The 144,179-nt window shown below is 42.4% G+C and overlaps 4 protein-coding genes and 1 non-coding gene across 8 annotated transcripts in view; 1 reads left to right on the plus strand and 4 right to left on the minus strand.

Annotated features, from left to right (window-relative positions):
- Nucleotides 1-5,317: 5,317 nt before the first annotated feature.
- DLX2 (distal-less homeobox 2) lies at nucleotides 5,318-7,598 on the plus strand. The gene is made up of 3 exons (XM_049615536.1): nucleotides 5,318-5,912; nucleotides 6,418-6,602; nucleotides 7,095-7,598. The coding sequence occupies exons 1-3, from the start codon at nucleotides 5,519-5,521 to the stop codon at nucleotides 7,506-7,508; spliced, it is 993 nt and encodes a 330-aa protein (XP_049471493.1). The 5' UTR covers nucleotides 5,318-5,518; the 3' UTR covers nucleotides 7,509-7,598.
- Nucleotides 7,599-19,778: 12,180 nt separating this feature from the next.
- Nucleotides 19,779-22,590, minus strand: DLX1 (distal-less homeobox 1). Of its 2 annotated transcripts, XM_049615534.1 has the most exons (3): nucleotides 22,107-22,590; nucleotides 21,218-21,417; nucleotides 19,779-20,033 (listed from the first exon to the last, which is right to left on the minus strand). In XM_049615534.1, exons 1-3 carry the CDS (start codon nucleotides 22,417-22,419, stop codon nucleotides 19,779-19,781), a joined length of 768 nt encoding a protein of 255 aa, XP_049471491.1. In that variant the 5' UTR covers nucleotides 22,420-22,590. The 2 variants fall into 2 exon arrangements, with proteins under 2 accessions (XP_049471491.1, XP_049471492.1); XM_049615535.1 differs by lacking the exon at nucleotides 21,218-21,417 and having other exon boundaries at nucleotides 19,957-20,033.
- A 4,758-nt stretch (nucleotides 22,591-27,348) lies between these two features.
- Nucleotides 27,349-115,912, minus strand: METAP1D (methionyl aminopeptidase type 1D, mitochondrial). The gene is made up of 10 exons (XM_049615533.1): nucleotides 115,327-115,912; nucleotides 45,333-45,490; nucleotides 43,167-43,316; nucleotides 41,562-41,710; nucleotides 40,939-40,981; nucleotides 37,170-37,333; nucleotides 30,390-30,487; nucleotides 29,004-29,051; nucleotides 27,959-28,037; nucleotides 27,349-27,804 (listed from the first exon to the last, which is right to left on the minus strand). The coding sequence occupies exons 1-10, from the start codon at nucleotides 115,676-115,678 to the stop codon at nucleotides 27,726-27,728; spliced, it is 1,320 nt and encodes a 439-aa protein (XP_049471490.1). The 5' UTR covers nucleotides 115,679-115,912; the 3' UTR covers nucleotides 27,349-27,725.
- On the minus strand, nucleotides 114,020-114,122 carry LOC125911975 (U6 spliceosomal RNA). Its single transcript, XR_007454551.1, has one exon. It is a non-coding gene; the product is annotated as a U6 spliceosomal RNA (small nuclear RNA).
- A 19,587-nt stretch (nucleotides 115,913-135,499) lies between the features above and the next one.
- HAT1 (histone acetyltransferase 1) overlaps nucleotides 135,500-144,179 on the minus strand; it is a 60,180-nt gene continuing 51,500 nt past the window's right edge. For all 3 annotated transcript variants that reach the window (XM_049615529.1, XM_049615531.1, XM_049615532.1), the window contains exon 11: nucleotides 135,500-135,947. In XM_049615529.1, the coding sequence (XP_049471486.1) occupies nucleotides 135,780-135,947 (168 nt within the window). In that variant the 3' untranslated portion in view covers nucleotides 135,500-135,779. The remainder of the gene's footprint in view (nucleotides 135,948-144,179) is intronic.

The following is a 144,179-nucleotide window of genomic DNA, read 5'->3' on the forward strand; positions in this document are numbered from 1 at the left end:
TAATCCCATGAGGAGGGTACTGTCATTATTAGCAGTATTCTACAGATGCAACAATGAGGCACAGAGAAATTAAGTCCTTTTGCAAAGGCCACACAGTGACCCAGCGGAGTGTGACTCTTACTCCACGCGTCAGCACACCCTCTTTGCAACCGTATGAGGTGGCACACGTCTTTAGTAAGTGAAGAAGATGTAGGGGCGGGGAAGGGAGCGGGGAGAAAGGAATCCTCCTACTCAGAAGGATACTTGGAGTTTCAAACAGTTCATTCCTCGTTCTGCCCGTTTGGTGGTGTGTGTGTGCACGCGCGCGCTTTTTAACTACTGAATAGACAAAGTAAAAGGGACCGGACTAGGATCTAAGACCTGGAAGGCAGAAGGCAAAATTGTGAAAGTTCCAGAAGCATGCCGTAACTGACAAGCCAGCTTTGTGAGCCCCAGGTGATGAGCAGGGTTTCATCTGCTGCTGTTCTGGGAGGAGGTGCGGTTTCAACCTGACAGCCCGGAGCCACCCGCGGAGGACAGGAGGTTCCGGAACGAAAGGCGGCGCTCCCCTCCCGGCCCTCGCGGAGGGCCCGGAGCGCCCTGCACCTCGGGCCGGCAGGCGCCTGAATGTTCCCTGCGGCGTTGGCCAGAGGCCGAGGCCAAGGCCGGGAGCAGGGGCGGGGAATGTCGGGGGTTGTTTTCTTTCAGGTTTGAGCAAGGACCTCCCGTGAGCCATTTGCATACCTCTCCTTCGTTAAGCAATGTGAGACCTGCTCCTAGTGCAAGTGTGCGTCCCAGCGGTCTTTTTGTCCTGGGGTGGAGTGGAGGCTATAACATATTCCATCGGCGTTCGTGGAGCTGAGGACCTGGACACCGAGACCTGGCAGCTTTTAGCAATCGAAGGAGTATGTGTTTCTCTCACCCATTGCGGCTTGCCTGCCTGAGCTCTTAGTAACCCGGCCTGTGAACTGGGACCCAACGAAGAGGCCATCGGATTAGCGCCTCAGAGCCTCGACCCAGGCTGGGTGCCAGGAACCATAGCTTGTGTCTCTTTTTAACCATTGGGCAGTCTATAACGCAAAATGGGCCTGAGTGAGGGGGTGGGAATGTCTGGAAGACCTAGAAGGCAGAAGGCGAAACTGGGTTTGAAAATTCTAGAAGCATGCTGAACTAACAATTCAGCGCTACGACTTCCCTCGGAAAGGTCTTGGCTGTGTATCCGCTTATTCCCGTTCAAGTCCTTTTGGTTTGCTCACTAGCAGATAGCAAAAGGTAATCCCAAAGGCGGACACTGCAGGCTCTCCGGTTCGCGTGCGGGGCCAGGGGCCGCCTGCCTCCAGCCCTCGCTGTTGACCCCCGAATGTGTTCAAGGATCTTCCTAGGGTGGGTCTGGGGATGCCTCCCACTCAGTGCCCGCGCGCCTGCTAGTCTCCGGGAGAAATCTCTCCTTCCAGTCTGCTCTTGGGGCCGGAGGGGTGAGCTTGTGTTCAGAACTCGCGAAAGGTGGGGGTAGTTCGGACTTCTCCCATGCTCCCCAGGCCAAAACCAGCTCAAAGGAGCATTGGCCTTGCCTCTGTGGCTCAGACCTGAGTTCGAGTGATGATTCTGCTGTGTGTTTCCTAAGGGTTTTCTAGAGGTCCCCACACCAGCAATGGGTATGTTTCCATTATGCCCTCTTGCCAAGTTTACGCAAGAAAAAAAAAAAGTGGGGTCTAAGTTCGCAGATCCCAGATTCAGAGATCCCATCTGCTTGAGGACCAAAGGGGCTGGGAGGAACTGACCGCACCCGGAATCCCTCGAAGCTCCGTTAGTGATGGCGGGGGGAGGGGGGGGGGTTGAGGGGGAAGCAAGTTGAGGACATTAGCAATGCGAAAGGATTGGGCAAGGCTTGTCCCCAAGAAGACTTAATGACCAATGGAGGCCGTAGGAGGAGAGCAGGAAGGTATGGTCCTGGAAAGGTGGGAATGGGAGGCTCCCATAGACTCCCAACTTCTCCAAACGTCTTTGAGTTCTAGAAGGAGCCTAAAAGATTCAAAAGCTCAGATTCCTAGAACTACTTCGGGGATGAAAAAGGAAAGAATGCCTCTAGGACCAATGAAGGAAGCCGTGTCCCCAGGAAAAGGGGCAGTCCAGCAACAGCGCGGGTGTGACCCTCCAGGAGAATAGGCGAGTGAGAATGAGCCCATCCCTCTACACACAAAAAAGCACCCAGACCCCCACCCCGCGCTCCCTGCCGGCAGGGGGCATCCTTCCGCCCCCACCCCGACCCGACCCCCTCCCGACCCCCGACCCCTCCCGCTGCTTGGTGTAATTGAGGACACCCAGTGGTGGAGCAGAGGAGTACACAAGGTCAGGGGAAGCCCAGGCCAGGTAGATGCCCCAGACCTGTTCTCCAGCTGTTCAGCCAAGGCTTAGAGTACTACCCTGTGATTTGCACTATGGCAACAGAGAAAGGAGGGGTACCTGACTCAAAGTATGTCGCTTCTGCCCTCAAGCCTCAGTTTCCTCTGTACAATGGGAATGATGATTCCATCCACCTCTGGCAAAGGTTTCTGGGAGAACACGGTGGGATTCTGTGATCAGACCAAGTGCTGCATCAAACAACCTGTTGGGTGTGGGATTCAAAGTGGAAATGTCTTAGTGATGGGATTAGGATATACAAGGCCACCTCCCTACATCCCCCCCCCCATTCTTTTCCAGGTCCTTGCAGAGTAAAAGAATGCCTCTGTGGATCAAGAAAGGATCAAGAAAACTGGAAGCAGAAAAGTGTGATGGAGAGTGCCCTGAGGCAGAGGAGGAAGTTTGGCCACTCAGAGGTGTTCCCCTAAACTCAATCTGTGGAGAGGGGTATCACTCTGCTCTGAACTGTGGATGAGTGCGTCAGTTCTCTAGGTACTGTCTCCCGGACTTCAGACCAAAGTGAGGAAATCATTTGGATATTGCGCTACGGTGATCAGAGCATTTGGGCAAACCCAGTATCAGGAGTATCTGGAGTATCAGAATTAATATTTCAAATGTTTACTTGATTCTCCAAATGCAGTGGTAAGTTCTTCCTCTCTGGCTCCCGCACTCTTGCTGACTCTCCTTGCTCATTGCATCTGGTCTTTTCTCCTTCAGGCACGCGCGCGCACGCACACACACACACACACACACCAGTCCTTTGTTTTCCAGTTAAAAGGAAACTGGGGTCATATTTCCTTCCAGGAAGATGCCATTTTCCAGATCTCAGCTGACCTAGCCTTTAGGCTATTAATGGAGGTCCTCATAGGTAACAAAATACAACAAACTTGCCACCATGAAAAAGCCTGGAGGACATGCTTGGAGTGGGAACAAAGGAGCAGAGAGAAGGCAGAGCTACAGCAATTGGCTCTTTTATATTTCATTGGGGGGGGGGGTGGATTTCTATATTAGGCCAAAGCAGCTACCACTACTTTGGTGGTGACAGGAAGACTTGGAATTTGGAGTCAAGACACCAAAAGGTAATACTGATTAAATGTCTAGAGGTTAGTTTTGTAACTGAGGCCCACAAAGCAGAAGGCTGAGCACAGCAGTGAAGCAATGCAGTCCCTTGGTGGTGAGCCCCACCTCCCAAAGCATTTCTAACTAGTTCACTAGCCTCCATCAAGGAGCCTTCCTTAACCAAAAGGAAGGCTAGGAACTAAATCCAGGCAGATTTGAGGGCAGATTACCTTCCTCGTTATTCTGCAGCCAGTGAGCTGTGTGGATGCTGGAGTTTTAATTACACACTTGCTTTTTCTGGGGAAGAAGACCAAGATCATATTTTTCAAAGTATCAACTTGTTTTCCATTAGGCAGTTGTTGAAACAAGTTCTTTCGGCGACATGTTAGGTCTTTAGGAAAGGGTGCTTCAGATGGCTCGCACTTGTACAATTTTGTGGCTTTTAATTACTATTTTGTTCTTTTGGGGGGTTTCAGAGGCTGGCGCCTCAGCATGATTAGACCGTCTACTGGGCCCGCTGCAACTACGCACACCTCCAGCAGGTGGCGCCACAAGGCAAGCACTGCCGTCGAAACTGCGAACTTGGGGAGTCCAGTAAAGGCGAGTGTCCCTCAACTCCGGGCCACTGTCCCCAACCACTAGGAAATACTGATATGGAGAAAGTCGCCAGTGCTGATTTAAACGAAGAAATTGCAATGACAGGGCGCAAAAACTGAAATAGGGTTAAGTGCATGAAATAAAACTTTTTCTACTTGTTTCTGTAAGTTTACCAAGACTTGTAGTATCGAGACGACTCTCTCACCTATTATCCCACTTCTGTTTTCGTAAAAATATAGTATTTAGAATTAGAACGAACTTTGAAAGCCATCTGGTCATTATGGTCTAGCATTCCAAACAAGAGAGGAAATCCCCGGGATCGCTTTTCGCCTGTCAGTTAGCCATCTAATGTACATAATTACTCAAAGTCTCGGCCTGTCAGGAAAGCACAAGGAAGAAAAAAAAATGGTTTCAGATATATCATTAGAAATAATACTTTTGAATTTCTTCAGAAAAGTTATTCAAAAGTGCTTTTCTCTCGAGCAACAAGGAAAAATCGTTTAAACATTATCTAATTAATTGCCTAATATCGTTGTGGGCTGGTTAAGCAGGTATTTGGAAGTAGGTATTATAATACGTGGTTTATGGATAATTTAAATCAATTGACTTTATCAAGTGCCGAGTGACTGACAAGAGTAACTGCCAGACGCTTCGAGGAAAAGCGGAGCTAGACCTGGCCGGGCTCGCGGTACCGCTTTATTTTGATTCATGTTTGAAAGCTGACCTCGGACAGGAAGAGCCGAATCGCTGCAACTGGCTGGCACTTGTACACAGAATGGGATGGGAGACCCCATGTCTTCTTCCTTTGAGAAGTAATGCCAGCCTCCGCCTTCACGCCTTCTGTCCTCCTGCTGCTGGCCACCCTGACTCCCCACCGCGCCCCTTCCCCAGTCCCTCGCTTCGCTGCTCGCATTCAGCAGCCGCCTGTCTACACCCGCAACCACAGCAGCCGCAGCGCCCGCCCTGTGACACCAGCCTCCCCCCTCGCCCCCCTCCGGGCATTCCAGAGCGCCAGGAACCCCGCGGCCCGGCGCTTCCGATTGGCTGTTGCTAGGTGACGTCGCCTGCGCTCACGTGACGAGTGTTAAATGCCCACGCTGCCGGAACCCGCCCCGCAGACAATCGTAAAGCCGCTCTGGGCTGCTCACCTGCTCCCGCCTCCCGGAGCCCCGGCCTGGCCCCGCCACCCCTGCCCCCTCCGCCGCCCGCCCCCCGCCCGAGCGGGCGCTGGGCAAGAAGCCGAGCCGGCAGAGAGGCGGAGAGAGGATGCGGCCGGCGGCAGCTGTCCCGAGCAGTGCACGGTGATCGCCTCCCCTAGAGGAGGAGTTGCCTAGACCGTTGCCACATTTCTTGTTTTCCTCCCCACCCTCCCTCACCCCCCCGTAATTACATTGGCTGCTGGAGGGGACAGGGAGAGACAGAGGAGGCGCCTCGCTTCCCCCCTCGCGCCCGCCACCCCTGCTCTTTCCCATCCCGGGCCAGGATGACTGGAGTCTTTGACAGTCTGGTGGCTGATATGCACTCGACCCAGATCACGGCCTCCAGCACGTACCACCAGCACCAGCAGCCCCCAAGCGGCGGCGGCGCTGGCCCCGGCGGCAGCAACGGCAGCAGCCTCCACAAGCCCCAGGAGTCGCCCACACTCCCGGTGTCCACAGCTACCGACAGCAGCTACTACACCAACCAGCAGCACCCGGCGGGCGGCGGCGGAAGTGGGGGCTCGCCCTACGCGCACATGGGTTCCTACCAGTACCACGCCGGCGGCCTCAACAACGTCCCTTATTCCGCTAAGAGCGGCTACGACCTGGGCTACACCGCCGCCTACACCTCCTACGCACCCTACGGGACCAGTTCTTCCCCGGCCAACAACGAACCTGGTAAGCACAACGCTGGCGTCAAAGGTGCCAAGTCAGCCTAGTTTTTAGTCATCCACCACTGGGATGGGTGGGATAAAAATGTTTGGGACGGGGATCCATCCGGAACCCGGACGCTTACACTGCCTGCTCCCTGCCCTCCTTGAGCGTTTTTACCCTCCTCAACCACCAGTCTGCCGAGGGTCACCGCGTACGTCCCTCGGCGCTCAGCTGGTGAGACTCGGGGGCCGAAAGGGCGCCGGGTGCATGCCTCGCGGTAACCTCATTTCCTTACCACCTGCTCCTTCTTTCTCTCCGGTTTGCTCCTTCTTCCCCTTCCGGGAGGGTCCAGCTCCCGGGTGTCCGGCGGCCGGAGTCCGCACTTAGCGAAGTTGCGCCTGGGCGCCCCGCAGCGTCTCCAACAACTCGCCTCCGGGCGCAGGCCAAGTGCCACGGCCGGCCCTTAAGCCCAGCGGGAACTGTTTGGGTCCCCCCGCTGCACTGTTCTCACGATGGCGTTGCGTTGCAGAGAAAGAGGACCTCGAGCCTGAAATCCGGATCGTGAATGGGAAGCCAAAGAAAGTCCGGAAACCCCGTACCATCTACTCCAGTTTCCAGCTGGCGGCTCTTCAGAGACGTTTCCAAAAGACTCAATACCTCGCCCTCCCCGAGCGAGCGGAGCTGGCGGCGTCCCTGGGCCTCACCCAGACTCAGGTGAGGGCTTCCGGCCTGGCGGGGAACGAGGAGGGCGCTGGCCTGGGGTGGCTGGGAAGCAGGAGGGGTCCGGACAATGTTTTAAAAAGTACGTTTAAAGTAACTTTAAGGATTTCGAGGCCCGCGCCTTGGGCGGCCTAAACTTCTATGCCTGGAGCTGAAATCCCCCAAGGGGCCGCCGCGCTTGAGAAAAGGAAAGGCCTGGGGTGGGCAGAAATCCGCTTCCACATCTTCTTTCCGCGCGATACTGATTAAACGGGTAAAATAACTGGCCCTCCTGACCCCTTCCCGCTGTCACCATCCCCGCGGTACGCACGATCCAGCTGCCTCGGACTTTCGGAGATTACCTAATGGAGCAGGAACCATCCCGAGTCTCCAAGGCCGCGGCACGTGACCCGGTTACCTGCCCGGCTGTGATTTCTACGCCTCCTCCCCCTCCCCTGCCCCAGACCCAGGTTCTTCCACTAACGCTCGGGTCCGTTTTCCACAAAGGTCAAAATCTGGTTCCAGAACCGCCGGTCCAAGTTCAAGAAGATGTGGAAAAGCGGTGAGATCCCCTCGGAGCAGCACCCTGGGGCCAGCAGCTCGCCACCTTGTGCGTCGCCGCCCGTGTCGGCGCCGGCCTCCTGGGACTTCAGCGCGCCACAGCGGGTGGGGAGCGGCGGCGGCCCGAACAGCGGCGGCAGCGGCGCGGGCAGCTCGGGCTCCAGCCCGAGCAGCGCGGCCTCGGCTTTCCTGGGCAACTACCCGTGGTACCACCAGGCCTCGGGCCCCACCTCACACCTGCAGGCCGCCGCGCCGCTGCTGCACCCAACGCAGACCCCGCAGCCGCACCACCACCACCATCACCACCACCACCACGGCGGCGGCGGGGGCGCCCCGGTGAGCGCCGGGACGATTTTCTAACCCGAGGGAGACCGCGCCAGAGACTGAGAGAGCAGAGACCGGTGATCCTCCGTGCTCGCTCCAAGAGCCAGAGGGTCCCTCCGACTGGCCCGCGGATGCCTCCCACCCCTCCGGGAGGAGCGACCGAGATGGCCTGCCACGGGCCCTGCTCCCTCGCGCGGCCACAGTGCGGCCGGGACCTGGAAGGCTCTTCTCCGAGGCCCCCGGGCAGGGCAGCCCGCCGCGGCCTCCTTTCCGACCTGAGCCCCGCCTCAGACTTGCCTCCCCACCCTCCCCGCCCAGCCAGGCGGTCGGGCGCCTTCCTCGCCGCGGGCCACGAGCTGAGTCCGAGAGGGACGCCTCCCCCGCCCGCGAGGTTTCCAGGGTGCTCTGAGGCTCCTTTCTCCCTGCCCGCCCCCAGGCCCAGCCCCAGTCGGCCGGGCTGACTGACCTCCCGGGCCGGCGCGCCCTCCCCCACCCGCCCCCGTGACCCGGGCGGCCCGCCGCTTTTTTTCTGCCCTGCCGTCTCCAGCCCTCCGAGCCCCCCTCCGCCCCGCCATAGCTCTCCCCCAGGAACGCTTCCTTAGCCCTCTCCTCATCCATCACCAGTGGAGTTTTTTTATTTTTATTTTTTTAAAAGTTTAGGTGCCTTTGCGGATGACCTCATTTTGATGTTGGGGGAAAAAATGATTTTTTAATACGTGGACACTGCAAAAAAAATGTGTTTAAATTATCTTTTTTAAAACCTATTCAGGATTATTAGGGTGGACTTCGACATAGAGTTTGTAAATAAAGGTGTCTGTGCAGATTTTCCCACTGATTTATTTGTATAAAAATACTCGTCTTTTCGGACTTTTTGTAAACGCCCACTTGTGAAAACTGCGGTTTAGCAGTAACCTCAGCAACCCCTCCATTTTATTTTTCCCTTTGAAAATTTTCTCAGTTGAACTAAGCTACTGATTTGGTTTTGTTTTATCTTATCCTAAAGTCTTTGTTCTTGAAATGAAAGGTATTTTGGGGTTATTTATTATGAAAACAACATGCTCTTAATGTTGATTTTACAATATGAAGAGATTATTTAAATAAATTATTGTTTTCATTGGATGTGTGCGCTTGTTCCTTGGCGTAGTGACCTGGAACCTCGAGCCGCTTCCCCGGGCGGGGAACCTGGCCAGCCACGAGTGACATTCACATCTCTCAGAGGCCGAGAGAGCCGTGGGGCGCGGCGAGGCGGGAACAGGCGCGCTCCACGCCGGCCTCCCTGAAACGTTCACGCTCTGCCGGCACCCGAGTCTCGGCGCTGGGTTCGCCAGCTCTCGGCGCGGTGACTCACTCCGAGCCGGGGCGGCTGCAGCCTACGCCCGCCGGGCCCCTCCAGTGCCGGCGCCGCCGCCCCGAGCCTGGGCGGTCTCTGCCGCCCCCGCGCCAGTGGTGCTGGCCAGGCAGTGCATCGGAGCCCCCACGGGGGACCTGCAGTCGCCGCCGGAGCGCTGCCGAAACCGGGGTCAGACCCCTACCTTGGACCCTCCCCTCTGTCTGCCCTGAGGCCCTTCTGGGGCTGGCTGAGCCGAGAGCTCAGTGAGTCACCCCGGCCCTCCGGGAAACTCGGTTGGCTGCTCTGGAATGCAGGGCGACCCCGGCACACAGGGCTGCGCTAGCACACATACAATCACGCACTGTGACTCTCACAGTCACATCTCTACTGACATACTCTCACTCTCGTACACACACTCCTACTGAGTCTCACACACACACATACACACTGACAAAAATTCATGCACGCACATTCACACACACTGATACAGAAACCTACATACCCACGCGTGCACACATGCACATTCACGCAGACACTGATGCAGGCGGCATCCTTCCACTTCACCTTCTCTGAGGGGAAAGGTCGTCACACCATTCAGCCCTGCCTTCCACCTTGGATCCCACCCCAACTGGCTTCCAGTTTTGGAAGTGACCCTACTTTCTGACATTCTCTGCCAAGGCCAGGGGTTAGGGGGCTAATGCAGGCCTGAACTAAAAGCCCCTTTCCTTCAAAGCACTGGGGCCTACAATGGAAGCTTCTTAGCCACTTTGGGCTACTCAGTGTAACCTCTCTGTGCCTCAGTGTGCAGATCTATACGATAGGAGAAATAATAACTATCTCAGAGTTTCTGTGAGTGTATAATGAGACGATGATGTAACACAGTGCCTGGCACATGGTAAGTACCCATTTTTGCTGTTGGTAGTATATTGTTTTATTCCAATGTCTCCCAAAACAGGGAGGCTTCACTTGTGCCTGTGTTTTTGAGGCCCAGAGATACCCAGAGGCCTTTCCAACTTCACCCTGTGTGTTAGAGCAGCACTCTAGAGCTGGGGAAGCTCTGGCCCCTTCTTACATGAGAGCCTGAACCTCAGCCATCCCCTCTGAAGAGACCTGCCTCTACTGGAGAGGAGATTACAGACGGACCAGAGAGCTCTGCTTGCCAGATCCAGGCCTCCTCTTCTCTGGGATGGCTATTCAGGCCATCCTTGTGTGTCTTCAACTCCACTCTGCCAAAAAAACACAGACATAAGACCGGGGTTACTTTCTAGACTCAGTGGCATCATCATGAAAGGAATCTTGTCTTTTCCGGCCAGATTGTTTTGGGGCCTGCATGGAGTCTAGCTTACAACCGAATATGGACAGGGAGTGGGGGGCTCTGGGAAACACAGAGAGGCTACACAATCCAGTGTCCGTTTTCATTCCTGCATTGTTTTCTCAGGCTAGGAAGACCTGAGCTGAAAGCTCACTGACCCTGTGATTCTAGCTTCCCTAAGCAGCCGCTGCCTAGAAGACCCCCATGCCTGCTCTCTCTCCCCCCAGTTCCAAATTCCGTGGTTTTCTTTGAGTGCCAGTAGCCGGTGCCAGCCTTCCTCCTGCGGTTGTATGTGCCCCCCCCCCCCTTTGCGCGCACTCCCCTCCCCCTCCTGAAACCAGCGAGGAGAGACGGGGCAGTAAATTGGCTGGTGTCGAGGATCTGCAGCAGACAAGATGATTAAGAGGCCTACGCCGGAGCGCCCGGGGCAGGGAATGTCAGCCCAAGTTGGAATCACGCAACAGGCCTTGGCATGAGCGAGCCTGGGAGCCAGGAGGGCGGGCGGCCCCAGCTCCGGGGTGGGCCGAGGCCCCACAGACTCGCTGGAGTCACCGAACCTGGCACCCGGCAGCGGCGGGGTCGCGCCAGGCCACGGCGCGTCTTTCCCCGGGAAGCCCGCTAAGCAGAGAGCGGGAGGGTGCAGGGGCCAGAGGAAGGGGGCGTTTCCGCAGACGAGGAGAAGGGCAAAGAGAAGGGAAAGCTAGGATGCGCCCAGGTCCCAGAAGTGAGGGGGGCGGGGAGGGGGAGGGGTAAGCGAGGGGACAAACAAAGCCCGGCTGGGGGAGGCAGGGGCCGGCTCCAGCCCCGCCGGGGGCAACGAGCTGGCAAGTCTTTCTCACAGTCTCACGGCCCGCCGGGAGACGCGGAGCCCTGTGATCAGCCCGCCGCCGCGCAGACACGCTCCCCCCGCGCGGGACTGCGCTACCCAAAGCGCGAATGAAAAATGGAAATGGGAAGCAGCGACCTCGGCTCCCTACACTGGGAAACCAGTCGCGCTCGGAACACACATAAATCTTCATTGTAATCCCCTTCCATTTGCTCGCGTGAAATATCAGGCCAGAGACAGGATATGACAAGCGCTGGGAAGCAGGGGGAGGGAAGCCGAAGAGTGAGGGGTGCCCGGCCCTCTCCGCCCCACCTCCTGGCAGGGTTGCTTGGAACTCTGGCAGAGCGCTGGTATTGAGTTCCAGTCCCCGAGGCAGGCAGCCCGGGCGCGCCAGCATCCCCTTCTCCTCTCATTCCTGGCTCCCCTCCCCCAGCGCGCGCCGGGCTGCGGGCCACCAGACCCGGGTGCTCCACTAGGCGTAGACACACCCCCCTCCTGCGGCCCCGAATTCCCGCCGCCTGCCCTGTGGCTCCCGGGCTGGGGAGAGCAGAGAAGAAAGAGAACGGATGCCGGGCCTAATCAGTGCGGCTGCAATGTGGGACCGTTTAGGAGGCTTCCCCTCGGCCTTCTTTCAGGATTACTTGTGAAAATTGTGAATATCCGTCCTGTGTAAGAATTTCCGAGACTGGTGGGGCGAGTTTGGGGGAAGTATCAGGTTTGCTGGGGGCGGAGAGTGCGCTGGAAACCTGGAGCTTTGTTTACAAACAGTTCAGCGGTAGAAGGTGGGGGATGAGAGAAAGAGGGGGTGAAGGGAGAAGAGAAGTGGTGGAATGGTCCCCTCCAGTGTTACAAGCCCCCGGGAAGAAAGACGTCAGGGGTCAGAGAGCCTCCTTGCCTTTCAAAAAAGAAAAAAAGTTGTCCTCACTGGCGGTAAAACCCAGAAGCAACTCCGCACACCCACACAGCCCACCCCGCTGTCCCCGTCCCAAGCACTCGCTCAAAAGTCAAAAGCCGGCTCCTTTCCCGAAAGGGACCAGCGACCACCAGTGCCATAAACCTGTTTAGGGTCAGAGATCTCCTTGAGAATGAAGCTACAGATCCTCTCTTCCTCCTAAAGTACAGGTCCCCTTGCATTTGATTTCTGGGGTCCCCAGAAGCCGGTGAGTGGGGCGCGATCCTGCAGTCCCGGTTACGCGGGCCCCTGGCCCTGTCCCACCAGGCTTTCCCGAGACTAGAGGGCTCTGGCAGGGTCGTGACGCCCAAAACAGCCCCAGAGAAGCCTCTCCCGGCCGGGACCTCCCTCCCCACCTGGGATCTGCCCCTCACGCCTTTCCTGCTGCCCCGCCCCTTCCCCCCTTAAACCCCGGCCGGGGCGGATGCGGAGGCCCCACGTCGCTCCGAGGCCCCCCCGGCGGGAGTTCCCCTCGCAGGGACGGGTTTGGCAGTGATTGCCACATTACAAGATGTTACATTCCGCCCTGGGGCCTGGGGCCGGGCCCGGCGGGGCGGGGGAGACAATATGTTTCAGGAAAGAAAAGAGCAGGCAGGTCTTGGAAGAGCAACCACTCGGAGCCTCCACGTGAGAATACAGGCACAGTCTCTAGAGACCTTTCTTCCAGGGGCCGCCTCCGGCTCCGACTGCTCACTCGTCCTCAGGGTCGTGCCAGACCACAATCACTACTGAGTCTTAGCAGTTTGCGGGCTGTGTGGCAGCGCTCCCGCAAATGTCCGGAGGCCGTCTGGGGAGATCCTCAGGAGCCCTGGTGCCACCCGCCGCGTCCCGGGTCGCGTCCATCCAGCGCAAGGGGGCGTGGGGGCGGGTAACCGGGGAGGGCGAGGATCAGGTGTGGAGCCCGGGAAAGTGAAGAATGGCTGCGTGCGGCCAGCAGGGGCTGCGGGGCCGAGGATTAGAACTTCGGGGACGGAGAAGAGGCGAGAGGGAGGGAAGGACTGGACTTGGAGCGCGCTAGGGTAATCCCAGAGGGCAGACCTGGGCCCGCCGGGAGCAAACGCGGCCGGCTTCCCACACTCCCTTTCCTGCCCTCCTTTTCGTGGTGCAGGAGTCTCAGACACCCTAGAAATGTAATCGTCGCTCACAGAACAATGGGCACTTCTGGCCCTGGAACTCGACAGAGTCTGGGCTGCTCCGAATGGTGGCCGCACACCGGCAGGATTCTCCCGCCCGCGGCAGCAGCGGCGTCGACCCCTCCTCTGGGGCAACCCCCGCCCCGCCCCATCCCTCCGCGGCCTTGGCCTTGGCTTCTTAAAGTCGCAGGGTGTCTCAGAGCTCCAGAGAAGCGCCGCCCAAGTGGGGAGTGAGTGTTTCTGGGGGGCGCTATCTCCCGACGGTGGGGACCAAACAAGGGCCTCGGTGGTCTCAGGGTGAGCCACAACGACCCTCAGCTTCTTCCCTCCTCGTCCCAAAGCCTCCAAACAGCAGACTCGTTTTCACACCAACTCCTCAGTCCGACAGCTATTCCCGCACTCCACTCCCCGCCTCCCCCCCCCCCCCCCCCCCCACCCCCCGGCCCGGCCTTCAAATTCCGGGGCCCCGACCGGCGGCAAGGTGGAGGCGACTCCGGGAAAGGGGCCGAAGGAAGGAGGGTAGAAGTGGACACAAGAAAGGAAGGAGTGTCGGGGTGGGGGTGCGGGAGGTCCGGCTCAGTCACTTGCTTGCCAGTTGCGACATTTAGGATGGGGGCACGGGGCTTCCGTGGCATCCAAGCCGGGAAAAGCAGGCACGCGGGGAAAGGGATTCTCTTCTCGACATGTTCACGGGGAGAACAGTGAAAATTTGCCTTAGGTGGCCAATTTTCTCATTTGCCCCTATTAAAAGAAAAAGCCCAAGAAATTCAATTAAAGCCACCCTGGCCAAGGCGCTATTTGAGGCATGAATGTCTCCCCTAAAGCTGCAGCAATCATGTGGCATTAGACACTTCCGGAATCCTATAGCCAACCTGAAAAATCCCAGACCCCCTTTTTCCCTAATTTTTGCTCTGATCTGTAATTTTATCCACATTTGCACTAGTTTGAGCATTCTGGCTCTCCCATCTGAAAGCCTGCAATTACTATATAATTCTTCGCAATTTCAGATGTCCTAATATGGACTGTAATTTTTGCGCAAGACAATTTCCTGCTATTTCAAGCATCAACATTGTCAAAGTTGTATGTACATAATAAATGGGAATATCAATGCATAGTTTTTAGCATAACATCTTGACTCCTCGATAATTATATCCGTTCGGAGCCTACGCAGAATTAGCCTGAATTGCATGGTAACTGCTGCTGCTTTAAAATTTTTAAAAATTACTCATAATTTTCCCAAAGATTACCAAGATCTCGAGTGCACAATGTCATCAGCGTAATGAAGAGTAAACATTTATGCTAATAATCTGCAATTTTTTTCATCAGCTATAAAGACAGAGGCTATATAGCCGAAAATTTCAGTCCTATTCTGCAAGCGCAGCGCTGCAAAAAGCCTGCGGCGCTCGGAGGCGCCTGGTCCTGGAGACCTCTTTCCACTCTTTACTCTCAGGATAGGAGGATGGGGCTGGGGGCTTCTTTTTGGTTTTCTGGTTTTGTTTTGATCTGGTTTGGTCGGTTTTGTATTTCCTATTTTTCCTTTTTATTTCCTTTTTTTTTTTCTTTTTTGCCTTTTCTTTCCTGTCATTCTCCCAGACAAATGCCGCCTTCGACCCTTTTGATTTGATCTAGCAAAGATTGTGTCCAGATTATCTGAAATTGACACTGAAGAAGGTAAGGGTGGAAACTGGTTTCATTTTTCAGAGGGTTGGAAGGCTGCAATGCGCCCGCCGCGGTGGCTCCCGCTCCGGGAGTAGGAGGGTGGGGGAGTGATTATGTATGCACCAGCTAATTCTTCCATCAAAACTTCTTGTCAGCGATGTCAGGATTATTTTTTTTTTCTTTTTATAAAAACACTTGATGTTTCAGGAAGTGTTAATCCCTGAAGGTTGGGGGATGAGGGCGGGGGTAGCAAAGGAGTGGGTGTGGGTGACATGTTTCTTGAGCCTGGGGAAGGCACCCTTTAGAGCCGTTTGCCTGTCTACACTGGAGTTGGGGTCTGCTGTGGAGCTGGGGACTGAAGAAGGAGGGTTTCTTTGAGTCAGGGAGGGAGAGACCCTTACCCTCCGTACTGCATTTGATGGAGGTGCCTATGGCTTGTGCAGCATGAGGAGCAGAAAAGTTCGCTTTAACCTGTGATTTCAGGATGTTTAGCCCAGGCGGTGGCTTGACAAAACCCAGATAATTCTGAAATCGGTTGTTAAAAGATACAGAAAGAGATAGCAGGATGAAAATGCACAGCTTAGGACCCGAGTTGCTTCTTTCCTCTCAATTTTTCTTGGGATCAACTATCTCAGGTTCTATATCCAGCGCCCAGACCTACCTTTCCATAGGTGACAGAAATGGGCAATTTCTTCAAGGGGACAGATTTAGTTAATTTTTTCACTAAATAAGTCTAAGAATAAGTTCATATTTCTGTGCTCATAGATGGGAGAATTTTTAAACTTTTTTGTGGCTCTTAAAATTAGCGCAGAATAGGGAAGGCTGAAGAGCCATCTGACCCAGCCCAGGTTCAGATCCCAAGAAGAAAGAAAGAAAAATACAATGTAAAAATCAATGAAGGAAAGCTATGAACGATAAGTACGTTTCCAAATCTTATATTTTAAAAAATGTTGCCTAGAATGAGAAGCTGGGTCCTTCCACAATGAGACTACTACTTGAAGGATCACTCAGTCCCAGGCTTATGAAAGCCAAGGCCAGTGAGAAGGGGAATGGGGATTGTTGCTTGTGCCCCTCCACCCCCCTCCACCCCTGCCCCTTTTAGAGCAAGTGTGTGTGAGAGAAGATATTAAAGAGGTATCTGTTGTTTGGCAATTTTGCTAAGTCTGTCTTCACTACTTCGACGCTGTGCATTTGCTAATTTGGAGGCCTGGCCATTGACAAGCTTGCTCCATACACCTGCAAGCAATTTGCCGGCTCCGGTACCAGAGAATTGCAGAGATGGCAGCTCGCACCTATTTGATTTTTTTTTTTCCCTTTTCTCAATGCACAGCAAATTTGGCTTTCAGTGCGTTATCTCTTTTGTTAATGCAAAAAGATTCCCTGGGCGAAAAAATTGCTCATAATTACCAGAGAGATGGGGAAACTGCATTAGAATAAATAAACCTGAAATTACTGTAATTATGTTGTGTTTGATGGGCCCGGCTTGTAATCAAGAAGAGAATACAGTGAAATGATGCTGACCCTCTTGGGTTTGCAGCTGTACGCGCACTTTGGGGTCTTTTTTTGCAGAAAAGAGTCATTTTGATAATCATTAAGCTGTGTGTAACCTATTTCAGAAGTGTTTTAAAATGAGGTTCACATTTTTTGAACAAGGGGGAAAAAAATCCCAAAATTGCATTTTGCCATTACAGACTCATACATAAGGAAAGGTTGTGTTTTCTAAGTGACAATTGTTAAGACATAATATTCGAAATCAGTATTTAATCATTATAATGAGGTATTGTTTAAATATAACCACCTTTAGATTATTCATAGTTTAATTAATATACTCATTATGAAAATCTTTGAATCAGATATTTGATGAACTACTTGTCAGTAACAAGGCAGCATTAATTAGGCCTATATTGAGATTAACATTTTTTAAAAGTGCAACTGCTTATAATTATAATAGAGCCTAACTAAAGACCGCCTTCGTTGAGCTAAAACTAATAATTTCTCTATTTGAACTGTTAGCAAGAGATTATTAAATTAGTATAAGCTAATATCTCGAAATATTAAAATCCGCTTGACCAAACAGATTTTTGCCTGTGGCTTCAGGCGCTGGGCCCTGGCTGCCGCACCGGCGTCGGATGCGCGAGAGCAATCAGCCAAAACTCCCCTCTAGCAAAGTCACATCTCCAGGCAAAACCGAATCCGGGAAGGTCCCTACCCCGCGTTGGAACCCGGTCTGGGAAATCAGTTATCTCCCAGCTTTGAGGCCCGTCTGCTCCCGGTCTCGGAGATCTTATCTCTCGCATTTGAGCTCCGGGTTATGGGGGCCCGCAGGGCAGGACAAGCTCCAATCCCAAGCCCTGAGGGGGCCTCGAGGTCCCCGGGCTCCATCCCCCACTACTTCCCCAGCTCCCTCCATCACCGCCCCTCCACCACTTCCCCTCCCCTTCCCAAAGGGCGTCAGAAGAGCCTGGAGCATCTGCTCTTTCACCAGCACCAATTGAAAAATGGGTGCTTGTCACAACACAGATCACTGCCTTCCCTGCTTTGCTCCCCACCGCGCGCTGCAAAGGGCCCCCCAAAGCGGAGGGCCAGCCCGCAGGAAGCAGTGTGGGAAGGCGAGTGCGAGGGAAGCGGGAACCGCTCCAAGCAGCCCGTCCGGGCCCGCAGCTTCACCGAGCTTCCTGAGCTCAGCTGCAGGGTCTGGGATTGGGGTTGGGGCGAGACGCCGGGCCACCGGGTGGAGGGAGCTAGGCGGGTTCTAGTTGCTCGAGAGTCCACATTCTCCTGGAAAGAACTCATCAGAGAGTTCCACTGAAGGTGACCCCTTACTGGCCTGGCCTCGGGACTTTCGGGCTACAGTGGGGGGGTGGGGGTGGGTGTCTTCGGCCAGCTCCTGGGTTCCAAGGAGTCAGCGGAGCCTTTCCGCCCCTCCCTTGGAATTTCCATCTGAGGCGCAGAGAGAAGCTGGGGATCATTAGGCGGGAAGAGGCCTCTTGTAGAGGATGGGCCCGATGGGTGGGAGTGGCTGTGGAGGGGCCCAGGTGGCGCCTTGGGACTGTCCCCCGGAGCTCAGTGATTGACTGGGTGTAGCCTGACAGACGTGTCCTTCCGGCCCCTTTCCGGTGTCTGGTCGCGTCTTTTCCGCGTCGGGATCGGGAGCCCTGCGGGCAAGCAAAAGCCGGAAGGCCAGATCGCCGCGAAGGCTAGGGGCCAAGCCCCCAGTGTCTCTGCTTTCAGTCGTCTAGGCTTCCGGTGAGGTGACTGGGTGTGGGGAGCACTCAAGTCTCCCTGGCCGGCTGCCTTTGAGCTCTGCTTTCATCTCCTCTCAACCAGCCTTCACAGTCCTTTTGGTTCCAGAACCCCCCCCCCCCCCCCCCTTCACACAGCACCTGTTCCTGATCCCCCCCTTCCAAGGCCCTGGCCAAGAGTCACTGCCCACCCTCTAACCCAGGTAGGGATCAGACCCCTTGGGGGTCAGAAGCAGGGCAAAATAAACGGTCCCAGCGGCTAGGGAGGGCCTTGCCGGTGATTCTGGTAGTCTGGAGCAGGAATCTACCCCTGCCGCTATGTGTCCCGAGAGGTGGAGGCCCTCTCTCCACCCAGCCCACAGAACCCCCTCACACAGCACACCAGACAGCAGTTCTTTCTCGAAACCATAATTTTACTGTCTCAGAGAAACTTTATAACTTATTTACAAAGTTCTTTTTTTTCAAGATACAAATCAATAAGTTAACATTCTCAATATAAAACTAAACTTTGACATAGAGAACACAAAACACGGTTGATTTCAACTGATCACATTTTCCAAATTTCACAAGTAAAATGTCAAGATTCTCATTTCACAAAGCATCGGGGTTTACAGCCACACACAACAGAACGGAAAAAAGCTAAGCTTGTGCAACATGTTTACGGAACAATAATAATAACAATAATAATTAACAACAATAATAATATGTACAGCGATTAGATCCTGCACTGGAGACTAGGCGTCCAGGGTGCTGCCTGGCATTATTCTGTGGTTGAGCCTCTGGGGATTAGTGCTGCTTTTGTCTTACTTTAAAGCTCACTGGCTCTAGGGCACTCCTTTCTGCCTGCCTGTTTTTTCCTCACTGCCCATCGGTCCTCTCCCTTGCTTCCCAAGGAGGGAATTAGGATTTTCCTTCTTGTCCAGGCAAAGCGACCAAAGTGTTTTTCCCGAGACGAGAAAATTGTGTTGCTTCATTTCTCTTTTTTTTTCTTTTAAAAATAATACGGAACATGTAAAAATGCAAAGCATTAGGTTCCAACCTCTCCATACCAGCGAAGTACAAAAGTTACTGTAGAAGTTAAAAATCACCAGGTCCTCCTTATTCGTTTTTCCGGGTGCGTTTAAAGTAATCGGTGCTTTCGGACCGTGCGCTCCTTGCACCCCACAGAACTGCGAATTGGCCAACATTCACCCTCAGGCGAAGTCCATTTCTCAATAAATAAGAACCCCTCCCTCCAGTTTCCCCCCAGTTCCCGAACGAACTACACAGATGGTGAGGCAGGCCCAGGAGAAAGTCCGAAAGGGCAAAACGTCCCAGCATGCGGAGCTGGGGCCCGGCGGCCCGAGCCTCTTCCGACCTGGTGACTTTTTTCAGAGGCCGCAGATTGAGGACAGTGGACGGACGAGGACCTCGACTTCGTCAGCGCACAGATACACAGCGAAAGGAGACAAGAGACGGACAGAACAGAAAAGAGCTTTTGCTTTTTCTACATTGTTTTTGTTTTTCCTGATAGTCCCACACAGCTGAGGGTCGGCAGGTCGGGTCCAGCTGGCTCGTCTTGCTGCTCTGGCTGTCTCGGGCAGTTGTGCCCGCGCTCCGAGGCCGCTGTCTGCTGTCGCCGCGCGGCCCAGGCCGGGGCGAGGGCGAGCGCACGGGCGCCGGGAAGTCGCCGGTCCAGACCTCGCGGGACTCCAAGGAGTTGGCGGGCGTCCTGCCTTCGCTGTTCCTTCTTCTTTCCCCCCGGGTCCTTCTCCGGGTCCAGGGCTTGCGGACAGGGTGGATGGACCGGGAGGCGGGAGGGGCCCGGGCCGGGGGAGACGGGAAGGAGGCGGGAGGGTGCGGGCGGGCAACCTCACATGAGTTGGGGTTGCTGCATAGCTTCTTGGTGCGCCGAGGGGTACCACGACGTGTAGCTGGGGATGTAGGAGCCCGCGCTGCCGCCCGAGCCCTTCCCGGATGAGGTGTTGGGGTTCCAGCCGGGCGGCACTGGCGGGGAGGCGGCAGACAGCGCCCGGCCGTTGGCCAGTGCGCTACCCTCCAGAGCCGCCCCGCCCTGCTTCATCAGTTTCTTGAACTTGGAACGCTTGTTCTGGAACCAGATCTTGACCTGCAAGAGCGGACAATAATGTGACTCGGCTAGGTCCATTGTGCCTACCGTGGTCGGCGGGGAGATAAGGGGGCTGTGCGTGGGACAGTCGAGTTAGGATCCCCCTCTCTGCCCTGTGCCACTGGGCAGCTCTCCGCTGGAGGAGCAGAGCCCCACCATCACCTATAAGAATCAAAGGCTGGCAGGCACGGCTGCCGGCCGCCGGTGGCCCGCAGGGGCAGCTCTCAGAGAGCCAAGGGGGCGTGGTGGTGAGGAGTGAAGGGGGGGTGGTCCAGACCTTCCCTTGTCAGGAACTCAGCCCGACCCTGGCAATAGTCTGGGGAAGAAGCAGCGCCTGCACAACATGGAGTCTTCAAGTCCAATATGAACATCAATAAAAGAATCGTGTGGAGGAAAGGAGTGGAGGAAATTTATTTGCAATGCCACCTGCTTTCTCCTTGCTCCATTCTTTCTGCCCTTGAGTGAGTTGGGGGCTGACTGAGGAGGCCAAAGATTTCGTTAAACTTTTCATTTGGACTTAAATCAACCTTTAAGTGTCTTAGTGTCTGTTTGCGCTCCCCAGCTCTGCTCCAAATCCCGGCCCAGACGTTGGAAACCTGCGCCAGTCGTGATCAGAAAGCCCACGGGCTCCCCAAAGTCTTAAGCGCAATCCGGGAAGGAAGGTCCCGTTTCTCCTCCAGGGTCTGGGACTTGGGAGGTGAGAAGGCAGAGGAAACGATTTCCTCTTACCCCAACCGGGTGAGAAAGAGGAGGAGGAGGGAGACAGAGGCTCCGGCCCGGGCCCTGAGTCATTAGCCACACACTTTAAAGGCAAAGAAGGGATTAAGCCCAGCGTCTATTGTTCCAGTTGTTCGGGCACGTGTGACCGGAGAGTCCCCAAACAAACGTCTAGGGAAATCCTTCCTCGCCCTAATCAGATTGTCCAGGGGCCGAGGGCCGGGCGGCCGGTAGCGTGGAGTACAGAGTGCAGCGACAGAGCCAGAGCCAGGGCAGAGAGAACGAGGAAGGAAGGAGAGACGCAGGGAGAGCCAGGGGTAGGAAACACACACACACACACACACACACACACACACACACACACACACACACCCTCCGACCCTGAGACGCAAAGAGCAAGACGCGAAGCTCCGGGCGCAGGCCGGCCGCGGGAAGCCCGCTTGGCAGAAGGGGCAGCGGCAAGGTACCTGCGTCTGCGTGAGTCCCAAGGAGGCCGCGAGCTCCGCCCTCTCGGGCAGAGCTAGGTACTGAGTTTGCTGGAACCTCCGGTTCAAAGCCTGCAACTGCAAACTGGAATAAATCGTCCTGGGTTTGCGGATCTTTTTCCCCTTGCCATTGAAGCGCACTTCACCGCCTTCCACCACCGTGCTCTTCTCGGAGTCAGCCCCTGGAGGGACAGCAGAAGCGGAGGGCCGCTGTTAATGCAGGGACAGCCTTTAGTGTGGGGAGCCCAGGGCCAGTGGCAACCGAGGGGTGGCGGTGGCTGGGCTGAGAGAAAGAACGCTCAAGAAACTCCGAAAGCCAGGGAAGTGTCCCGTAAAGTCCGAGGGCCAGACCCGGGCCGCTGCAGGCGGACTGGGGCAGTTCCCAAGCGTGCAGTTCCTGCCTTTGCAGGGAAAGTTTGCTATTTTTGCAGGCGGCAGTTGAGGTTTAATTACCCTTAATTGCATACATTGTTTATAGCGCTACGCAATAAATAATTACTGAGACTAATACGTGCACATGTGGGTTTCTGTTTTCCAAAGGGGCATTGTGTGCTCGGCGCACAGAGCCACCCAGAGGCCCAGACAGTGCCAGGGGATTTATCTCAGATTTATCCTTTACTGGATAGTCGCGAGTTGGGTGGAATTTTGAAATATTTTTTTTTCTTTGCTATGACAAGGATCCATAGATTGATACCCGAAACCTCCATTGCTCCGGCGCCCTCCCCACCCCCACCTCTCTCCCCCTCTCCCTCCTCTCTCTCTCTCTCTCTCTCTTCCTCCCCCTTCTTCCTCCCTCCTTTCCTCCCTCCTTCTGTCCCTCTCTCCCTTCGTACCCTTTCCTCTCCCTCTCCTCCCTGGCAGGCGCACGTACCTGGGTCCTCCAGGCGGCTCTGGGCGAGGCTGGCGCTGCCCGGGTAGGACTGCACCGAACTGATGTAGGGGCTGGACGCGTGGCTGCTGACCGAGTTGACGTAGGGGTAGCCCAGCGGTCGGGAGAAAGACGAGGCCGAGCTGTAAGCGCCGTCGGGCTGCGAATGGCCCGCCGAATGTAAACAGTGCATGGAGTAGTGCCCGTGGGACATGGGAGAAGGAGACATTTGCTGGTTGGGTGGCCCAAACTCCATAAACACCGCCTTGCCCGACACGGGGCTGTTGAGACTTTCTGGCATGGTGGTCATGGTCATCTCTTCTCGCGGGGTCTGGGTGTGGGTCTCTCTCTCTCCTCTGCTTCCCTTTTGGGGGTCTCTGTGTTTCTCAGGACAGGAAGGAACCCAATTTAAGCGGAACAGGGGTTTTCACTTTCCATTCATAAGAAAATGGAGTTTGTCTCTTTGAAAAGTCTAAGCATGATGCTGCCGAGCTCCCCAAACTCGCTTCAAAGCTTTGACTCAGCCAAGGTCATAAATATTCATGAGCTGACGGAGCTGATTGGTCCGCTGTCTTGCATAATCACCGGGGATTGGTCCGAGGCGCTCCGGCTCCGCTGGACTAGAGCGGGCGAGGCGGCCGGGCCTCGGGAGAAACGCGTCCACACTTCCCGGCCGGGGCTCCTCTGCAACAGAGCGCGCCGCGTGGGGCGCACAATGGGCTGCAGCACCCGCGCCGGGACCTCCGCGGCCCGCGGCTCTTCAGCCTCCCGCCTCCCCCGGCGCGCCGTACTTCCCAGAAACCAGCGGCTCGGCGCAGCCGCCCTCCCCCCACTACTGTCCCCACCCTCCGCCCGCCCCCAACGCCCAGAAAGGGGCATCGCTTCTCCTAGCCGCCGTCACCCGGTCCAGCGGTCAGCTAGGGCTCCGGAGCCCGGCCGCGGCCTCGGAGCGCGAAGTCGCGCACGGGGGTGGGGGTGGCGGTACCGGAGGCGGCCAACCGAGCGCTGTCCTCCCGAGAGCCGTGTGCCTAGCGCAGCGCTCCCCTCGGCGGCGCCTCCCTGGCTCGGGTCCGCTCTGCCACATCCCTGGGGGCAGGTTTGGGGCCCTCTGGGCGAACTCACTCACTCGGCCGCCGCGCCGCCGCCGCCGTTCCCTGGGGCCCGCTCGCATTGCTCCAGGCCCAGCTGGCCACTCCAGCTCGAGGCTGCACCGGTCTGATTAAAGCAGTGCGCGCGGAGAGCCAGGAACCCGCGCTTCTCCTCCCAGGAAAGGCGGCCGCACCGCCCCCTCCCCCCAACACACACCCCCTCTTTCCCTCCCAACCTTCCTCCGCCTCCCCTTCCTCTTCACTCCCTCTGCGCCGAAAGCCCCGGACGCACTCGCCCCAAGGGCGCGGCGCAGAGTGGAGCCCAGGAGCCGGCGGGCTCAGTTTGGCTTGAGCAACCAGTACCAGGTGGTCAGTTTCCGGCCTTCCGGGGTCTGGCGAGAGTACCCCGGGTTTAGAAGTCCTGGGGAACACCGAAACCCGTGGCAAAAACAGGCCAGTGGCAGGCTCGCATATCTTTGTACAATCGTGTCTCTCATTGTCGCCCAGGATCCTCCTCATCTCCAGTGGTCAAAGCGGGCGCCACTGGGCCTGGGGGCAGGGCTAGCAAAAGCTGCCACGGCGCCTTCTATCTTCTGGGGCGCTAGGTACAGAAAAGCGCACAAAAGCCCCCCGCCGCCGCCACCACACAGCCACCCCCACGAGGCGTGGCGCACACCACGCTGCCTGCTAGGGACTGTTGGTTCCCCATCCCGCCAGCCCCACGGTGAATCCCAAATTACTTTGTTAGGTAATTAGAAAGTGTTGATAATTATTTCTTTCATAATTTAGCGGTGTGACGGGAACGGGGAAATGATCTTGTGAAAGTTCACACGTGCAGATGTATTAGTTACTGATTCATTTGATTAAATGGTAGTCTCAAGTGCTCCGATCCGCAGCTGAAGGCGCCCCATTAGCATAACACTGATGTTTAATTTTCATACGCATAATTAGCCATATATTTAACACTAATAGCAACATGCAGCCTTTCAGCGTTAAACAGCCCGGGATTTGATCTGGCCTGAGCTGAACCTTCGGCGATGCACCTTCCCCTGTCTGGAGTGCTCAATGATCACAGGACAAACCTCTGTAATCAAGCACATTTTGGCAGAGGGAACACCAATAAAAATGAACATTCAAAACAAATTACATCGTGCTGTCGTTACAGATATGAGTGGAAGGGGCTTCTCTCTTTTTTAACTTCTGTAGCCGCAGCTGCTGCCCGCGGAATCCCTCTCCTTTGGTTTAAGGGCATGATGTTGGGGATAGCAATATTTCAGGCAGCGTGGTTGGAGCAAAAAGAAAAACAAAAGCAAAAAAAAAAAATCCTTCAAACCAATAACGGGTTTGCCAACGTTTAAAAAGATTTTTTTTCCCCCTTAATCACCGAACCACACGGTGATGCTTTGTAGCAACAACCAGCTAATGACTCCGCCACCAGACTGCTCTTGGAGCCGCTCGACTCCTCTTGATTTCCTTGTTGCACTTGTGGTTTTAATAGCTCCTTCCTAGCGCCTGTTTCGGGGTGTGGAGTGAGGTGCGGTACGCACGCACGACAGCACGGATGCCGCCCGGGCCCCCGGTCTTTCGCGCGCACCTATAGCGGGCCCTGCCCACGTAAGTGATTGCCTCGGCTGGCGCGGGGTCGGGGTTGGGACCGTGGGAAGTGGCTGTTGACTTCGGGCGCTCAGGGCTACGCGTGAGGAAACCCGACGGCTGGGTTTATTCCAGAGAACTGCAAGATGAGGGAAGAGGGGAGAGACGGCCACAGGTCGCGACTGTCTACAGGGCTCTCGGTCCACATCTGGAGGGGGAGAATCCAAGCCTTTCCAGCGCAGGGGACAGGGCTGGCTGCGTGGAACAAAGGACCCGCACGCGCCCCCTCAGGAAAAGGTTTCAGAGCCTTGTTTGTGTTAGAAATGAATTATATGTGGGCGAGGGAGTCTCTACATTCGGGAATTATTTCCTAGCCCCAGAGAAGCAGGTCTGGGGAGGGAAGGCTGAGCCGGGGCCCTCGGGAGCAGAGACGCCAGGCCTTGAGTAGCTTCTGAGTGAGCGATCTTATCTCCCCCCACTCTCGGAGCCCAGAGTGGATCCCTCCCCCGCAAGCCCCCCAAACCCCCGCTGTTAAGACACCTGTTCTGAAACGTTGGTTTGCTAAGATCTTTGCCTGCCCCAACTCTGTGAGGGAGCAAAACTCTCACATTTATTCTGAGAGTCCCGGATTCCGAGTAGAACCTGTTGGAGACACCGCAGGACCCGCGCGGGGTGGTGGTAGCCGTGGCCACGCGTGGGCGGAAATCCCCGCGGCCCCGCGGGAGGTTTGGGGCCAGTTCATCTGGGAGGTGGTAGCTGTGGTGCACGGGGTATTTTTAAATCTGCTTTCTAACTTCAACTTCAAAGCAGGTTAAACGGAGTTCGTTCTAATTCAAGTTTGTTTCCTACGGAGCGAGTATTGGCTGGTGCTGGTATATATACATATACGTGTGTATAATATTTAAATTAGGCTCAAACTAGTTACTTTAATATATAGGGTTATAAACCTGTCCCCCAAATACTTCCACCTCAGAATAACTGCTGCCCAAGCAGCACGTTATCCCAGTGGATGGTAAAATCCTGTGGTCCTAATAAAATTATTCTTGAGGAACTTGGAGTAAACTGATCCGTAGATAAAATAAGTGGCTAACCATTGCAATCTGATTGTTCTAGGAGAGAAGTGCAATCATTATCTGGCAAACCTCCCCCAAGGCCATCTGGGCCTGGTTCCTTACTAGAGAATCGGATGGGTCCAGAGCAGCAGCCTCATCTTGAGGCTTTTGCTTGGCCAACTCTCAAGCATCCCCCAAGTTTTTCTATGGTCCTTTAAATCTTCAACCTTTTCCTCGTCTTTTCCAGCTCTCAGATCCACTTGAATTGGAACTACTTCGGTCCAAATTCTACATCTCTAGACACAGAGAAAGGGAGTTGGAGGGGTTGGAGGACACCTGAGAGAATCCAAGTTTAGGGAAAAGCTTGAACTAGCCACTTTTCCGAGTGCACTTATTGGCTTCAGTTTCCCATCTCTTCTCCACTCTGAGTGTCACAAAGTGAGCTGCCTCTTGGGTCCTGATCACAGAGGCCACCTGTCATGATAACTACAGGTGCTCACATTTCCTTGATGCTCTGCAGCTCAAGCTGTATTTAGAGGGTGGCAACTTTGCAAAACCCGTTTCAGTAGAAGCAAAAGTTAGCACAACCCCTGACTGCCCAGACACCTTCACTGAACTTGCTCTTTAAACCATGACCAGAGCAGGGATCGTTTCTATGTGGTCTGCTAGAGGCCCCAAACCTCTTCACCTGAGCCCAGGTGTGAACAGGTGCTGGGGGGGGGGGGTGGCGGGGAAGGGTGCTGAGGAAGGAAGGGTATTCTGATCAGAAATCGGCCTTTGGGAAATGCAGAACGTGGCCCTTGGATTTCCTGCTTCGGAAGCAGGTGGAGCTGTGGGCTTGCCAGCTCCAATCCCAGCTAACTTGGCTCTAGCCCTCAAAAGTTTCCGTATCTCCCCGTGCTGGGATCCTCTGGGTCTCCATCAGAAGAGCACAGTCCAAAAGGGGCCAATATGGTCTGCTTAGGAGGTAGACCAGCTGGACACTGCTCACATCTGGACAGGTGGGGCCGATGTTCTAATTCCTAGTGCAACATACAGTCGTGTGTGTGTGTGTGTGTGTGTGTGTGTGTGTGTGTGTGTGTGTGTGATGGCAGTTCGGAGAGGGGCTCTCAAAAGTAACCTCAGGGATGGCCACTTAGGGTAGGATGAGGGACAAGTAGGAGGAGCCACAGGGGACTGGGAAAGTCATGTTTCTGGACTGATAAAGCCCTGTAGGGACCAGGCCCAGGGTTCCCAGGCAAAGAAATGTTTGTGACCAACCCTTCCATTTGCGGGCTAATCTTTTCATCTGCAAAAGCAGCTATGAAAGGCTGGGGGGTGGTTGGCCCCTGAGAGTGCCAACGTGGGATCCACAAGGTGGAAAAAAGAGACTTTAAAAAAATTCCCAGCTAACATCTAGGCTCATTTTTCCCTCCTTACATGCACATGTGAAAAGTTTAGAGATTCAAAAATTAACCACCCACTCTCTCCCCCTAGTAACTGTCAGAGATGCAAGGAGCACAGACACAATGGTTAAGAAGGAAAAGCTTTTTACTTGGCCAGAGTCAAGACAAGGCAAAGAGAAAACCATGCATCTCTAGAAATCCTTCCTCTTCCAACTGAGGGCGTCCCCATTCCCCTCCAGAATCTTTTCCCTGCGTTGGGAAGTGGGGAGCATTGGGAAGCCGAGCTGGCTCCAGGATCCATCCCTCTGAAGCTGCTCAGGCCAAGGCAAGGCTTGAGATCTGAGTTCCCAGTGCCCCCAAACCCCACCGGGTTTTTCCAAGAGTAAGTGCTAGGTTGGTTACTGCGTGAACTGCCGTTCGCCTGTGTCTTTTAAAAGTTCTCCAGCTAGATTTCAACAATTTAGGATAAAAACCTCCTGGCCTCTGTGACCTTCAGGCGGCTCCTCAGGCCTCGTGGGGCAGTTTGGTCAGGATCTCCACGCCCCCCGACGTGATGAGAACGGTGTGCTCGAACTGGGCGGACCTGAAACACACACAGCAGCCATGGGAAAGAGCAACACCCCTAGCTGTGGGTTCGGGGTACGGGGGAGAGGAGCAGCAGCCCATCAGGGCCAGGGCCGTTGATCGAAGCTTCCCTTCCCATAGAATTCAAAACCAATGGCACAGAAAGCAAACACCTTTGATTGTCCAGGGAGACCACAGTCCATGCATCCTCTAGGACTTTAAATTCGGGGGATCCCTCGGTGATGATTGGCTCTGTAAGAGGGAAAATATTTACTGCAGTGATCTAATCAGATTCTTGTCAAATATTGTTTCTCTTTCGGCTGATTATGAAAAAAGAGAATAAGATGGTTCTCCTCCCCTCCCCGCAAGCGCTTCCCCCACGGGTTCATGTTGTCATCTCGCAAGGGCTGATAATTGATGTTGCTTACATAGTATACTACAAACTAAACAGTAGGAAGAGGAAACACCACCGCATTAAAAAATGTATGAAGTTGCCTAGTTCGTAATTTTTTTTTTAGAAAAAAGGGCATTTTAATCAAGCCTTAATTAGGACCCTGTGGATAATAACCACCCAAACACCAGTCCCTCTTATAAATACCAGTCAGTTTTTAAAAATATTTGAATTTTTAAAACATGCTCAAAATGTTCATTAATCAGCAAATAACAATTTTCTTATTTCACTCTAATTGCTTCTCCATTAAGTACCACAGTCAGAAATATGATGCCTCTGAGGTCTGAGGTGATTGGAATTTGGTGGTGACACCAACCACATGATCAGCCAGGAATGGGCAGCCAGAAAGGACATGCCACTTGCTGACAGAGAGCAAGGGACATAATCACTTCTAGTCACTGGGTGTTAATGAAAACAAAACAAAACAAAACAAAACCCCAAAACCAAAACCAAAACCAAAAAAAAAAAAACAAAAAAACAAAAAAAAACCCAAACCAAAACCAAAACAAAACAAAAAACCAAACACCACATTATGCTGGTAACAAAATTAGAGGTTGGACGGCTGCCGTCTCCTAAATGTGTCGGTAAGTATCTGATTTAGGAAGATGGGACTCGAGGATATTATTTAATCAGATTTGCTATGCATCTGAATTATTTCATTACACTGATTGGCTTTATTATTCCTTCACGGGACTGCCTGGCCTAGGCCAGCGCTGCTGCCTCCACCCAGGAGCCACCGCTCTCTAAAGGGGAACTTGGGCACTGACCTATAGTGAACGCCATTCCCTCCTCCATGAGTAGATCGCTGTCATTCGCTGCAAAACAAAATATATGCAGTAGGGGGAGTGGGAAATGGAGAGAAAGAGAATAGAATTAGAAGGACAGGACTGCTCAAAAACCTTGGTCATTTTACTTATTTTGTTTTAGGGTAGAAGGAAGGATGGAGAGATCTAGAATCCTGGTAGTGGCTACTGCCAAGGGGTTAAACACAGGGGTTCTGGGCCTTAGCCTCTGCATTTTCTTTGCTGGGGGTCAAGACCCCTGGGAAGGGTGCACCAAGGCCTAGCAGAGGCAGCCTGGGTGTTCCAGACACCTGTTGCGTTCCCCCCTCCACTGTCCCCTGGCCACTTGCTTCAAGGTCTCCTGGTTTCACTGGGTCCTAGGCCCTGCCCTCCTATCCCAAAGAGGAAGATATCTTGGGGAACTGATACGAAGGGAAGGCAGCCACTTAGTGGGCAGATTGGAGCAGGAGGCTAGGACAGGGCGGGTAACCCTGCAATAACTCCAAGTGTTGGGGCAGGGTGGGGTACACGCCTGAGATGCTCTGTCTGCACTCCTGCCCGGACCTCCTCTGAGCTGCCTGGGGCGGGGGGAGGGGGGACTCTCTGGTGCAAAAGGAATTCTGACCTGCTGGGTCTACGGAGATCTTCCGGGTAATGGGTTCCAGGCGGTATTCCCTCCAGGGACTGCTCCCACCCCAAGCACACAGGTCAAGGCCCAACTTTCCTTTGGTCTTTGTCCAGGTGTGCAGCTCCCCTGGGGGCCACTCTATAGAACCGCCTCCTACCCACACCCAAATCCTCCCACTGCTCTGGCCCACCCTTGCGTTCTCACTGTAGGGTGCACACCCAGGCAGTGAAAAGAGGAGGCTCTGGGGAAGGAACACAAGGGTGGGTATAATCTAGAAATCACTAAAGAGTACATGCTGCTAAATAGATCAGCTGTCAACGCTGTGTAGGATGTAATGAAGTTTAACCACAACAGTCAGCGGTTAGAGAAGGGGGTAGGAAAAGAAAAACAGAAAACAGTCGTATGTGCATGCTGCTGGGACATTGATGCAGTGGCATTTTGTTTTCAGTAACTTTCTAGGCAAATATCCCTTGTGCCTTCTAGCCATCACCTTTTGTGGGAAGACAAAAAGCAAAATAAACCTTTCTTTGAGACTGAAACTGCTGGGCTCTAATCCAATAACATTGTAATGTGCTGGTTACAATTAAGTAACCCCCCCCCCACTACCCAAACACATGCATCCCCCCCCCCCCCACTACACATACACATGCATACACACCAAAGGATGATAATAGGCATTCAAAGTTAGAGGAGCCTCAGGAACAAAACTGCCTTTTCCAGATTCCATTCAATCACTTTCTTACCATGATGCCAAATTTCTGGATGTCCATGAAAGTAAGATCCTATCCCATGTCCCACAAAATGTGGACAGACTTGCAAACCATTCTGATGAGTTATGTGGCTTTAAAAGTGATGAAACAAAATATTTAATTAAATTAGGTAAGTTTTTAATGCATACTTAAAGTCACTTTAAAATAGCCCCTGAAAGAGAAAAAATCAGTTATATTTAGAGTCAGATGATAATATTACTGTTTTCATTTTTCCGGAATAATTAAAATTGTTGCCATTGCATGTAATGACTCCCTTTGGATAAATTAAGAAAAAAGGTATGTATCTAACATAGTAGTTTGTTTCATTTACCTTAGTACAGCATTCAAACAAGGCCACTTTTAGATAAAAAATGAGTGTTACCTCATATACAGATCGATATACATAACCAAAATACATGTGTATAGAATGCAGGGAATAAAAACTTGCCTTGTTTGTATGAGGTTTCGCCAAAGACTGTGCAAGTTAATACTAATTTGAGAACCAAACAGAGAAACAAAAATGCAATCTAGAAATGTGACTTCCTACTTTTATAGTTCCCTTATTTTGGACTATTTCAAAACATTATACATCTTAGAAACAGAAACACTCATACAAAAGGTCAAATCTGCTTTGTCAATATTCTTAAAATACTCCAAAACTTTGTGATCATTGGGATTTCCATGCAAGACCTGTATCATTAACAAAATTCACACAGGATGTTTTTTAATCACTGTGATGCTTAAGAGAAGCTAGTATTGTGATTCCTAACTCTTAATGCTTTATTAGTTATTTCTACATGCAAATGTACTGAGTTCCATCTATTCCACATAAATGAAATGTGGCAAATAGAATCCAACCCTAAAATCTTCACCTATAAAGTTAAGAAGTTGTTTTTGAAATCAGGTGAACATATTCATTTCTAGGAGTACCACAAAGATAAGAACATATATACCATTAACAATTTATATTTCCACATGGATAAGGGGCACAGTGCCCTAACCCTAACCGTAACAATAAATCAGGATTTATAGGACTCCTATTTAAATTTTTACCAAAATCAAAGTTTTCAGATCTCAAACTAGAGTTTCCAACAGACCCTAGGTTCAATTTAACATGAACTCAAAGGCAGCATCTCTATGAGCATTCATGTCAATAGTTATCACTGAATACGTTTAAGTTGCATCTCCAGACCTGTAAGATATCTTCCCTTGGACCAGGATGTCACTACAAATAGCAGGTGGACAGCCTCTCATTCAGAATTAATTTCCATGTAACCGATAGTGCAGAAATAGGCAAGCTAAGCATGTGTTGACGACAGGAATAATAAGTCAACATTTTTATCTCTTAAAGTTGTACCTTATGGTTATAGTTATTTCTATGTGCTTTTGCTCTTTGGGCAGGAGGTACAAAAACTTTTCCAAGGTGTTTCCATTTGTACCACACAATTTCTGAATAAAAACTGAGGAGTGGATAGAGGGTGGAAGAGAGACTGAGACAAAACAATAATGATCAAGACTTTTTTTTTTTTTTACAAGAATGGGTTCTACTTAAACCTGTAAATTATGTGACTTCAATCCCAACAGACCTCAATGATTCTAAGAACACTCAATGTAAACTGTTCTATTTTATTTTCTAAACAAAACAAAACAAAACCCTAAAAAAAAAAACCCTGGGATCTAACTGATTGGTAGGCATCACGGCTACATCTTAAATGTGTGTTACAATGGCAATCTTCGTTTTAATTTCTGATGAAAGGAGAGGAAGAAAACCCACTCTGAAAAAACACTTGGGTTCCCTCTGCCATCATCCCTCTCATTCCTCTTCATAAAAAAAGCTGGGCAATTACAAGGTGGCTAAAGGTATTTGAGTGCATTCTCCTACAACAATTTGCTGCCTGGATCCTGCTGGAACTTATGGTCATAGGAGTATCATAGAATGTATGTGTCATGAATGCAAAGGTCAGGATTTCACAGCCGGGTGGAAAGAAGAAAAGAACCGGACAAATTTCACTCAGCTCCTTGGCTAAGCACCCATCTCAATGCTTGATTCCCAGAAGCTAAGTATATACTTCTATCTGCTTTTTCAGGGTATTTTCCTTTTGGATTTGTAGTGAGCTTTTCAACACATACTTACTGGGACTAAATGCCATTAAATCTCCTTAATGTCCCTAATTACTACTTAAAATAATGCTCCTTCTACTACTTTGGAATATATGGGAAACACAAGATTATCTACCTGATTCTAGGGTCCAAATCTAATTTCATGGAGATAATCCAAGGGACCTGTAATAGCAGGTCCCGCTCTAACAGGAAAGCAAGTAGTGGTAACCCTGACTGCGGCATGGGAAGGTGGAGCATGTGTGCTTTTCTTAACTGGTGTGTTGAGGAAAATGGAAACAGCTGGACGGGCAGGGGTGCCCAAGAAATGCCTCCGTTGCGCCCCAACACCAGCCGTTACAGGGCCTTGACCATTTCTGAGCACAAGGGTCTTCTTGTCCTGGACATTCCACTCATGAGATCTGCCTTCTTTCTGCTGAAATCTACTGAGAAGAATTCTCCTGGCATTAGCTGTTTTGTTCTGATTTTCCCTAACTAAAAATCCTCTCAGGCAGTATGTTTACCTATGAGCCTGAGCACGTTTATGACTTGAAGTCCTTCATAGGGACTATTTGGGGTGAGAGAAGAGGGGAAAGGAAGAAGGAAGTGTATAAACATAGTCTATGAACTTACTTTCAAATTATACTATTATCATAGTTCATGTTTCAGTTACAGTTTATAGTTGAAAGAGAAATCTCTCTTAAGGAATTTCATCTTGTGACTGTTTTCTTCAGTTTAATTCCCTTTCATGAGGTAGTTTTCCTCAATTGAAGTATTGTCTGGAGAAATTAAAACTCTTAATACATTTCAGCTACATTTTATGACTAAGGATACATTCGCCAAGAGGGCAGAGGAGTACTATATTTAAGTGCATTCTCTTCTAAAGAAGTAAAATGCACACGGAAATAGTTTTATCACCATTTCTACGTGAATCCTACAAACAGCACCAATTTCCAAACAGTCGTATCTCTGATTAAATGGCACCTGATCTTCCAAGTTACAGAATTTTACTTCAGTCTTTCCAGATTTTTATTTTAAGCAGTAAGCTTTGAATGAAGGAATGCACAAGTCCAAGGATTCCCTCTAATGACAAGTAATGTTTAAGTACAATTAGTAATATTTTTGAAAGCCAACAACCGTTTTCCAAAAGAGCGGTACACGTTTATGTCTCAAGCTGGATCACAAATTACTGTATTTTTCTTACAATAGTGCCGAACTTTTATTTGAGGTTTTCTGTTTCCGAAAAGCAGACATGATGGATTGAAATAAAAGATAATTTATTGCAGTGCTTACTTTCGTGTGCAGAGGGAAGCAGTGTAATTGTAATTTACAGTAGCTGTCAAGAAAAATCCATCACGGATGACATTAAAATGACTTATTTTGCCTGAGCCACTTATTGTTTAAATGTGCATAATCTAATAGAAAGAGATTATTTTTAAAAATCTGCTTTATATTCTTCTAAATTAATATCAAAACATATACTTATGAATTAAACATTAAAAACCATTTATTGATACTTTCATCATGACATTTACAACTGTAAGTTTAAATTATTTTTGATTGAACTGTCACATATTTGGGATGCGTGAATCTACACATTCACAGTATTCTCATACGCATGGATCATATCATCTAGAGATAATTACAAATACACGGATTTAGAAATAATTTAAAGCAAATGGAGGTGCAGGGAGTATGGTAACACTGTAGCCCAAACATCACTAGCCATCCCTCATGAAGCACAAGGGCACAGAGAGAACTCTTTTCATTAAACTATTTTAGCCAGTGCTTCTCCAGAGATATCATCCCATCCTTACAGGCTTCAGAGAATTTCAAAATTTCCCATAAAGACCACTCGGTTTTTGGTGACGTACTACTCATAAAAGATGCTTGCATGTTCTTTTCATGGTGTATCAGGAGAAGGAATTTGTGCAAAAGATGGTAAATATCTTAAAATAAGTAAGGCTGGTTGAAAGATGCTTGTAAACCTTCGGTCTGTAATGATTCCAAGTACTTTTGGCTTAAAGGTGGAGATTGTTTATTTACTCCCTTGAGATCTTGCCTGAATAAGAAAAGGCGAAATAATAGAGGTCCAGAAACACTGCCTTAACACGCCAGAACAAACATTTGTTAGTCCCCAGTGGCAGACACAAACCATCTAAACAACGAAATGTATCAGGGTAAAAGTAAAAAGTTCATTGTCTATTATTTTTCACGTAGTTTTTGTAAGTGTAGTTGTTGAGACTGATCTGGTTTTCAAAGGAGCTTGTACATGCAAATTCATCCTCTGCGAAAACTGACCTTTGCGTCCAGATAGCTAAAATCCAATGTCACTTTCAATTCTACTCTTCCTCTTCTTCTTCTTCTTTTTATGTAGCTAGAATTAATGTAGTGAATATGTAATGAAATGCATTATCCTGCATGGAGATTTATCAGATTTTCCGACTGAATGCTACGCTTTGCGAGTACTAGCTGGAGTTCACCTGCATGTTGGTGTGGCGTGTGGCTCTTTTTTGTAAAGAGTTAAGTCGTACACAAAAAAAGGGAACAAAGGTCAGCACCCAGCCGCCACTTGAATGTGAGATTTTTCTTTTTATTCCCCTTGATGTATACTAGGCTCTGTGTTATTAGTCTTAATGATGGAAAATTGTAGTGTTGATACAAATCTTTTTTTCAAAGTAGTAGGCGGGAGCTCCATTTGTTAGTAAGTTTTTTTGTGACTAAAAGCCACGGACAGTACATTTATGTAGCAGTAAAAGGCCTAGATGCTCTTTCCATAGCAGAGCTAATTATTCCTACTGTGACCTTACTGATCTAGCCTGTTCCTAGCACATCTCATCTGCACGCCTGTTCCTCTGTGTAGATGGTGTCAGAGAATATGAAAAACCCTATAATGAAACCATTTTCATGATGGAGAAAGGCTACTGGAGTTGCACTTGCTACAAAGAGGCTCAATTATATGAGTAATTGTGATAATTTTCTACATTCATAGCCTTCAATGGGGAAAAAAGAATGAGAGCCACAAAGGAAAATTACTTTAACAAGAAAGTACAGAGAGTAAAAATGGAAGAAGAGACAAAAAGGGGAAAAAATAACCAGAAAAAAAGTTTAAAAAATAGATCTGGAGGGAGGAATAGCGAGACAGGGAGAACAACAGAAATGCTCAAAAGCCCATGTGCAGCTGTGTTGCACAATTAAATTGAATTTTTTTTTCTGCAGTTGATGAATGTGACTACTGCAAATGTGCCTCTGTAGTTAGCTATCATTTGTTGTTCCGTGACAGGAAAAGGATAATTACCTCTCAGAGAGAATCAAAGGCTGACATGCCCTTTAGACACAGCCATGAATGCAGAGCTCGATAGAATGCTTGAATAAGAATCTAGTGTTCTCTGCCCCCTTCTACTGAAGAATAAATTTTGTTAAAATGCAAGAGCACCACCAGTAAATTTGTTGAACCCTAGGTGTTCAAAAATATGAGATACATCTATCGACTCATCCCATTTGCAAAAATAAAACTGCATTTTGAATTCATTTCTATTATATTCATGGACAGTAAGATAGTGAGATATGCATTAAATTTCTTTTCCCAGTAGGGGTCTGATTCAACATTTCCTATGAAAGAACAGAGAGACACTATCCTTTTTTCCCAGGCTAGTTAGCCTATAATTTAAAACTGTCAAAAACACAATTTTGCTCGAAGTCTTCAATAAAAGCTTCTCAGATATAACCCAAAGAGATTTTACTAAAGTTTGATTCAGACATTGTTACAATATTTTTAAAGCCATAAATACATTTAACTGATATTTTATTGCCTTTTTTCTTAAAGTATTTGAGGGCTTACGAAGAAAAAAGGCAGCATCTTTTCAAGGTGACTACGCCTTCCATCCTTTAGACAAACGGGAAGTGTTCAATGGTTCATATTAATGAGAACAGTGCTTTAAAAGGTACTGATGTGATCATCTTTAACAAAATGTATTACTTTTAGATGAAAACACATATTCCGTATGTCTACTTCAAAACAGTTATGGGGGAAAAAAGATCTAAACGTAGGTAACAGATTGTAGGGAAAAGTCTTGAATTCAGAAAATACACATATACTCACAAAGCACGCATAGAATACCGTTTGGAAAATAAACAATGGTGTACAGGAAAACTGAACCGGACAAGAAAAGGACATTAGCTTACCCTTTTAGCCTGTTTGCTAATCCACTGATCTGAAAGGTAAGGCTTGCTCGAGCTAATGCTTTTTACCTTTGTATCACAAGAATATGTTTCACCTCATTCCTTTATAAAATTTAGCTTTTCTCCTGTTTCGTTACCCAAGAGTTGGGATGTTTACCCCCTTAGGTACTTTTTTCCATATTTGGTATGATTTTGAGTAAAGGAACACTACAGACTAATATGTCGAGCTAAAACTAAAGCAGTCGTATAAATATTGCTTGCTGCTCTTATAAGTTTCCCGCTGACCTGAGTATAATTCACTGTTTTAAAATCTTTCTTTTCTTTTTTTTTTTTTTAAACCCAGGGAACAATACTGCAGCTTGGCAGTCCACATACTGATATCAGACTGAAATGATGGTTCTGAATCATAAAACATGTCATCAACTTTATACCAAGCCACCAATAACCTTTGTACCATTTGCCAACCCTCCCTTTACTTGTCAGCGTAAGGCTTACCTGATTGTGTTTCCAATTACAGAGAAGGGAGCCCCCGCTCTGCAAGCTGCAATTGCTTCGTCTCTACACCTCCTGGCAACCTCCACTAACTTTTTACCACATTCGTCCACATTGCCCACCAAAAATGTTTCAGAGGTATCCCCATGGTAGCCATTGTAATAGACCTAAACACAGGCAAACATTTTAAAATATGTTCTCGTTTGTAAATGTACTCATTAAAGTATATATTGTGCTCATCTATGCATTTAGTAGATTCATATATTTCACCCTTCCAGAATTACTCTCAAGTTTCCCTACCAAAAAAAAAAAAAAAAAAAAAAAATGAGGTATCGGACATGCTAAAGCCTCACAGAAATTAAAAAAAAAGAAGCCATACAACAATATTACAAAATTTAAAAATAAATATGTAATGGTAGGGCTATTTCAATAGCATTATGATTAGCAATGCTATTAAAATGTTTTGATACCTCATTTTGTTTCTGAGAAGACAAAACTACATATGCATAATTTACTGACCAAAGACACTGACCCATAATTACTATAATAGGTCTAAAGAACCCAGAAGTATTTAACCTAGTGAGAAGTTTCTTCAGTGTCATGGAGATATATGATCTTTTATTTACCATTTCTATACTTGGAAGTGATAGATAAGAAGAAATAAAATAGACTTGTCAGTATTAGACATAGGAGAATTTAGTTCTAAGAATTGAAGTGGCTTGATATGAGAATGAAATATGCTATGGAAAAGTCTTATCTGGAAGTGAAACCTTAATCAAATGTTCCAGATAGCAGAATGTTAACAGAAAACACTATACATGGGTTTTAAAGGATTAAACCATAACAAAATAGACTTAAGGATAAAATTACAGAAAAAACAATTTTATCAGTTGTCAATGATTCAGAAGGCCCCATAGGATCTTGAAAAATACCAGATTTGTTATAAAAATCAATAATAACAAACACTATAATAAACAGAGAAGGTAGAGGAGACTGGTTGAAAGCTGATCCTTAGACATAGCATGGCATTTGCTATTTTGCATAAATTTGACCTATGTAATTATTTTTCACATTTCTCTTTCTCATGAAGTAGAATGCAGAAACTTATAAAAAAGATGTTTATCTGAGCTTCCTGACTGTTTTAATACTGATTTAATGTCTTAAATCTGTATACTATTCTGCATTAAAAAATACTATCCTCTATAAGGGAAGCAGGAAAAGTCTTTACTATGTCTTCGGTTTCTAAGTTAGAAAACTGAGGCATACACAAGTAACTTGTCTCAGGTTAGTGGTGGAATACAGAGGTAGATCCAGATTAATATGATGGGTTATTGGCTTCTAATCAAATGTTTTCTCTACTATGTCAAATGACCTTAACTCCTTGCAATAGAATTTTATACATTTATTCCCATTTGCAATCCAAGAAAGTACAAGTTTGATTTTATACACAAATATATAACAGTTGCCAATACAAGAGTAATAATCGCTTCACAAAATGCATAGGGGCACCTGGGTGGCTCAGTCCGTCAAGCCTCTGACTTTGGCTCAGGTCATGATCTCGCGGTTTGTGAGTTCGAGCCCTGCATCAGCCTTCATCGGACTCTGTGCTGACAGATCAGAGGCTGGAGCCTACCTCAGATTCTGTGCTCCCTCTCTCTCTGCCCCTCCCCTGCTTTCACTCTGTGTTTCTCTCTCTAAAACTAAACATTAAAAAAATTTTTTAATGTATAACTCAGTGTTTTATAACTGTTATTTAAGTAAAAATATTTTTAAAAATCTTTACTTGCCTTTGTATAATTCTTTTGGCTAGCTTTCAAAATGACTACTTAGAAAACTCAATATATATGGAAATAACGATACTTTTGAAAGTCTGTGGCAGTTATCTATAATTAGGATTTGTGTTCACAAAGTATTCTTGTTTTGTACTTCATTTATTAAACATATATTTATTGAGCAACTACTCTGGATATCTCATTGTCTATTTTTTAACATTCAACTTTCAAGGGGGAAAGACGCCTGTTTTCCTGTGATGTATATACTACATGTAAACAATTATAAAACACATAATGAGTATTTTCTAATAAAGTATAAGGATCTAATAATGGAGTCTTTCACTTAATAAAAGACCTCATAAGAAATATAATTTGTGGGGAAGGGTAAAGAAAAAGAAATATAATTTGTTAAGATACCTACCCGTATGCTTCCTGACTCCTCCATATTTCTAGACACCTGAAATATTTCACTTTGCTTTATTAGTTTTGCAACTGTGAAATATTTGAATGTTAAAATTGGAATTGTTTATTAAAAGTCTTCAGGAAAACAGAAAAGGCATGGAATATTCTCTTTGGATGAACTGGAAGCAGCAGGAAAGAGTGTGCTGGTTTCATTCAAAGCAGCAATATTTTATTAGGGGGTGATTAGGTGAGATGATAAATGTAAAACCCCTAAATCAGTTACAATTCAAAAGAAAAGCATATCATGAAAAATACTTTATTTCAGGTATACTTCATAAAATATCTCCCTCTACATGATTCTGAGTTGGAAAGATAAACCAACTGAATCTATGTGGAGCAAATGTTCAAGTATTCTAAGTAGGACAAAATGATATATGAAAAAGTATCAGCAATAAAAGAATCCCTGACTATATTATCATACAAACTGATAGGAAGACAAGAGGGTGAGTTAATTTAAACAACTAAAAATTTGACCAAACCCAATGGTTGGATGCCAATTTCTACCTCATTCCCACGCTCACCTGTCTTCATGGTCTGGATAGACAAATAACTATTATTAAAAATATTTCCTCATTAATAGAAGCTATACTCCTTGAATGTTGTCTGTCTCAACAAGTTCTCATCAGATGATTAAATTTTATTTATTCATTTAAAAATAATTTATTAATCATCAGATGTATAGAATTTATCTCCAATCTACATAATCCAAAGGAACCGCTACAAAATTTTTTAGTAAAATGAACTGCCAAGGCACAAATCATCCAAGTCTGAGAATAGTGAGAGGCTGAGGGAATTAGTAAAGGTTAGAGCTTGTACAATTCTAAGTTTCCATGTGAAATCACTTTGGGTTGTTATTTAAAAGAAAGGCTGTTAACCATTTGGTAAAAACTTAGGTTCAGTGAGAAAACCACTCTGTTTGTATGTTCCAAGTTCAAGGCTCTCTACACCCTCTATACCAGAAATGGAACACGACGTTACCTTCAGGGATTTTAATAAATCTAAGGAACACTGCTAGCAAAAGAGTTGCTGTCCAAATAGACTGACACACACAGGCCAATGTAGCCCCTAATGACAGAGTAAGATAATGACAGGCCCCACTCAAAATCAGCAGGAAGAGGAAGATCAATCTTGGCAGAGTGAAGGAAAAATGCTGGCTTTCTTCGCGTTAGCTCATCTCATACATATCTAGCTTCAGCAGCTGCCCAGTGCTGTGGTGCTCTGCATTAACTACACAGTGGATCAATAACAATTACACCTTCTCAAAAACATGACACATAGCAGGATTGGGTTGACATTTCACTTAGGCCAACATTGATCTCAGTGCATCTGATTCCAGCCCTAAATTCAAGTCAGGCCTGGGTTTACTTGGAATAAACACAGAGTTAAAGACAAAAAAGGAAACCAGCTGCTTGCGTCTGGGTCTGGAAGTAAACAGCACTTCCCTTGGTGCAGTTCACATTTTCAATCCACAATTCTTCCTGTTGCTACCAGCAATTCTGAAGTTGATCAAAGACTATTTTTTTATATTATTTACTCACCGTGACATCAATGTTGATAATATCTCCATCCTGAAGAGGTCGACTGAAACATAAACAGAATAAAAATGGTGATAGACAGATCTCAATAAAAGGAATGTAAAAATAAATACCTAAGACTATCACACGCCCAGTGAGTCACAATGATAATTTGGAGTGGAAGAGGAATAAATGGAATAACTATATCTAATCTTTAAGTTACATTAGTCACATCAAATTTTACAAGACATACAAAATAGGAACATACTGCCATTGTTTAAAAATCTTTAAAACAGTCTTTAAAAAAATGTATTTATTAGTTTCCTTAATTTTGCAAAGACCCAAAACAACAGTTGATAATTTATATTTGCCTACATTTGGATTTTTACCATTTATATGGTTAAAACTTAAGAAGGTAAAAGAAATATTTCATGAACCATGACTTGTGTGGATTACACACTGCTTTAACAAACAGTTAAATTATGTCCCGTTGAGGCAAAATACTTCAAAATTTTTGTTTAACCATAATCAGCTTCAAAAGTTTACAGGTGGGTTTCAATTAAACTAGTATCTTTCAACATATGTTATAGATCTTAGTTTCATGTTTTAGTTTCTGAAGGAACAATATGTTATTAAGCAATGAATACCTGTCAGGAATACCATGACATAGCACGTTGTTTACAGAGGTACAAACAGATTTTGGAAAACCTCCGTAGCCTAGAGGTGAGGGATAAGCATCATGACTGATGATTTCCTGATGGACAAGAGCATCTATCTCTTCAGTTGTCATGTCAACCTAAAATATTAAATAAAGAAATTGTGCAGCAACTGTTGAAGTCATTTCTTGAACTCATTGACTATGTCTACAGCTACAGTACTTTCTGATGAGATTATATAAATTTACTGTGATAAACTTGTGATACAACAGTTTAATTAATGGTGATTAACATTAAATTTTTAATTGTGCCTTTTGGACAACTGTTTGGGCATAGGATGGTGTTATGGGCTATTAGGAAATGGAGACTTTAAACTCTAAGATCCTTTAAATTATCCGTGAGTCATTCAATGACATGACTCCTTTGGGCCTGAACACTTCACAAAGCTTCCTGGGCAATTCCTTCCTCTTCTTCAATGGTTAGTGCCTCAGGCTAGCTGAAGCATATAAATACATTCTCAAAAGTATCTTCAGTTTAGATGACAAAGCTTGAAAAGTAGGTCATCCCACACCTTCTTATCTAAGAGAAATCTTACATGGGCTTTGCAGCAATGGTGGGGAGATTATGGATGATTATTTTAAAAATTCAGTCTGATACCTATCGTAGAAATTTGGTTTTCACAAATCTTGATTTCTTTCATACCTGAATAAATCCATTGTTTTAAAAAAATACTTTGGAGAGTATTTTTTCTCAAACTCGAACTAAAAAAATCCTCTCTCAAACTAAAAAAGAACAAAAATAAAATTGAGTTTTATGAGTACATGAAGATATCTCCATAAACTCATAAGTCATAAAATTCTAAAACAAAATCTTTTATTAAAAATTAACTATTTCTGTAATATTTCTTTGTGTTATTTGATATTCACATTAAGCTTAGTTATGTTGCTGTAACAACTTTATTACACAAATGATACCCTAAGTGATTTCATTCCTGAGGACTCACTTCTTAAATTCTGCCCACCTTTTGGAAACTACAGGTATATATATATATATATATATATATATATATATATATATATATATTTAAGGATTCCTATAAAGCAGGGTGTTTCAGATTATTCTGGAAGAACTAAATCTTGTAGTAAGATAGTTGTCCATAGTTACATTTTTATATTACCTATAGCTTTGTGTTATCTGCTCTAATCTTTCTTTGCAGAGCTAATGCAAGAAAACAGGAAACAAAGGATGAGGCAGAACAAATCTCTTCAGGCACACAGAAATAATGTGGGGAATAAAAGCAGAAACTACAGGCAGGAATAAGGAGGCAGAAGTCAGAACTGTCTGCCCTGGATCAAGTTGGACAGGCTGGCTGGGCCCAAAGTATCTCTGGAATCCTGATACTTAAAACTGAATTTGGATTTTAAGTTACCTCTTAAAAAAACACATAAAATAATAAAATCCCTTTCCCCCATCCCAGGCTTTACTTGGTTTTTAACAAATTAGATGTATACAAAAGAAGAGTTAAATGGAAAGAAGGCAAAGAGGAAGGTTTGTTGCCCCTTCTGTAAGCCCTTCTGAGGCTTGGTGAGACGCCACCTTTAAACTCTTCCCAGCCAGGAGGAGGACATGACGGGCCAGCTGACAAGCCTGATGAAGCCCTTGAATCTGATCTTCATTCTTAACTTCTATGCTGTCTCCCCAGTCGGGTACAATGCCTGTCGTCACATAGTCTGGCTTCTTTATGTGCTTGAGGAAAAAGGATTGAAAATGAAGATCAGAACCCAGCACACGACAATGGGATCATTTTTTCGGACACAGCCTCCTGCTTCATGGAGCTCTGCCCTTCCTGCCGGAGCACCGACCTCCGAAGCCAGCACAACAGACCCTCCAGGCTGCCCCCAGTTCCTTCCCCTGCCCTTTTGAACTTAACGTTGCCTGTTAGTGCTGCTTCTGGATGGTCTGTTAACCTTACTGTGCTTTGAGTCAAACTGGTCTGAAGTAGACTTCTGGTCAAAACAAACAGTGGTTTTCTTTTCTTCCTCCTCCCAAGCCCGTAAGAAGCATTATTGCCATTGATGAAAAAAATAGCACCAAGCTTCCAAATTGCCCAATGGCTAATTAAGAGCACTTTCATCTTCGTAACACAAAGATAAAATTTATGCAAAGGATAGCTCACAACACCCTCTCCGAATGAACGTATGTAAAAGGCTGACTGTCAAGTCTTCTGAAGCCTATTACGTAGACACTTTTCTTACACTTCGCAACTGTACCCAAACTAAGAAGGGACTAGAGAACAAAACCAAACAGCTTTCTTTTCTTTTTCTTTCTTTCTTTTTTTTTAAGTGCATAAAGAATACCTAGAACATTTCCATCACTTGTCAAAAACAAACAAAGAAACCCCCCCAAAACTCAAAACATTCAACTCTGATCACCCTTGCAGAACATTCTCCACTGCTTACTTAAACCTGTGGGCAGCATTCAGAAAATAAATACAATTTTACACACAGAGCTTCTTTCAGTCCCAAGGTTTTGCTCAGCTCTTTACAATCTATTTATGGAAAGTGCCACATAAGCATTGTTGAACAGTACCCAGGAAGGGTACACGGCAGTTGGGAACAGGAAGCTGAGGGAGATAATGCTATTTCAATTGACATCACAGCAACTGTGGAAGGGCTGAGGTTAGGGGTCTGCTCTTCGTGAAGCGTATCACACAGGGCTTAGGACTGTCACTGATTCCTGTGTTCAGAGGGGCCTTCCTGACACAGGTAATGCCACTGCTCGAAGCACCACAGCTGAGCTCTGGATGAGCACCTGCTCCTACAGCTTTGCCACCAGGGCCCAAAGCTTGCCCGGTCTCCCCCGCAGACTGTGCTCTCGTCTCCACTCTGCTTTGTGATGTGGCCAGGTTACAATTACAGGCAGAAGGGCTACTGGATTGTCACTGACACTTCTAAAACAATACATTCATCTCTCTGGACATTTCCTTTTCTTTCCCACTAAGGAAATACCAGGAATATACTTCTGGGCTCTGGTAGCCTGTCTCACTGGCCCCTTTCCACAAAAAAGGGCCACTCACTTTCAGGGAGTATGATATACTTAATGTGGGTTTACTGCTAAAAAAAAACGCATAAAAGGGGGAAGGCAGGTGATTTTTGTGAGAAATCTATACTTCTTTCAGCTGTTCTCATTCTTCCTACATGACCCACACACCTCCTTTATACTGCATTTTGAAAATAGATTCTTTCCACAGAATTGTAATCTCTGAAAAAAAAAATCAAGAATGCTCTGAGGCAAGAGGTTTTATTTAATTATTCTAAAAGAGGATTCAAAAACAGCAGCACTAATCCTATGGAAAGTATAAGAGCAGGCTTTAGGAAAAAACACCTAGTGTATGGGTTTCAAGTAATCTCTCTTGAATGATCCCAATTTGACAGCCAATTTTTTTATTTCTCTAAAAAAGTTAAGAAACTATAGACACGTAATTTTACCTTCATGTTAGAAATTTAATATAGAAAATTTCATGGTAGAAACTAATTCTGAATAATCTAAGCAGCTGTAAGATGAGAGGTTTAGTTAAAAAAAATTAACGTGATAGAACTGCAGATGTTACAACTTCTCAAATCACAATTTTAAATCATAAACCAACTTTAAAAATTAGGATTCAAAAGGCTCAGAAATGAAAGGCGCAAACACATTTGATCGCTTCTGCAGTTAACCTTTATCTTGGCTGGAAAAAGCAGCAGATCATAGGCAATACAGTACCTCAGGCACTGGGTGGGCTGGAGAAGCTGCGGCCGGCAAAACTATACTGTGTGAAATATCTCTTTGTCTCCGGAAAAAGAAATTTCTTCTTTGTTGACTGCTTGACTGCTTGTGTAAGTAGATATGATTGAGTGGTGAAGACAGAATTCTATGATAACCTATGAGCAGAAATAGGCATATTTTAAGTTAAAAAACCTAACACAGTGCTACATGTTAAGATGCTGCTTTGTTGTCTATTAAATCATTATCCTAATCCTTCACTGGCTCAAAAAAGGAAAAGCCCCAAATAGAAAGGAAAGCAGTGGTATTCTGAGTTCTAGTACAATAATAGCACAGCATATTTATTAGCTAATACTATGTTTACATAAATGTTTGACAATGGAAAACTCCACTCTAACGGGAAACAAACATATAGAAGCATCTGCTAAGTACCAGGTCTGCAAAAAGAGCAATTTCTGTTGTGGTACCTTATGCAGCAAATGTGCGGATGACCCTAGATTCAGGGCACTGTTTGGGTGGCTTTATATTCTTTAAAGCTGTTTTCCTTTCAAGAATCATGGACAAATTGCCAGCTGCACTTTTTGCCCTTGATAGGATTACTACTCTGTGTTAAGTTCACGTGCAGGGAGGCATTATACCAAAATTCACTATGATGAATGCTCAAGTCAGATAAAGACTAAATAGCAGAAATGTAGGGTGTAACCCTGAAACAAAATGAACACAGGATCCGAAAGTACCCACAACAGGAATTTAGAAACATCTATCAAAATTTTAAATGCACATATCCTTTGACTCAGCAGTTCATCTCCTAGGACCTTACCTTGCAGGTATTATGCAATAATGGATATACGAAGATGGACCCTCACTTTGTAGTAGAAAAAAAGGGAAATAACACAAATTCCCCTCAATGGGGGACTGGGGAAATCTTTATGGTATATCTACGCAACAGAAAACTATGAAGCTATTGGAGAAGAAGCTAAATCATTTTTATGTGTTGATATGTAAAGAAGCCACCATCCATTGTCAGGAAAAAAACACATGCTGAACAATATGTATAAAAAGCCCATTGATGTAAAAATAATTTATACATTTATATAAGTTTGTATATGCCTATAAAATTTCTGAAAATTGATACTCATCAACAGTGGTTATTTGCGGGGCATGTGATCGGGGCTGGGGGTGGGGAGGAAGACTTCCTGATTCATTTTATCTTCTTCTATACTTCTCACCATCCACTTTTTAAACCATCCACTTGCATTACTTTTATAATTAAAACAATAGTTTGAAAATTCCCCAACATATCACAATTGCACATCAGGGATCAGCAAACGATAGCCCGAAGGCCAAATCTGGCCTGCTGCCTGTTTTTGTACAGCCCATAACCTAAAAATGATTTTTTTATGTTTCTAAATGGTTAAAAAGAGATAAGAAAAATAATATTTTTTAATATGTGAAATCATATGAAATTCAGATTTCAATGCCCATAAATAAAGGTTTATTGGAACACAGCTTATAATTATCTATGGCTGCTTTGAGCCACAGTGGCAGAGTTGAGTACTTGTGACAGAGACTGTATGACCCACAAAGCCCAAAATAATTACTATCTGGTCATTTACAGAAGTTCATCAACTTCTGGTCCAGAGCACTGCTTCTCAAAATGTGGTACCTAGACCAGCATATCAACGCCACATGGGAAAAAATGCAAAATATTGGACCCCTTCTCAATTTACTGACTCAAACTTTGGCATGAGGCCAGCAATCTGTGCCTTCATGAGCCCTCAGGGTGATTCTCCTGCCCATTAAAGTATGAGAATTACTGGCCTAGAGTAACATTTCAGCTGTGAAACATAATAGAAACGTGAACTGCTGGTGAGTACTGGCCTCCAAAGTCAAGATCTCCAAGTGAACTGGAAAAAGGCACGGACACAAACAAACCCCAGTGGTCAGTGATTCAGTGTCCTAAGTTTCACTCAATTACATTCTTCCATAAAGTTGAATGTAATTGTGTTGAATCAAACTTCTAGAATCGTTTTGGTGTTATTTTAAACAATTCCAAATACTAGACAAAATGCAGCAATACCACTTCTTTTAAATATCAAAAGTTCTTTTAAATAGAGGCAGGTACATATTCCCTGAAGCTTGTATATTTCCCAGAAGACACCACCACCAGCTCTAGGACTGTCAACTGGTATATGGGGGCAGGGCATTTTCCTAGGAAAAGCAGATGGTTGGAAAGCAGAAGCTGGACTTTCATTTAGGCTCTATCACTCGGTAGCTGTATGGCCCTGATCAAGTTTCTTCTTTTGAGTCTCAGGTGGGAATTAATTAGAATATGTGAAAAAGTATGTGAAAACACTTTGCATTCTAATAAATGGTATTTCCTCAAGAACGCTTAAAAAGTAAAATGAGAAAGAAAATATGTGCTCCATTATAGCTTCTAATACTGAGCACTTACTATGTGTCAATTACTGTGCTAGGCACTTTACATATGTTAGCTCCTGAATCTTAATGAGAACGCTATGCGTTGTGAACTGTTATTGCTCCATTTCACAGTTGAAGATACTGAGGCACCCAAAGGTAAGTAACTTCCCCAGGGACATGTAGTAAGTCCCAAAGCTGTGAGAAAGCAGATCAAGTTGCCTCCCCAAAATATATTATTTTTCTCATACACATGAAAAACATCCAGAAAACGTAAAGGCATTACAAAACTATTAAAAGGTACTACCATTAGGTTATTTTTCCAAAAGTGGTTTTGGGTTGACCTAATCCATCCACTCTCTCAAGCCCTGCTCCCTTCGTTGACCAAACACAGGCTTCGGTGAGGTGGCTGACAGAAGTTGGCTGGCAGTCTAAGGATATGGAACAGAAAATCTGGATCCCAGCTAAAGCAAAGACTTAGGTGGAATCAACCGATGACTCCAGGCTCCCTAACTGCATCCCTAGACAGGATCACAGACAAGACACAAGGTTGTAAGTATTTCCCTTTGGAGGAAAGTATGCGTTATGATTGCTGTTCTGGTAACACTAACGGAATTAGTAACAATAATAATGTGGTTAACATTTAATGGCCACTTTCTTTAATGAAGTTCAGTGCTAGGTGCTCTACATACACGATCTTTTCCTTACCCATTCTGTCTGGTAGGCAGGCGGCTGTTGATGGCACCATTTTACAGATGAGGAACTAAGACTCACACCTCTAGTGGTCAATGGGGGGCCTAAGGCTCCACATCCCCTGCTACCAAACCAAGGACTGTGTCTGCCATTCCTAGATGCCTTTCTATAGTGTGCAGGGGCTCTAGTAGATAGCATGCTTTTCTTTTTTTCCTCAGGGATTAGATTTAAAGGAAAGTTTTTTTGAAAAATTATGAAAAAATAAACATGGGACCATCCAACATTTAGAATGAAGGTACTTTTCATGAAAATTCTTAGATCTGACCTAATTGGGAGGCATTGTAGTAGTGAAAATAGCATGAGCTTTGAAGTCAGACAGATCTGAGTTACCAGAACTTCTGCGCCCCACATTCTTCACCATTACATGGGAAGAACAGTGCTTTCCTCTACACTAGGCTGTTGTGAGCATGAGCTAACATATGTATGTAAATCATCTTAAAAAGCAGGTGTTCCATAAGCGTTAGTTTTTTTTCCTTTCCCTTCTCAAATCTGCAACATGTTTACCTGCAGGCCTCTAAATTTATTTATTATTTTATTCAACAACTACTTACTGAGCTCCTCCTATATGCCATGCTCTGGATACAGACTGAACCAGGTGACAAAGTCCCCGCTCTCATGGAGCTTATATTCTGTGGCGGAACACAGACAACAAGCAAACCAACAAATACATTAGATTACATAAGATGGTGATATGCATGATGAAAAATGGGCCAGGGTGAGCAGCGGATGGCACCTTGGAACTATGGTTCTGCTCCTGGTCCCGCCAAAACCTAACTATGTGACCTCAAGTAGTAACAATAATAGTGAACATTGGTTGAGAGCTTCCTGGTGCCAAGCTCTATGCGGAGCACTTCAGACGTTGCCCACTGATACAGAAAGGCTTAAGAAAATGAGGGAGTTGTACTTTATGATCTTTGAGGTCTCCTTTAGCTCTGACATTTGTGCCTTCATTCAGCAGCATCTGATTGTCATGCTACAACCCAGGCAATGGGATGATGTAGACGCCGATCAATTTTAGGACGTATGAAGATTTTTTTCAATGCAGCTGATTACATGATAGAGAGATCATCTTTATCAGCATTATCAAGTTCAAGTACACAGTCATTACAGGGGGAATCTTTTTTATGTACTTAAACTTGAGGCACGAAGTCACCAGGCCTCTACTTGGATATCTGGCTGAGGCTTTTGAGACATTAACTTTTAGAATGAACAGTGTTGCCAATGTACCTGTCCTGCCAAATGATAGGCTCACTGCCGAAAAGATGCAGGCACACCCACACATGACTTAAACACTGGGAACACAGCCTGAACATATCCAATCTGTTGACAATTACGGTTCTGCACTCTACTCAGAAATTCCACTTTCATATGATACTTTTTTATTTGAAGCAAAATCTTTTCTTTCAATCTGATAAAAGACACCCTATAAATGCTGTCACAAGGTAACAGGATAATAAGGTACCATACCGTGTTTATTTCACTAACTATTCATTACAAACTAGAAAAAAAAATCTGTTTTCACAGGTGAAATGAAGAAATGGGCTTAAGAAATACATGCCTTTAGAAGATAATGGTCCTCCAATTAATGTGGCAAAAAAAGAGGTGGGGCAAAATCCTCTATTTTGTTTATCATATTATAACTAATAAATAGTAGTTAACAAATTTTCTAAATGCAGAGTGAGTAAAATTAAAATCTCCAGTACCAATTATATTCAGGGTCGAAGGATAACCAAACTATAGTTACTGCTACATACTATTCTAGAAAAGGTTTGCTGAGTTTCCTTTGTATTTCCCTTCTTTATAAAAGCACTGCTTTGGGGGCGCCTGGGTGGCTCAGTCGGTTAAGCGGCCGACTTCAGCACAGGTCATGATCTCACGGTCCGTGAGTTTGAGCCCCGCGTCGGGCTCTGTGCTGACAGCTCAGAGCCTGGAGCCTGTTTCAGATTCTGTGTCTCCCTCTCTCTGACCCTCCCCCGTTCATGCTCTGTCTCTCTCTGTCTCAAAAATAAATAAACATTAAAAAAATTTTTTTAAAAATAAAATAAAAGCATTGCTTTGTACACTGGAAATTAGTACAATACAAACATTATGTTAATTATATCTCAAGTAAACAAAGAAACAAATAAGAGCACTGCTGATACCTTATCACAACTGCATCTAACTTTCCAACTTGCTACCGTCAATGTTAGGGCTAATTTGATGCACAACATCCATCATCAGAGGCAGGGACACCAGCCAGGTTTCCATCAGTCACAGGACTGGCCTCTCTGCCTCTGGGGCACCACCATTTACCTAGGACACATAGCACACCCCCTTTCGTTAAAGCTATTTTCAGGAAACAAGGTTCAGGTGTGTACTAATTATTGCAAGGGACAAGCTGACCAATCTGGGTTAAGGAGACACAAATTGAAAATCATCAGAAACCTCAGGAGAGGAGAGCCCCAGATCAGCAAGGAGCCGCTTTGGACTAATTTGATCTTAAAAGAATGATCATAGTGAGTGTTGTTACTGTTGATTATGTAACAGAAACTCTATATAGGGTTCCCTTAGGCAGTACATCTATACGTTATTTGTTATAAATACCAGAATATTTACTGTTATCAAAGGTAATAGTAAGAATTATTTTCAGTGTCACAAAAATTCTATCAGCGTCTAGTTTCAGCTGAATGTCGAAAATTACAGGCAACTGCTTCTGTCACTCCATGGAGGAGCACACTGTGCAGCCGGAGTGTCTTTTGAAATTGGTATATGTCCTCTGGGTAGTGCAGCACATTCTTCCCGTTTTAAATTTGTACTTGCAATGGAAATCTAAGTTATGGTTTTAAATATTTTCATATTTGGTAATAGCATCAATTTCTAAAAACTCCATTTTATTTCCCTTTACAGATGAAGTCTGAAAGGTGGGATTACAGAATTCGAGTATGATGGAGGCAGGAATTCATTTTAAATAACTAATGTTGCTGCATGCAACATGCCCTGTATTTACTGGCCTCTTACTCAGGGTCCATTTTAATTGTTATCTGCTCATGCATTCTATACCACATAATGAAATGCTTCCATTTCACCCACTGAGCCCTGGGTTTTTCTGTGCACCTCTACTAATGACCCTTAATTAAGCCGATTTTATCCTTGAAAATGTGAGTTTTCTTCTGGCCAACAAGTATTTTTAGGGAAGAGGCCTGAATGAACTTTCAAAAAGACATTTAAAATGCTTATTATTTTAAGCAGCTGTAAAACTGAACAAAGTATATTTATTTGTACTCAAGTGGGGGCTACCAACACCTATATTTTTCATTGTATGCTTCCAGGGAAGCACTTTCACCCTGCAGCCAGCCATCAATCCTCTGTCATGTTACATTTCAGAGGTATTAAGTATCTGGCTAGAAAACAACACAATAAAGTAGCCTGTACTACTTTACATTAGTTAACAATGTCAACCAGAGATAATATGTAATTTAAAAGACACTCTGTAAAATGTCTTACTGAATATATTTTTTCATAATGATCAAATGCCAAAGTCTAGTAACAAAACTATTATTTATAGCATATCAACATCTAATTGATTTTACAAATGGAGGCAATTATTTTGGATGAAGGGGGGAATGCCTGCCAGATTTAAATGATTTATGATTACTAAGAGAGAAAACAATGTTTTGCTAATTCATTTTCAAATATGGCTCTTACAATCATTGATAATTTTAATTTTTAACCAAATGATTTGCTGAAATAATACAATGACTTACAAAAAAAAAAGTAACTTACATTGTGACAGCAAACTGAGATATTTTTTAACTGTTTAGAAATATTGCTTCCTACAGTAGGCTCGAAAGGGACTGTACCACAGAAATACATTTTCGAGGTGCTGATTTAGAGTCACAGAAAGATCACACTTCATGAACTCCAACCAATTACCTAGAGTAGGAGCACAGGCTTTTATAGCACTGTGTGCTTTAAGTCCAAAAGGGAACACTGCAAATGCATCCATGCCTTATATTTCTTGACCTAAAGCACTGACTGTCTGCTTGATAGGTTTGATAACTTGCACAGATGTTGTGAAAGGAAAATTAAATAGTCTGCATCACTTGATATAACTCGCATTGATTTTCATAATCTAGTACTAAGATGTACATGTTTCAAAAGTAAATGAGAAATATTGAAGGTTCCTTCCCATTTCAAGGAGACTATAAAGCAGACAAGAAGCTCACATTTCACAAGAAATAACCTGTGCATTTGTTGAAGAAAAAAAAAAATCAGCTAGGGGAATGCCCCAGGCTGAAGCAGATACTGATTGGGCAAAGCTAAAGGACAAGGGCCCTTGAAACTAAACAAAAGCAAATTCATTCTGTTGACAGATGTTGATTACATCAAAGCGACAGGAACTCCCCCAACTCCCAATTTTTTTTAAACAATTAATACCTCTCTACAGTTTACACAATAAGGACAAAGTAAGTTTCTAAACCAATCATAATAAACACTATTAAACTTGTTTTTTAAAAGTTTCAATTCAGTTGAAGACTGTTCTGCTGTGTTTTTTGCTATGGGCTTCCCCAAACAGTGGTTTATTCATTCCCATGGACACGTCTGGGGAGCCAAGCTGGCCATGCCATCAGCCCCTTCCTTCCAGGGGTTAACTGTTCTGGCTGCCAAATAAAATACAGAGTGAGCCATGTAATTATGGAGACAGTCAAAGGGCAGGCTCTATTTTGAAATCTATTTGCACAGACAAGGTCTTCCAATTGAGCTTACAGGAAACAAGCTGGTAAAGAGCCTCCTTTTCCCCAGATGCTTTCCACACTTTTTCTCCAATTCAGGAAATCATGGATATGGACACCATACACCACTGCTTCCTGGATTTCAAGCTAAGATGCCACTATAAGAAGTGTGGATCTGTTTTACAAAACTGTAAAAAAAAAAAAAAAAAAACCTTGTTTTTTCCTTTTCTTTTGCCTAATTAATGGCATTTGGCAATAGCCTCTGGATGATAAAGCAACAGTGTTTATTAAACAACATTTCTAAAGAGGATGCAGGCCCAATTATGCAGGTGTTGGAAAACAGATTATTTACTTTAATGTTCAAAATAAAGCACAAAGTCAAGTCTAAAATATACTGGCATAGATACTTGTCTGAAATAAAGATTCTACTTAACATCCAATAGTGTGTCCTTGAAGTATGTTATAGCTAAGACTACTAACGCAGTAACAGATTTCACATGAATTAAAAAGAAATGTGTAAACTATTTTAAGTGAAAAAAAAAATCACAAATCACTTTATGCTGACACATAAACATTTGTCCTGGTTGCTTTAAAGCTCTAAATTTGCGATTGTTAGGAGGCTGCATCATGTCAGATGAAAACAGAACTGGGCCACTACTACCAATAAAAGTAAGCAAAGGAAGGAGAAATAGTAGCCTTCACAGGTACTAGCCTATGGATGTCAGAACTCACCCTCAAGCCATAAGCCAAAGCCCAGGAGTCCTGATTCTAGAGAAGATGAGCTAGAAAGTCAGCCACAGTGAGAGAGCATTTCTGGGGAAAGGAAGGGCGGTGGCCTGAGGGCACCCTCCTCCAATAATAACAACATTCAAGAATGATGCCCAGGTCACGGCAAAACATGACCTTCCCCAAGGCTCCATCAGGAAGTTGGCTCCATGCTACCTCCCTCCTCCTTTTAAAAAATTCAGCAATAGCAAATGATAGAGTATAACGACAATGACAAGCTCAGAAATGGGTTTGGGAAAACACTGCATTTTCTTCTTTACAAAAGCCAACTGGATGATATGTGATTATTCATTAAGGTATATACCACCAACACTCAGGAATATGTGACTGAAACGAAAAGCATTCCCCTCTTCTTGGGAGACAAACACACCCCCAACCTAGTCTGTAAACACATTATCAATAAACAAAACCTAGTTAATAGAGTAGACTTATGTTTGTGGGCCTAGAAAATAATTCCTTTGGGCTGGCCCAACCACAGGTGGGGGAGGGGAGTCAAAGATTAGAGTAAGAACTCAAAATCTAAAACTGAAAGATCATTTGGTGGATAAGTGGAAGTTACGTGGAAATGACTAATGTATAGAAGGAAATAGGGCTGTTGTGTGAATTTTCTCCATTTATGGTAAAAAATGTTTACTTCAAAATTTAAATCTAAATTCATTTTTAGAATCATACAATATTGAGTCACACTGCAATAGTATATGCTTAGAAAATCCCATTGTCTCTCAGCTAAAGTTTAGAGAAAAGCAGCTTTTTAGCACTTCAACAATACATATACTCAGGCAACTTCTTGGACAAAGAAATATTGTGTCTTTCCAGGGGAAATAAAGGAGCTGTTTATTAGGGCTGTGGTTAAAATGTAATAATTCATTCTAGTTGAGCCCTGTGGAAAATGTCATCAAAATATCATTTTCTTTGCCAGATTTTCTGGATGCCGTGATATCATTTAAATACAGAATAAAAGGCAAACTCTGATGAGAGTAGAAGTACAACACCAAAACGAACCAAAAGCAAATGTTCATTTCATCAAAGGAAGAGGAAAGAAATTCACACACTCCTGATACCCAGAGAATGTAACTCTTCTAGGTAGGTTAGTGCAGAACATCTGGCAAACTTCAACCTTCCAAAATTTCTCAAAAGAAGCATTCCTGTTACCACACAATTTGGTTACAGAAGAGGAACATAGAAAAATTCTATATTAAAGCACATAAATAAGAATCAGAAAGAGCAATTTCACAGAAATCACACATGGAATTCAACTTTAGAGAAAGTTCATATAAAAATATCATGAGTTTTAAAAAAATGATATAGTAAGAAAGTCCTTCTTTAATTAAAAAAATACTTTATAAATACTACTGTCATATAAAACACTACTCAAAATATTACTTATTTGGATAACAATACGCTTTAATAGAAGACGTTGGGACTTACAGTTTGTGATCAAAGGCACAACTTTACCATGAAAATTTTTCAATTGTATTAAAGCATTTGAAAAGAGTATAATTTTAGTCCTCATCTTACAATAGTGTCAACTGAATTCTATATGCAACATGCTCTAGTTATATTTTTGGGTGTATTTTTCTATCTTTTTATGAACCATTTAAAGTTATTTATGCAAACAACTGGTATAAAATAGCTCAGAGCTTTGACCAAAACTGCAGTATCAACACCAAAAAAAAAAAAAATTTTTTTTTTACATCATAATATTTTTCTGAGAATGTTTCACTGTACAATTCCAAGTGAAAGGCATTAAATAAAAAGAAAACATTTAAATATAAATTCTACCATGGTATTTTGACAATTTGGGGAGTTTTGTTTCTGCTCTGTAACCAGGCAACAGGAGTGATAGATATGTAGGTAGGTCAATAATCACAACCCAAAATGAGGAAGCTAAAGGTCCAGGAAAACAATATATTTCTAACCTTCTGCAGTTGAGATTATATAGATTTAAGACAATAGAAGCCAAGATTACTCACCAAGGGGTTATTTTCACAAGAAAAAATGAAGAGAAAATAAACAGTAACCTCTTTACTAAAAGAAAAAGTTTGGACTGATGTAGTTATGCTGCCACAAATAGTTCTATATTCAATTAAACCGTACAGACTTAGTTAACCATGTGAATAATCACTCCACAGCTTTAGGCATGAATGCAAAAAGTGCAATGCATTAAAATGGCACAGGCTTAAAAGGAGTCCCACAGAAGCCTACTTACAAACTCTTGTCTTTTTTTTTTTTTATTTTAACGAATGCTCAACTATAAGACCATTATTTTTGTACTGAAGATTAAGATTAAAAATTAAAACTATCACATCACCCCTAACAAAACATGTATTCTATCTGTATTAAGCAGGCTGCTTTTCAATCTGAAAACAGTATTACTTGAAAACCTTAGCTGACCAAGATTATTCACATTTGGTGGAATGACAAATTCATGATCTCATTTTTACTTATTTATTTCATCTCATTTTTATTTTTTTTTTAAGTTTATTTATTTTGAGAGAGAGAGAGGGCATGAGGGGGGAGGGTCAGAGAGAGAGAGGGAGAGAGGGAGAATCCTAAGAGGGCTCTGTTCTGACAGTGAGGAGCCTGACGCAGGGCTCAAACCCACAAATTCATGAGATCATGACCTGAGCCAAAATCAAGAGTTGGACATTCAAACCGACTGAGCCACCCAGGTACCCCCATCATCTCAGTTTTAGACTAACGTCTTCAATATAACCACAATACCAAAACATCTGATGTATACAATATTTGAAACATGTTTATTGTCTAATGTGAGGTGTATTGAACATTTAGTGGAATGTTACAAAAAGAAAAACAACCCTAACATGCCTAAATAAAACACAGCCAATTTGGAGGTAAAAAGAAGTAAATACTATGGAACTTAAACATTTGAGGGACACCTGGGTAGCTTTGTTGTTAAGCATCCAACTCGATTTTGGCTTAAATCATGATCTCACATTTTGTGAGTTCAAGCCCTGTGTTGGGCTCTGCACTGACAGTGCGGAGCCTGTTTGGGATTCTCTCTTTCTGTCCTTCTGCTCTCACTCTGTCTCTCTCTCCCAAAATAAATAAACTTAAAAAAAATTTTAGGGGTGTATGGTTGGCTCAGCTGGTTAAGCATCTGACTCTTGGTTTAGGCTCAAGTCATGATCTCACGGTTTCGTGAGTTCAAGCCCCATGTCAGGCTCCATGCTGACAGTGTGGAGCCTGCTTGGGATTCTAGCTCCCTCTTTCTCTGCCCCTCCCCCACTCGTGCTGTCTTTGTCTCTCTCAAAATAAGTAAATAAACTTTAAAAAATTTTATATTTTGTTTGTGAATGCACGTGGCATTATATTTACTTGAGTTCTTGCTTAAATTGGTTTTCCTTCTTTGAGCAATAGTTGGTTCAGTTGGACAAGTTAGTGAAACACTCTAAGCCTTAGTTTCCTCATCCGGTAACAGGAACAGTAATACCTTCTTCACAGGGCTGCTTTGATAATTGTACGACATGAGGTATGGAAAGGGACACAAGGTAAGCACTTGATAAATTGCAATTGTGATCATAGGTTGTATGATGGAAGGAGGGCACTGTAAAATGGACTAATCAGTAGGTAGAAACCAGCCCGAATTTCAAAATGTGCTTTGGCCATTCACAAAGTATTCATAAGATCCTAGATTGGGTCTCAGAGCTGCTACTTAAAAACCACACTATCCAGAGCACAGGGCCTCTCCTGCCTTCATTATAGGACCATCCTGACCATCAATGGGGGCTGCAGATGTATTAATACTTTACAAACCGGATAGCATCTCATGACTGTAGTGTATTGAGAGAAGAGTCAGACTCGCTAGGATGAATTATGCACAGCCTAATTTTGACATTTTTCTGAGAATTCTTGGTGAGGCCTTCCTTTCTAGAATCCTGATGGCTAATGGTGAAGTCTAAGGAAAATCTCTTTTTCCATTCAGAGGCATAAAAGACCCCAGCTTTTCTCAAGAATCATATCATTCCAAACACATTAGTCAGAATAGTTTTGATATCTGTGCAAAAGGTGAGATAGGAGAAATCATGTTTTAGAAAGATTCTACTTGGCATTGAAGACATTCCCTATAAAGCTCACTATTACAAACAATTTTAAGAGTGACAGCAGATGCTATTTTTTATTCTGTTACTAAACAGTGTTCAGTCCATACTGTGTTTATCCATAAATTGTTACATTGTCCTTGGTAAACTCAATCACTTAAAGTTTGTAAGATTTTCAATATATTTGTTTCAGTGTGCAACTATTTAATAGAAATATTCTAGAGCTCACCAAACCTTATTGTTTATTGTACCAAGAAGTCTTCTTTGCATAAAAATTCCTGTTTATTAAACAGTGATACAGGAAGAACTTATTTACATTTCAAGCACCACCAACATACATCATTTATGACAAAAAAGGCAAGCACTCCATAAGAAATGCTCAATCACTGTCAATCACAAACACCAAAATATACATAAACCAAAGCAAGCCATGTGAACTGTATTAAATTCAGCTACACACAGAATTACTAACCAAACAAACAAAAAAACAAATAATTATCAGTGACTCACAGATCTATTTACACAGTACACAAAATAACTTGGAAAGGTGTAACCATGGAAACCTAATAGCCTAAATTCAGTGCCTTTAAAATTTGCATTTATTTAAACACTGTGCAAATGATGTCCTTACAAAGTTTAAATATTGTAAAAGCAGTCAAAGCTTATCTTTGTTATCTGATCATTGATCAAAATAGTTTCAACTATAAATTAGCTGCTTTTAAAATTATTCAGGGACCAATTTAATGAAACCATGATAAAAATGTCAAACAATTTTTTAATTTTTCAATAAACTGTTATTTTCACAACCACTGATTAACAATTGAAAAAACTCAACTATACACAACAAATCTCATAAGAGTCAAATAATATTAAAACGTGCTTTGACATAAAGACTTTTCTTAATCTCACACTGTTGCATGCAACCACCCTCACTTCCTCTAATTAACTATAAAAGCAGAAATGCTATTAGCTGTTTCAGTTTACAGGTGATTTTCGCTGACAGTTACCATTTGAATAGTTTAATATTTAATGCTATAGTTAGTCATAATGTCTTATATTTTATTTTATAAGCTACATGAGTAAAACATTATTTTGTAGTTCACTGGCTCCCACACTCAAGATGTAATGTTCAGTGTGTATTTCATTATGTAGATGAGCACTGGATGTTGTTTGACATGATTTAAATGGGTCAACAGTATTTTCCTAGTCACATTAATCATTCGGACAGCTAGAATAAGAAAAAGGGCCTTGAAAACTAAAACTAGAGAATCTATTCACACAAATGACACTTACCATTGGCGGGTTATCTAGGATGTGGTTAAGCAGAAGGAAGAGTTACAGACTTTGAACACATGTTTCATTATTTATTCAGAAACCACTTCAAGACCTAGCTCCATTTTCAGAATCCAAGTGAACACCCACAGGGACAGATTTCTGAGATACCAAACTGTAATTTTTTTTTTTAAAAAAGCATTAGATAGAAATCTATGAAAACTTTTTCATTTGAGAAGAATAAAATTTGGGGAGCCCAGCCACAAATGAGACTGGGCTTAAGGATAGTGTCAGGTGTATGGTGTCTATAAAAATATACCACAACACAAATGAGGACACTGCCCCCACTATGGACAATAATCCTGTCTTTACCTGCTGATGGCGCCTAGGAAGTGGAGAGGAGAAAAAGAAAAAGCAGAACCAGTTTTTAGAAATAGCTGCAAATCATTTTGTTCCAGCCCTGAGTCAAAAGGACCTGGTAAGGAACATGGAAATAATAGGTGTGAGCTCACCAACAACAACTCCACAGCCCCTTTGCCTTTCATTGTCATGACTGACCTTTACACTGGGTCTGACCGAGGGATGATTTGGTCTATGTGGCTATTCAGTGTGCCAGAATACTATTCTGGACAATCATCCTACTTTGTTCCATATGACCAAGTGCTTTCTAATAACAAGTATGGACGTGACATACAATCTTCCCAATGGAAGCTCCTTAGTGGGTCTTCAGCAGCTGTGAAGAAGACAGTGTCCAGCATTAATTTTTTCATTCCGAACCCACTTCTCAAAGGTCATCCTCTTGAGTGGATGTGCTCTGTCCTCTCCTGAAACCACACAGAATGAGCCATAGTCCATGGAAAGCCCATGTTTTGTTTTTCTTGTTATTTTTTGTTTTGTTTTTCTTACTATGAAAATGGTATGTGTGTGGTATTAATTATTTTTATAATATTAAAACAGCATAAACAGTAAAAGTTACGAACAGTAAAAAGCTTCCTGAGATGACCGCTGCAAACACACTTTAGAACATTTCTCAAAGTATTCATTAATATATTGCTATTACATTTCACATTAATGTATCATATTTTATAAATATTCAGTTTGTACATGTAGTTTTGTTAAGCTGCTTTTTGAAAGCAATTAATGTCTCTCTACAATATATGGAAGATATCCATCTTTAACAACAAATACAGAGCTACACAATTCTTTTTAGGCCTCTTGGGTTGTTTTATTTGTTTCATAGTATTCCTTTATATCGATGGGTAACATAGCACTTTTTTAAACCAGTGATGAGCATTTAGGTAATTTCTTTTTGTTTCTTTTTTTGTTTTTGTTTTTGTCTTGCATAATATGCTTTTTACAAATACAGTTGCACATGTGACCAATTATTCTTTTTAGCTTAAGTTCCTAGAAGCAGAATTCATAGGTTAAGAAATATGCAAAATTCTGCCATTTGCAAAACTGCTTTCCGCATAATAGCAAGTTACATTCTCAGTGGTGCTTATCTCCCTACATCATCACCAATATTATTGTTAAAATCTTTGTCAATCTGATAAACAAAAAATGATATCTTGCTTTTACTTGTTTTTCCTCAGATACTATTAGGATCTCTTTATGTATCTATGTTCCTTTGTGAAATCTTATTTAGGCCTCTTGAGTTGTTTTTTACTTGACTGATTTTTAAGAGTGCTCTGTGAATAAGAAATATGAAACATTTGTGCACTCTATTGTTTCAAATTATTGTTTTCCATTTGCATTTCAACCTTGTTTAAAGTGTTTTTGGCCACATAATTGGACTTACATTGAATTTATGGATTAATCTAGGGAGAATCTGACTCTTTAAAATACTTAGTTGTCTTATTTAAGAGATGTCTGGGGGTGCCTGGGTGTCTCAGTTGGTTGAGCATCCAACTTCAGCTCAGGTCAGGATGTCCCGGTTCGTGGGTTCAAGCCCCGCATCGGGCTCTGTGCTGACAGCTCACAGCCTGGAGCCTGTTTCAGATTCTGTGTCTCCCTTTCTCTCCACCCCTCCTCCACTCACGGTGTCTCTGTCTCTCTTTCAAAAATAAACGTTAAAATGTTAAAAAAAAAAAAAAAAGAGAGATGTCTTCATAGGTACTATAGGGTTTTTTTTTTTTAATGTTTATTATTTTTTGGAGAGAGAGACAGAGAGAGAGAGAGCAAGCAGGAAGGGGCAGAGAGAGGGAGACACAGAATCGGAAGCAGGTTCCAGCCGTAGTCGGCCACCCACCGACTGAGCCACCCAGGCGCCCCAAGTACCACAGACTTTTTAAACATCCCTCAGTAGATGTCTAATGGTTTTTTTTCATACAAGTCCTGTATATTTGTTATTATTTGTTTATTCCTAGGCTATTATAAATGGATTATAAATGCTATTATAAATGGATTTTTTTCAAACTTTCTGCATAAATATAAGACAGCAATTTCTTTTTGTATAATATTTAAACTTATTTTTCTTTAAAAAGTTAAATTTAGGGAAACCTGGGTGGTTCATTTGGTTAAGCAACCAACTTCAGCTTAGGTCATGATCTCGCAGTTCGTGAGTTCGAGCCCCATGTCAGGCTCTGTGCTGTCAGCTCAGAGTCTGGAGCCTGCTTCGGATTCTCTGTCTCCCTCTCTCTCTGCCCCTCTCCTGCTCACACTCTATCTCTGTCTCTGTCTCTGTCTCTCTCTCTCTCTCTCAGGAATAAACATTTAAAAAAAGTTTAAAGAGTTAAGTTAAAACAACTGACATACTCCAGTGTCATATTTTTATGTTCCTTAACATTTAAAAAAGTCATACATACAGACTCATACACTCATTTCATTGGAAAGAAGTGAGTTAGGCTGATGGGTTAACTAGACTTTTATTTCCATTATTGCCCATTCACATTTCTTACTCTGTCTCTCCCCCCACAAATACCCTCCCTCTTCCCAAATATGAAGTGCTGGACTGGTAGGCTAACAAGTGCTAAAAGTGCCAGTAAACTAAAAACATCAAAAAAAAAAAAAAAAGGATAGACTTTTTTGGAAGGGTTTGATATTTAAAATATTTCCCCCGGGGCGCCTGGGTGGCTCAGTCGGTTAGGTGGCTGACTTCGGCTCAGGTCATGATCTCGCGGTCCGTGAGTTCAAGCCCCGCGTTGGGCTCTGTGCTGACAGCTCAGAGCCTGGAGCCTGTTTCGGATTCTGTGTCTCCCTCTCTCTGACCCTCCCCGTTCATGCTCTGTCTCTCTCTGTCTCAAAAGTAAATAAACGTTAAAAAAAAATTAAAAAAAAATAAAATAAAATATTTCCCCCAAAAAGCAATGACCTAATCATGGCAGGGAGGGAAGGGGTGGGGAAGAGTTTTTTAAGATTTAAATAAATCTACGTATCTATATTATTTATATATATATTGTCCATATTACTTATCTCATTTTATAGCTTAGTCTTGCTTTATTTTGAATTACATGTCTGGGTTATGCTGGAGTGACCATAAATCTTTTTAGTGCTGGGTTCTTATCTCGATTCAGCCCTTCCATAACTATAACTGTGCCCACAAGCATGCAAATACCTGAATGCATCAAGCAAGCAGCACAATTACAAACCTTCCCCTGGTCTTACAACAGTGAAAGAGGCCAGGAACTTTAAATAAAAATAAATTTAAAACTAATCTGCCAGGCACACCTGGGTGGCTCAGCTGGATAAGTGATTTCTTCTCTTGATTTCTTCTCAGGTCATGATCTCACAGTTCATGAATTCGAGGCCTGCGATGGGCTCTGTGCTGACAGCACGGAGCCTGCTTGGGATTCTCTCTCTCCCTCCCCCGCTCATACTCTCTCTCTAAAAAAAATAAACATTAAAAAAAAAAGGCTAATCTGCCAGCCTTCTGAACAAGGATTCTGTTTAGCTCTAGTTACTAGGATCCTCTTGTATTTAGTTTGATGTCCCCCTGAGAAGAGCAATATGTCTTAGGGTTGTAGGAGAGGGACAAGAAGCGGGGAATCGTCTATTGCTTCCTTAAAGCAAATGTTCTCCTGATGCATTTTCCTTCATGAGTTTCAGAATACTACTTCCTACTCCACCTACAAGTTTGGAAAATCATTATGCTATACAGATGACAGAAAAAAATATGACTAGTTTTTTCCCATTAAAAATATCTGATCTACAGGTAAGAGCATGAAGTTTATTGTGTGCTTTTCCCTATATTTAAAATTTTCAATAAAAAGTTTAAAAAGTATCTCATCCAGCACTAAAAAAAAAATGTATCTTTCCTAAAGAACTCTAAGAAGTATGGGAAATGGAAGGGTTATTTTAAATCTAGATGCTGTGTATATGTGAAAAAACAAGCATTTACAATGAGCACTGACCTGCACTTGCTCCTGGGCTGTAAGCCAGGAACAGCTCTGGGACTAGTGCTTCTTGATGGTGGAACCGTCCAGTTATCCACACGTGTCTCATTTGCACTTCACAAACCACATGTGCTGCTGGGGAGTGATTCAAGGGTCCAGACCTTCAGCCGCTCACATACTATGCAAGTCAGACTCCTAAGAGTACACTCGAGCACAGAAGGAGAGCACAGGGCTGGACACTTCATTGTTTCTGAGCACAGTGTGATGTAACATGCTGGCTGGGATCAGAAAAGTGTTTGGGGCGTGGCCATCGTGATGATGTACAGAGAGGCAAGAAGTCCTCATGGAAGTTCAACATGGGAAATTTTAGAGAAATACTGCAGAGTGAGGGAAGTTTTGTTCCCACCTTTGCCTTATAAAACCTTAGGCAGCAAGTAGATTTTTGCCCAATGGTGTGGGGTCCCTCAGGTACTTATTTTGGACATAATATACAAAATAAGAAAGCTATATATCCTGTAAAGGGGGGTAGCAGTGGACCGACATGGACAGAATTTATACTTATAACTAATGTTTCATCATTACCAAATCTACTCTCAACTCCACTGTCACGACTAGATGATGCTGACTTCACTGAGTAATCTGAAAGATTAACAATATTTGGTTTTGGTGACTGCTAACTTCAGACCTCATAAATATTATGTAACTCTAATCTTTTTGCCTCTAGCCAACCAGCCTGACTGCAATTTTCAGCCACAAGTGGCAAACTGACACTGAGAATTTATGGGCTCTGCTGTATTAGTAATGCACATTTCCTTTTGAATTATTCTAGCCTGTAGCCTGAAGCAGATTATTAATAATCATTCCTTTTGCCACGCAAGTCTGAAGATCTCCAAGTCATTCAGGAAGCTACATGAATACGTCTCAATGTTTTAAGTAGGCTGCTAAATAAAAGTCCATGTATGACAAATGAAAAGCAGATGAATTTTTTGCATCGCTATACTTTTTATTAAAGTTTATTTATTTTGAGAGAGAGAAAGCATGTGCGAGCACGGATGGGGGAGGGGCAAAAAGAGAGGAGGAGGAGGAGGAGGAGGAGGAGGAGGAGGAGGAGGAGGAGGAGAGAGAGAGAGAGAGAGAATCCCAAGTAGGCTCTGCGCTACCAGCACGGAGCTTGACTCGGGGGTTGAACCCATGGACCGTGAGATCATGACCTGAATTGAAATCAAGAGTTGGATGCTCAACCAACTGAAACACCCAGGTGCCCCTGTATTGATAGAATTTTTTTAACTATCTTAGCTAATCAAAATTTGGTCCCAGTGACAGTGTGTCCATAGAAAATGATTCCCTATCTTATTAGACATGGTTTTCACTTTATTATAAAAAGTGCTTATTATACAGTTTTCTTGAAGCAGTTTTTCTATACCCAGATAAATATGTGGTCTTAGCTGTTTGGAAAGCTGTTTATTTTCCTACATAAATAATGTAGCTAAATTCTCAGGCTAGCCCATTTGCCTATAACTGAAGTCCTACACATTTGCAATGAAAACAAAAAACTAGAAACAATTCAGCTGCAAACACCTACTATTTTAGCTACATTATAGGTTTTCTGAGCCAGTCTGGGAAGGTTTCTGATGTTTACAATGTAGCTTTTCTACAGAAGAATGTGTTGCACATTATTGGACAATTAGGGAAACTGAAAAAATTTCCTCTATGGCCTCCTACCTCCCATTCTCAACATCTTCCTCTCAAGCCCCAAGGGGAATGAAGGCTGAGTGCCCCCTGAAAACACTAGAGAAGAGAGGAGGAGGCCAAGTCTCATTCACTCCGATAAAACCGGTACCTGCCCCGGAACTCATATGGCTTCAGCTTCTTCCAACTTCTGGAGCAAGTGAAAGGAAATAAGTCTGTTCTGAAGTTCAAGCAACCCCTCTTACCTAACCCTTAGTACCAGAGTAAACATCTCAAGCCCCAATTCAGCCACCTGAGAGGAAATACGGTGGCTCCGGAGGATTACTGTCACTCTACCCAAAGTTCACCAATATGGGCAGGAGGTCTACTTAGTAACTGTTCACAAATTAGAGCCAGCGAAACTGGACTAACTTCAGTTCTGGCTCTAAGATTAACCAATTGTCAACTTTCAGCAAGTTACTTGACCACTCTGTGCCTCAGTTTCTTCATTTGTTAAAAAATGGGAAAAATTGTTATAAGGATTAAGTAAGTTCACATGTATTAAGTACTTATTAGCATGGTGCCTGGCACATAGCAATCAAGACGTTATCACTCAATATAGATTCGATATCACCACGAATGAAAAGTTACAAAAATGTTCTCTCCATTTTTTTGTTTTAAATAAGCTCTCAAGCCCAATGTGGGGCTTGAACTCATGACCCTTAGATCAAGATTCACATGCTCTACTGACTAAGCCAGCCAGGCATCTCTCTCTCCTTTTTTAAAGCGGTATTATTTTTTTCCTGGTCTTCAGAGTAGTAGTTAGGTTAGTAGGAAGACATAATTTAGCAAGTGGACATCAATAACCAGAAAGAGTTTATGTACCTCTGAAATACTTCTATTCACCCCTGCCTCACATATGCACTCCTCAAATAAAATCCAGATGTTTAAATTACAAGAACATATGGGTAATAAACAATAAATGTAATTTACCTATGTTGTTTTAATATTTAATAATATTTTATATTATTTATACATTTATAATGTTTCATAATACTTAAAAGAAAGCATTTTATTTATTTTTATATTTTTAAAACATTTTTATTCATTTTTGAGAGACAGAGAATGCTAGCAGAGGAGGGGCAGAGACAGAGAGGGAGACACAGAATCTGAAGCAGGCTCCAGACTCTGAGCTGTCAGCACAGAGCCTACTGTGGAGCTTGAACCCATGAACTGTGAGATCATGACCTGAGATGAAGTCAGATGTTTAGTCAACTGAGCCACGCTGGTACCTCTAAAAGAAAGCATTTTAAAAGTCAATGCAACTACCAATGAGGATGTGGAACAACAAAAACATTCATATTCTACTGCAGAGAGTGTTGATTGATATGACCGCTTTGGAAAATAGTCAATATGAAGTCACCGGCTCATGCCTAGGTATACACACAACAGAAATGCATACAGAGATACACCAAAAGACATACACAAGAATGTTTGCAACAGGAAAAAGTGGAAATAATTCAAATGTCCATCAACAATAGAATGGATAAATTATGATGAATTCATAAAATGAAAGATTATATAGCAACCAAAATTAATGAACTACAGTTATAGTAAGACAGTAGTATGGATGGATCTTTAAAATATAAAGTAAGCTGGGGTGCCTGGGTGGCTCAGTCAGTTAAGCATCCATCTCTGGATTTTGGCTCAGGTCATGATCTCACAGTAGTGAGTTGGGCTCCATGCTGAGTGTGGAGCCTGCCTGGGATTCTCTCTCTCTCCCTCTCTCTGCTCCTCCCCTCCTAGTGCACATGTTCTCTCTTTCTCCCTCTCTCTCAAAAAAAGTTAACATTATATATATATATATATATATATATATATATATATATATATATAAAATAAGTCAAAGAAGTCAGACACACAAAACAAGAATACCTACTTGTATGATTCTACTTCTATAAAGTTCAAAAATAGGCAAAATTCAATCATACTGTTAAGGAATTACTCATGGGGGTAAAACTATAAACAACAGCAAGGAAGTGAATACTATTAAAGTCAAGGGTGTGATTACCTAAGAGCTGGAAGAGATTTGAGCTGGGAAAGGTATGCAGAGCTCTTCTGGGGTGCAGGCAATGTTCAAAAAAAATTTTTTTTTAACTGGCACAGTGGTTATATAGGTGTTTGCTTTGTAACCATTTATTAAATTGTACATTTGTTTTATACATGTTTCTCCCTATGCATTATAATTCACAATATAATGCACAATAATTCACAATAAAGTGTTAGAAGGACAGGAGGGGAGAAGGTGGGAAAAGAAGGAGGGAAGGAAGGAAAGAAAGAAAGAAGGAAAGAGGAAGGAAGGAAGGAAGGAAGGAAGGAAGGAAGGAAGGAAGGAAGGAAAAAAGAACTAGAAAACAAACAAAACAAATAAAAGGAGAGAAAGCATTGTAACAATTAGGTTTCTATATATTATAACACAAGTAATTTGTAATATTTATTAATACATGAAATTCAAGCAATTTTTTCATCAAGGAAAATAAAGGGGCACCTGGGTGACTCAGTCGATTAAGTGCTGGACTTCAGCTCAGGTCATGACCTCATGGTTCATGAGTTCGAGCCCTGTGTCTGGCTCTGTGCTGACAGCTTGGAGCCTGGAGCCTGCCTCGGTTTTTGTGTCTCCCCCTCTCTGTGCCCCTCCCCCCCTTTCTCTCTCTCTCTCTCTCTCTCTCTCTCTCTCTCTCTCTCTCTCAAAAATAAACATTAAAAAAAATTTTTTTAATCAAGGAAAATAAAAAATTAGAAACATTCTTAATACAGAGTGAAAAAATTAATAGCATTGTTGTCTATATTGCATTTAATTGACTAGGCTTTGAGAAATTTATATTTGAAAATTTTTCAAATGAATTCTTGTAATTACTCTATTATTACAAACTGGTTAATAAACACCCTGATGACCACGTAACTGCATTCCTATTCCAGAGTTTTCTAATTGATATAATGCACATGGGACAGCTATACTGCTTGCTGAAGCAGAAAAAGCTACCAAATTTTCTTAGTAGGAAAACTATCTTTTCACAAGCTGTATATAACAACAATAACAACACAGCTGACATGTTGTAGCAATTTATAAGTAACTTTATACATATTTAATTTGGTCCAACAACATATGTAAGGTAAACTGGGAAGATATTCTTAAACTTATTTTATAGGCAAAAAACCCTGAGACTCAAGTTGCTTAAAGGATTTGCCCAAGATCACAAATTTCAAACATACACAAAAGTAGACATTACTGTAACAAACTCCCATATACCCATTATCCAGCTTTAACAATTACCCACTCATGCTGACCTCACTTCATCTATAACCATCCTTCCTTCCTACTAAGTTATTTGGAAGCCAATCCCAGACATGGTATCATTTCACGTGTAAATATTTCATTATGTGTATCTAAAGATGAAAACTCTCTTTAACGATTTAACAATATAATCTTATCACACCTAAAAAATTAACAGTAATTTCTTAACATCAAATATTTGGACAGTCTTCAGATAGTCTCCTTCTGGCCTATATATGACAATTTTACATATATATGTGTGCATAATTTTTATTTATTTATTTTTTTAATCTTTATTTATGTTTGAGAGAGAGAGAGACAGAGTGCGAGTGGGGGAGGGACAGAGAGAGGGAGACACAGAATCCGAAGCCGGCTCCAGGCTCTGCACTGTCAGCACAGAGCCCGATGCGGGGCTCTAACTCACAAACTGTGAGATCATGACCTGAGCTGGAGTCGGACGCTCAACTGACTGAGCCCCCCAGGCACCCCATATTAGAGGTTCTTGTAAGGAATTTTGGGAAGAAATCTAGGGAGGCAAAATAAGATAACATTGTTCTGTGTAGGTTGGTGTTATTTGATTAAAAAAATTTTTTTTAATGTTTTTTATTGATTTTTGAGAGAGAGAGAGAGAGAGAGAGAGAGAGAGAGAGAGGGAAAGGCAGAGAGAGAGGGAGACACAGAATCTGAGGCAGTCTCCAGGCTCCGAGCTGACAGCACAGAGCCCGACGTGGGGCTTGAACTCACAAACCGTGAGATCATGACCTGAGCTGAAGTCGGACGCTCAACCGACTGAGCCACCCAGGCGCCCTGTGTGTACAATTTTTAAAGATCTAACAAATGGCTTGTTAAAATAGGATCTAAATAAGGTCTACACTTTGCATTTGACTGACATGTCTTTTTTGTGTTTTAATCAATTTTTCTCCTTTTTTTTCCTTCCATGTGATTTATTAAAGAAATGGATTTATTTGTCCGTAGCATCTCCCACATTCTGGAATTCACTAGTTATATCTCAGTGGTGTCATTTAACATGTTTCCCTGTCCCTTATATTTCCTATAGACTGATATGAAGCCTAGATACCCATTTTGATTCAAGCTCAGTTTTTTTGGCAAGAATATTTAACGGGTGGTGCTGTGCTCTGACCACTTCTCTCTCTTGTGATGTTAGCAGTCATTGACAGTCAGTGCCTTGATCCATTAATTCATCAGGGGTTGGCCAACTGGGGATATTTTATCAGTCCTTCTTCATTCCTTGGCTGGCATACCTCTCTATAAACCTTTCTTTCATCAAAGTATTTGATCAACCTGAGGTTCAATTTATATATAAAATCAAGCTAAAGGCTGGATTCTTTCCCTCTACTTATCCAGTTTTCAGAATTAGCTAGTTAAAAACCTAGAGCTTTGAACAACCAATATCTTAATCAGAGATTAGATAAAATTTCCACCTAAAACATCCTGATCTAAAATATTACCTATTTCGGTGTAAATGATTTGTGTATGAGAAAGACCGAGTTAATGAAACTTCACTTTGAAGTCAGAGTCCAGTAAAACAAAAACATTCTACTTATTTTTTATCATGAAGTAAAAACATTAATCACCCAGACTTAATATCACATATCTTCTCCATCCTTCTCACACTTTCATTTTGGGGGTGGGTGGGGCTGGAAGATTAGTGTTAATAAGACAAGACTGCAATTTAAAGGGAGGTAAAACCCAACTCCAAATGGATTTTTCTTTAGGAAAGAAACCCAAAACCGAAAGAAAACAGGTAAAATTAGCTATTGGAAATTATGGCCATGTGAATCAACCCTTGCTCCCCACATCTGGCAGCACTTAGCTCCCTGAGGGCATGCTTGGTGCCCTAGGGCCCCGGTACACATGTGTGACCAGCCGGGCGACAACAAAGGACACAAAGGCTAGAAAAAGAGGCAGCAGGTAACCATCAGGCCAGCCAAATGGCTGAGGCACTTTGACAAAACACACAATGAAGCAACTGGTTATTCCCATGGCTGAAAAGTCAACGAGGGAGGGCTTTTATTTTAGGATTCAAATTCCACAACTTGCCTCTTTAAGTCACTGGGTTACTTCCTTGTTTTAATCGAGTCCACAAATCCTCCCTTTTCTTTCAGACACTCAGTGAAAAGCATCGGAGACAAACTGTATAAAGCCACCTTGTGTTCTTGCCAAAAACCCATCTGAGAATTCAACTAGACTGTTTTCTGGACTCTACTTCCAGACTGTGGAGGCACTGGCATTATGCTCAACAAGAGACAGAAGTGTTCGTGAATGATGTAGTTTATCTTATCATATCCATTCTACAACCCAGACAATGAGTACAGTACTATCAGTTTTACATATGGCTTCTGCCTAAGCAGACATATCCTAATTATGAAGCAGGGGCTTTGTCTCTCCCACAGCCTAAAGTCCTCTTGGTAGGTAATGTCTCCCCTGCCTCCCACCAAGAATCCCCACTCTCCCCTCTGCCTCCTCACCAAAACTATTAGAAACATTCCAACTTATTCCTTATAATCAAATCTTAGCAAAGCTCAGGAATGAGAACTCCTATTAAACTAAGGCTTTATGGGGAAAATTCCTTAACCCAGATTCTAATAGTTTGAAATTTTAGGTTCCAAACAGTGTGGAGGGGAGATATTTTGGGGCCAGTGGACTCTTCCACTGATTTTAGTGACGCCTTTGTTAATAATCTGTTTCATATATATGAAGCTCTGGGGGAAGGAGGAGATGACTATAAATATCTTAGTCTCCTCTTCCAGTGAACTATTTATTTCTAGATTACAAACTTTTGAAAATGATAAGCCCTTAAGATAAAAATTTTTTTTAATGTTTATTTATTTTTGAGAGACAGAAAAAGACAGAGTGTGAGTGGGGGAGGGGGAGAGAGAGAGGGAGACACAGAACCCGATGCAGGCTTCGGGCTCTGAGCTGTCAGCACAGAGCCTGATGCAGGGGCTCGAACTCACGAGCTGTAAGATCATGACCTGAGCTGAAGTCGGACGCTTAACCAACTGAGTCACCCAGAAGCCCCAAAATAAGGTATTTCTAAATTGTCATTCAGTATTTACTTCTCAAAAGAATTTCTTGAGGGGCACCTGAGTGGCTCAGTCGGTTAAGCACCTAATTCTTGATTTCAGCTCAGGTCATGATCTCAAGGTTCGGTTCGTGAGATAGTGCCCGACATTGGGCTGTGTGCTGACGGCACTGAGCCTGCTTGGGATTCTCTCTCCTCTCTCTCTGCCCCTCCCTGGGTCATGCATGTGCTCTCGCTCTCTCGCTCTCTCTCTCTCTCTCTCTCTCTCTCTCAATCCCTCAAAATAATTAGAAAAAAAATAATTAGAAAAAAAACAACTTAAAACTAAGCAACAGGGAGATTTTTTGGTGTATATATACATACATATACTCATATAGGTGGGTATACAATTAATCATGGAATTAAGACATCTTTTAACAAATGGATCACATACAATTAAATATTTGTGGAAGCTAAATATATTTTTATTTCTATTTTTTCTAAGATTTTACTTTTTATTTATTTATTTTTTAAATGTTTATTTATTTTTGAGATAGAGAGAGACAAAGCATGAGCAAGGGAGGGGCAGAGAGAGAGAGGGAGACACAGAATCCGAAGCAGGCTCCAGGCTCTGAGCTGTCAGCACAGAGCCCGATGTGGGGCTCAAACCCACAAACTGTGAGATCATGACCTGAGCTGAAGTCAGATGCCCAACTGACTGCACCACCCAGGCGCCCCTAAAGATTTTACTTTTTAAAAGTAATCTCTACACCCAGCATGGGGCTCGAACTCCCTACTCCGAGATCAAGAGTCGCATGCTCTGCTGAGCCAGCCAGGCGCCCCTATGTTTTCATTACCAAATGCAGGAGAAAATTAAATGAAAGATTTTATTAAGAAACAGAATATTTCTTGCTAATTGATATTACTCCAGTGTCTCCAATTTAAGATAAAAGGCAGACAGGTTAATGAGTGCATTACTGTTGCTCACAACTTTATTACAAAACCAGAAGCATATCAAGGATTTGAACTGGGAAAGATACTTCTCAATGCTGAAGGCTGGGGTCAGAGTTCACGGGTTAAGAATGCAGACAGGGTTTTTTTTCCGGGATATACTTCCTATAATGAGATAGCAATGTTTTGTTACACATCTCTGGATCCCCTCACTTCTTGCCTCCTTTAGCTCGTTTCCACCTCTGCGATATGTTGTTGTTGTTTTTTTAATGTGGACTTAAAAATAAACAAAGTTGGGGTTCATGAATTTGAGGAGGTTATTTTTGAGGGCTATAGTTTTCTCATTCACCTACTATTTTGGAAAATGTTTGCCATAAATGTCCATACTATGGCAGACTCTAAAACCAGAAAATATAATCCCCATCTTTGCTTTACTGTAATATAGACAGTTTCTCCTATTGAGGTTTGTCCTTAGATTTTACAAATGGGCAAGAACTAAACGATGTTGGAGTTTTTATAGTTCAAGTTACTAATTTCCCTGCTTAAAATCCTCAATGTGGGGCTGTTGGGGGGCTCAGTTGAGCGTCCGACTTCGGCTCAGGTCATGATCTCATGGTTCATGTGTTCGAGCCCCGCATCAGGGTCTGTGCTGACAGCTCAGAGCCTGGAGCCTGCTTCAATTCTGTGTCTCCCTCTCTCTCTGCCCCTCCCCTGCTTGCACACTGTCTCTTTCTCTCCCTCAAAAATAAATAAACATTAAAAAATTATTTTAAAAAGTATAATGATGAATGGTATCTAATCTTTTACTTTTCTATTTCAATGTGATCAAAGTGAGAAAGCAGAGTACAAGAAGTAAATAGGGGTGCCTGGGTGGCTCAGTTGGTTGGGCACTCAACTTTGGCTTAGGTCGTGATCTCGAGGTTCATAAGTTTGAGCCCCGCATCAGGCTCTATGCTGACAGCTCAGAGCCTGCAGCCTGCTTCAGATTCTGTGTCTCCCTTTCTCTCTGCCCCTCCCCTGCTCGTGCTCGGTCTCTCTCTCTCTCTCTCTCTCTCTAAAATAAATAAACATAAAAAAAATCCTCAATGTTCATCAACTACTTTTAGAACATAATTCCAGGGACACCTGGCTGGCTCAGTCAGTGGAGCATAGGACTCTTGATCTCAGGGTTGTGAATTCAAGACCCACGTTGGGTGTAGAGATTACTTAAAAATGAAATCTTAAAAAAAAGAAAAAAAAAATAATTCCACCTTCTCAGAGTCTATGAGGCCCCACATGGTCTGGCCCCTACTTCTCTGGCCTCCTCACACTCCCTGTCACTCGCTGTGGGGACCCCCTTTCTGCTTCTCAGATGCACAAAGTCTCTTCTCATTTTTGCATTTATTCTCTCACATCCTTCAGGCCTCAGCTCAAATGTCACTTCAGGAAAGAGGCCTTCTAGACCACTGTCTTTAAAGTGGTCTCCTCGGTTCCTCATTCCTTCTTAACTTTATTTCCCTCAAAGCACTTTCCCCATTTTGGAGTCACAGGGTTTGCCTAATTGTATCTGGTTGTCTCCCCTACCAGAACACCCAACTCCATGAGGTCTATACTCCACCTCCTGCTGCAGCAGCTGTTGGGGTCTGTCCTTCTCTTTCTTTAGGTCTCCTCAGCCTGGTAAAATCTTTAGTACTTTGCGCTTGGAGTTTCTTCTTCTGAGTCTCATTTTTAGAAAATATTTATTTATTTATGAGAGTACAAGTGGGGGAGGGGCAGAGAGCGGGGGACAAAGGATCTGAAGTGGGCTCTGTGCTGACAGCAGGGAGCCTGAAGTGGGGCTCCAACTCACGAACCATGAGATCATGACCTGAGCTGAAGTCAGATGCTTAACTGACTGAGCCATCCAGGTGCCCCTCAGAGTCTCACTTTTATAATTTGGATTTCACTTTCTTGTCAAAGAAACTTGTCAAAAGAACTATCCACATAAGCAAACACCACAGTAGATATAAAACACAGCTAATTCATCTGCTACCCAAAAAGCTGGGGATGAGAAAACTTCATGCAAACTTCCCAGCAAATGACATTTGTAGATAAATTAAAAATGAAGAAACTGATTTTTTCAAAAGTACAGTGTAAGAAGGGAAAAATCAAATAACACACAAATATATATGTATCTGTATACAAAATTACATATATATAAAATCAAGTACACATATATTATATACACACACACACATACATTATCTGTAAGTACAAGATGACATCTGATGACTAACTCTAGACTTACAGATATGTGGTTTTATGTTTCAGGCTGGGAGTTCTCTAGTATTTATCATCTAGCCCAGTGCTGGCTGGGAGTTCTCTAGTATTTATCATCTAGCCTAGTGCTGGCTCAGTGCCAGGCATAGAGTCGGCAATCAGTATGCAATTGTTGAATGAAGGAATGAACCCTGGAATGATCTTGGCATATCTAACTTCATTCTTCTAGACATCTTCACACTGCTCTGAAGGAAAACTGGGCTGTAAGGAACTAATGTGGTTCTGCTATGAGTAAAACTGCCCCAATCCAGAAACCTCATGCTTGCTTTCAGGACAAAATAAATGCAAGTATTAAAAACTCATCTCCTCTGCCTCAGAATGGGATGGAGGTACAGAATCAGTGGCTCTGACTCACTTGTACTTATACCAGGTCACCCTGCCAGCAACTATGGTTTCACCAAAGGGCCCCAAGCCTTCTGTTCAATTGTATGGCCATCCCTTCATTAAGATAATGAAATATCTTAATGAAATAAATGTTGGAGGCACCAGGACAAATTTTAAAGATTACTATATTGTGAAAATAAGACTAAGATGTGAATGCAAGAAAGCCTTTCTGCTTTGGGTGCCAACAGTGTTAGTAGGTAGCTATGGATTCACTGTGAATGCTTTAAAAGCCTAACTTAGAAAATGAAAACTCCGGGGCACCTGGGTGTCTCAGTCAGTTAGGCATCCAACTTCAGCTCAGGTCACGATCTTGTGGTTCATGGGCTCAAGTCCTGCATTGGGCTCTGTGCTCAGAGCTCAAAGCCTGGAGCCTACTTTGGATTCTGTGTCTCCTTCTCTCTCTGCCCCTCCCCTGCTCGCACTCTGTCTCTCTCTCACACAAAAATAAATAAACATTTTAAAAAAAGAAAAAAAAAAAAAAAGAAAACTCCACGATGAGAGGGAGAAGGTTCTTCTATGAACTACTTACTAAGTTAAAATATGGGGCTATCCCTAGGAAATAACGGATCTCAACAACAGTCACTAACATGACAAAAAAAGAAAAACCCAGGAGCACCTGGCTGGCTTAGTCGGAAGAGCATACAATTCTTGATCTTGGGGTCATGAGTTCGAGCCCCATATTGGGTGTAGAGATACTTACATAAATAAATTTTAGAAGAGAGAGAGAGAGAGAGAACCAGACATGTATCTCATGATGGAAGCATATGACACTACCTATGATGTATTCTTGCCCCCAAATTGAACTTTAATCTGGTCAAGCTTCAGGATGAAGTGATGGAGTTTACAGGAAATACAGGGGAAAGAAAAATGGTAAATGACATCATGGGGAGCCAATCAGAAAATCTAGACTGAGAAAATCTAAAGAACAAATGACCTGGTTTCTTCAACAAATAAATCACATGGGGGAAAAAAGAGGGAAGGGGAACCTATAGATTAAAAGATTAAAGAGACACATCAATCAAATGCAGTGTGTGGATTGTGTTTGCTTCTTGATTTCAACAAATCAATTGTGTAAAAAAAAAAAGAGAGAGAGACAGAGAGACAGAGACAATCAAGGAAACGTAGCCACTGACATATTTGATACTAAAGAATTACTCTCAAATTTTATAAGATTTAATAATGATATCTTTCTAGAGTACTTATATTTTAATATTTTAGAGTTGCCTACTAGAATATTTATTAATGTAATCATATATCTAAGATTTACTTCCGAAAATAATCTGTGGAGTAGGAGTAGATGAACATAGAAATGAAACAGAATTGTTGAAGTTGGGTGATGGGTCCATGGAAGTTCATTACACTGTTCTCTCTACTTTAGCGTATGTTTAAAATTTTCCCCAAGAGGGGTGCCTGGGTGGCTCAGCTGGTTAAGCATCTGACTTCAGCTCAGGTCATGATCTCATGGTTTGTGGGCTCGAGACCCACATCAGGCTCTGTGTAGACAACTTAGAGCCTGGAGCCTGCTTCAGATTTTGTGTCTCCCTCACTCTCTGCCCCTCCCTTGCTTGCACTCTGTCTCTGTCTCAAAAATAAATAAACATTAAAAAAATTCCCTAAGAAAAAGCTTAAAAAAAATACACACACACACACACACACACACACACACACACACACACGATTCTATCGGTTAACATAAGACCCATCAAAATGCATCTACACCAATTCTCATGTGGTCCAATAACCACGTTGATATCACACTGTGTGTTTACTAAAATGCAGATTTCTGAGCTCTGTCCCAGACATACTGATTGAGAAAACCCAGGTATGGAAGCTGGAATCTCATTTTTAAAAACTAAATGATTTTTACACACACTGAAACTTCCTACATGAATGATTCTTATAACCACTAGAATTTGAGAATCATTGACTGGGCATTTTGTGTCAGACTTCATTTTTCACTTTCCAAGTGAGAAAATCAAAGAATAGAGATAAATTAATTGGCCAGAATTCACTTTGAGACTCTGAAAGAATTGAGATCCTTGAGCCTTTCCTATCTTGACTTTCCAGTCTACCATTCAAACACCAACTGAGCAGCACGGCCTCATTTAAAAACATATTATCATTAGCTTTTAAAAGTTGAGTTCCAGTCCCACCAGAACCAATTTACCCTTTTGACCATTCAAGAATAAAGCACATACATACACAACATAAGTATTGCAGGAGGCCCATATAAGATCTTTTTAAAAAGAGGCTCTATCAGGATGTAAGAGATAGTCTGGCATTCTGATAAAAGTCGAGGTGTTCTTGGCCAAATACCTGGGATTTGGCTGAAACTGAAAGTCCATTTTCATCTGATAGGGCCTTAGTATAAGGTATATAGCACGGGAGTCACCTGCTTGCCATTGGTGAAGATTATGTGTCAGGAGGCCATGTCCTTTCCCGTGGTTATGGTTCTGGAGGCCAATTCTTATCTGCCCAGAGAGGTCAATGGTTGTGCTGCATGGTTTGGATTTCTAAGAGCTCTTCTTGTTTGTAAGGACACCCTTGGCTTCCATGCTTGGTAATGGCCTTTCAAAACGTAACTGGAGAAAGTATGAGGTGGGCACATTTTTCTATTAAATGGCTACATTCACACCCCTCCCTCCTTCTGGTATTAATCCAAGTGGTTTGATTGTGAATGGGGGTGGGGATTAGAATTAAAAATGGAGGTGCACAGGGGCACCTGGGTAGCTCAACCGGTTAAGCGTCTGACTCTTGATTTTGGTTCAGGTCATGATCTCATGGTTTATGAGTTCAAGCCCCCCAGTCAGACTCTGCACTGACAGTGAGGAGCCTGCTTGGGATTCTCTCTCTCTCCCTCTCTCTCTGGCCCTCCTCCTCTCTCTCTCTTTCTCTCTCTCTCTCAAAATAAATAAATAAACATTTTTTTTAATGGAGGTACACAGACCCTCCAATGAACAAAACCCAGGGCCTTCATTCCCCGTCCCCAACATTTTATGAAAATTTTCAAACATACAAAAATGTTCAAAGAATTTTATGGTAAACAATCGTATGACGTACATTCTACAATTAACATTTCACTATATTTGCTCTTTATCACACTTCTAAACATCCCATCATTCATTTTTTCTTTGGCAGGGAGAAGTGTATTTCAAAGTAAGTTTCAAAGATCAGTAACCCCTTCCCCCATACTTCAACATACATGTTATTAACCAACCCTCAATATGTATTTAAAAGTCCTTTTGTTTTTGTATTCTGAGGTAAAATTTACATACTATGACATACACAAATCTTAAGCATATCATTTGATGAGTTCTGCATCAAATGCATACACCTGTGTAACCAAATATCTATCAAGATATAGACTACTAATAACACCCTAAGAAGTTCCTTCCCCTTCCTTCCCAGCAACCCCCGCCCCACCCCACCCCCCAATCTAGTACCTGTGGAAACATGTGATCTGATGCTTCTACATCATCTGGTTAGGCTAGGGACTAAAACTATTATAACACTTCCCAGATAGGATAACTTAGGCCAGAGAGAGATTAATTATTTTTCTTAGATCACATGAACATGACATGAGAACCAAAACCTCAGACCCTGAATGGTTTCATGCTTTTCCTACTTGACTGTATTCCAAAATTTCACTTCAAAACTTCTAAATTAAATGAAAATCAAATTTGTGACTTCTGACTGTTTCCAAGCAAACAGACAATTTTTCCGTAGCCTTTTATCAAGGCAAATCTACAGGAATAGTTAGTATAGCAAAAAGGATCATAAATGCATTTGAAAAAGAGACTAAAAATAATTCACATAGGAAATGCAATTAAGTTTAATTACATTGAATGCTAATACTACCCCTGCAATCATAAAAACAAATGTTTGAAATATGGTCTAATGAAAGGAAAAGCCCCTGGTATATGGCACAGCTAAAAATAATACATTTGCTTAATATTTGAATTTTTATTATTATTCTAAATCTAATACAACCCAGATTTCAAAAATTAATGATTCTGTTCATTCTACAATTTTCTACTTATGCAAGCAAAGGCAGTAATGTTGTAAGAATATTCTTAGGATATCTTAAATCTACCAGTAAACAGCATCTTTTTTCTTATTTGTTTAATAACTGCTGTCACTCTTTTTTGTAAGCAGCAATCATAAGATGTCAAACAAATTCTGCCTTGACTGTGGGTACTGATAGATGTCTCTGCTTGTTTTTATTAAAAACAAAAATCTTCCCTGCATTAATTACCAACACTGGAGAAGTGGGGCACTGCTGGGATGTTCACCAGCCTCTGGGCAGGGAGAGATGCAGCACAGAAAACCACAGAGCGAACTCAAATACCGGAATACCGGAACACATTTTTCTTTAGCTCCCTTGGGGACCCAGGGACTCAATGGCTTAGATTCCCTTAAAGGGAAAAGCAGGAGCGCTCATGGGGGAGGGCGGGATCATGTTTATCAGTCACAACAGTTCATCTGGGCCTGGATCCAGGTAGTCTGCGCGTCTAAATTTGATGAAATATAGGCGCCACCAGGTAACAGTAGTGGTCAGGGAGCTTGCCAGGAACCTGTAACTCAAAACTGAAAAGTGAAATTAAAAGACTACTTTGGCCAGGCAATTTCTTTCTTCAGGAGGCAACAACTGCAAACTACAAAGCTGAAAAGAACAGACAATTCTTTGTATGTTTTAAAATTTCTCCTCCCCAATGTGACACAACATCTGGGCCAGAAAAATATACACAAATATTTCCACACTTGCATTTTAATACCAAACTGTAATGTTTCAGCAGAACTTCCCCTCCTCTTCCTCCTTTCTTCTTTCCCTTCTCTACATTCTGCACAAGGGGTTTGGCCTATGGCAGGGAGCCAAGGCCGGCCGAGGTCTTGGCTGTATCCGGAGGGCAGGTATGAGGGGCAATGGTGGCGGAGCAGAGGCCTGACCCTGTCCTGTCAATAAACCTTAACCCCGACCTGCCAGGCCCCTGAGCCAGCTATTCTGTCTAGCCTCTTTTCTAATTGCTCTAAAAATGACTCTTCATTTAAAAGTACCTTTGTGTAAACACCCCACAGGAACTGACAGTCATCAGAATTACCACACAGTTCTAGTATTTGGGGAGTGCAAGAAAAGTCTTCCATTGTGGTAGGACTCTGCAAATAGTTTGAACTGCTGTGCAAAACAATGCTCATCACTCTTTTAGCTAACTCTGCAGGTGACATTAATTTGACTTTTAAGACCGTTTGCAGTGAAACATTAGATCTTTTGATTAAGTTATTTGAAAGTAAAGATGGATAAGAGATTTTCCCCACAGAACCAGCCTGTTTCTCTTACTTCTGAGCACTCCAGAGAGGTAAGTAAGTAAAGCTAAAGTCCTATGCTTCCTCATGTATGTGTTGAGGCTTTCCTATAATCCTGCAAGGACCAATACTATTTATCTAAATATGAAAACCCAGGGGCACCTGGGTGGCTCAGTCGGTTAAGCGTCCGACTTCAGCTCAGGTCATGATCTCACGGTCCGTGAGTTCGAGCCCCGCGTCGGGCTCTGGGCTGATGGCTCAGAGCCTGGAGCCTGCTTCTGATTCTGTGTCTCCCTCTCTCTCTGCCCCTCCCCCGTTCATGCTCTGTCTCTCTCTGTCTCAAAAATAAATAAATGTTAAAAAAAAATTTTTTTTTAAATAAAGTATAGCTTAGTTAGGTCATGATCTCATGGTTTGTGAGTTCGAGCCCCACATGGGGCTCTGTGCTGACAGCACAGAGCCTGCTTAGGATTCTCTCTCTCCCTCTCTCTCTGTCCCTCCTCTGCTCATGCTCTCTCTCTCAAAATAAATAAACTTAAAAAAAAAAAAAAGATAAAAAAAAAGAAATATCTGGAGAATGGATTAATCGGGGTGGGTTGGGGTTAGGGGCAGATTCGAGGCAAGGAAATAAATGAAAAGGCTCTTGCGGTACAGAAGGGGATAAGGGATGTGGCTCTGATTGGTAAGTCACTGTGAAATGAGTAAGATGGAGAAGTCTAGAAACTGCTTACCCCCTTTTCTCCTCCCCAATGCCGGTTTCTGGCCTAGAACCCTGGGTGAGTGCTGGAGTTATTAACCCAGAGAGGGAAAAGAGGAAGAGAAGCAGACTTTTGGGGCTAAGATGATGAGTCCACTTTTGACATGTTGACATTGCAGTGGTTCTCAAAGTGTGCTTCCTCAGACTAGCATTAGCATCACCTGGGAACTCATCAGAAGTACAAATTTGGGGAGTTGGGTAGAATTCAGCTACCTTTCAACAAGCCCTCCAGGGATTCTAATACACACTGAAGTTCAGAACCACTGGCATTGCCTGATCTCTAGCTCCAGAGGATAGTTAGCTTTGGGGAATGAATATATCATAGATGATAGATAGATAGATAGATAGATAAGCAGATTAGAAAGGAGTGGTAGCTAAAGCCACAGGCTGCCAACTAGGAGACAACTAAGGTCACATGATAAGTTACAACCAGAGCTAAAGTTACCACTCCTCATACAGTCTCCTGTTTGCTACCTCTGCACCACATGCAAGTGTCTCTCTCTTTTCTTTTTTTTTTAATGTTTATTTTTGAGAAAGAGAGAGAGAAACAGAGTGTGAGCAGGGGAAGAGCAAAGGGAGAGGGAGACACAGAATCCGAAGCAGGCTCCAGGCTCTGAGCTGTCAGCACGCAGCCCGATGCGGGGCTCAAACTCACAGAATGTGAGATCATGACCTGAGCTGAAGTCAGACACTTAACCGACTGAGCCACCCAGACGCCCCACATACAAGTGTCTCTTAAGTAGCTTTTTAGATAAAGGAAAAACTTTTAGTACAGTTTGTCTTATTTGTTGTATCTTAATATAGTAAGTTACCCTTCAAATTCTGACTGCAATTCATTGTTGGAATCCTTACTTTCTCATAAATGTGTCAATAGCCATGAAGTCAAGTTGATCACCTTGCCATCTATGGCATGAAAGGTCCTCTACTTCCCAGATGCATGTATTTTATAATAACATTTTTGCTTTTCTACTTTTGTATCTTAATCATCATAGTAGGTCATCTGCCTCTGTTCTTTTTTTAAAAATTTTTTTTTTTCAACGTTTTTTATTTATTTTTGGGACAGAGAGAGAGAGAGCATGAACGGGGGAGGGGCAGAGAGAGAGAGGGAGACACAGAATCGGAAACAGGCTCCAGGCTCCGAGCCATCAGCCCAGAGCCTGACGCGGGGCTCGAACTCACGGGCCGAGAGATCGTGACCTGGCTGAAGTCGGACGCTTAACCGACTGCGCCACCCAGGCGCCCCTGCCTCTGTTCTTAATAAGCAGACACAGATTTACAGGTCTCAATTCTACCCCCTATCCTGAATCTTCTCATTCCAAACACTGTGTTCAATGGCAACTGCATCTCCCCCAAAGGACACTTCCTCATATTCAATGACACGAGGATCATTTACAGGCTCTCTACAATGTTGGGAAGAAGGAGTTATTTATAGTGAGATTCTCTTTTATTTCCTTAAGTTTTTATTTAAATTCCATTTAACACAGTGTAATATTAGTTTCAGGTGTATAGTGTAGTGATTCAACACTTCATACATCATCTGGTGCTCATCACAACAAGAGTAGTGAAATTCTCAATTAAATTTCTATTTTTTACATAAAAAACCCAAATTTTCCCCTGGAGTTTTTTTATACTCCCTTCTAATTACTAACCTTATCTTCACTTAGGTTAGTAGTAAAAAGTTCTTCCTTATATCCAAGTATTAATGCTACTCTTGGCAAGATAACCAAATTTCACTCATTTAGCAAATAGTTATTTAGTTTTTACCCTCTTATATATTTACTGGGGAGGGAGAGAGGCAGTTAGGAATTACTCATACACATTTCCTGCCCTAGCAGTCTTGATAATCCAGTAGCACGCCAAGGTTAGTGTGAAAACCATTACAAATATAACAGCTCATGCTTCACAGTAAGTGACTATAGAAGAAAAGATGGACTCAGCATCCATCCCAAACTTTTCCTAAGCTGTCTCCGGTACTGCAGAGACTAGATCGCTGAAAACGACATTTCCCAAACTCTTCTAGACAGAGGTTCTACATCTGGATATTGCTCTACCAATTAGATGCACTCATGGGATATCTGAAGGGGGGAGTGTGGTGAAGGCCTCATTCCTATTGCTTCTGCTATTCTTTTTTACACTTGATCTTAGCCAAAAGGCCGAGAAGCGATGTGCTATTCTTTTTTCAGCTGGTGAGCACAGCTGTGGAAGCATTAGGTTTTTCTGAGCAGCATTCTGGTGTCCCATACTTGGTTTGTGAGTATTGAGAAGCAGCTGGAAGTGGTGGCAGCTTAGCCACCCTGGTAGGCTAGTCCCACCTACTCCCTTTGTAGGCCAGTTCAGAGGAGCTGTTCCCTATGTTGTTCCTGCAGGCTCAACCTATAGGTTGTTTCTTTAACCCGCCAACAATTAGGAATACCCAGTTCCTACGCTAAAGGCATTTCTAGTTGAAATAGCTAGAATGACCTCAGTTTTCTGCAACTTAACTCCAACTGGTGGGGTTCCAATATTGGTAGGAAAAAAGGAGGGGAGGGAGGAAGGGAGGCAGACAGACAAGATCACAACTATCAGGGAAGATCAAGAGAGGCTCTATAAAGAAGGTGGTGCCTGACATCGTCCTTGATATATAGACATTATTTTGACAAAAACAAAAAGGAAGGAACTAGCACCACTAGGCTGAAGGCAGAGTGTGAACAAAAGTACAGAGTTATGAAAGCTCAGGGTACATTAAGGGTTGAGTGGCCAGGTTTTTGCTGAAGTATTGAATACACTTATTTTGAAAAGTAAATAAGACCAGGGGTGTCTGGGTGGCTCAGTTGGTTGAGCGCCTCTTGATTTCTGCTCAGGTCATGATCCCAGTGTCATGGGATCAAGCCCTACATTGGGTCTGAGCTGAGCATGACACCTGCTTGGGATTCTCTCTTTCTTTCCCTCTGCTGCTCTCCTCCACTTGCTCTTTCTCTAAAAACAAACATACGCTTAAAAAAAAAAAAAAAAAGGCCACACTCTGAAAGGTTTAAAGTGCTTAGGGTAAAGGGTTTAGATTTAATTCAGCAACTTATTAAGGTTTTTGAGTAGGGGAACACCAATATGACTCCTTAGGGAAATTAAAAGGGTAACAAGGATTGGAATGGGGAATCAGGATATGGTACAATTAGTAGGCTCTTACAAGAGGATGGGTAAGAAGTAGTGAGGGATTAAACCTCTGTGGTAATTTAGGGAATGTAAGAAACGGGATGGATGTAAGAGACTGCAGAGGTATACTTCACATAACTTGACAACTAATTAATTATATATAGATCAGGAGAAAGGAGTCAAAAATGACTCTGAGGACAGTGGTTCCAAAAACAGAAAGAGGGAGCACAAGAGGATGAGTTGGTTCGGCTCTGGGGAAGACTGAGTTTGGCTTTGGATTTACTGAATGTGAAGAAGCAACAAGACCTTATGTGAGGGTGTCCAGAGAGCATCTGAAAAGGCAGGATTTTTTCTGAGAAGTCAACCATATTGAATCTGGAAACTTACCTCAATATCTGGTGATACTTTATCTAAAGTATTCACTAAAAAGAAATTAACTCTAAAGACTTCCTATTTCTCTAGCTACGCCTCATCCTCTTTTGCAGGCTTCCCTTCCCTGATCACACCTTACAGATCAGTTTTCCTCAGGGTTCCATTCTCATTTCTCTTCTTGCCAAACCAACACCTTCTCCTAGGGAGCTTATACTGTCACCACATGTTCATGACTTCCAAAGCTGTATGTCTAACCAAGATCCCTCCTAGAACTCTCCTTATCTGTTCATCTCCTCTGCTTACTAGAATCTCTACTTGGCTGTCTCCAGGCACTTCACACTCAACATTACCCAAGTTGGACTGATCATATTCTCTTCCAAACCTAGTCCCTACTCCATTGTTCCAAATGAATGGCACCATAATCCACTCAACTGCCCAAATCTGAAGCTGGAAATCAGGGGGTCACCCAAAACTAATCCTTTCCCATCACCACCATCCCCAATCCAATCGATAACCAATTTGTGAAGTCTACCACACAAATATCTACTAAAACTATTCACTTCTCTCCACCCCCACTACCCTGGTCCAGGCCACTGTCATCTTTTACCCAAAATAGTTGCAACTGCTTCCCTACTGTTCTCTCAGTTTTCAGAGTCATCATCCTGCAAATCATTCTCCTCCCTGAAGCCAGTGGGATCTTTATACCATACAAATTTGAACATGTCACTCCCTTATGATTTCTCACTTGACTTCCCAACTGCCCTTATTGATAAAATCTTAACATCTTATTTGAATTGGTTAGCTTTTGCTTTGTCAAAGTCACCCCAAAATTCAGTGAGTGTCTCAACACAACAAACTTTTTTTAAATTTCTCATGACTCTGGGTTGGCTGGGCAGTTCTTCTGGCCTGAGCAAGCTCAGCTGGTCTCTGTGGTAATCAGCTACAGGCTATGCTGAGATGGAGATGGACTCATTCCCATGTCTGAAGGTTGGCTCAACATTAGCTGGGAAATGATGAGGACTCAACCATGTGTCTCTCATCATCCAACAGGCCAGCTTGGGGTCATTCATATGTGGTGGCCAGATGGTTCCCAGGAGCAGCAGAAAGTAAGCTCCAATATACAAGTGCTTTTCGAGCCTCTGCTTACATCATCCTATTGGCCAAAGAAGTTACATGGCCAAGCCCAGATTCAAAGGATAGAGAAACAAGAGATGACCTCTTGATGAGAAGGTCTTCAAAGTCATGCTACAAACAATATACATACAGTAAGGGTCAGAATTTGTAGTCTTTTGCAGTCTATCACATTAATGTACTTTACAAACTTCTTATGATCTGGATCTGATTACCTCTTATGTCTCATCACTTAAAACCTGACCCTTGGGGCTCCTGGGTGGCTCGGTTGGTTAAGTGTCCAACTTCAGCTCAGGTCATGATCTTGTAGTTTGTGGGTTCGAGCCTTGCGTCAGGCTCTGTGCTGACAGCTCAGAGCCTGGAGCCTGCTTCAAATTCTGTGTCTCCCTCTCTCTCTCCCTGCCCCTTCTCCCTCTCACGCTCTCTCTCCCAAAAATAAATAAACACTAAAAAAATTTTTTTAAATAAAAACCTGACCCTTGTACCAAGACTCTCATCTACTTCTTTCTTTTTTAATTTTTAAAAATGTTTATTGTATTTTTAAGAGAGAGAGAGAGAGACAGAGCATGAGAGGGGGAGCGGAGCAGAGAAAGAGAGAAAGGGAGACACAGAATCTGAAATAGGCTCCAGGCTCCAAGCTGTCAGCACAGAGCCTGATGCGGGGCTCAAACTCAAGAATCAGAAGTTCATAACCTGAGCCGAAGTCAGCGCTCAACTGACTGAGCCACCCAGGCACCCTGAATCTCATCTACTTCTAACATAATAGGCTGTTTCCCTTTTAGGACTTTGTACATACTGTTCCTCTACCTTGAATACTCTTTCACTTCACCATCATTTATCTTTCAGGTCTTCTCTTAAATATCATCTTCTCTAACAAGTCTGCTTTGATCCCCTAAGACTGGGATAGGAGCCTTGCCACTCTGCTTCACAGACACTGTGCTTACTCCTTCACAGCTCTTAACACATGTAATACCAATACTCTCATACCTGTCTATACCCTCCACTACATTGTAAGCTCCCTGAAAGCGAGGACTAGGTCTTCTTCATCAATGAAGCCCCATGCACAGTAAGTTCTTGATAGATTCCTGATCAATGAAATGACCAGATATGAAGTATTAGGGCAAAAGAAAGTAAAGAAAAAGAGAATTATGAATATGGATAAAATGTGATTCATGGGTAAATCAGTTTTACAGAAAAATAAAAAGATTTGAAGAAAAACTTGAGACCCCTTAGCTTTCATCATTCCAGAGGTTAGGTAAGACCCTGAGAACCATTCAACAAGTCTGAAACTTGTCACTGGGTAAAAGAAAAGGATGGAAAGTTAGATAAAGGTTAACGCTACAAAAGAGATTATGAACCTGAAGTAAAATTAAACAAAATGTGACAAATATTGGGGCAATATTTCTGGCTAACATGCACCAAAATTCATTAAAGAAGTCAATAAAGATGGTGAATTGAACATGCATCACCTACTTTTACTGCTTCTCTTGTAGATTAAGCATGAACCTATAAGACCAGAGAGAACAGGAGAGCAAACAATGGTGGGGGAAGAAGAATGGAAACTGAAACGCAGATGATAGGAGGTAGATGATGAAATGGAAGCAAGAAAACTGAATCCTGTTCAGGAGGTGGAGAGCCCTAAGAATTCCTAGGAGTCAACTGGTGGTAATAGGTTTCTCTAGATATAAGGGTGGAGCAGAGCTAAAATCAGGAAGGAAATATGGAAGCTGAAAAGCTTTTTAAATTTAGACACAGCTTAGTCCTCAGATCTCATATTCTACTCTACAAAGTGGAATGACCATCCCCTTCCCCCCCCACCCCCCCATTTTGGCATACAAATTATTCTCAGGAGAGAGTAAAATAGAAGCTCTCTGGCTGGAGAGCACCAGGAACAGTTGGGGGAGGGGGGTGCTATAATGAATATAGGGGATTAAATCAACAATGACATACTTGGGTGCTGACACCCACTCCTCACCATCCAGCCCTCCCACTTAGCTTCCAGAATGTTGGCAGCCAGGCCTTCACCTTTCAGGCAGGAGATGAGCAGAACTTGCTCTGGGGATTCTGAATACCCTAGGAAAAATTACCTAAGGATACTGACTCTTGATATTGATTCCCCAGGATAATGGCCAACCAGATCACTCCATAGCTCAAAGCTGACCCATAGCAACCTACCTCCCCAACCAATGCTCAGAGCTTCCACTCAGTTTGCCTTGTTTTTACTTTTTATTTTGAAGTAATTTTAGACTTACAGATAATAGTATAAAGGGAAACAAAAGTACAGAGAGTTCCTATACATCCTTCATCCAACTTACTTTAATATTCAGATTTTGAGTAACCATAGTTTTATCATCAAAACCAGGAAATTAGCATTAGTACTTAAAATATGGATAGTTAGTAACTAGTTATTATATATATATAATTAACTAAAGTATAGATCTTATTTGAATTTTACCAGTTTTTACACTAATGCCCTTTTTTCTCTTCCAGGATCCAATCCAGTATTCCACAGTATGATTAGTTATTAAGCCTTCTTAGTCTTCCACAGTCTTGTGACAGTTTCTCAGTCTTGTCTTTCATGAGCCCACTCAGTTCTTTAAATCCACCACTCATACAGAAGAAAACAACTACGGATTTCCAGATATATGAGAAGCCCTCTTATGTAGAAAATAAATACCACACAAACAAAACAAAAAAAAAAAAAAGAAAACTCAGAGGAAACAGAATACACCTAGAAGAAAATTTCTAGGAAACTATTAATAATATGCTCAAGAAAAATACAACAACAAAACTATTAAAAAAATTTTTCAGGGAACAAGGCAGACTCTCTTAGAGATTAAAAATATTACAACAGAAATTGTAAAACCTCAATTGAAGGGATAGAGAATAAACTTGAGGAACTCTCCCAAATGACAAAGTCCAGAAGGGAACTGGGCATTAAAAGAACAGCCACACATGGCACAAAAACAGACACATAGACCAATGGAATAGAACAGAAATCCCAGAACTAGACCCACAAAAGTATGGCCAACTAATCTTTGACAAAGCAGGAAAGAATATCCAATGGAAAAAAGACAGTCTCTTTAACAAATGGTGCCGGGAGAACTGGACAGCAACATGCAGAAGGTTGAAACTAGACCACTTTCTCACACCATTCACGAAAACAAACTCAAAATGGATAAAGGACCTGAACGTGAGACAGGAAACCATCAAAACCCTAGAGGACAAAGCAGGAAAAAACCTCTCTGACCTCAGCCACAGCAATTTCTTACGTGACACATCCCCAAGGGCAAGGGAATTAAAAGCAAAAATGAACTATTGGGACCTCATGAAGATAAAAAGCTTCTGCACAGCAAAGGAAACAATCAACAAAACTAAAAGGCAACCAATGGAATGGGAAAAGATATTTGCAAATGACATATAGGACAAAGGGCTAGTATCCAAAATCTATAAAGAACTCACCAAACTCCACACCCGAAAAACAAATAATCCAGTGAAGAAATGGGCAGAAAACATGAATAGACACTTCTCTAAAGGAGACATCCAGATGGCCAACAGGCACATGAAAAGATGCTCAACGTCGCTCCTTATCAGGGAAATACAAATCAAAACCACACTCAGATATCACCTCACGCCAGTCAGGGTGGCCAAAATGAACAAATCAGGAGACTATAGATGCTGGAGAGGATGTGGAGAAATGGGAAGCCTTTTGCACTGTTGGTGGGAATGCAAACTGGTGCAGCCACTCTGGAAAACAGTGTGGAGGTTCCTCAAAAAATTAAAAATAGACCTACCCTATGACCCAGCAACAGCACTGCTAGGAATTTACCCAAGGGATACAGGAGTGCTGATGCATAGGGGCACTTGTACCCCAATGTTTATAGCAGCACTCCCAACAATAGCCAAATTATGGAAAGAGCCTAAATGTTCGTCAACTGACGAATGGATAAAGAAATTGTGGTTTATATACACAATGGAATACTACTTGACAATGAGAAAGAATGAAATCTGGCCTTTCGTAGCAACGTGGATGGAACTGGAGAGTGTTATGCTAAGTGAAATAAGTCATACAGAGAAAGACAGATACGATATGTTTTCACTCTTATGTGGATCCTGAGAAACTTGACAGAAACCCATGGGGGAAGGGAAGGAAAAAAAAATGAGGTTAGAGTGGGAGAGAGCCAAAGCATAAGAGACTCTTAAAAACTGAGAACAGGGGCACCTGGGTGGCTCAGTCGGTTGGGCGTCCGACTTCGGCTCAGTCACGATCTCACGGTTCGTGGGTTCAGGCCCCGCGTCCGGCTCTGTGCTGACTGCTCAGAGCCTGGAGCCTGTTTCAGATTCTGTGTCTCCCTCTCTCTCTGACCCTCCCCCGTTCATGCTCTGTCTCTCTCTGTCTTAAAAATAAATAAACATTAAAAAAAAAATTAAAAAAAAAAACTGAGAACAAACTGAGGGTTGATGGGGGGTGGGAGGGAGGGGAGGGGGGGGGGGTGATGGGTACTGAGGAGGGCACCTTTTGGGATGAGCACTGGGTGTTGTATGGAAACCAATCTGACAATAAATTTCACATTAAAAAAAAAAAAAGAACAGCCACACAAAGGAATATATGCTTTTAAAATGTGATATGTTATGAAGAAGTGCAGACCACCATATAGACAGAATATACTAGAAGGTGGAGTGTGGGGGTAGCAGAGGAGGCCAAGCTAAGACCTCAAGGATGAGCAGGCATTAGCAGACAGAGTGAGGGAACAGTTCAGCATGGGGAACAGCATATGCAAAGATCCTAAGGAGGAAACAGTTTAGGGAATCAGAACACCTGAAAAGCAGGCCAGTGGACAGAGGAGGGGAAGGACTGGGGAGCTGGGATAGTAAGACCAGGCCAGTGGGCAATAGAGGTTAGGGTTTTCATGGTAAAATGGGAAGCCAAGAAGTTATGAGGGGGAATGAAATGATCCAGTATGCTTTTTATTTGTTTTGTTTTTTAAAAGGTTTTATTTTATTTTATTTTAAGTAATCTCTACACCCACGTGGGGCTCGAATTTACAATCCCGGGATATAAATTGCACATTGCACCAAGTGAGCCACCCAGCCACCTCCCAGGGTGCTCTTATTTTTAAATTTGTTTTTTAATAGGGCATTTGTTCTTTTTTGTTTGTTTGTTTTGTGTGTGTGTGTGTGTGTGTGAGAGAGAGAGAGAGAGAGAGAGAGAGAGACAGAGACAGAGACAGAGAGAGACAGAGAGAGAGAGAGAAAATGTGCTGGTAGGGGAGGGGAAGGGGCAGAGAGAAAATCCCAAGCAGGTTCTGCAACGTTAGTGCAGAGCCTGATGCAGGGCTCCAATTCACAAATCATGAGATCATGACTTGAGCTGAAACCAAGAGTCTGGACACTTAACCTACTGAGCCACCCAGGCACCTCCTCCAGTGTGTTTTTTAAAAGGCCACTTGACTGCAGTGTGGAAGTAGTTTAATGACTGTATCACAGTTCCTCTCATCTTATGGATCTATCATAATTTGTTTAATCATGCCTCTATTTTATTGCACATTTAGGGTGTTTTCAGTTCTTTGCTAATATAAGCAATACTATAATTGACATCCTTGAAACTAAATCTTTGCCAGCATCCCTGGTTATTTTTTGAATATAGATTTCTAGAAGTAGAGTTAAATACTTGAGTTAAAAGGTATGAAATTTTCTGGCTATTTTTTAAAGTTGTTTTTTGAAGATAAAGATTTTGATCATTAAATATGAAAAATAGGGGTGCCTGGGTGGCTCAGTCAGTTACGCATTTGACTCTTGATTTCAGCTTAAGTCATGATCTCACAGATCGAGGCTGTATCGGGTTCTGTGCTGATGGCAGCATGGAGCCTTCTTGGGATTCTCAGTCTTTCCCTCTTTTTCTGCCCCTCCCCGACTCACTTTTTTTTCCTCAAAAACAAAAAAAACCCATAAATAAATAAATAAGAAAAATATACTTTACAAACTGAGTATCTCCCCACCTATTCAGTTAAATGCAGAAGATAAAAAGATGAAAAACTTGTATTCTATGTAAAAAAATACCCTACTTATTTGTTTTTTTTTAAAAATGGTAAGCACCTACGTCATAAAAATCGATACTGTCCAACTTCTTGGTTAGAATGAGCCACATTTAAAAAAAAAACCAGTATGACGGCAAGCAGGCTATGTTTCTGAATCAAACGACTACACATTTGTGACATCCTAAAATAGTTTCAATGTATTGTAATCTTCCAAGGGGTATATCTAATTGTGGTTTAACTTTTTTTATAATGCTACGTTTTTTCATTGTTGTTAAAAATAGACTCACAAATCTGAAGGAAATGCTTTGTCAGACCACGTTTCCCAGTGATGTGCACTGTCCGCTGTTTTGCTCTCCCCATTTTCTCTTCTTATTCTCTCACATGTGGCCCCTTTCACACACAAATTTACCTCTTGTATCTCATCTCAGTGAGTGGCATCACAAAATACAAGCTCGTTTTACCTTTTTACCTCTTTCCCACTCATATTCTGTCTCTTTGTATACAAACCTCCTCACCTTCCAGTTCTCACTTCCCAGATGTGAGTGAGCCTTTCCCTCTTTTTCTCCCACATCCCTTCATCCTCACTTTCATCGTCCCTCAGATTTCTTGGCCCTCTCACCTCTCCTCTCACACTGGGAACAACTCCCGCCCAGAGTCCTAGTTCAAGGAAGGACTGTTGGTCAGGAAATGTGCCAAAGTGGCTGAGGAGATAACTGGGGCAACGGTGGGGGTGCAGATGCGTGGACGCTGGGCATGAGGGGACCAGGTGGCTAGCCAGGATTTCCCAGGCCTCCATGGCAGGAGGGGGTAGGCCTGAACTAAAGGATGGGGCCACCAAAGCAGGAGACAGAGGCCGAGTCCTGCTGCTCGACAGCCGGAGTGCACACACAGAAGCCCCCTAGAAACGCTCTGTGGCCTGGATGGGGTCTGAGAGTTGCCAGTTGGCCATACTGACCTAGACAACCAATTAAGGCACGTTCAAGGTCTGCTGAACAGAATAGTCTTTAAAAACTAGGCTAAATCCTCTGTTAAAGGTTGCCGATTTTTCTCCCCACAAAATTTCCAGATTTATAGTCATAGTAAGAACTGGAAGACAAATTTAGCTAGGGTACTGAAAAATGTGACACACAACGAACATTAGAGATAATCTGCTTGTGGAAACAAACCAGTTATTTGGTGAGCACTGAGGGCTCTAGTAGGTACGCCTGATGAGAATTTGTACTGGGAAGAAATTTAAGATCAAGGTCAGGAATGATTAATATGCATGCAGGAAGTCATCAACATTTAAGCATAAGCAATATGAATCTCATTAAATCTTCAATCACTTCCTATTGCCTGAAGGAATTGGTGGTAGTCTAATGATTAAAGCAGTAACATTAAAGTAGAAGACAGTAACAGAAAATTAATCTGACCCTTATAAAAGAAGCTAGCACAAAGTACAGATCCACCTAAGCTGACTCTGTAAGACTCTCCTTGGCAGCTGTGATTTTTCTTTAATGTGCAGTCTCCTTGTCCCCTGAGCTAGCTTTGCTGAAAAGTGATTGCTGAGAGTCATTCCAGGGCTTTCTGCTTTCCTTTTTTTTTAATCTAGGTAATTGATAATCTTTCACACGCTTCCCAATGGGCCATCACAGTGCTGTTTGCCGTATCTCCCCCTTACTCATGGTATCAGCAGAGAACAGCATCTCTCTAAGCCCCAGCCCTCTCCTGCTGTGTCGCTCACTCACTTTTCTGATTGCTCAGCAATGCCCTGAACAGCTGCTATTCACAGAGCACAAAGTAGGGGAGAAATGACAGAAGACGACAGAGAGAAGCTGTCTTTTGAAATCTCAATTCCTAGAGGACTGGTTTTCAGCAGCATCAGCCAGTTGGCAGGGAGATCGTAAGGGTGTTCTTTTCACCCCTGACCTAATTTTATTTGATCTTATAGGAAAATCATAGTCTTACTGATGGCAGAGATAGGGTATGATGCCCCAAATTCAGAATTATCACAAAGCCTAACAGAAGGATAAACAAGAGTGAGCCACAAAGACTCCATATGTAAGACGTAAAAGGATATCAAGGTTAATTTTCTTAAGTTAATATTTCAGTAATTAATAAACATTTTCTTTTATTTAAAAAATTTTTTTAATGTTTGTTTATTTTTGAGAGACAGAGAGAGACAGATCATGAGCAGGGGAGGAGCAGAGAGAGAGGGAGACACAGAATCCAAAGCAGGCTCCAGGCTCTGAGTTGTCAGCACAGAGCCTGATGCAGGGCTCGAACCCACAAACTGTGAGATCATGACCTGAGCCGAAGTCAGATGCTTAAACGACTGAGCCACCCAGGTGCCCCATTAATAAGCTTTTTCTTGTGAATGTGGTGGAAATTTTTTTTTTTTTTTTTTTACATTATGGTTGTATTATTAGCAGCCCTTCTTAGAGGAAAAAAAAATCACTTTAGATTTTGCTTTTTGGGGGGCCTGCTTTTTGGGGGCGCCTGGCTGGCTCACTCAGTGGAGCATGTGGCTCTTGATCTTGGGTTGTGGGTTTGAGCCTCATGTTGGGTGTAGAGATTACTAAAAATAAATACACTTTCTAAAAATGTTAAAAAAAAAGAAAAAGAAAAAGAAATGCTTATTCTTTTTATGAAAATGATCAGACCATAAGTGACTATTACTTTCTTCTTTATGTATCTTCATAATTTTTTTTTAGTGTTTATTTATTTTGAGGGAGAGTGTATGCACAAGGTGGAGGGGCAGAAAGAGAATCCCAAGCAGGCTCCATGCTGTCAGTGTAGAGCCCCACACAGGGCTCGATCTCATGAACTGTGAAATCATGACCTTGAGCCAGAATCAGGAGGCAACGCTCAACCGACTGAGCCACCTGAGTGCCCTCTTCATAACACCTTAATACTACCAATATGAATAGCAAGGGCTTATTATGTGTCATGCACTGTGTTAAGAGCCATTTGTAGATGGTCCCCAAAGACCCAGCCTCCTGGCATTCACACCCTGGTCTGCCACCCTGTGCTGTTTTATGTGACCAAGAGCATATGGCAGGAGTGATGGAAGTCACTTCTGAGATTAGGTTATAAAAGACTGTGGATTCTGTCATGGGCACTCTGATTCTCTCTCTCACAGATCACCAGTTCTAGAAGAAGCAGACAGCCATGTTGTAAACAGTCCTATGTGTAGAGACATAGGTGGCAAAAAAAGTGAAGTTTCCACAAATAACTGAAGCCAGTTATGAGCCGAGTGAATGAGCTTGGAAACAGGTTGTCCAGCCCTGCAACCTCATGAGAGGGCCTGCTAAGCCAGCTAAGCCACACCCAGATTCCTGGTCCTCAGAACCTGTGACATTATACACGCTTATTGTTTGGGGTAATTTGTTAACACAGCAATAGGTGACTAACACAGCTGCACGGGCATTATTCTTAAATCCTCATAACAGCCCAGTAAGATAGGCACTTGTCTCATCCTGATTTTAAAAATGAAGAAACTGAAGCTTAGATAGGCTCACTAACATGTCCAAAGTTCCACAAATAGCATGCAGCAGCATCAGGATTCAAAGTAAGCAGCCTGACTTGAGAACCATGGTCTTAGCCATTATTATACAGCTTTCCTCACATTACTTTTATAATCAGAAAATATATTTTAGGGGCTCCTAGGTGGCTCACTCAGTTAAGCGTCTGCCTTCAGTTCAGGTCAAGACCTCATGGTTTATCAGTTCAAACCTTTGGGCTTGCTGCATTGGGCTTGCTGCTGTCACTGAGGAGCCCCCTTCAGGTCCTCTGTTCTCCTCTTTCTCTGCCCCTCCCCTGTTTGTACTCTCTTTAAAAAAATAAACATAGGGACACCTGGGTGGCTCAGTCGGTAAAGCATCCAACTTCAGCTCAGGTTGTGATCTCACAGCTCGTGAGTTCAAGCCCCGCATCGGGCTCTGTGCTGACAGCTCAGAGCCTGGAGCCCACTTCAGATTCTGTGTCTCCCTCTCTCTCTGCCCCTGCCCTGCTCATGCTCTTTCCCTCTCTGTCTCTCAAAAATAAATAAACGCTAAAAATTTTTTAAATGAATAATGAATAAACATAAAAAAAGAAAATATATTTTTAAAGTATTTTCATTCCTATATAAAGAAATGCCCATTCTTCCTTCATTTCTGTCTCAGAGGTAGACACTTTCCTTACTTCTAAGGGGAATTTTCCCCTTCTCCTCTTTCTGTTCCTTTTCACCTCTTTCAGCCCGGCTCTCCGTCCAGGATGCCCCCTGAGTTCTCAGATTTCCAGCAGTCCTTACTCCTTCCCAGCAGCTTCCTTCCCTCCCTCTGTTTCTAAATCTAGCCAGGGCCTCTATTTCAAGAACAAAACATAATACATGTTCACACACAATTTATACACAAATGTCCACAGCAGCATTATTCACAAGAGCCAGAAAGTGGAAACAACCCAAATATCCAACAATTGCTGAATAGAGAAACAAAACGTGACTTGTCCATACAGTGGAATAGTGTTTGGTAATAAAAAGGGATGAAGCACTGATACACGGTACGATACGGACAAAGCTTGGAAACATCACGCTGAGTGAAAGAAGCCAGTCACAAAGGATCACATATTGTGTGATTCAATTTATCTGCAAGGTCCAGAATGGGAAAACTATAGGGACAGAAGGTAGATTGGTGGGTGCCTGGGACTGGTAGGGGATGGAAGACATTGGGGAGTAGACTGCAAATGGGTAAGAGGTTTGGTTTTGGGGTGATGAAAATGTAAAATTGACTGTGGTGATGGCTGCATAACTCTGTGCACTTTAAACAGGTGAACTATACGGTCTGTGAGTTATATTTTGATAAAAGTTGTTATTTAAATAAAGAACTAAAAACCTCCATACGTCTCCACAGCCACCACCATTACTTTTCATCCGTTCCTTCCACTGCTAAAATTTTGGTCTAAATCACCATGACTTCCCTGTAGCCAAATTCACTGACCTTTACTGGGCCATCCAGAAGCTTCCCCCTGAGCCTCTTTTCCTCTTGGTTTGTGCCAACTCCTTCCTATTCTGCTTTGGCAGTTCCTCTCCTTCCTTAAGTCCCCTTCCAACCTCCAGAACCTGTGGATTTCTCCCCTGAATCATCCCTCCTGCATCCATCTCTCCCTTTCCTTCCTGTAGTCACTGCACTGGCTCAGGCCCCCATCACTCTGTTTCTGCTATAACCTCCCAACTGACTGCAATGGCTTTTCCTCTCCAACACCTCCAGAACAGCACCAGCAGTAGATGTGAAGAGACACCACTTCCTTTATTTGTCAAAAAACTCTGCTGCCTGTAAGGTAGACCCTAACCTTGCCCTCAGGGTTCTCCACGACCTGACCCTCACCTGTATTATTAATCTTCATCTCCTATAACTTCCCTACACAAATGCTCAGCTCTAGCCAAAGTCTCCATTCCAGAGCCCTCTAGCCATGTCTTAACTTTTCCTGTATCCACAAGGTTTTCCCATCACTGCCCTGCATCATCCCCTTAGTATTGCCCCCACTCCCAGGCTCCCTGCTGACCGCTGTACTCACCTGTCAAGGCCCAATTCAATGGTCATTTCTTCTGTGAAGTGAGCACCTCCCCTCCAAATTAGCATTCTTGCCTCTTATTCCCAGAGCCCCCTTATACTGTCTGCATTGTCATATGTATTAGGCTGCTTCCTCCAATTAAACTAAAAACTGTATGAGCGCATTCAGAAGTCACCTCCATCATGAAACCACTACCCCCAAACCTTCCAGTTCTCTCACCCTTCATTCCCACTATACCTGTTCTCTGACTTTACTTCTAATTCTCATCTTAGAACAACTCTTCCCCCTCCCCCCACAAACTATCAGCCTCTTCTCTTTTTACTTCTACATCCTAGATTATTCAGATAATAATGGACCCAGAAACAAACAAAATAGACAGGGTCCACGTCCTTAGGAAACTAGGTTAGACTCTAGAATTCATTAAATCAAGCCCCATCTTGCCAACCACTCACTTCTCTTACTCCCTGGTCTTTCCAGGGCATCCATCTGGAAAACCCCAGTCAATTCCACTATCTACCTTCAATCTTTTACACACACAAGATGATGCCCATTTGGAGAAAATCACACAGTGGCAATGAATGGGGCTAGTACAAATACACTGTCTCTAATTTCACTTGGATCTCAACACTGCTGAGCAATTCTTCTATTATCCCTTATCAGTCTCCTCTCCTATTTCCCAATCCCCTAATTCATTTCATCTCCAATCTCTGCAAAAATGTACGGAAAGAAATAGTCATTGGGGGAGGGGTGCCTGGGTGGCTCAGTCAGTTAAGTGTTGGACTTTAGCTCAGGTCATGATCTCATAGTTCATGAGTTCAAGCCTCACATCAGGCTCTGCAGTGACAGTACAGAGCCTGCTTGAGACTCTCTCTTGTCCTCTCTCTCTGCCCACCCCCTACTCGTGCTCTCTGTCTCAAAATAAATAAATAAACTAAAAAAAAAAAAAAGAGAGATCATTGGGGGGAACGAGGAGCTTCTTCAATTCTCTGTTCCCTCTCCCATGTGAAGAATCATCTACATGCATACCTATCATTTCCCCCAGTCCTCAGGGAGAAGTCTGGTATCTTGACCCCTTCTCACACATGTGTCTCAGTTGTCCCATGTCTCAGGTGGACCCCAAATCCTGTATACTGTATACTCTACTGCCAAAAGTAGCTTCCCTGTAGCTCCCCTCACCTCCCCTCACCTCCTCCCTCCTTGTCCATTTGCAGCCAGTCTCCTCTGGCTACCCCTGGTTCTCCGTCTTTGCCTGCTGTATTAAAGCAGCAAAGCTTCCAGAGGCTGCAGAGGCTCTCACCTCTCTCTCTGCCATTGGACAAGAGGCCTTCTCTGTCTCTAGGCTCCTTCATCCGATCGGGCTCTCCTTGCACAGCACAACTGAGCCCAGTCTTCTCTGTGAAGGTGAAGACTCCTCAGTCTCTACTGGATGACCCCAATGCACCATTTGTTTATATCTATCTGTGCATCTATCTTACTCTGTGGCAGTAACTGACTTATATGTCTGATTCCTCTAAAGGACTATGAACTCACAGAGGACAAGAAATGTAGATTCCAAGTCCTTTACAGTGTTAGCATCACATTCCTCATTATCTAGGTTCCTTTTGTGTTTCCACAACATGTGGATCAAATTTCTTCTCTCTCCCCATTAACTTGTACATTACTGCTTTGTGATCAGAGAATGTGGTTCATACAATTTTTCTTTCTAGAACTTATTGAGGTTTTACATCAACTTTTATCCTGTATATCTGTAAAAACAATCTTTAATTCAAAGTATCAAATTTAATATTAAATCAAATTTACTAATTATAACATTCTGAACTTTAGTAACCTTATTATTATGTCTACTGAAATTGCCAAATTAGAGGCATGCTAAAGTTTCCCACTATGATTGTGGTTTTATCCTTTTGCTTTTAACAGCTCTTGCTTTCCGTATTTTATCATGTTTTTTGATTCATAAAGATTCATTATTAATAACTTTATTGTATCAACATTAACTACCACTTTTCATTCACTCATTCAAAATATCTTTATGGAATGCTTATTATGTGTCAGGCATTGTTCTAGGTATTTGGGATACATTGGGAACAAAACAAAACTCCTTCTCCTTATGGAACTTGCATTCTGGTGGGTGAGATAGTTAACAGCCACAAAAATGACAAATAAGTAAATCGTACAGTGTGTTAGAGTGTTATTATATTGTATAATATAGAACATTATAAGGACTTTGGCTCTTACTCCAAGTAAAACAAGTTTTAAACAAAAGAGTGACACGATCTGGCTTTTTTAAAAGATCAGTCTGGCTGTTGCATTGAGAATCAAGTTGAGGAGGGCAAGGGTAGAAACAGGAAGAAGGCAGTGGATTATTACAGTAATCCAGGTAAGATATGGTAGTGTTTCAGCTCAAGATGGTGACAGTAGGGGGAAGACAAAAATGTTTGCATTCTGGGTTAAATCTTAAAGGTAGATAAAACTGGATTTTTTTTTTATTAAAAAAATTTTTTTTAATGTTTATCTATTTCTGAGACAGAGAGAGACAGAGCATGAGTAGGGGAGGGGCAGAGAGAGAGAGGGAGACACAGAATCTGAAGCAGGCTCCAGGCTCCGAGCTGTCAGCACAGACCCCGACGCGGGGCTCAAACTCACAAGCCATGAGATCATGACCTGAACCGAAGTTGGTCGCTCAACCAACTGAGCCACCCAGGTGCCCTGTAAACTGGATTTCTTAAACAGATTAGATAGAGAGGGAGAGAAAGAAAGTACTGGGGGGTCATCCAAAGGTTTATGGTCTGAGAAACTGATAGGACAAAATTACCATCAGCTAAGGTAGGGAAGTTTTTGGAATGGAACAAATTTTAGGGAAGAGATTATAAATCCAATTTTGGAATTCTGGACATGCTAATTTTGAGATGTCTATTAGACATCCAAGTGGAAATGTTCAGTAGGCAGTTGGATGTATGAGCTTAGAATTCAGGAGAAAGGTCTTGGCTGGAGGCATAACTATGGGAGTTGACAGCTTAATGGATCATGGGATTGATGAGATCATTAAGAGAATGGTGAATGTACAGAGAGAAAAGGTGCATGAACCTCTTTGTTCTTTTCGATGCTTTTTGCCCTAAATTCTATTCTGCCCAATAGTAATACTACTACTTTGCTTTTTCTCAATGAATATTTCTCTATTGACAAATCTGACTTTGGTTAATTTTCTAGCTCAGGTCTCCTGGAAACCTGGTAAAGGTGGAATGTCACCCATCAATACTAAGTATTATCACTTATGATAAAAATTTCTCCAGACTGATAAATTTCATTGAGGCTATGAATAAGTTATAAATACCTTACCTGGTGAGAACCTATACTCCAAGATTTGTGGAGATTTGTATGTACATATGCCTGCATGTACTCCCAAGTGGTTCTTTATTGGCTTTCTACTGAAAATTGAGTTACTGCTAGCTATTAAATATTATAATCTGTTCCAGTTACTACTGCTGTGTAACGAGGTAATCAAAACTTAACAGTGTAAAAAAATCTAATAATTTTATTGTGCTCATGGATTATTTGGGTCAGAAATTTAAAAAATGAATGTCTGAAGCTGCTTGATGTCAAGAAGACTTGAAGGCTGAGGATGACTCAATGGCTGAAGGCTGGAACCATCTGAAGGCACATTCAGTCACATGTGTGGTGCCTGTGATGGGATGACTCAACAACTAGGACTCTTGACCAGACCACCTTCAAGTAGCCTCCCCAAGTGGCTTGGCTTTCTCACAGCACGATTGCCCCAGGGTAGTTGGGTTTCTTACAAGACAACTTAGGCTCTAAGCATGACTGTTCTAGTGAACAAGGTAGAGTCTGCATCCCTTTTTATCCCCTTTTATGACAGCCTTGAAAGTCACATAGCATCACCTCCCCCATTCTCTTTTGGTTGAAGCAGTCACAAGACAGTCTAGATTCAAGGGGAGGGGACATAGACCCCACTTTTCCATGGGATGAGTATCAAAGAATTTTGATAGTCTAAGGGAAATGCTTCTTTTTTTCAAATCACATCTTATTTTAAAAAATTAATGAAAGTCATGCATATTTTCTTTCAGAAAACTGCTCATATAGATAAAATTTTGTATATATTTGGGAAGTTCATTTTCTCCCTCCCCACTGCATTCCAGAAACAGCCCTAGATTGTCATTGACACTTACCCCATTAGGCAGGACTCCTGTGTCCACTCCCCTGATTCTGAGCTGCCTTGTGATTGCTTCATTGGAAAACAATTGCCAAAAAGGAAAGGGGCATTTCTTGTGCTAGGTGTCTTCACAAGTCCTCTCACTTAATTTTCATTTGATTTCAATAACTTTATACTCCTTCCTTTTTTTTAACAGATGAAAACAGTGAAATTCAGAAAGGTTAAGTTATTAAAAAAAAACCCTTTTTAATGTTTATTCATTTTTGAGAGACACAGAGAGAGACAGATCATGAGCAGGGGAGGGGCAGAGAGAGAGAGAGGGAGACACAAAATCTGAAGCAGGCTCCAGGCTCTGAGTTGTCAGCACAGAGCCCGACGTGGGGCTCGAACCCATAAACTGTGAGATCGTGACCTGAGCCGAAGTCGTACACTTAACCGACTGAGCCACCCAGGCGCCCGAGGTTCAGTTATTTTTTAAATAGACTTAATTTCTTGAGCAGTTTTAGGTTCACGGCAAAGCCGAGTGGAAAATTGTTACTTTTTTTATTCATGTGATAATAAGTTGTAGAGATAAAATTCAAAATCAGATCTTTACCCACTTGCCTTTTCATCCTCTATACAATCACCCTTTCAATATTAAGAAGCATATTTATTGTAAGCACAAGATCTGACATTTTGCTAGATACAAAACTGACCCTCTTGCTAGAATGTGAAGGACTAATACTATGAGACTCGGCTTGCAACAAGCTCTGGGGGACATTCAGAGGTAAGCTTTCTTACCTTATAAGCTTCCATTTTAACATGAAATTATAGTAAGAATTCCCTGAATTCATTTTTTAAAATTCTACTTCTATCAATAGCTTTTGGTCTTCTACCTTCAATCTTGCAATCTTGCTTCAGGATTATATTTCTTTTTTTCTTCTAATTTTTTTTTTTTAACGTTTATTTATTTTTGAGACAGAGAGAGACAGAGCATGAACAGGGGAGGGTCAGAGAGAGAGGGAGACACAGAATCCGAAACAGGCTCCAGGCTCTGAGCTGTCAGCACAGAGCCCGACACGGGGCTGGAACTCACGGACCATGAGATCATGACCTGAGCCGAAGTTGGACGCTTAACTGACTGAGCCACCCAGGCGCCCCCAGGATTATATTTCAACACTGCATGATCCTTTCATATACTTTCATAAAACTAAAGAAGTAGATACACAATTAAAAATAAACCCACATTACTCTGAACAACAATTCATTGGTCGCTTTTGGAGGATAAATTTGCTATTTAAAAACTGGTAAATAAAGAGAACAAATCAAGCATTTAACTTTCCTTTCCAGGATGAGGTCTATCAGGGTAATTAATTACTTGATGAGAAAGTTTCTCTCTGTAGACATTTTCTATAATAAATCAGGCAAGAATGACTGAATTAAAATATTGCCATTTTACAAATACCAAATGAGTTAATGGAGCCAAGTAATGATCATCAGGGGCCACTAACATCACAAAAAGCAACACCCTATGGAGTATTTTTGCCCCTGTCTCCAAAAAAGTCTAACCTAAATGAGGTCAGGCCTGAGATCTTAACTCCCAGTTTATAGAGGAACATTTTCAATGACCCCAATGGATATACAATCAGCAAAATCCAGAATGTGGAAAGCTCCATATGGCAGACGTACTAACCAGTTGCTTAAACAAATAAATTTCAATATAAAAAAAAAGACCAAAGAGTGGGAAAGTAAACCTACAGATTAAAAAAAAAAAATCTGACTTTCTCTTCTGGCCATGTTGACATATATCTGGTACTACAATGCCCTCCTCTCTTAACAACTAAATTAACTAGACAAAATGTGAAGGAGCTATTTTTTTGGCACTTGATACTAAACTATGCAAGATGGTAAACCTTGAGGATAAACAAATACACAAAGTGAACCCACACTGTCCCCAGCGTTCTGCCTGAGGATACCATTCCAACTGTGGCATTTGGAAGGGGAACCTGAGCCAACCACAGGACCTCACTGCTTAGTTAGGGAGGTAGGCAGCAGAGGTCTGGTGGCTGACACAGCTGGAATCTGTGTGTCACAGTACTGGAAAAGTGGTACACGGCCAAGCAGACAGTGGCTGCTGTAGGCTGAGAGTGAACAGGGATTCCAGAGGCTGCAGGGCTGAGAAAGTTGGAGTCCCAGGCCAAACAGAGTAGAAAGACCTCACCGAGCTAAAAAGGCTCAGACCTTTTCACTGAGACCTCAGAAAGACCATGCCTTAGGAATAAGAACCATGCATTAGCAGAGCAAGGGTGGACAGATTAAGACCTGGCTCGCTGTCTGTTTTTGTGAATAAAATTTTATTGGAATATAGTTATGCTCATTTGTTTCATACTGTCTGTGCTGCTTTTGCACTGTATTGGCAGAATTGAATAGTTGCGATCGAGACCATAGAGTCCACAAAAGCGCAAGATATTTACTACTACCTGGCCCTCTACAGAAAAAGTTTGCTCATCTCTGCGCTAGAGTAAGGGCTGCGCTCTAGCTCTTAGGGCAAAACAAACAGATTCACTCTAACAAAGAATTAAACCAAGTCTGGCAGAATCAAAAAGACTTGCCAGTAATTTAACTCCTGTCAGAACAAAACTCAACATATTTTAAGAAAACAACATAATCTGCACAAGGTAATATTCATTATGTCACATATACAATTACATATTAGATAACATATAAAGAAGCAGACAAATGTAACCCACCATCAAGGAAGAAAAAGTAGACCTCACCTGTGCCCGCCCCGAGCCAGCCGTTCTCCACTCACCCAGCATCCAGTGAGATGTGCCACGACCAATGACAATGCAGTGGACAAGGGCAAAGTGATGGTGGCCAAGCTCAGACTGGAGCAAATGCTCTAGCACTGCTCCTACCCAGACAGATTTATTCGAATCAAATAATTGTTGTATCACTTTCAAGTAATTCCTCCCAGAATATCTCAGTTGCTCCTAATCCAGCTAATGTCACCATCAAGGCAACCGTGGTGGTGCTCTGTAGTCAAAAGCTAGTCTCCTTATAATCTCATTCTCCTTTCTATGTCTATTCTGTTTAGAGACTCAAGTCAAGAAGCACCCATACTACCCCATCTTCTAAACCCAATTCAAATGGCATCTGGACATCCAGTGTGACGAGGAAAAAAACAGATTTTCATTGAATCTGCTAATTCCACACCTTATTTTATTGACACAGAAAGTGTTGAGGATCCCAAATTTTATTGGTGTGAAGAGCATGTAAAGGGTTTGAATAGATGATGACTATCAATATTATGTCCAGTGGGGTTTCACTACAAGATGAAGGGACAACATCCAAGATTAGTTAAGAAAGAGATGATTACTTCCATGTGGCTTAAAACATCTGGACACGACAAACTCTACTCTGAAAATGAGAATCAATTTTATCTTACCTAGAGATAAAGGATGGAATGTGGAACAGAGATTCATTTTTCTTTCTTTTTTTTAAAAAAATTGTTTATTTATTTTAAGAGAGAGAGAGAGGGAGGGAGGGAGGGAGGGAGACACAGCACGGGTGGGGGAGGGGTAGAGAGAGAGGGAGACACAGAATCCAAAGCAGGCTCCAGGCTTTCAGCTGTCAGCACAGAGCCCGACACAGGGCTCGAACTCACCAACTGTGAGATCATGACCTGAGCCGAAGTCAGATGCTTAACCAACTGAGCCACCCAGGTGCCCCAGAGATTCATTTTTCATTTGGTTCATTAAATCTTTTAAGGCTATAAAACAGGCAATACAAAAAGCTCTCCAAGATCCTGTTTATTTGTACATTAGAAGAAACTTCTGGGTGTTACTGAAAATCCTCAATGCATTGTTTCAGCATTACTAACTTAATGCTTATGTACTCTGGATACAGTTTTCCACTGTTAAGCTATCACTGTTCTCTTTGAGAACTGAACTCTTCTCTCTGAGGCTTTGGGTTTGACATTGCATTTGACTTTTTATATAGAAATTAACATGTGCCAGGCCAGTGACGGATTGGAATCTACCCCAAATCAAAGCATAATGCATAAATTTTGCTTATGCTTGTCACCCATTCCTATTCAACAAGAGCATCAGACTTATTCAGCTAAACTGATTCCAAAGAATCAGTACATTGACCTCAACTAATTTCAAAATGCTTTTTATTTCTGCATATGCTGAATACTTTTTACAATGTAAAAACTTACCTGTTTTGAATGTACAATTGCCAAACCTTGAAATAAAAAAGGCAAATATACGCAGGAGCCAAAACTGTAACTCTAGTTATTTGGGAAGTGAAAACTGTAAGCCTCTTTAAATTCAGACAGACTTCTATACTCTTTCTGTAAAATTTTTAAAAACTCAATCAGAATACCTATATTTGGAACACTTTTCTGTTCTCAGTCAGTATATTTAGAAAGTTAGAACCTGATCCTAAACCTAAAGTGGGCTTGACTCTGGCAAGACAATCTTTTCACAACTGCCTCAAAGCACAGAAAACTTTTTAAAAGTAGACCTTCCCTAAGGTCTTTTGTGTGCATGGTTCCACACTGATGCTTTGATGTTCCAATATCTAATCTGGCCACAGTACTCTTGATAACCAAAGTAATTTCTTCTCCTCTTCAGGAAGCTACAATTCTATCCAACAGATCTCAAGCTACTATGTTCCCCTTTTGTTTCCTATCTCAATGCTCTACATCTTTCAGACTGTATATTGTGTTTGTGTATTTATGCTTTGATTCATAGTAACTTCTCGTGTTAGATTATTGATCTGCATTGAACACAAACTGTAAATAAAAAGAAATAGCTGAGAGTACAAAAAACCAAGCTGTCAGTAAAACGGAAACAGACCCTGAGATCACCTAGGTGACAAAATTAACAGATAAGGACTTTAAAATGGCTAGTAAAAATGTATTTTCAAATACTGACTGGAAAAGATGGGCATAATGAGTGAACCGCTGGGAAATCTCAACAGAGAAGTGGAAACTATAAGAAAAGAATCCATCAAAAATTCTAGACCTGGTAAGTACAATATATGAAGAAAATAAAAAGGGCTCCCTGTCTTTTAGAGATACATGATGAAAAATCTATGGATGAAATTATATATCTGGGATGTGTTTCAAAAAAATCCAGTTTTGGGGAGAGAGTGGCTAGGGGTAAAGATAAAACAAGAGTGGCCATAAGTGGTGATTATTATAACTAGGTGATGAATAGGTGGGAGTTTATTTTATAGCTTTCTCTACTTTTGTGTATGTTTGAAGTTCTCCATATTCAAGAGCTAAAAAAGAGACTCTCCACAAGAAAAAGCTGTTTTACCTATAAAATAAGATGTTCAAGTGACGCTCTGCATACATATTATTCCCCTCCCTTGTTTGCCAAATTCCCTAAGGTATGTGGCATCCACTCTGCATTTTCAAAGATTTCCAACACTTGGGGAAAGTGGGCATTTTATAAAAACTGAATATTTAGAACATTTAGCCGTTCTCTCTCTCTGTATGTTATATACTTAGACACACATGAAGATATTGGTGTTTTATTTTACAAAATGGGATTGTATTACACTGTTCTATAACTTGCTTTTTCCAGACAACAGATGTTGGGGACATCATTCCATGTCAACAAATACAGGTCAACATCACTTTTCTTTTTTTTTTAATCACTGCAAGTATTCTTCATTGAGGGTCTACGTCTCCTACACCGTGCATGAGATTTTAAAATTTCATTGGGAGTCAGGAACTATCTGTGTCATAGAAAGCTGTTTCAAGCAGAGGATAAACAGACGGGTCTATATGGCTTTAGGGATATGTCTGACTTTAGAGAATTTAGGGCCATGATTTGATTATTAAGTAGGCCTTAATCTATGAGTATATCACAAGCCATATTATAATAGGGTTGAAAGGTATTTATTAAAAAATATCATATAGCAAAAATCCATTTCATTCTCTGGTTATCAACCTGAATAGAGTTTAAGCCACAGGAAACTCCTTATTACATTAGCATTTTCCAAATTGCACAGACTGCATCCCAAAACTTAATTCTGACTTGGTTTGGCAAAGTTGAAGATACATTTTCCTACAGAAGATATACAAGATAGTAAGAATCTCAGGTCAGTTGACAGAAGTTTAAAGTACTATACTTAATACATGGAGTGCCTGGGTGGCTCAGTCCATTAAGCATCTGATTTCTACTTAGGTCGTGATCTCATGGTTCATGAGTTTGAGCCCTGCATCAGGCTATATGCACTGACAGTGCGGAGCCTGTCTGGGATTCTCTCTCCTTCTTTCGTTGCCCCTCCCCCACTTGCACTTGCTCTCTTTCTCAAAATAAATAAATAAACTTAAAAAAAAAAATCTTGGGGCGCCTGGGTGGCTCAGTCGGTTAGACGTCCGACTTCGGCCCAGGTCACGATCTCGCGGTCCGTGAGTTCGAGCCCCGCGTCGGGCTCTGGGCTGATGGCTCAGAGCCTGGAGCCTGCTTCTGATTCTGTGTCTCCCTCTCTCTCTGCCCCTCCCCCGTTCATGCTCTGTCTCACTCTGTCTCAAAAATAAATAAACGTTAAAAAAAAAAAAATTAAAAAAAAAAAAAATCTTTGGGGCTCCTGGGTGGCTCAGTCGGTTAAGCATTCGACTTCAGCTAAGGTCATGATCTTGCAGTTCGTGAGTTTGATCCCCACGTCGGGCTTTGTGCTGACAGCTCAGAGCCTGGAGCCTGCTTCGGATTCTGTGTCTCCGACTCTCTCTGCCCCTACCACATTCATGCTCTGTCTCTCTTCCTCTCTGTCTCTGTCTCTCTCTCTCTCTCAAAAATAAATAAACATTAAAAAATTTTCCAAAAAAAATCTTTAAAAAAATACTTAATTTATGATGTACAACAGCCCTTCCCCTTCCTGGAGGTTAAATTTGTGAAAAACCACTATGGTAAGAGAATTCTCAGTGGAAGAATCGATGGCCTTTGAGTCACAAATGAACAGAGGCACTTGTAAATATTTTTCACATTTGTTAAGCTAAAACAAAACAATAATAAAATATTAGTAGCATTACATCTTAAATTATAGTAATGAATAATGATATAAATATTCTATTTGGATATACAGTATTTGGATAATAAAAATGCTCAACATATAAAATTCAAACACGAAAATCAGTCTAATCTCACCATCTAGAAATAACAATTATGAACATTTGGGTGAACATTATTCTAGATATCACTTTGTGCATATCTACACATAAGAAAGAAAAGATACATGCTTTTACATAAGTGGGATACACTGTTCTATACCCTGCCTTCTTTTCCTCAACATGTGTCAATGACGGGGCACCTGTGTGGCTCTGTCGGTTGAGCGTCCAACTTTGGCTCAGGTTGTGATCTCTTGGTTTGTGAGTTCGAGCCCCATATCTGGGTTGCTGTTGTCAGCCTATCAGTGCAGAGCCTGCTTCAGATCCTGTTCCCCCAACTCTCTGCCCCTCCCCTGCTCACGCTCTCGCTCTCAAAAAATAAATAAAACATTAAAAAAAATGTGTCAATGACTATTTTATGTCTATAGTACATTGACATCATCTTTTTTAACAGCTGCTATACAGCCATTAAATGCAGCAGCATGCATGGATAAACCACAATTTATGTAGCCCTTCTCCTACCAATGGACATTTCAGATCCTGTCCAATATTACCAACACAAAATCTTGTTCAGACACCTTTTCATACTCAACCTATTGTTCTCTTAGGATAAATTCTTAAAAGCAGAATTGTTAGGTAAAAGGCGTGTATATCTTACATTTGACAGCCATCGCCACACAGCCCTCTGGAAAGGCCAAACTATTTCACACACCCTTCAGCTATGCCTTACTTAGAGTCTATGCCAGACTCGCCAACAGTCTGCCCGCTCTCCTCTCACAGCTTCAGCAACTTCCACATGGCTTGTGGAAGGACAGCAGGATAGTGCTTAGCTGCAACGGTTTACCTCCATCACCATCCTTCACCTCTCCCATGGCTATACTGCTTAAGCTTCAAGCATTTGTCTTTTAGATTTCTTCCCTTCCCCCATTTCAGCTTCTTTTTTTTTTCCTAATCGTAAGTGTGATTCACAATTCAAATTACCTGGAATGGAAATTCTCAGAGTTGCCAAAAAAGATACGCAGAAGTAAAACTGCCTTATTCTTGGAGATAGATGAAATATAAAAAAGAATGCGAGGAAGGAAGGAAGGAAGGAAGGAAGGAAGGAAGGTAGGAAAAAGAAAAGAAGGAAGAAGGAAGGAAGAAAATAAATCACCACCTAGGCCTGTTAAGTGAAGAAAACTGACATTTTGAGATAATTATTCTTCAGGCCTACCAGACAACTCCTGTGCACAAATATTTCTATAGGAGGTTGCATTCTGAAGGGTTTTCATTCAGTTAGGAAAGAGAGTACTTACTATGTGCAGACACTGTGCTCCAAACTTTGTGGAGATAGATAAAGAAGGTAAGACAGGCCTATAAGAAGCTCCCATTCTAGCAGGGAGATAGAGGTGTAAACTAATGTTTTTTAGAGATGAGGGCATACTTTGATGCTAGGTGACAAGTGTTATGGTAAAGTTATGCCCCAAGTGCTATATAAGCAGAGTGGGTTGGTCTAGCTGGGTAGAAGCAAACAAAGCTCAAAGGAGAGATGGCACTTAGGTGTGGCCCTGAAGGATGAATGGGTTCGTCAGGTGAAAAAGGACACTTCAGAAGCACAATTAAAAAGGCACACAGTGGTAAACCTTAGCAGAGATATGAGGATAGGGAACTGACAGGAAATGAGGCTGAAAAGATACAGTGAGGCCAGACTGTGATACAGCTGGCTTTCCATGCTAAGGGATTCAGACTTTATCTCAGCAATGAAGAGTTCCCAGAAGTTTTTCAGCAGGGAAGCATCATAATCAGATCAGAATTTTAGAGGAATAACTGTGGCTGTGGGGAAGAGGATGGCCTGAGGTAGAGATCAATTATAAAGGCCCTGCCTAGCCAAAGAATGGTAAAGACTTGTACTGAGACCATACAGAAAACTGGAGGGATCCTAGAATAGGACTTACTGAGATTAAGAGTACACTTATAGTGATGAGCACTAAGTAATGCACAGAATTGTAGAATCATTATACTGTACACCTGAAACTAACATAACATTGTATGTTAATTATACTTGAATTAAAAATAAATAAGTAAAGAGGCACCTGGATGGCTCAGTCGGTTAAGGGTCTGACTCGATCTCGGCTCAGGTCATGATTTCACAGTTCGTGCGTTTGAGTCCCATGTCAGGCTCTGAACTCATGGCATGGAGCCTGCTTGAGATTCTCTCTCTGACCCTTCCCTGCTAGTGTTCAATCAATCAATCAATCAAATGGGATTTACTAACTCACTGGACAGAGAAATGAAAAGAAACGGTGGGAACTAAGAGAACTCAAATGCTTTCACTTACATACTGACTGGATGGTAATACCATTAATGGAGATAGAGGCTATAGGCACAGGAAGGAGATGTGGAGACAAATAATCATTTCCATATTGGACATGTTGAGGTTAAGAGGCCTATGAGACATCTAGGAAAAGATGCCCAACAGAGAGCTGGCATTGAGGCCTGGTGTCCAGTTCCAGCAGATACTCTGTTCATTTTTTAAAAAATCATCTAGATTTGGGGTGCCTGAGTGGCTCAGTTGGTTAAGTGTCCGACTTCGGCTCAGGTCATGATCTCGCGGTTCATGAGTTCAAGCCCTGCGTTGGGCTGTGTGCTAACAGCTCAGAGCCTGGAACCTGCTTCGGATTCTGTGTCTCTCTCTCTATCTGCCCCTCCTCTGCTCACACTCTGTCTCTCTCTCTCTCTCAAAAATAAATAAACATTAAAAAAAATTTTTTTTTTAATGTTTAAAAAAATCATCTAGATTTGACAGTCATTGAGGTAGATAAATTTGTTTGGTGACAACAGAGAGAGGAAACAGGGATAAGGGGTTAGGACAGAACCCTGGGGAACAATAATATTTAGAAACTTAACAATAGATAGAGACTAGTGAAAGTCTGGGAAAATCAGACTGATAGAAGACAAGCCAGGAGAGACTGGCTCATAAAAGTAATCAAAGTGTAAAGGAGAAAGTATGCCCCCACTTACTTGCCTTCCCCATTCCTTCCCACACAAAGGATCTTGTGGAGTACCTTCAGGAACTGAAACAAGAATTCTAGTAAGTGGGGACTGGGAGTGAAAGACTAAGCAAGGAAGAGTTCCTGGGGCCTGAGAGTAGGGATTATGTACTGTGATCTGGGACTTCCTGCCAGTGCTAATACCAGGGAATACTTTCATCCCTCAAAGGCTCTTGTTACCTTACCTCTTGGTTCCAAGAGACTGATCTGTCCTTTCTCCTTTCCAATGTCACTACTCATAGTTTCTACCCATCCCTTAACCCATCATGGGAGAGAACAAGTCTTAATAGCCTCTCAATTCAGCAAGTTTAATGAGTATAACTCTGACCCAGTTACTTGTTTGTTAAAATAGACAGATATGACAATAGTTCCTGCTGAACAAGAATTAACAATCTAGTTAGGAGTGGGAATGCTGAGAGGAGGTTTACAGTGAGCTGGAGAGTCATCAGAAAAACCTCATGTCCTTCTTAAGAGGTTAAAAAATGTCTTCTTTCTATTTTCCAGGAGGGAGAGATGCTAATGATAAACCTGACACAGAAAGACTTGTAGTGAATTGATGTCCATCAATTTAAGTGTGTGAAAAGGAGGATGAGAGAGGAGAGGAGCCTTCATGAATTTACCCTTCGTTTTCCACCCTGGGGGGTGGGGAGCAGGTGGTTTGTACCAGGTTGTCTTGTGACAACCTGCCTGTAATTTTAAACTAATTATGGATAGTCCATAAAGGGGACCTTTCCCAGTCACTAAATCTCTTCCTGATGATACATTTTCTCTCCCTGTTCTAATCAGAAGATCCCTCTTACAGTTGTTGCAGCACTATGGGATAGAATGCGATGGGTTATAGGAACCAATAACCTGACCCGGTTTCCCTATAGCAGCCTTTTCCAAGATTGAACCACCATCTGTCAAAATCATAAGTGACAAAAAAAGAGATTAATATGTTATTTCTGTAATCTGCATGGATTACATACATACACACACACATATGTGTGCATATATATAATATATATGTGTGTGTGTGTTTTGGTTTCTCCTCCACCTTGACTATCTCCCCAGATCCTCTTCACCATTACCTGCAGCAAACAAAAAAGTCTAAACACCATTATTTCTTGTCAAAAGAGGAAACAGAAAAATAACTTGATTAGTAAACAGAGCTTGGCCTGGAGCCCAGATCTTAAGAGATGTAAATTGGGCCCCTTTTCACAAGGCTGCACTCTTACATTGATTTGCACTCTTCCATCCAACTAGTCCAAAATACTGCTTACATCACCTTCTGCTTACACCTCTCACTTCAAATCTTCCTGTGGCTCCTTGCTCATCTCCACTAACGCTGAAATACTGAGGTCTATCTGCCAACCAAGCTCCTTCCTCTCTAAAAACATCTTCCTCTTACTTTTCACACACTCATCATACTTTTCCTGTCTCATCTGAGTGTTGTATATTGATTTGTATGGAGAGACGATGCCATGCAGTGCAGAGGAATGAACTTAAAAAAAAAAAAAAATCGGTCATGTTCAAACACCATTTTGCCCCTCACAATCTGTGTGACCTTAGTCACTGCCTTACTTTTCTCATCTGCAAACAGGGAGTAATGCCTAACCCACTGGGTTTGTTTTATTTTTTTTTTTCCACAGTACAGTTTTCCTTTATTTATTTAAAACAAAATTATGTTAGGGGCACCTGGGTGGCTCAGTCAGTTAAGCCTCCGACTTCAGCTCTGGTCATGATCTCAGGTTTGTGAGTTGGGAGCCCCGTGTGGGGCTCTATGCTCACAGCTCAGAGCCTGGAGGCTTCGGATTCTGTGTCTCCCTCCCTCTCTGCTCCTCCCCTGCTCACACTCTGTTTCTCTCAATAAATAAATAAATATTAATTTTTTTATTTTAATTCCAAAAAATATGGAACATTTTTTTTTAAATTTTTTTTTCAACGTTTTTTATTTATTTTTGGGACAGAGAGAGACAGAGCATGAACGGGGGAGGGGCAGAGAGAGAGGGAGACGCAGAATCGGAAACAGGCTCCAGGCTCCGAGCCATCAGCCCAGAGCCTGACGCTGGGCTCGAACTCACGGACCGCGAGATCGTGACCTGGCTGAAGTCGGACGCTTAACCGACTGCGCCACCCAGGCGCCCCCAAAAAATATGGAACATTTTAAGAATTTGCATATCATCCTTGTGCAGTGGCTATGCTAATCTTCCTGTATCATTCCACTTTTAATTTTTTTTTAATTTTTTAAACGTTTATTTATTTTTGAGACAGAAAGAGACAGAGCGTGAACAGGGGAGGGGCAGAGAGAGAGGGAGACACAGAATCTGAAACAGGCTCCAGGCTCTGAGCAGTCAGCACAGAGCCCGACGCGGGGCTCGAACGCAAGGACCACCGTGAGATCATGACCTGAGCGAAGTCCGACGCTTAACCGACCGAGCCACCCAGGAGCCCCTCCACTTTTAGTATATGTGCTACCAAAGCGAGCACTAGCTCACTAGTTCATTAGGTTTTAAAAGGTATCTAGCAGTGGCGCCCTGGTGGCTCAGTCGGTTAAGCGTGGGACTTCAGCTCAGGTCAAGAGCTCCCCTTCGTGGGAGGAGCCCGCTTCGGATCCTCTGTCTCCCTCTCTGCTCCTCCCCCTGCTTCTCTCTTAAAAATAAACAATGAAGAAAAAAATAAAAGTATCTAGCATGTGTAAGGTGCCGACACAGTATCATGTACTTAAAAAGCACTTAATATACGGTAGCTATTTACTGTGAAAATAACGTTCACTTCACAGGACCTGACACTTATGCAGTCCCTCCAAATATGTCGGCTCCCCTCTTTCCCAATCCTTGAAACAACTTCCTAGTTCTTTCTAACCAAGATTCAGAAACTAGTTCAAATCCAACAAGGATTTCCCTAATTTACCTGCAAAAGTATTTGCACGTTTACTAAAATCTCACCACGCACGCAAGGATAACACCTACTAACAGGTACCCAGACATAATTTCTCCTCTTCTTAACTTTAAGTCACTGTACGAGAATAATCACAATTTTCAAGTGTCCCAAAAGACGTGTTGCAGCATGCCAACAGATACAACAAACACCAACTGTTTTCTCTCTGGCAACTGGGTATCCAGGCACATTTAGATTTCCCATAGGTTTATCGCGAATCAGACAACTGAGGTGGGGAAAGAAAACTTCAGACAATATCTCATAAATCTCAAGGAGTGACGGCGAATAGATGCCAGGCAGTGACGGAGTCCAGGCAAGCGACGAGTGAACAAATATGTCTATCTGTTCCTGCGGCGTGTCAATGTGTCAGCCTGTGTGCCTGCGCGTATCGGTAGAACTGAAAGTACATTCATGTGCGCCGAGATGTCTGAGAGCGGGTGTGTAACCCTTTGAACCCGAGGGCTTAGCGAGTGAGCTACAGTGCAACCTCCCGCGGGTCTGTCCTCCAGGTGCTTACCTCTGCGGACGAGCAGGTGGACGCCGCTGGGCGCCGCCATGTTAGTGCCGGTCACGTGGTCGCGGAGCAACTCCTTAGCCGCCCCGCCCCGCCCGCCGGAGCTGTCCAGTCGCAGCCCAGCCGAAGACTGGAGGCGCCCGGGCCGCCCCAGGGGGAGCGCGCGTGCGCGCGGGGGGCTGACTGCGGGAGCGCCGGCAGCAAAGCGGCCCCCGCACTGGGGCCGGCAGGGGAACCCGCGGCCCGCCGAACCCGCTCCGGCCGCGAGAGGCGGGCTCCAGCCACGGTTCGCGCTCTCGCTCAGAGCCCCCGCGCCCAGGTGGGATGGAAGAAGCCTGTCAGGTAAGCGTGGCATCCAATATTTGTAGCATCAACATTTTGGTGCATGGAAACGTGAAGTTGGGAGGAAAAAAATACAACACAGTCTAGCGTTCAACATAGCACTTTGCATCGTCGGCCACTCTGTTGGCAATTTCCCTGGATTGAGTTGAAAGGTAAAATTCGGTTCAAAGTCACCAGCTGCCCCTTTGCTGTCCCAGAGTGTCCTTTACTCAGCAGAGACTTCAGACAAGACAGGAATCTGTGTGCAGCTGCAAAATCAATTCTGGATACCCCAGTGGGTATGTTCGGGGGACTTCTCTTTCCCCAAGGACGATTCCCGTTCAGCGGTATTAACTGGAGTCTTAATCCTAAATTTGACTTTTAAGAATGAGAGGATGACGTCTGCCCGTGGCTCTGCCAAAAGACGAAGCCTACAGAAGGCCAATTGTGAGACAAGTGAGGGTGCTGATGTATCCCTACTGTGACGGTGCCCATTTTTTTGACCAAATTCTCTTTTTCTCTTATCTGCATTTTGGGGCAGATTTCCATCCTGTCGTGGACCAGGCATTATTGATCTTGGTAGCCTGGTGCCCAGCAAAGAACCTGAAGCAATTGAACTCTTTATGGAACCAGTTAAACCAAGACTTTAACAGTTTCCCGGACTTCTAATGCAGCAAAGATTGGTGAATGTGTGTGATGATTCCTAATTAATTTTTTAAGAATTGAAGTACACACCTGGTGAACCATCCAGACAGTTCAGAAATATATAAAGGAAAAAGCCCAAGTCCGCTTCCTAACCCTCTCTGCACACCACAGTCCCACTCTCCAGCCAACCACTGAGTGCATCATTCCATGCCTTTTACGGGCAAATATGTGTAAAATATTTTAAATGGACTCACATACCTACTGTTAGGACTTGCTTTTTGCACTCATTGCAAACATCAAATCTCAAACACTTAGTTCAAACTGATTCTTTTTAATGACTACATAGTTTTGATATTTTTACTTTCAAAGAGAATGGATTTGGGCAGTTCATTGGAGGACACATGCTATACTTCTTGGAGACCCAGTTTCTGATGCTTTTGGGTCACCTTAAAAGATAAAGAGAAATAATGTTTTCCACTGAGGTAAGTTAAGATGTACAAGGATGAGAATGAAAAGTACTCCCACAGGTTACTTCAAGCTCCACCTTTTTCAAAGTCAGATCAGTTCCAGGGAGAGGGTTTTTGAATATGGTAAATCTGTTCTGTTCCCCTGCAACTAGATGGAAAAGGAAAAGGAAAGGACTCAGGTGACACCACCATAGTGAAATCCAGTGAGGATATACTCAATAAGTTCAGCATAGAAGGTATGTATCTAGGATGCACTAGAAATGAGGCAGATATGAATTTGCACAGGTTATACAGCTCATCCACTGACCTCCTGCCAGTGGATTTGGCTTCTCCCATACCATATTGCACTGACATTAGAAGGATTAAAAATTGCCAGTATGTGTCCTCGAAAATCATCAATTTATGACATAAATGCATACTGACCAACAAGATAAAAGGCTAGACCACTGACATCCAAAATCCCTTGCAATTCCAACATTCTGTGATCCTGGGCATTCAGGGCATTAGAATGCTTTCATTTAGATGAGTAACCACTACTGACTCACTTCTCTATTCCAGTTCTGTCCATCTTCCCACCTGTGAAATGAAAGTTAATTACACTGTGGCATTTACTGATTTGAACTCCCACCAATATTCATATTTGTACTTGGGATTCTTGAATAAAAAGTTGAGTACTTAGTTTCTCAAAACCAGGGCTCAAGAAATAAAGGATAACTTCTGGGACACCTGGGTGGCTCAGTCAGTTGAGTGTCTGACTTTAGCTCAGGTCGTGATCTTGTGGTATGTGGGTTTGTGGCCCGGGTCGGACTCTGTGCTGACAGCTCAGAGCCTAGAGCCTTCTGATTCTGTGTCTCCCTCTCTCTGTGCCCCTCCCCCGCTCATTTTCTGTCTCTCTCTCAAAAACAATAAACATGAAAAAAATAATAATAAAGGATAAGTTCTTAATACCTTCAGTTTCTGTGTCCAAAAATTCATTCTTCAACATTAAAATATTTTATTAATTGTGATTAATTACTGTTTTATAGGTCTTTTATCTTGGTTTTTACTGTTTCCTAAGTCCACGTCTTATTAGCATCTTTTAAAATCTTTTTATCTTCGGGGCGCCTGGGTGGCTCAGTCAGTTAAGTGTCTGACTTTGGCTCAGGCCATGATCTCGCAGTCTGTGAGTTCAAGCCCCACATCAGGCTCTGTGCTGACAGCTCAGAGCCTGGAGCCTGTTTCAGATTCTGTGTCTCCCTCTCTCTCTGACCCTCCCCCATACTCTGTCTGTCTCTGTCTCAAAAATAAATAAACGTTAAAAATTTTTTGAAAAAAAAATTTAAAAAAAATCTTTTTATCTTCTTTTATAAAAGAAATAATTCAGAAATAAATTGTCATATTCCTATTTTTGAAGTCAGTTTTTCCTTCTTTTACTTAATGATATTTTATTATAGACATACTATATCCCTTTTTCAAAAGTTGTATATAGTTTGTGATAAAAATTTAAATTATATTGGCTTCTGTAATGTATGTTTTGAATTTGTAATTCAAATTCACATTTTAAAAATGTTCTAGGAGATTATGCAACACGGATTAAATCTCTTTAAAAATAAATTTTGCTTGGGCACCTGGGTGGCTCAGTCCATTAAGCATCAACTTTGGCTTAGGTCATGATCTCATGGTTTGTAAGTTTGATTCTCGCTTCGGGCAAGCAGAAGCCCCGCTTGGGGTGAGCTTTGCTTCTCTCTCTCTGTCTCTCTTTCTGCCCCTCACTCACTTGTGCCCCCCAAATGAAAATAAAATGAAATAAAATAAATTCTGCTTTGTAAAACATCTTCCTGCAACTTGTTTTGCAAGTTTAGATTTTTTAAATGCTTGTTAGGATTACCTATAATGCAAGATACTTAAAAACATAGACTATAAAGTAAAGACTAAGATGTTTACATATCTATAGAAGAATATAGGAACATATTGTAAAACTAACTGAAATAATGCAGTATTTCCTACTGGGCACAAAGTAGATTCTATGGCCTGCTGAGGGAACCTGGTGCCCTGTGACCTGCACAGCTTCGGCAGGTCTGTCATTGAGCCTGAGATGCCTTCATTTGCCCTTCCTGACCTTGCTTCTCAATTTGCCATCTGAATTAGAAACACTTGTCTTTTGATTTCAGGATCATTTCTTATTTAGCATTTTACTCCATGGCTTGAGAAGAATAATTCCAATCTTGCCCTCTGATTTAGCTGATGTTAGTATGAGGAAATACTTCTGTTTATTTACATTTTTTAAGTCAAATGAACATTCTTTCCAGGAACTAGGAGTCCTGCATAAACATGTCTGCCCATACAACAGGGACCTGTCTCAGCAGTTCATTGGACCCCTGTAAAGTTAGGGTCCAGCTTCAAATGATCACATGTGCAGGCAGAACGTTTCTAAGACATTCTCTTAACCAACTTTCTGGTAGAATGTCATTTCCTATGGCAATCATTTGAGACAACAATGGATATGTTACTGAGTATTCTAGAGGTATCCTCAGAGAAAATGTGTAGATGCTCCATGTTTTTTTGAGGAAAACTAATGCTATATCTAAGGCAGTTGTGAAAAATCAAGGGATTTCTCCTTGCCGCTTGTGCCCTGTTTTGATCTATAGCAGTGCTAAGAAGGAGCCGGGGGCAAGGGAGTGGGGCTTTACTTGTACGTGACTCTTCTGTCCCTCTCATTTTTGATTTGTCCAATGACATTTTCTCAGTCATATAAATCCTATGTAAGCGAAACTTGAAGTCCCACCCCCTTCTAACAACATGGTCCTACCTGAGCCCCTCCTACACTGAAATTCAGAAAATTTCAGGAATTTATACCCACATATAGGCCTGATCCAAGTGGACTCAGCAAATAGCTTGCTGCACCTTCCTGAACAGTCTGTCAAGGTAAGCAGAGTAAAATGGGATCAGACAGGGCTAACTTAGCTGTAGGGTAAGACCAAAACATTGTCCCAAGGGAGTTAGAGAGTTGTTGCTTTCAGGCCCAGTCTGGCCAGTATTAATTTTAACTTGGTTCAACCTCTTGGCTTGAAAGATAATATGGGAGATTGTAAGCAGAAATGATGCTTCAGCCTAATAGCCTATTCATTGCTGGAGCATGAAATGGTGGCAAGAGCCAAGGGAAGGAGGGCATAGGAAGACTATAGGGAAGAGGATGAGGGTGGTCTGAGACCTCACACACTGACGCATCCAAGTTTTCTGATAATACTTGTTTTGGTTAGATTTGCCTTTGGAACTGTGCAGGTTTAAGAAAAAAGGCTTCCCTGATCTCATCTCTTGGAATTGGCTCTGAGGGAAGTTGGGTTAAAACAGAAGTGTGCATTTGCCCCTATGAAATCTAAATAAAGATGTGTACCATTAGCAACTACCATCTATATTAGTAATCTTTGAAAAAGCAGCAGCTGCTTAGACACTTCTGGAGAACGAAGAGTTCCAGTCAGAGTAAGGAAGAAAGGCAAAAGGTTGGCAAGAGAATTTAGCAATCAAACAGCCAATGAAGAACACTTAAATGCCTACTCTAGGCTCCAAAGAGATACGATACTATTTTTGTTCTTAAGAAACTAATTGGAGGGATGCCTGGCTGGGTCAGTTGGTGGAACATGCAATTCTTGATCTTGGAGTTGTGAGCTTCAGCCCCACATTGGGTGTAGAGATTAGCTAAAAATAAACTCTTGAAAAAAAAAAAAAAGAATTGGAAACCTGAGACTAACATACTCACAAGATGGTCCGTAAAGAAAGACCAAATACCCTTGAGACTATAAGCCCCATAGGGACGACGACAGGGGTGAGCGGTCACAGATTCTGTAACGCTGGCTGTCAAGAACTGAGAAAAATTATCTAATTATGTAAATATTGGAATCTGTTTAATATCCTTCACTTCCTACAAAGATGAAGGTGAGAGAAAGGGATATAACTCTCCCTTTATCACCTCTAATCCATGTTTATAAAAGTGAAAGGAAAATGTTCTAGATCTTGTTGGAATTTAAGAGTTTTTTTTTAATTTTTTTTAACGTTTATTCATTTTTGAGAGACAGAGAGAGACTGAACATGAGCGGGGAAGGGGCAGAGAGAGGGAGACACAGAATGTGAAACAGGCTCCAGGCTCTGAGCTGTCAGCACAGAGCCCGACGTGGGGCTCAAACTCACAGACTGTGAGATCATGACCTGAGCTGAAGTCGGACGCTCAACCGACTGAGCCACCCAGGTGCCCCCCCCCTTTTTTTTAGAGAGAGAAAGAGCACAATAGTGAGGGAGAGGGACAGACAGAGAGAGAATCTTAGGTAGGCCCCATACTCAGCATGGAGCCTGACACAGAGCTTGACCCCAGGTTCTGGGATCAACACCTGAGCCAAAATCAAGAGTCAGGCACTCAACCAACTGAGCCACCCAGCAGCCCTATACTTGTTGAAACTTTTTTAAAAAAGTCTATTTTGGGGGTGCCTGGGTGGCTCACTCAGTTAAACAGCTGACTCTTGATTGTCAGCTCAAGTCATGATCTCATGGTTCATGCGATCAAGCCCCAAGTAGGGGCTCTGCTCTGCCAGCACAGAGCCTGCTTGAGATTCTCTCTCTCCCTCTCTCCCTCTGCCCCTCCCCTGCACGTGTTCATGTACACGCACACACACACACTCCCTCTCTCTCTCTCTTCATCTCCCCTGCTCTTGCTTGTGTGGGTCTCTCTCTCTCTCTCTCTCAAAATAAATAAACTTAAAAAAAATTAAAAAGTATGTTTTGTTTTTTTCTGTTTACACAAGTATGTAATATGTGCTCTTTAAAAACATTTAAAAGTACCCAGATATATAATATAGAAAGTAGAAGTCCCCCAGAAAAGCTCTCTCCAGGTAGTCAGTGTTAAGGTGATGTATATTCATCCATTTTTTTTTTCTAAGCATGTACCATTGACTGGGCTTTCTAAGGGAAGGAACCTATTTTTACCATGACCAGTCACACATCTATATAGAGTAAAAGACAGAAGGCTCGGCAATCCATATGTAGAAGCCCAGGAATGCACACTATTACCTATGGCTTTACTGTGCTTTCTCTCTTCCTTTTGCACTCACCCTGCACTTGTTTCCCTTTCATTGTTTCCATTTTCTGTAAGATTACTTAGTGGTTTTTTCCTTTCCCTCCTGAAGTGATGGTACACTCCTGGTTCCCTTCCTGTATCTTTCCATCTTTGCATCTTCTTTTGCTGGATTTATGGTTCTGTTTGCTGTTTCATGTTTAGTGTGTTTGAGCAAAAATATATGGTCCTGTAGCATTGTGTGAAACCAGGTCTGACCATTAATATCACAAGGTTGAAAATATTTGGAATTTTGATATTTCCTACCAAAAGCAGGGAACAGTACTCCTTGGTCCGTTAACAGTTACGCAAAATACACCGCAGTAAGAATCTCTGAGGTGGAGATTATGAAATTACAAGGGATTTAATCATAGAAAAAGAAAACTAGCTGTATGTCCCTTTCTCCCCTCCCACTCTCCGCCTCCACTCCCCAAACTGGCTGACAAACCAAGCAGTATTGCGTTTCTTAACTTCTGCTTGCCTCTCACTCAACCAATTCTACATTCAAGACCAAAACTGTCGAAACAAACAGGAGGGCAGATGCTGCCTCGACCTCTCTTCCCATTGAACTAGCTGCTCTGCACTCACCCCGTCCACTTTAGCCCAGAGAATAACCTGTGTGGAGAGCATTCTCCTCCTCTGAAGCACACACAAACATCGCCGCATTTTCTTTTGCTCGATAAAGGATAAAGGAAGAAAAGCAGCAGCTGCTCTAGGAACACACAGCAAACAAACCTCACTGTGGTGGCCCCACAGCCTTCACAAAGGGGGATTCAGAGAGCTAGGCAAACACGCTGTGCAGCCCAAGACTTCCGCACAGATTCACCTGCCAGAATTATTAATAAAATATCTGAAGAACTGTCCAGGTGAACTGGGAGTCTAACCAAAGTACATTTTCCAACTGGTCTTTTATTAAGTTCAAAGAGAATACAGTTGAAGAACTGGAAAGAGCTTCAAAGACCGCCTAATCCAACTCTAACTCTTCCCCTTCCAACTCTACAGTGAGGCCCAGGAAGATCACAGGAGAGAAGGTGCAATCCTTTTCCATCCCGTGTACATTATAACACTGGAGCTATTAAAAAAATTTTTTTACAAGCTATTTATAAGGTACTTCTTGTATCATCTTACACTCTTCAGATATTCACAAGAGATAGCATTACACTTTTATTGCATTATATTTCTCCACAGGGTTCATGGAAAGCCCCAAAAATTATGACACGAAAAATTTCAAAACTTTGGTTTTATACGTAGCATCTGCTTGTTGATTCACAGAGCCAGGGTGTCAAAGATAGGGGCAGTTTGCTTTTGGTGGCCAAACAAAGAACATGCTAAAGTATGATCCCTTTGAGAATCAGTTTCCAAAGAAAAGGATTGAGTATTGTGGTTTTTAGGGGCTTTTTGCTTCTTTGTTTGTTTTTTATTAAAGAAAGCTCTTCATTATTTTTTCTTTTGGCGAGTTCTGCTTTGTGGAAGTCAGGCTGAGCACAATTCCACTGTTTAAAGGTGACACTTGTCTGCTTCAAGTAAACTTACTTTTAAAATCTATACATTTTAGGGGCGCCTGGGTGGCTCAGTCAGTTAAGCATCCAACTTCGGCTCAGGTCATGATCTCATGGTCCGTGAGTTCAAGCCCCGCGTCAGGCTCTGTGCTGACAGCTCGGAGCCTGCTTCAGATTCTGTGTCTCCCTCTCTCTCTGCCCCTCCCCCTTCATGCTCTGTCTCTCTCTGTCTCAAAAATAAATAAACATTAAAAATTTTTTTTTATTTAATAAAATAAAATAAAATCTATGCATATTATAGTTTTATTTGATAACTATATGGAGCTTCAGTTGATGAACAATATAGTTGTATTATTTCAATAAATTTTTTTATCAAAGTAACACATAGTTGTTTTTTTTTATTTTTTTTAACGTTTATTTAGTTTTTTGAGACAGAGAGAGACAGAGCATGAACGGGGGAGGGTCAGAGAGAGGGAGACACAGAATCTGAAACAGACTTCAGGCTCCGAGCTGTCAGCACAGAGCCCGACGTGGGGCTCGAACTCATGGACCACGAGATCATGACCTGAGCCGAAGTCGGACGCTTAACTGACTGAGCCACCCAGGCGCCCCGAAGTAACACATAGTTTTTAAAAACATGCTGTTATAACAAGGGTTACAATGAAAAGGGATAGTCTGTCCTAAACTTTCCCAGTCTGACTGGACTCAACAAATTTGTTTCTAGTTGCTGCTCAGAGTCATGCCAACTGTAGTTTACTATGTTTGGACTCTGACTTTCTTATATATTTTTTTCCTTGAGTTCATAATTTCCTATTATAAAATGGACAGTTGCTTTCCTTGATATGTTATTCGGTTGCCATCCTTGGATTTCTTTTTATTGAAATCAGATTAGTTTTACTTTTTTTTTTTTTTGAGAGAGCATATGCACTTGCACTCATGCATGAGAGAGCAGAGGGAGAGAGAGGGGGAGGGGGAGAGAAAGAGGGAGAGAATCTTAAGCAGGCTCCATGCTCAGCACAGAGCCCAAAGTGGGGCTCAATCTCACAACCATGACATGATGACCTGAGCCAAGATCAAGAGTCAGACACTTAACTGACTGAGCCACCCAGGCAGCCCTAGTTTTACTCTCTCTTATACTCCACACCTAACATGCTCTTTGATTTCACCTTCATGCTGCTAAAATAGACCTATATAACTTCATCAGAAAGTGTGTGAAGTAAGTCTTCTAGTTTCATAGATTTCCAAAACCACCTTTATTTTACCTTCACATTTGGGTATAGGACTCTAAACTTTGAAGACATTATTCCATTGTCTTTTTGCATGAAGCATGCTTGATGAGAAGTCTAAAGGCTATTTAAAGGCCCCCTCCTCCCCCAGGTGACCTGTGTTTTGCCCTCTGAAAGTATTTAGGATCTTTCTTTTATGCTCGGAGTTTTGAAATTTAATAATTTAGCCTATATGCGGATCTCTTTAGGTAAGTGGTGTTGTGGTTAAGAACCCAGGCGAATTAGACGGCGCTCAAATCCTAGCTCTCCTACTTCCAGTGTGACCTTGGACCAAGTCACCTTCCCAGGCCTCACCTGAGGAGGATACCATGTGCCTCTGAAGGTCGTTGTGAGAATTGACAGGACTGATTCAAGTGCTTAGCAGATAGTAAGTGCTCAGTAAATGTTCGTGCTGATGGCTTAACCTTGTTGAACCTTCACTGAGCTTCTAACTTGAAGATTCATTTCTTCAACTTGGCAGACTTATTCTGCCTTTCTTTGATAATATTCTTCTGTTCTCTTTTCCTCTCTGAAATGAAAATAACCTATCAGATGTCCCACATGGATTTCTTTTCGCTCATACTTTCTCCTTTCGATGTTCTAGGAACCGTCTTCAACTTTATGCCCCACATTTCTACTGCTTGAATTACAATGTTTATTTTAAATTTCCAAGAGCTCTTTTTTATTCACCAATTGTTCCCTTCTCACAATATTGTTTTTGTTTCATGTATGCAATAACTTTTCTTTCCCAATTTTTATTTTGGAAACTTTTTAAGCTTATTTATTTATTTTCAGAGTGAGTGAGCACAAGCAGGGGAAGGGCAGAGAGGGAGAGAGAGAATCCCAAACTCAATCTAACGTGGGGCTCAATCCTACCACCAGGAGATTACAACCTGAGCCAATATCAAGAGTTGGACTCTTAACTGACTGAGCCACGCAGGCACCCCTATCTTTAAAACTTAATACAGAAAGGTTGAAGAATCATATAGTGAACACTTGTATGTATCTTCTCCCTAGATTGAATAATTTAAAATTATTTGGCACATTTACTTTCTTTTTCTGTTTATATAATTGTCTATATATGCCTATATATATGTAAGTATATATATCACACCTACACATACTTTTTTTCTGGACCATTTGCATGGAAGCTATAGACACCATGACTCTGCTGCTAAATACTTCACTACGTGACTCCTAGGAATAAAGACCTTTTCCTACACAATCATAATATCATTATTACAACCACACAAAATCCCATATCATCTAATATAGAGTCCATATTCAAACTTCTTTATTGTCTCAAGTGTGTATAAAACCTACCAAAATGTAAAATGTCCATACACCTTTACTCAGTGATTCTATCACCATTGTGCACACAGACTCCCACATGTACAAAATGGGGTATACACAAGAATATTTAGTACAGCACTGCTTGTTAAGAGCAGTAGATGGGATCTTTGTATTGAATCTAAGTATACTTGTAGTGGTTTGGGAAAGCATTTCAGTATGCTTATTAATATGAACATGTGTGATTAAGCAACCAGTTTTGCATATTTCTATAATTTTAAGGAGTGAGCCAGGGGTAGGGCGAAATGGCATTATTTAAATTCAGGGCTTTATCTGGAGAGAGGTGTTTCAAGAAGTTTAGCAGACGTAATAAAAAGGGGTTGGTCTAAAAAGATAAATTGCTGAAAAGAATGAACTGGCCTACTTACATCAAAAATAGTTAAGCAGGGCGCCTGGGTGGCTCAGTCGGTTAAGCGCCAACTTTGGCTCAGGTCATGATCTCACGGTTTGTGTGTTCAGGCCCCGCGTCGGGCTCTGTGCTGACAGCTTGGAGCCTGGAGCCTGCTTTGGATTCTGTGTCTCCCTCTCTCTCTCTGCCCCTCCCCCATTTGTGCTCTGTCTTTCAAAAATAAGTAAACATTAAAAAAATTTTTCTTAAAATAGTTAAGAAGCAAAAATAAAAGGTACAGTTAACAAGAGTTGGATAAGCTAGAAGATAAAAGCAGAACTTACAATTTCCTAAAGTCAGTACAATACTGTTTATGAGAAGCTGGAAAGTAATGTACCTTGATTGTTTTAGTATGTGTTGCAATTTTAATTTATTTAAATTTATTTAAAACATGTCTTTAGCACTTCTGAAAATGGAAACTAGGAATGTTTATTGTAGGGTCTTTTGCAGAATTTCCATTTTATGAGATACTCGATAGTTTCATATCAGCCCAAAATTGTAAATTCTCTGTAGATTTTCACCCTATTCAAAGCAGTTGCCATTATTTTTTTTTACATAAACATTTGATGTTAGCTGTGATGTTAAATAAGAATTCGATTTTTTTTTTAAATTTACATCCAAATTGGTTGGCATATAGTGCAACAATGATTTCAGGAGTAGATTCCATAATGCCCCTTACCCATTTAGCCCATCCCCCCTCCCACACCCCCTCCAGTAATCAGGTAACCCTCTGTTTGTTCTCCATATTTATGAGTCTCTTATGCTTTGTCCCCCTCCCTGTTTTTATATTATTTTTGTTTCCCTTCCCTTATGTTCATCTGTTTTGTCTCTTAAAGTTCTCATATGAGTGAAGTCATATGATTTTTGTCTTTCTCTAATTTCACTTAGCATAATACCCTCCAGTTCCATCCACATAGTTGTAAATGGCAAGATTTCATTCTTTTTGATTGCCGAGTAATACTGCATTGTATATATATGCCACATCTTCTTTATCCATTCATCCATCGATGGACATTTGGGCTCTTTCCATACTTTGGCTATTGTTGATAGTGCTGCTATAAACATGGGGGTGCATGTGTCCCTTTGAAACAGCACACCTATTTCCCTTGGATAAATACCTAGTAGTGCAATTGCTGGGTCGTAGGGTAGTTCTACGTTTAGTTTTTTGAGGACCCTCCATACTGTTTTCCAGAGTTGCTGCACCAGCTTGCATTCCCAGTAACAATGCAAAAGAGATCCTCTTTCTCCACATCCTCACCAACATCTGTTGTTGTCTGAGTTGTTAGTCATTCTGACAGTTATAAGGTTGTATCTCATGGTGGTTTTGATTTGTATTTCCCTGATGATGAGTGATGTTGAACATGTCGGTTGGCCATCTGGATGTCTTCTTTGGAGAAGTGTCTATTCATGTCTTTTGCCCATTTCTGCACTGGATTATTTGGTTTTTGGGTGTTGAATTTGATAAGTTCTTAGATTTTGGATACTAACCCTTTATCTGATATGTCATTTGCAAATAAATATCTTCTCCCATTCTGCCAGTTGCCTTTTATTTTATTTTATTATTTTTTTATAATGTTTTTATTTTTGAAGGAGAGAGAGAGACAGAGCATGAGTGGGGGAGGAGCAGAGAGAGAGGGAGACATAGAATTTGAAGCAGGCACCAGGCTCTAAGCTGTCAGCACAGAGCCTGGTGTGGGGCTCGAACTCAAGAACCCTGAGATCATGACCTGAGCCGAAGTCAGACACTTAACCGACTGAGCCACCCAGGTGCCCCTGTCGGTTGCCTTTTAGTTTTGCTGATTGTTTCCTTCGCTGTGCAGAAGCTTTTTATTTTAATGAGGTCCCAGTAGTTCATTTTTGCTTTTGTTTCCCTTGCCTCTGGAGACGTGTTGAGTAAGAAGTTGCTGTGGCCATGATCAAAGAGGTTTTTGCCTGCTTTCTCCTCGAGGATTTTGATGGCTTCCTGTCTTACATTTAGGTTTTTCATCCATTTTGAGTTCATTTTTGTGTATGGTGTAAGAAAGTGGTCCAGGTTCATTCATCCGCATGTTGCTGTCCAGTTTTCCCAGCACCACTTGCTGAAGAGACTGTCTTTATTCCATTGGATATTCTTTCCTGCTTTGTCGAAGATTAGTTGGCCATACGTTTGTGGGTCCATTTCTGGGTTCTCTATTCTGTTCCATTGATCTGAGTGTCTGTTCTTGTGCCAGTAACCGTACTGTCTTGATGATTACAGCTATGTAGTATAGCTTGAAGTCCGGGATTGTGATGCCTCCTGCTTTGGTTTTCTTTTTCAAGATTGCTTTGACTTTTTGGGGTCTTTTCTGGTTCCATACAAATTTTAGGATTATTTGTTCTAGCTCTGTGAAGAATGCTGGTGTTATTTTGATAGGGATTGCATTGAATATGTAGATTGCTTTGGGTAGTATTGGCATCTTAACAGTATTTGTTCTTCCTATCCAGGAGCGTGGACTCTTTTTCCATTTTTTTGTGTCTTCTTCAATTTCTTTCATAAGCTTTCTATAGTTTTAAGTGTATAGATTTTTCACCTCTTTGGTTAGATTTATTCCTAGATATTTTATGGGTTTTGATGCAACTGTAAATGGGATCGATTCCTTGGTTTCTCTTTCTGTCACTTCATTGTTGGTGTATAGGAATGCGACCGATTTCTTTGGGTTGATTTTATATCCTACAACTTTGCTGAATTCATCAATCAGTTCTAGCAGTTTTTTGGTGGAATCTTCAGGGTTTTCCATATAGAGTATCATGTCATCTGTGAAGAGTGAAAGTTTGATCTCCTGGCCGATTTGGATGCCTTTTATTTCTTTGTCTGATTGCAGAGGTTAAGACTTCCAATGCTATGTTGAATAACAGTGGTGAGAGTGGACATCCCTGTCTTGTTCCTGACCTTAGAGGGAAAGCTCTCAGTTTTTCCCCATTGAGGATGATATTAGCATTGGGTCGTTCATATATGGCTTTTATGATCTCGAGGTATGATCCTTCTATCCCTACTTTCTTGAGGGTTTTTATCAAGAAAGGATGCTGTATTTTGTCAAATGCTTTCTCTGCATCTATTGAGAGGATCATATGGTTCTTGTCCTTTCTTTTATTAATGTGATGAATCACGTTAATTGTTTTGCAGATATTGAACCAGCCCTGCATCCCAGGTATAAATCCCAGTTGGTCGTGGTGAATAATTTTTTTAATGTATTGTTGGAACCAGTTGGCTAATATCTTGTTGAGGATTTTTGCATCCGTGTTCATCAGGGAAATTGGTCTATAGTTCTCCTTTTTAGTAGGGTCTCTGGTTTTGGAATCAAGGTAATGCTGGCTTTATAGAATGAGTTTGGAAGTTTTCCTTCCATTTCTATTTTTTGGAACAGCTTCAAGGGAATAGGTGTTAACTCTTCCTTAAATGTTTGGTGGAATTCCCCTGGAAAGCCATCTGGCCCTGGACTCTTGTTTTTTGAGAGATTTTGATTACTAATTTGATTTCCTTACTGGTTATGGTAAGAATTAGATTTCTTAAATTAAAGAAAAAAAGCAGAAGATGGGAAACAAACTAAATATCTGTTAATATAGGATTGGTTTAAACACACTGAAATCGGGGCACCTTGGTGGCTCAGTTGGTTATGTGTCTGACTTCAGCTCAGGTCATGATTTCATGCTTGGTGCATGGGTTCAAGCCCCACATCAGGCTCTGTGCTGACAGCTCACAGCCTGGAACCTGCTTCAGGTTCTGTGTCTCTCTTTCTCTCTCTGCCCCTCTCCCACTTGTACTCTGTCTCTGTCTTTCAAAAATAAACATTAAAAAATGTTTACACACACTGAAATCAAACTATGTAATATCAAACAGCTGTTCGGAATCAAGGTTTTAGAATTAAATTGTTCTAATATGTACTAATAAAAAATATGAGCTAAATTTAGTTGGAAAAGGCTCTGAGTACTGCATATGGTGTATCAGCATTTGTGTTAAAACAAAAAATTATGGATATTTGCAGACTGATAATTAACTCTGAGAGACACAAGAGGAACTGGAAATTGTAACTGCCTCTGAGAAGTGAATTGGGTGCTGAGGTAGAAAGGAGGGCAGCTTCTCATCAAATACTCTTATTTTGAATTTTGTACAATGTCTATGTTACATAATAAATAATAGTGCTTAACGTGGATGAATATTCATCCAGTGTAGCAGTGGTTCTTAACCAAGGGTGATTTTGTTCCCCAGAGGACATGTGGTAATGTCTAGACACATTTGGTTGTTAATGGGGGTAGTGCTAATGGCATCTAGTGGATGGAAGCCAGGGATGCTGTTAACTGGCTCACTGTGCATAGGTCAGCCCCACACAACCAAGAATGGTCTGGCCCCAACTGTCAGTAGTGCTGAGATTGAGAAACCCTGCTGTAGAGCGATTCTTCTGGATAAGGTTGGAGAAGAGCTAAGCAAGACTAGAGGAATAACAAGTCAGCTGTATATGCTTAATCATTCAAATCACTGTGACTTTAAAATAATTCCTATTTCTAGCCATGAATGAGGATAGTTGGAGAAGTCCAGTATGCTCCTGTCTGCATAGTTTATTCCATATTGGTACAATGTCAAGTTTCTGTAACCTTGTGTTATTTTGTGTTTATTTGTAAGTGTAGTATAGTCACTAGAAGAATGAGGTCACACTAAAGGACATGATTTCCAGGGCTTCAAGGTACAGGTATGCTTGCACATGTACACACACAGCACATATACAGGACTATGCATTACAGCACTGTTTGTAATGGAAAATATTGGAAACAACCTAAATAATGGGATTGGTAGAATAACTTATAGTATACCCATACAATGGAATACTATGCAGCCATTAAACAAGATAGCTTTAATGATCTCCAAGATATATCAAGTTTAAAAAACAAGTTAGAGGGAACACCTGAGTGGCTCAGTCGATTAAGCATCCAGCTTCGGCTCGGGGCATGATCTCACGGCTTGTGAATTCAAGCCCCGTGTCAGGCTCTGTGCTGACAGCTCAGACCGTGGAACCTGCTTTGGGTTCTGTATCTCCCTCCCTCTCTGCCTCTCCCCTGCTTGCACTCTGTGTCTGTCTGAAAAATTTTTAAAAAGTTAAAAAAAAAGAATATGTAGGTTACCATATATATATATATATATATATATATATATATGATATATACATGTGCTCATTTATGCATATGCATACATCTGATTATATATATATGCGTATATATATGTATATGTGTGTGTATGTATATATATATATATGTATACATATTCTGGTATATATTCAGGAATTGTTTCTGGATGGATTTTTCACTGTATGCCCCTTTGCATTTTTGTGCTATGTGCATACTACTTGTTATATACATAATGACAGCTCAGCCCAAGTCAATGAGTAAATGCACTATATAACCCTACTATAACACATAATCCAAGGAGAATGAAATATGTGTTATAAAAAGATATAAAAGAATATGGAAATACAGAAAAGGTGTAGATGTTGAAAATGTTAAGAAATGAGGAACTTCAAGCCATACCTCAAATGAAGCACCATTTAGTCATTATAATCAAACATCCTTTTCCTAATACATGCTTCTCTACGGTTATAAAAACAAGGGGGCAGTTGTGGTATTTGGTGCCTAGGGTGAATGTCACACAAGTGATGGTGTCACAAGATGGTGATGAAAAAAAGCCCCTCTTATAAAGAACTTAGTGAGCTGGCATGCTTAAGACTTGGTGGCCTACTTAATGGAAGATGAAATGAAGTCAGAAGCCTAGAGTATAGTCCTGGCTTTCCAACAAATTTGTAACGTGACCTTACACAAGTGAACCTCTGGATCTATTATCCATCTATAAAGTGAGAGTGTAGATCCCAAAAGACATAAACAAACAGATAATTCTTATCAGGGAAAAAATTTCATAAAAAAATGGAAGAATACTTAGCCTTGCCATTCACCAAAAGGAATATAAATTTGAGCTTTTATATCTATTGAAACAACAAAATCAACATCCCATGCCATTGAAATTCTGTTAAAACTAGTGCACACATTCATATGTTAGTAATTTACAAGCCATTATGGAAAACATGGCATGTTTATGTAGCTAAGCCATAGAGATATTCCTGCCCTTTGATTCAGTAACTGCATTTCCCGGGAATTTATATTAAGGAAATTATTTAACAGATACAAAAATATAAATACACAGATATTAGTTCATTTGAATGTTGTAATAAAAACCCCTAAATACCTTATTATGGGTACAGCAATATGAAATATTGTTCATCTGTTAGAAGACCCATTTTAAACACTGGAAATGTTAAAAATACTGCCATGTTCAATGTATACACAAAAATAACATACAAATGTAAATAATTTCATTTAGAAGGAAGAATTATGGGTACTTTATTATTTAATCAACTATTTAATACTGTTAAACTGACTTTTAAATTCTAATAAAAAGAGCTTAAGAATGAATTTAAAGAATTAAATCATTTGGCTTCTATGGTCTATGATTCTAATCATTCTCTGATACAGGGTGCTTTGCTGTCCACTTTCTTCTAGTAGGCAAGGATGACAGTGGATGAGATAAATTTTCAGAATAGACAAGGTTCTGCTGAGGTCCCAGCAATTTGGAGACAATCAGAGACATAGTTTCTCCTCTCACACATAAACTCACATACAAATGGTGAGTTTTGCGTGACTTACAAAAATGTTGTATTTTTTATAAACTACATCTACACTCACAATTGAGTATAAAAGCAGTAAGGGTGAGAAGAAAAGATATGAAAAGGATAAACATATATCTTAGAACAGGGCAGGAACCTAGAGATAATTCTAGTATAACCTCATTTTACAGATGAAAAAACTGATGGGTCAGAAAGGAAACATGTTCTTACATATACAGAAAATGCAATTTGGAGGACAGGGAAAAAATTAAGGGTGATGGAGATGGGGGGGTGTGGGGAAGATCAGTGAAAGAGATAAAGGCAACAAGTAAATACAGTAGATGTATGTATGGATGATAAAAGGGGTGAAGGCTACTATTGGAGGGTGGAAAGTGATCACTAGGGCCTATAGGGTAGCTGTGTTGGGTTCATACATAGTCCTACACACCCAGCCTGGTATTTAATTACACAAGGTACAGATCTATCAGATTTTCACTCTTCTAAATCCAAATGAAGGTACATCCTTTCAAGTCCCAAAGATTAATGCTAAACCAGATTTTTTATCCATAAATGGATCACAGAACATTGCTTAAAAAAAAAAAAAAATGGTATCCCACTGGATTTTTCTGGTTTCTACATAAAAAGTATGTTGAAGGGCACCGGGATGGCTCAATCGGTTAAGCATCCGACTCTTGGTTTCAGTTCAGGTCATGATCTCACAGTTTTCATGAGTTCAAGCCCCACATTGGGCTCTGCACTGACATCATGGAGCCTGCTTGGGATTCTCTCTCTCTTTCTGCCCCTCCCCTACTCACACTGTCTCGTTTCTCTCAAAAATAAACTTAAAAAAAAAAAAAAGTATGTTGAAAGATAATTTGTTTAGATTTTACTGTCCCCCCCACCAACCACCCCTCAGAGCTCATCTTTAGGTATCAATTGTGAATTTTTTTCATTTTTTAAATTTATTTTTGAGAGAGAGAGAGAAAATGTGCACAAGTGAGGGAGGGACACAGAAAAGGAGAGAATCCCAAGCAGGCTCCATACTGCCAGCGTGGAGCCCGGCACAGCTCCATCCCAGGAACTGTGAGATCATGACCTGAGCCAAAGTCGAGAGTAGGACACAACCTACTGAGCCACCCAGGTGCCCCTTGATTGTGAATTTCTTTTATTTAAAGGAAATGTTTTTTAATATTTATTCATTTTTTTGAGAGAAAGAGAGCGCGCATGCGAGTGGGGGAGGGGCAGAGAGAAAGGGAGACAAAATCTGAAGCAGGCTCCAGGCTCTGAGCTGTCAGCACAGAGCCCGACGTGGGGCTCAAACTGAAGAACTGCGAGATCATGACCTGAACCAAAGTCAGGCGCTTAATTGACTGAGTCACCCTGGTGCCCCTCGATTCTGAATTTTTAATTAAAAAACTTTAAATTTGCAAATTTAGATGAAAAGCAAATTGCTTTCATATATTTTCAGGAAGGATTTTAACTGAACTAGTTCATTCTATCTATAGCAAATTGTGTATATACTCTCAGAAACCAATCAGTTGTATCTATATACAGGCTTCTGAGATGAGACGAAAATTTTTGCAACACCCCGATTCTAAGGGGATGGGCTTAGTGCTGTTGGTATGCTGCTGGCCACAGCTATTTTGTGCCCAGAGGGTACTGGTTACTTTGCTTCTCTTACGTTTGACAGGCTTTCCTAATGGAAAGCTGATCTAAGGACAAGATAGTACTTGTCCAAGTTGGGATTTTGTCTTAAGCACTGAACAAATCAGATTTTAAAGGTAAAGTGCAATTTACATCCCATTTGTTATGTTATACAATATTTCACTTACTAGCACACATTATAAACACCAAGCTTTTACTTTTAATGATTCTATATCAAGCAATTTACTTGTACTCTAATAAAAAAAATAAAGACTATAGTAATTTACTTTGGTTTTTTTTCCCCGTTGGACTTCAACATCTTCATAACCTTATAACAAATCACAACAGATACACACCTCATTTTCACAGAAGATATATTTCAATATATGGTGTGTAAACTGATTTCTATAAACTGATTTCTTATTATTTTACATTTTTATAAAGCATTTATGCTTTTAAAAAATTTTATTTATGTTTATGCTAACTTCTAAATTATCTTCAATTAGTATGTGATGCCAAGGTTTTAGGCTGTATCTAGTTTCTTTTCTGTCTTTTACCCAACCTACCCCCAGGAAGCAGTTAACAGAGGAGGAACAAAACAAATCTTACTAGGAATGTTTCCTATTTGGAGAAATCACCCAGGAAAAACAAGATTACTAGGCCTTCAATGTGTTTTAAAGGTGCCAGATGTAAAATCTTAGAAGCAAAATATGGGAGGAATGATAATAAAAGCCAAAAAGCGATCTGTGACAACATGAATAGACCTAGAGGATATCATATGATGTGAAAACCTCAAGTTTTTTAACAAGACTGAAAAAATTTACCCTAAGTAAGAATCATATCATCACACATTAGCATATTACAACTATGCATTTATTATACTGTTAAGAAGGGAAGCAATTGCAGTGGTATTTCAGAAGCTATATATTTTTAAAAATGTAATATTCGCTCATAGACTCTAAACAGTATTTTAAAATATACAATCTCTCCGAAAGAAAATATTCAACTAAAGATAAGATAGATAACTTTTAATGTAAGTAAATGTTACAAGATTTTCAGATTAAAGTCATCATCAGATTTTCCACAACACAATGTACAGAAATTTGCAAACTTCCTGTACACAGCAGAATAACCTTTACTCTTGAGCCAGGCGTTCAATTACACGTCGGTAATCTTCCACAAGTTCCTGAAAGCTTTCTTCCAGCTGTTCATGTTGCATGCTTATTTCTATTTGGTTCATCTGGTTTGTCAGTTCTTCTGGTCGGAGACATTTTCTCATTTTAGCAAGATCTCTCTGCTTTTTCTAAGCAACAAATACAATTATTGGTTAGACTAAGAAAGAAGATATAGTTCTTTATATTCTTAGAATTTTAAGTCTCTACTGTTAGAAATAATAGTACGAATATGCCAATTTGTCCCATATAGTTTTTGTTAAGAAAATCATAATGTTATAGTAAATATTAATCCTCTTTTACTATATTTAAAAATATATATAATGTTAGCCCTGAATTATGAACCTTCTAAATGGAGTTAACTAGAAGACTTGGAATTTGTGTCAACTGATGGTAAATATACATGTCACTAACAGCCCCCTCTCCAAAGCATAATAAAGAACTGGCCAGTATAGATGCTCAAATATTTCTTTAATAAATAAATACATTAACTGAAAAAAGACAACTGAGATTAAGTGCTATTATTCTTCATTTCACTATTCAATCATTAATTCATTACATTAATTTAAATTCCAAAGTGCCTTTTTCCTGCCACTAAATTAATTTCTAAGTTTCCTTACAATGTATTTATGGCCCAATATTATTTTAACCAAAACTGTTTGAGTTTCAGAAAGATAAACCAAAAACTGTCACATTTTAAGAAGACACTATTAACTACCACTTATTGAATCTCTACTATCCAGACATACATTATCTTATTAAACCCTCCCCATTTTACTGAGAAGAAACCCATCATGATGAGCCAGTCGGGAGCCAGTAACAACTTTTAAGCCAGATGCTGTGTCTGAACAGTACTGTGTTAATAATGTTGAGGATGGGACTGGAGGACTAAGTTAACAGCTACTGCAAAAATTTAAGTGAGATGATGAAATCCTCTCACTTGAGAGGCCAAGTCAATAGGAACAGAGATGGAGGGGAAAGGGCATATTTGGGAAGAAAATATTGGGTGATGTGGGGAATTAAGAATGACTCCAAGGGGCCCCTAGGTCACTCAGTCGGTTAAGTGTCCTACTCTTGATCTTGGCTCAGGTCATGATCTCAGGGCTCGCAAGATCAAGCGCTGCACTGGGCTCTGCGATGACAGCGCAGAGCCTGCTTGGGATTCTCTCCCTTCCTCTCTCTCTCTGCCTTGCCTGTCTGCTGCTTGCTCTCATGCTTTATCAAAATAAATAAATAAAAACTAAAAAAAATATGACTCCAAGACTCCTGGATAGGTGGCAACACTGCAATACATGAAACTTTCATACATTTTGGGTAAACTATTCTAGATTAATACATTAATCCCCTTTTACTAGAGTACATAATAAAGAGCTAACTTTATGTACATAAAGATCAGGGGTGCCTGGGTGGCTCAGTCAAACTTGATTTCGGCTCAGGTCATGATCTACAGTTGGTGGGTTTGAGTCCTGTGTTGGGCTCCATGCTGACAGTGTGGAGTCCGCTTGGGATTCTCTCTCCCTCTCTCTCTCTTTCTCTGCCCTTTCCTCACTCATGCTTCCTCTCTCTTGAAATAAACTTTTTTAAAAAATCAGAAATCAAATGTATTAACTCATGTAATTCTAACAACTCTGTAAGATAATTTTCTACAATTCACAGATGAAGAAAAACAAGATACAGGAGTTGAATAACTTGACACAGAGGTAGTAGGAGAAACCAGAATGCAAACCCTAACAATCTGGTTGGACAATTAAAATAAATAAAAATACAAACAGCCCTGGGGCTCCTGCGTGGCTCAGCTGGTTAAGCATTGGACTCTATTTTTTTTTAAACATTTATTTTGAGAGAGAGAGTGTGCACACATGCACATGTGCAAGCACGGGAGGAACAGAGAGAGAATCCCAAGCAGGCTCCCAGCTGCCAGTGCAGAGCCAGAGAATACTGGAGTCTTGATGCCAGCTCAGATCATGATCCCAGGATTGTGGGATCAAGCCCTGCAAAGGGCTCTGTGCTGAGCGTGGAGCCTGCTTAAGAGTCTCTCTCTCTGTCTCTCTCTCTCTCCCCTACCCTCCCTCTGCCCCTCTCCCCTGCTCAAGAGAACTCTCTAAAAAAATAATAAAAATTTAAAAATTTAAAAAACCTGAATACTAATAAATGTCCTTTAAAGAGAACCCTAATATTTTTGGAATACTAGGCAAATGTGTCATGATTACTACTTAAAAAGCTCAAACTACAGCTAAATTTATAACCACACATTTTATTTATTTATTTGTTTGTTTGTTTAAAGTAAGCTCTACACCCAGCATGGGGCTTCAACTTTCATGACCCTGAGATCAAAAGTCACATGCTCTACCAACTGAGCCAGCCAGGTGCCCCTATAAACACGTTTTTAATTAAAAAAATTTTTTTTAACATTTATTTTTGAGAGAGTGAGACAGGGCATGAGTAGGGTAGGGGCGGGGTGGGGGGTGGGGGGATACAGACTCAGAAGCAGGCTCCAGGCTCTGAGCTATCGGCACAGAGCCCGACATAGGGCTCCAACTCACATACCACAAGATCATGACCTGAGCCTAAGTCAGCTGCCCAACCGACTGAGCCACCCAGGCGCCCCTAAACACGTTTTTATTTTTATTTATTTTTTAATTTTTTTTTTAACATTTATTCATTTTTGAAAGAGAGAGACAGAGTGTGAATGGGGAAAGGGCAGAGAGAGAGGGAGACACAGAATTCGAAGCAGGCTCTAGGCTCCAAGCTGTCAGCACAGAGCCTGATGCAGGGTTTTGAACTCACGGACCGCAAGATCATGACCCGAGTTGAAGTCGGCCGCTCAACCGACTGAGCCACCCAGGTGCCCCTAAACACATGTTTTTAAAGCAAGGTAACAACAATAAAGTTTGTAGATAAGCCTTTCTAACACTACAAAAACAGGTTGATACTGGGTCTAAATTGGTGGGGCTTTAGTAAATAAGGTTGTTGCTACTATAATCTGAAATAAAAAAAGTTAACTTCATTAGCGTAAGATGCCCCCTCTAAAGTAGTGCTTCTCAAACTTTAATGTGCACACAAACCACCTGGGGACCTTAATAAAAATGCAGGTTCTGACTCAGCAGATGTGGGATGGGGCAAGATTCTGCATTTCTAACAAGCTCCTAAGTGATGTCAATGTTACTGATCTACCCTAAGTGATGTCAATGTTACTGATCTACCGACCACACTCTGAATATTCTAGAGAACTGATGAAAATTCAAATTTATTGTTCCTGAGACCCATGAGGACAGTGTATTTTTTACTCCCTCAATCATGTTGGATGAGAAATGCTTTGTTTCTACTGTAAAAGTTATTCACTATACTATATAAGAGTATTTAACTTAAGAAAGCAGTTCAGGAACTAAAGGGTAATTCACCAGCAAGTTAGTATGGTGTGTGATAGGAATAGAAGCTATTTTTCTAAATTGCTAACCAATTATAATGTTTATTTATTTCATAATTGATGCCCACTGCTTGAAGATACCTCTAATCATATTAGATTCTTATATATAATAGAACCATCATATTAAATTCTTAAATATTTCTAAACTATCAAATTTTGTTCTAAGTAACCTATAAAATGAATCATGTGCCAGTAATTTAATTACTTAATTAATTTATCCATGCCCAGCAGAGCCTGACAGGGGCTCAATCCCAGGACCCTGAGATCATGACCTGCACCAAAATCAAGAGTTGGACACTCAAAGGACTGAGCCACCCAGGCGCCCTAACATACTGTTTTAAATTATTATGCTGTTTTAAAATCTGAGAGCTTATATCTCCAATTTATCTCCCCCCTCCTCACCACATTCAATTTCTTGTCTATTTCTTTTAAATGGATGTCAGAATTAATCTCTATTGTAATTTTTATTGGCATGATGGAAATCTATGAATTTAAGAGCTCTAAAATACGTAGGAATAAAAAAAATGCCTATAAATAGCTTCATGGAAAAAAACTATATATGAACATGTAAGGTATGGCTCAATTTAAAAAATAACTACATTGAGGTATTTATTATCCTTTAATATTCCTTAAACTATATATTCCACTCTATGTGTATTATAAGTTAATCTTTCAAAGAATGGGTAAAAAAGGGGGGGCCTGGGTAGTTCGGTCAGTTAAGCGTCCGACTTTGGCTCAGGTCATGATCTTACAGTTTGTGAATTCTGAGCCCTGCATCGGGCTCTCTGCTGTAGTGTGGAGCCCGCTTTGGATCCTCTGTCCTCCCACCTCTCTGCTCCTCCCCCACTTGCATTCTCTCTCTCTCTCTCTCTCTCTCTCTCTCTCAAAAATAAATAAACATTCAAAGAATGGGTAAAGAAATAAAAATCCCAAATTAATTTACAGAACATGTCTATCCAGCAAAGTGACACACATTGGGAGAACAAATGAAACAATGAAAGGTAGAACTTAAGATTGGAATAGATGTTCTATAAGCTTCAGAATAATTTTTTCCCTCTAAAACAAAAACTTAATTCCTTCATAGATTAGGGCAGTTCATAATTTATTATTTTTTTATTTAGTCATTTACTTTGTAAAAATTTTTTAAACATTTATTTATTTTTTTTTTTCATTTTTTTTTTTTAACGTTTATTTATTTTTGAGACAGAGAGAGACAGAGCATGAATGGGGGAGGGTCAGAGAGAGGGAGACACAGAATTGAAACAGGCTCCGGGCTCTGAGCTGTCAGCACAGGGGCCCGATGCGGGGCTCGAACTCACGGACCGCGAGATCGTGACCTGAGCCGAAGTCGGCGCTCAACCGACTGAGCCACCCAGGTGCCCCTAAACATTTATTTTTTGAGAGACAGAGAGTGAGCAGGGGAGGGGCAGAGAGAGAGGGAGTCACAGATTCCAAAGCAGGCTCCAGACTCTGAGCTATCAGCACAGAGTCTGACACGGGGCTTGAATTTACAAACCGCGAGATCATGACCTGAGCTGAAGTCAGATGCTTAACCAACTGAGCCACCCAGCTGTTCCCCATTTATTTTTGAGGGAGAGTGTGTGAGTGAGCGAGGGGCAGAGGGAGTAGGAGAGAGAGAAGGAGAGAGAGTGTGGAGGCCAAGTGGGGCTCAAGCTCACCTGATGTTGGGCGCAAACTCATGAACAATGAGATCATGACCTGAGACGAAATCGGATACTTAACCAACTGAGCCACCCAGGTGCCCTGGCAGTTCATAACTTTTAATTAATCAAGATAAATTGAAGATTGCATTATTTTAAATTTATTTATGTTAACATTTGGCTTGAATATGAATTTATTTCCAGAAAATAATCCTTTCTTCTTGTCTAGTTTTCACAGGTTCCAAGAGGGGTTACAAGTATAATCTCAAAAATGCCACCACATCTAAGGGCTCCTTAATTTCCACTGGTTGAACTAGTCAGGCACTTATGTGAAGTACAGAGAGAAGGTTCTTTTGTAAGAATTTTATAATAATAATTGTGTAGAGGCACATTAATTCCAAAGACTTGCCAAAAGACATCTTTTAAAACATGCACCACTGTACTGCATTTCTTTCTGTTCAGTTCCTAACGATGGAGGTACTTCCATTTTATGGAAGGGAAGCCTAACATCCAAGTGTTAATAAGTTGTCAACAATCACACAATTTCTAAAAGATAGAACAAAACTTCAAAATTGAGTTTCTAGATTCTAAATGCAATGACATAACAATGATTCGAAATTTTATATTTGCAAACCAACTAAGAATTAAAATACTCCTATGAAACCATATAAAAAAGCTTTAATGCTAAAACCAAGCAGGTACACCAGTTTTTCTTTTGTTAGCCAAATTGTTCAAATGTATCTTTTCTTCAACACCTGAAAATTATTTCTGTACTAGAGATGGGAGTTTCTTTTTATGCTTAAAAAAAAAAAATGACTCTCGTTAATATAGGTTATTTCCCCTCTTTTGGCATTGATGTGAATGAATTATCAGTGTTTAAAACTTTTAAAGTAAGGCACAAATACTTCTAATAGCTATCCAAATAATTTCTTAGGGGGAGAGTGTGTTTAGACTGATAGGTAAACTTGAGGGGTGCCTGGGTGACTCAGTTGGTTAAGTATCTGACCAGCTCAGGTCATGATCTCACAGTTCGTGGGTTTGAGCCCTGGGTCGGACTCTATGCTAACAGCTCAGAGCCTGGAGCCTGCCAAAGATTCTGTGTCTCCCTCTCTCTGCCCCTCCCCCACTCATGCTCTGTCTCAAAAATAAATAAAACATTAAAAAAAAATTAGACTGATAGGTAAACTTGATTCCTCAAATAAAGGCAGCACAGAATTGGTGTACTTTGCTAACAATCAATAAATTACTTCATATCTCAGTAATAATTTAGTGACAATCAAAATTATAATCTTTTCATAAAACTTGAAAGTAAACATATAAATTTTACACTCCAAACTTTCCCCATTGGGCATATATTTAAAGATAAAAAAAAAAAAAAAAGAAAAACTCTAAACCATATTATTAAGCAACTTTACTTTATTCTTAAATATAATTTGACATTTAAGAATGCCGTAATAACAGCAAAGTACATAATATCACACTGCAATCACAAGCTGAAGAAAATCATCTACACACAATCAACAAAAAAATAACAGCACTTCTTCTATGCCTATAGGACATTTAACTCATTTCTAGGCTTTCTTAAAGTTTGTGGTAGGTTTCTTATCCCAAACATTGGGACTATCAACCTAAAGGAGGAGAGGGGGACCCTCAAGCTTTCTTGGTTTTCTCAGTGGGACAGAATACTGGATAACTGAACTGATTAAAGTGTACATTACTATAAATATGGTTTAAGCAAGTATCTGAAGAATTTGTAATCTGTGTGAGCTTTAGTGCAAGGATGGTGGTACTCTCATCTCAGTGGTGTTGAGAACCTAAAGAGTTTTAATAACGCTTTCGGTTGTCTTTCAGATAGATGACTTGTTTGACAGATGAGGATACTTAATATAAAAAATCATTACCATTCTTTAAGGGTGAAAAACACTTGCTTTTATAAAGTACAGAAATTCCTATTTGGCATGAGTTGGTGACTATTTTTTTTTAATGTTTTTTTTTTAACATTTATTTATTTTTGAGACAGAGAGAGACAGAGCATGAATGGGGGAGGGTCAGAGAGAGAGGGAGACACAGAATCTGAAACAGGCTCCAGGCTCTGAGCAGTCAGCACAGAGCCCGACGCGGGGCTCGAACTCACATACCGCGAGATCGTGACCTGAGCCGAAGTCGGACGCTTAACCGACTGAGCCACCCAGGCGCCCCGAGTTGGTGACTATTTACACTTAGAATCCATCATCTCTCATGTGCTACATCTGCCTATGTAAAACATCAAATAATTATGAGACACATAATTCAATAAATTATTTTACTTTACTAAAATAGTTTTAATACAGACATACCTCATTTTGTGCTTCGCAGATATTCTTTTTATAAAGTGAAGGTTTGTGGCAACCCTGCATCAAGCAAGTCTACTGGCACCATTTCTTTAACAGTATTTGTTCATTTCATGTCTCTGTGTCTTATTTTGGTAATTCTTACAATATGTCAAACTTTTACATTATTATTGTATTTGTGGTGGTGATCTATATTCAGTGATCTTTGATGTTAGTATTGTTTTGGGGCTCCACAAACTGAGCCATATAAGATGGTAAACTTAACGTTGTATTTTTTTTTTTTAATGTTTATTTATTTTGAGAGAGAGTGTGTGAAAGGGGGAAGGGCAGAGGAGAAGGGGAGACAGAGGATCCAAAGCGGGCTCTGTGCTAACAGCAAAGAGCCCGATGCGGGGTCTGAACCCATGTACCATGAGATCATGACCTGAGCCAAAGTCAGATACCCAACTGACCAAGTCATCCAGGAGGCCCATGTTGTGTATGTTCTGAGTGTACCACTGACCAGGTATATCCCCTTGGGCCTTCCTATTCCTTGAGACACAACAATATTGAAATTAGGCCAATAGTGAAATGAACCCTACAGTGGTCTCCAAGTGTTCAAGTGAAAGGAAGAACTGCACATCTCTCACTTTAAACCAAAGCTAGAAATCATTAAGCTTAGTAAGAAGGCATACTGAAAGCTGAGATAAGCCAAAAAGTAAGTCTCTTGTGCCAAAGAGACAAAGTTGTGAACACAAAGTTCTCGAAGGAAACTGCAAGTGCCACTCCAGTGAACACACATATGATAAGAAACCAAAACAGCATTATTGCTGATATGGAGAAAGATATAGTGGTCTCAGTAGAAGATTAAACCAGCCACAACATTCCCTTAAGCCAAAACCTAATCCAAACCAAGGCCCTAATTTTCCTCAATTCTCTGAAGCCAGAGAGGTGAGGAAGCTGCTG

This window comes from Panthera uncia, assembly GCF_023721935.1.
Source record: "Panthera uncia isolate 11264 chromosome C1 unlocalized genomic scaffold, Puncia_PCG_1.0 HiC_scaffold_3, whole genome shotgun sequence".
Taxonomy (NCBI): Eukaryota; Metazoa; Chordata; class Mammalia; order Carnivora; family Felidae; genus Panthera; species Panthera uncia.

Excerpts from the sequence above, each read along its gene's own strand:
- DLX2 (XM_049615536.1), top strand. The coding sequence starts at position 5,519 with ATGACTGGAGTCTTTGACAGTCTGGTGGCTGATATGCACTCGACCCAG. Across the intron at positions 5,913-6,417 it reads CCCGGCCAACAACGAACCTG|AGAAAGAGGACCTCGAGCCT; the intron begins GTAAGCACAACG and ends GTTGCGTTGCAG. Across the intron at positions 6,603-7,094 it reads TGGGCCTCACCCAGACTCAG|GTCAAAATCTGGTTCCAGAA; the intron begins GTGAGGGCTTCC and ends TTTTCCACAAAG.
- DLX1 (XM_049615534.1), bottom strand. The coding sequence starts at position 22,419 with ATGACCATGACCACCATGCCAGAAAGTCTCAACAGCCCCGTGTCGGGC. Across the intron at positions 21,418-22,106 it reads GAGCCGCCTGGAGGACCCAG|GGGCTGACTCCGAGAAGAGC; the intron begins GTACGTGCGCCT and ends CTGTCCCTCCAG. Across the intron at positions 20,034-21,217 it reads TGGGACTCACGCAGACGCAG|GTCAAGATCTGGTTCCAGAA; the intron begins GTACCTTGCCGC and ends CCGCTCTTGCAG.
- METAP1D (XM_049615533.1), bottom strand. The coding sequence starts at position 115,678 with ATGCCACGCTTACCTGACAGGCTTCTTCCATCCCACCTGGGCGCGGGG. Across the intron at positions 43,317-45,332 it reads CAGCCCACCCAGTGCCTGAG|CACATAAAGAAGCCAGACTA; the intron begins GTACTGTATTGC and ends TTTTTCCTCAAG. Across the intron at positions 30,488-37,169 it reads GTAATTGGAAACACAATCAG|CCACATAACTCATCAGAATG; the intron begins GTAAGCCTTACG and ends TCACTTTTAAAG.